Source organism: Apteryx mantelli, chromosome 9 (genome assembly GCF_036417845.1).
Source record: "Apteryx mantelli isolate bAptMan1 chromosome 9, bAptMan1.hap1, whole genome shotgun sequence".
In the NCBI taxonomy this organism is placed as follows: Eukaryota; Metazoa; Chordata; class Aves; order Apterygiformes; family Apterygidae; genus Apteryx; species Apteryx mantelli.
In genome coordinates this window covers 3,601,783-3,745,961 of record NC_089986.1, presented here as the reverse complement: position 1 = coordinate 3,745,961, position 144,179 = coordinate 3,601,783, and positions in this window count along the sequence as shown.

Here is a 144,179-nt window from a genome sequence, read left to right as displayed (position 1 = left end):
CCACGACTGAATGAACCCCTTTAAAAGCAATTGCATCTTTTTACCCTATTTGTATTTTTAAAAAAATTTTGGAATCAAAAACTAAACTAAATTAAATTCTTAAAGATACCCAAGGTTGTACCAAGACAATAACCTCATTGCTGGAAGCAAACTCGCTTCTAACTTCTCTGCCTTGAACGCCTGGCAAAGCTCAAGTGTCCTCCTCTGCTTTTTGTTCACTTTCTCACCTGGAAAGTCCTGATCTAAGTTTATGACGTTAATCACGAACACAGAAAGCAGCAAGGATGTAAGAAATGCCATAACAGCCGGAGCGTTTCTGCTCCAGGGATGCCAATGTTTATCATATGAACAGTCTTGTGTGAGCACCCCTCACCATTTACAGCTTAGAAGAATACAACCACTAACTTAACTCCAAATTATGCCATTTAAACGCAGGCTAAACTTTTGCTGGAACTTGACTCGTTGGTTCTAAATTGGGTAAATTATTAATGGGTATGCCTGCTCCTCTCCTGCATCCCTACTGGAAACAGTAAAATGAAAATGCTAAATGACGGCTTCCCAAAGTACCTTACACATATATTAACTAACAAGAGTAAGATTTTAATCAGCTTCCTTCAGAGAAAGATTAATTGAAACATTCAGAAATTTATGTCAAAAAGCCCTTTTTACTTCCAAAGGAATCGGAGAGGGAAATCTTTGCAATTATATTGTGTGAGCTTGCTAGCAAAAAGTGACTGTTACTTGGATTTTGTTCCAAGACTTCACTAGATTTAATACAACTACAAATCAGTTCCCAGGTTTTGACATCCAATATAAATTTTGTTACACTGAGACTTTAGGGACTTTGCAGCGAGCTATTGTAAGAAGCTTTTAGGATTATTTGGACATTCTGAAATTCGTTCTTACCTTCCAACTGTGTTTGAGTGAAATAGGCCAAGGGAGACAGATTGAAGAAAGCTCCCGGTGTTTGTTCGGCTCCTTTTGAAGTTTTCCTGGCAGAGCCGGCTCGCCCCGGCATTTGTCACTTGCGGTGTGAAGTTGGTGTCGTTCCCAGCTGCAAAACTGCCCAAGTTCAGGGGACGAGAGCTGGTGAGTAATGCCCTAGCCAGCAGTTCTCTTTGGACTGACGTGAACTTTCCTGCACTTGGAGGCCCTTTGCTGCAAGGGGGAGACGTACGTTTTTCCGCAGACGGACGAGAGCGTGGGTGGGATCTCTGGACCTCGCAGCTACTGCTCTGCCCCAAACGCCAACCACTCAATAAATCTTAATCTGTTCCGAGGCTCTCGGTTTCTTCCAGTTCTCTGAGTCACATCAAGGATTTGGTTTATTGAATTTTAACAACAGAAAACTTTAAGGATTTGGGATTGAAAATGTATCTAATTCCTTTTGCTTTTAGTGAAAAACCCAGACATCCTAATGACTCGTTCTGTTATAACCTCTCTTTCTCTGGACCTTCGTTATCCGCTGCAAATGAACAGCAGGCAGCGGCTGGACGGGAGGTGCTCCTGACTTGCAGTTGTATTTATTTTGTCTGGCTCACTGCCAGGCATCATGTCCAAAAGAGCAAGAGTGCAGCATTTGACTGAGTCACCGCCTGGGAAGCACTGCTGAGGCAGGGTTTGGTATAACATTAACTTTTTCTTAACATTGATATTTTTAATATCCAATAAAGCCTACTCGGATTATATCTTAAAACAGATTTTAATTAGACAAATAAAATCTCTTTGGGCCATATTTTACCTCACTTTTAAGCAAAATTCTCCAATAATTTCGGTGGGGAACCTGCTAAAATACTGCAATGACCGTCTGCAAGCAATGTTACCTAAAATAACTTTAGTTCATTATCTGTATTATAACAAAACATAAAATTCAGGGCTGCTTAAAATTCATTTGAACAACGTGGCCCTGTGTTAATAATGAGATGTGAAATCAGTGTTTTTGAACTCTTGACAGAAAAATAACATATTTATAAAGCACTTTTTGTCTCCTATCAGACACCAAATCACTCTAAATCATATGCAATTAAAGTGTGAGAAACGAAAGACAGTATTTAAGAGCCAGAGTCGCTCTCTAGACACGCCACTGGAACACTCCTTCATTCCAAGAACTGTCTCCCTGACAGCTCATAAAAAGGTACTACCCAACTGTTTAAGCATAGTAGTATATAATCCCAAACCATTTTAAAAGGCATAATAAAAAAAACCAAAATACTAAAAAATAAAAAGGAAAACAAACTGGCTTAGACTTGTATTTTTCAGAAATCCTAGCTGAAAGACCTTTTGTTTGACCAAATGTGCTATACATTTCATGAATTCAAGACCATTTTCTACATAAATAATCACAGGTAAGTATCCTGGGAGCCCTGTAACTATCAGGCTACTCTACAATACAGGCTGAAGATCCTTCAGAAATCTGGATGCCTAGACATGCCTGTGATCGTTTCTCACGTCAGGGCTAGGACAGCGCAGTTAGTGATCTTCAAATGAAGGAAAACAGCCCACGCTGAACTTGGAGCAGTTTTCAGCTAGGTTTGAAAACCATGCAGATGACAAAGTTTTCCTTTGCATCATAAGGAACTATATTCAAAGTATTTGATTCAGAGGAAGAACCTATCTGCTTGAAAATACAGCAGCCTCCTAGGCTGGATACAAGAGAGACTGTTTTCTTTGGAGCTTTGAGAGAGAACTTTCTCCCACGAATGCTCACGATGGCCAAGCTCAGTACGTCGACACCTGCGGCATGAGCTGAGGCTGCTAAACCGGGAATCCCCCTCTTTTCCCTCCGAACTTTTCCCATGTTTAAACGAATGGGAAAAATAGTTTCTTCGGCTGTTTCAAAGCTTTTGTAAAGAGCATCATCCTGAGAGGAGAGACAGTTTACATACCAGAGACAACAACTCGGGCTGATGTAGTAACACATTTAACGAGGTCATGCAGTGCCCCTGTATAAAAACGTATTTGTACGTACGTCACGCAGTGCCAGTATTAATTAATTTACAACGTTCCCAGCATTCTCCCAAGACCTTCCCACCTTACTATTTAATAAACATAACAAAATTAGCAGCAACTCAGCAATCTAGGGCAGCTTGGTTAGGGACATTAGGCCTGAAAGGTGGAGACATCACTTGCAGGTGCCACTTGAGGAAGTCTACCCTGAAAGGTGGCAGGACAGGAGATACGACGGTCTCCATTTGCATTTGAAGTTGTTTTGTTGCTTTTGCAGGAAGTTTTTCTTTGTTTTTTGCCACTTTGCAACTTCCAGCTTTACTTCTGTTTTGGCCAAATGTGCTCCATATTTCCCTGCTAAACGATCATTTGCAAAGCTTTCGGACTCCTCCTTCCTTGAGATGTTCATCACAACAGTGCAGCAGTGTGTTTTAGACTGAAGAGCTTTCTTTTATGCTCTTATTAGGGGCTCCACACTGTCCACGTGCTCTCTTTTTCCATCTTGTCTTGGCATTTGAGGTGCATCACTATTATTTTCCCACAGATAGTCTATTAGGACTTTGACTCATCATTTTGGTCCATCACCAAGGAGTCTGAAGGATTTCCCTTACAGCTGAGGCAGTGGCTAGAGCACAGATATTTGCTGAAGCAAGCTGGATTATGTGCAACTACCTGTCTCCTGTGCACATGACAGTGAATCAGCTTGACTAGATTTTCACTTATTGAAAAAACTGTTTAAATACAGAACTGTGCAGAAGACACAAGAAGCCTGAGCCTTTTAAAAAGATAGGCTATTTTCTCCCTTTGGAAATCTAACCAGTTCTGAAAGATGCTCTTTAAGATGGTATTTGCTCTTCAGTTGTACCATGCACCTCCAGGATACCATGTGTCCTACCAGTTCTCCTTCTCGGAGTCAGGCAGTGCTGTTAGGACTGCCGTATTCACCGAGAGAGAAGAACCTGCTCTGTAAGAGAGAGGGAATGATCTTTAATAGCTTTGAACCTCGAGCCTTTCGGACCTCTGGCATCCCAGCATTGCAGAAAATTTGTCTCACAACTTTCAGAAACAGACAGCAGCAACCAAGTCTCTTTGAGTCTTCTCCAGCCACGTTCTGCTTGGTGTGTTGCTCTTTTCATCAGAGGCATTGCCAGCCTCAGCTTTGGAAGCTGGTGTCACAACACAAATATTCTGTTAATGCAGTGTTTTTGAAAGTGAATGTAAATTAGAACCAGGCATCAAGTCTTGGGTAAATCAATACAACCCTGTTAGTCTGTGTCAAAGGCAGCAATGGAAACTTGAAAAGGGTTCAATAATAAAGTTCTGCCTGAAAGACAAAGTTAGTCCTCAAAGGCAAACTCTTCCAGACATTTTCTTAAGATATGATTAAAAATGGCTATGAAGAACTTATGTTACTCATTATTCAACTCATAGCTGTGACTTCCAGTTAAAACAGCTATGCACATTCCCAACCTAGAAAAATAACTGGAAAATTAGTTGCCAGATTCTGCTTTTCTGCTCAGGAGCAAATTATGTTTAATTAACACCTGAAATACTAAAATATATTTTTAAAATAAGAGAGTCAAAAGTCTCAAGCAACCAATGCACATGGCTTTCCCTACATCACATATCAAATTGACCCACAAAAGACCTATGCATTTAGAGTCCAAATAAATTATTTCAAAAGAAATGAGGCTTGGACCAAACAAATCTATCAATATCTCCAGTCACATTACATTCACATTTTAATGAAAAAATATTTGAGATATAATGCTGAAGACCAGAAACAAAGGGCAGCACTGGCAGCATTTAATCAGGTTAGCTGTATTTTTGTTGTGAAACCAGCAATTTCAAAATAGGCATTGTTCAGTTATGATTTTCAAAAATATGGAGGGGGAAAAACCCTTTCCTACTTACTAGTATTCTTCTTTTTTGTATTTCATATGCCTGTGCTTTCTCTTTCATTATTCAGCTTGGGCAAAATGATCTCGTCTTCATCCTAAACTGTGCTGGGCCCCCGTGTCCTGTTGTGCCATGGTGGCATGTTTTGGGGAACTGCTACAAGCTCGAGACAACCTTCCCACCTTCCCTGTGCTCTTCTGCTGGATCTCTTTCCTTCCAGTCAGCCCCATTTTTATGACAAATATTCACTCTACATAATTTTTATTAATTTCCATCCTTCCCACAGTCGCTTATAATTATCCTCCTCATCTTTCATATCTTACTCCCCTTCACTGCTTCCCATAATGTTTCTATCGACTCACCCAAATTATACAGAGTTATTAAATCAGGCAAACAATGCTATATCTTTCAGTTTCAATAAGCACGACTGTTCTTCTATACATAAGACCCAGGTATTGGATTTGACTGCTCCCAAGGCAGGAACTGTCCTAAAGTCAGAGCACAAACCTCGACTCGCTCTTGCAGGGCGTCTGGCAACTGCTATCATAAACCAACCTTTACAAGAGAGATTTTGAGAACTGATATATGCAGCAGTGTAGGGTGCAGACCTGTGAAAGGAGGCCTCTCCCACCCAGGATTTGGTTCCCACATTCACTGCTTTTACACATTTCCCAGCCCCTAGTCCCCTTTGTTAAATAACACAATGCTGCCTTCCAGATGTGCACCCGCCTGCTGGCTGCCCGCTGCACATCTGCACAAGGTTCTCAAAACTAAGCCCCAAACACTCTTCATTCCTCCCTGTTCAGAAGTTGTACGAGCATCTGAAGGAGCAGCTGCCTCATATTGATGAAGAATCTCTGCTTGCACCTAAGAATGTCAATTATTCAATATTTTACTATTCAGTCTTAAGTTCTGCCAAAAGCTTTACTTAGAGAATGGAAGTGACAGACTTTGGCACTCCCCCAGGTCTACAAAGGAGGCAAACACTAAAGACCACTTTTTGCTGACACAGTTTTAAGAGTTTTGAGCATAATTAAAAAGTCTATTCGGCCAAAAAAAATCACAAACTTTAAAGGAACACTGCCAGGTCACACCTAAGCATCAGGGAGGGGATAATAAAAGCAAAACAACATGAAAACAAAGCACTTAGTGAAAAAATGCATCCCTCTTCTATTTTTTTTTAAATTCTAGTTATACTAACAGTACAGCCTTTACCACCCAGATATTGCTATATTGCCTTGGCAAGGAAGAACCTGTACATGGGACGTTTGCAGTTTGAAATTAGGTGGTGGTTGTGGTCCTGCAGCAGGAGTTTAATCTAATCTATTTTTTATACTTAATAGAAACGGACAAGGAGAGTTTATGTGCTCCGTTAACACATCTCAGGAATTTCCAATGAGGAGTCACAATTCCATAAGCCATTCAGTTTCTGCCTTCAAGAGCACACCTGCTCTGCCCTGAATCTATGAAAACCTACACTAAACTGCAAATGAAACTGGACTCCTGAGCACTTCTGAAAGCCCTGCTAGGTGCCTTTTAGGCAGTGTCCCTTAGCCTCTCTTCTCTTTCTGCAAAAAGGGGTAATATTCCTCCTTTCTAGCTCCACAGGCTTCTGTTAACGTGAATGTCACCTTATTAAAGTATTAGAAAATATATTGTAGGTTGATAAGGATATTGAAACGAACATTTGATGATCAAATTTGACAGTGCATCTTTAGTGGGAATAGACGTTGGTGTTGTAATGGGGAAGGGCAATAACACAATTTGCAAGTCGGCTGGGAACATCGGACCCACAACAGTTGTTCTCAAACAGCAACTACCACTGCGTTGCCTCAGGCTAAATCCTGTCCCCTGGCCAGCTTTCAGCAGTTTAACCTGTAGGTTTTAAACATCTCCGCTCATGCCAGGTCAGTACCATACCTCAGCTTCATTTCTAATGAGAGCCGTTAGTTGCCCAAATCACAGGATATTAAAAAAAGGCCGACCATATTACATCCCCCCTTCAGGGCCATAACAACGCATTTCCATTCCGAGCACACTCACAGGTTTGAACAAGGTTATCGAAAGAAATCTGAAAGCTACCTTAACTTAATTTTATTGTCCCACCTCTTTGGAAAAAATCAGGCACTTGTCTTTTTTAATATCTCCCAAGCACTTGGTGTCAGGAGCTTAATTACAGATTTGTAAATCTATATTCATGAAACATTGCATTTTCAGTGTATTATAAATGAAGGATTTGCAGTCTCAGAAATTTGGAGGTTACTGAGGATGACAAAATTGCAGGGAGAATGTGGAATTAATAATAGCCAGCATATGCTATTGAAAAAGAAAACCTGCGAAAATATGGAATTACGTGACCACTTCTCAAGCTAGCAGAAACATTTCCTTTATTCGGACAGGTGCATGAATGTTTATCTACACCCACTTTGAGGAAAGAAGAACAGGGAACAAGGTTACAGGCTGGCTTGTAGGTTGTGCCTAATCAGATGCATCTTTGAGCTTAGGATGAATAGCGGCCCTGAAACACCCATCACACACGTACAAGGTGCTGTGTATATACCGGTTCCTCCTCACTTACCAATGCTGAGGTTTGATTTTTCTCCTTCCTTTACCCTTTCAGATGCTCAGTTCTTTAACTCTTATTGCAGGCTGGTCACAGAAGCACTTGTCCTGGTTTTTTGGTGGGAAGGAAAGTTGAGGGAGAGGAAACTGTTTTGGGAGATATCAGTGTCCAGCTGAGATAATAAAACGGGCAAAACTGCACCCAGCTCCCAGGCCCTTTGAAAGCTGGCCCTACTGCAGCTCTTGAGCACCGACCAGCATAGACTGAGCGCTCTCGCCCGTTTTTAAAAAAAATTTGATCATTTCACTGCCAATTCCATTTCCCCATGAGCTGCATGGAACAAGAAATGGCAGAAATACTGCAAATCCAGGTACTTTTTAGGCAGTGCTGCAAACCACATGTCCGTCGCCTGTTGGGAAAGCCACAGGAGGCCACTCTCCTCCCCACGTGCTCGGTCACCTGAGCAGAGCCAAGAGTTTTGCTGGCACCATGTATCTGCAGAAACAGTTTCTTGCCTGAAACACAGTAAAATGCCTTATTTTCCCCTCTGCTCTGATGACCATCTCACCTCTGTGATGGAGCTCCACCAGGGTCGCTCAGTGAGGAGCTCGCCACAGGGTTTTCCCCATCGGTAGTGGGGCACAGCCACCAAAAAGATTTGCCATTAAGAAGGCATCATTTATCATGACCTCCCAGAGATAACAGTAATTAGTCAGTTTTATATAGGCAATCCGTATCTAATATAACAAACTCAGACTGCCATCCTCCCTTGGTTCTTACACAAGCTCAGAAACGATAATTAATTATCCCTTCAGTTGTGAAGGAAGCTTAGGATTTCTCTCCATTTACCAGGAGATGACAGCAGTATCTCAAACACCTTTTGCATTAAGTGCTGGCAAATCATGATTTTCCCTGGCAAATATTGAATCATCCAAGGCATCTTTTATTTTAGGAACTCAAAGCATTTTTCAGAGATTAATTCAGTAAGCCTGGCACCAGCTCTGTCATGAAGAAAAGCAGTTCTGTCCCCTTTTTCAGGTAAGCCACAGACGCATTAAGTGCTTTGCTTAAGGCCAGATGTAAGTCATTGGAAATGCCATGAACAGTACATCTCTCACGCTGCTGCCATCATCAGCTTACGAAAATAAAAGGGATAATTAATGATAGCCTCTGAATTTACCTCAGAATTTAAGGAGTTCATGGTCATTGTATTAGATAAGATTCACCTAGCTATAATTTACCTGGCTATTGTTAACTACCCATTGTCATGCAACAAGGAACCTTGGAAAGGAAAGTCTCCAAAGAATACTCCTCAAATATATTCTATTTAATGTTAAAATAACTCCACATTAAGCTGATAGACATCTGTGCTGAACTAGTCAAAAACAAACCACACACCATGAAAAATCACATACCAGCCAACCCTTCCACTACCAAGTCTTGGAGGGCGCGTGACTCCAGAGCACGTGTTTCGAGGATGCCACCGCAGCCGCTCAGCACCAGTTAACAGCTGCAATTACACACTACTGTAAGCAAGTGTCATGACTTTTCCAGGGGGCCTTCAGTGGAATGGGATATTTTTATTAGCCTAAACAAAAGTTTTAAATTTACAGCTGTCATTCATATAACAGGTTTACGGATCGTTTATTAGTACTGTATATTTTCCGATCCTTTCAGCTATAAAAAGTCAATTGTTGGTTATGATTCATTGGTCATATCAATGCAAATTCTGCCCTTTAAATATGGTGTGATAAATTTAATAGTTCACTTAGGCTGCATGAAATTATCCAGTGGAAATAAACCAATAGTTCAATTCCAGTGGAATTTCACACTGTTTTTATAACACAGCAATGATTTAAGCAGATCAGAAGTATCTCAGAAACATTTTCAGTAGTAATTGCCATATGTTGCTATTAAAAATTATCCTAATTCTTGGTCAATTACAATAATATGAAATATTTCAGCAGAAACTATAACACTGTAACATTCGCCTGGCAGTTTCCCTGCCTCCTTGTGTTGTGATTTCCAAAGCAACTAGGATTTAACTTATTTTAGAAAGCGTAAAATATGGAAATGAGTCCAATGAAAGTAAAGCAGCTCAATTAATTTTCACACGTGAGTTGCTTAATAGGAAGCTTTTGAACAGAACCCGACTGCAGCAGAAGAAAAGCATTCCCTAAATCCATCAATCCTCACCCAGGACCAAACCACACTGTTGGAGTACTTCATATTCATCATCCATTTGGGGACAAGCAACTCATCATTCGTTTTGTTCAGTGGAAGGTATAAAATAATTCCTAGACTATTGCACATAGCCTCAGCCCCCTTTCTAACGTTCCTAGGGCAGAGACAGCAATTTTTTACATGGAAATGCAATGTTAGCCAAGTCCGGAATGTAAAATTAGCCATGACACTCTGCAATTTGGCTGTCAGGAAGGAGGAGGAGCCACCTCCTTTGAACACAGGGTCCTTCGGGATTTTACTGTGATCCTGTAGAAATGTTCTCATATACCAGTTGTGCAGAGATACTTACGGACACAAACATTCCCAACCTGGCAACTGGCCTGCAACTTCATTTGAGGATTTAAAAAGGCTAGTTTTCAAAAGGTGGCCTCCACTATATCAAACCTTCTTCAAAAAACTGCCTGGAGGTGACAGACTACGGCTTGAAACGCAAGTCTGAGACGATGAACCCTGTGATAAACACAAAAGTGCTCAGCCTCATGCAAATCCAAACCAACACATGGGTGCCCAGTCCCTCGTAATGAGGAGCCCCAGGAGCAACACAATCCCAGGTCGCTGCAGGAAGGCTCATGCGGGCTGCGTGTCAGAGCCCAGAGTCACAGTCATGGACAGATGTCCAAGAAGAGGCAGAATAATGTGCCAGGGAGATTCAGGCTAATTTACCAGTTTGGGCTGTTGCTTTTGACTTAAATCAACTTCCATTTTAACTCTTTGCAGTGTAGGAAAAGGTACAGCAGCAACATAAAATCTGTGGATTTTGACTCCTTGGCATATGATCCGATATCAGGACACAACCCTGATTCCCTTCTCCGCATGCCTCTTTTGCAAGATCTGAAGCAGAAAGGCCAGAGTAGAGGTGGGAACTACTGGGACCTGGGACTCAACTCACTTCTGGAGGTCAATTTTCTCCACCTTGTCAGAGTCTTCCAAATCCAAACTGAACTTCCTCCTCTCCCCTGCGAGCACAACATATGGCTTTGTTCAAGCTAGGCCTGCCATCTGAAAATGAGGTTGCATTAATATTTCAAATCATATTTAAGCAGTATTCCTTCAAGTGGATTTCCTGTGTGCTTGTCTTTGCACACAGCAGCCTTGGGAAACGACGGCTCAGCCGCTTTCCGTCACACGCAGCGAGGTGGCCTGCTGGGCCCTGCGGCTGCAAACACACCTGCATCGATCTCCGGCAAGTATTCAGTCAATCAAGTTTCTGACCATCTTTTGCAACCCCAAGTATCACGGTTACTTTCTGTGCTAATGCATCTCAGTTGAAAGGATGAACAGTGCTAAAAAATCTTAGATGACTACTGTGACTTCAAAGAAAATACAAAGCACCATTCAAATGCAGATTACTGTGTTTGCGGGAAAATCGCATGCAAGTGTTCACCCTTCATCTAGACAGCAAATAGCAGTAAAATTAAGTACATTTGAGTTACTCAAGTCAATCACAATTTGCTCAGTTACCACTCAGTAAAAAATGAGAACAGCTATATTTTCTAAAGTCAGTTATTTGCCCTTTATTAATCGCCTGGCTCCAGTTCCATCCTTCTTGCGACACTTTCTCAGGCATGAAAGGCAGCAGGGAAAGAAGTATATATGGAGCCACTGGATCTAATCTGCAGCAGACTTTCTGTCCATTTCCATAAATTTATAACTTCATAGCATTCTCTGAAGGTCTTCCCAAGAAACAGGCCTTTTTATATGATCAATTCATATGCCATCATATACTGCAAGCTGGAAATATGTATCTGTATTATATGCATCTCCTGGCACAGGCAGTTTTCCAAAAAAACTTTGCCATGAATTTAAATCACTTAATTCATTTCCAAAGTACAATATTGCCTAGAAGAAGCAGCTAATGAAATGAGTGTATGCTTCTTTAGCTAAACTTTATAGTTTAGGAAAGAATTTTAACCCAACATCAGGTCAGTCTAAAATTATTCATGTTTAAGGCAAAAATGAGTCTGAATCAGCCTTAAGTTAATACAGCTGATAAAGGTTTTCCTGGCTCCCTTTAAGCATATGAAGGAAACCCTAGGAAAAATATTTCAGATTTTTAGTTCTTTCTGTAACGGCATTCCCTAGAGGAAAGACAAACCATAAAAACACTGTCCATCTTTCATCTGCTAAGCTTTCATATATAAACACATCACTACACAACCACAAGAATTAGCATCTTTTTAGCAACCAGTGTGATTTATGCTATGTTTATGTTAGATGTATGTATTCTTAGGCACCATATATGTTGCAGTACAGTCCATGAGATAAACAGCATTCATTATTCAGCAATTCTGATCACTTCTGAAGACACTTTGCCCCCACCAGTGCATTTTCAGCTGAACTATTTCCTATCATCCAAATCTTTGTCTGTGTTTCCAGCAGCTGCGTAGGAACAAAGCCCTGCTCAAGAAGCATTTCTTTGCAGGACATGTAATTATTAAATTGTGTTCTAATTATGGATCATAAATTACAGAAACTTCTTTAGAGGGAAGATATTGTATCTCCCACGATGTTGTGTATAAATGTAATGCTTATTTTTGAAGTTATGCTAAAAGCCTTATGGGTTTTAAAAAAAAAAGTTATTTTGTGACCAAATCATGAACCCTATATGAAGTACACACTTTTATTTTTCAGATGCTCTTAAATGTTTCAAAAAGTGTGCACAAATATTATTTCCTATTAAAATGTATAAAAGTCAACAATGTCACCTCTGCAGATGCGGGGGGGTGCAGTCGGTGCTTGCTGTAGGAGGAGAAGCGAGTGAAGCCGGTGGTTATGCTCCTTCTATAGACAGACACCAGCCTGCCGCCAAACCCGTCTAGGAGAGCCTCGGCGCTAACATAAGCACTCAGGTCCCAAAAAGCAACTAGGAGCCGAGAACAGATTAAAGAGATTCAAGCCAGGAGCAAAAAATCCAAGAAAATACCCTGGTGCTCGCTCCGGCTGGACCCACACCACCGACGTGGCACCACGGCAGCAGTCACAGGCCGCGCTGGGGAAACGGGCACCAAGAGGCAAAACCGCAACCTGGCGCGTGCGACCGAAGCAAAGCGCGCCGGCTGGGGACCGGCGCCACCGAGGTGCACGGGGGCCTGCATTTCGGCTGCTGGCGCTCGAGGGGAGCCCAGCCCTGCCGTGGCTCGCTGGGCAATTTTTATTTCTTTTTAATCCGAAGACACTATAACATAAACTTAAGGACGCTGTGAGAAGGGCGCTGCCTTCTTGTTGGATTAGGACCTACTAAGGTTTTGTCCAGGGTGGCCGACTAAGGAGGACGGGCCAAAGCAGGCTCGGCTGAAAGGCCGGCGAGCAAACGCCACGGCTCGTGAGATTCTGCTGCCGTCTCCTGATGAGGAGACGTCGCGTGGCAGAAGGCAGCTGCGGGGCTCCCGGCAGCGCCGCGCGGGGAAGGCCAGCGCTCGCTCCCAGCCCCAGCAGCTGCGGATCGCAGCAACAACCTCACGCCCATCCCAGGTGTCCCGCTCTAGCTTCCTCCTTTCCCGAGTAGGAGACAAGGCTTGTGTGTATTACAGAAAGTCCTTTGGGACACAGCAGTTAAATACCATATACTGCGCATAATAATATGCATTTTGATAATAAAAAGCCCTCAATACTTGAGTTCCCACAGACCACTGGTCACCTTAAAGTGATCGTCTTAATTCTCACATCCACTGGATTTTCTTCAATTTTTTTTAACTGTTATTTTTGTTTTTTAAATGTTTGTTCCCCTCTGAAAATGGGTTAAATATTTCAGTGTCTCATTGAATGCAACATTTTCACATTTCCAATTCGTGAAATATATATAATATGCAGAAAGATCAGCCTGCCATTAAAATATACGTCTTCCCGGGATAATGATGAGCAGCCCGCTTCTGTTCTGCATTACACAGGCACAAGCCCTGATCACTTCGGGAATGTTCCACGGGCAACTTTGTATTAAAGCTTATATAACAGCAGCAAAATCGGAGCAAGAATAGTTCACTTGTAGTGTCTTGATCCACAGAGTTTTTTCAGCATCTCAGAAAGAATTTATGTTTTTCTATGCCACAATATAAATCAGATCTTTCCATTTCTATTTTAGTTCCATTTGTTTTACCCTCATTCCCCATTCTTCATTGCAGAGGGAGCCAAATGAAATATTCTTTTTAAAGCCACTCTGTTCTCCTCAGTCAAATGTCACACCGATAGCATTTCAGCATACGTAATAGGGCCACTGAGGCTTTTTTTCCTTCACTGCACTTAGGATAAACTTTAAATTCCTGTGTGGATACTTAGAAATTATTAATATTGTGTCTGAATGTACAATTTCCAAGAAAAGCACTTCTTATCTATTTTAACTCCTTCCTCACCGCCTCCCACACTACACCTGGACTTTGGCGACCACTGACACATACTGTCACTGCCAGTGCTGCTCTAAAATGCAGGAGACTCAGCAAAGCGCAGCGTGGCACCACCGAGGCCCCCAGCCTTGATCAGCACCGGCGGGCGCTGGGATTTTCCATAGGGGGGTAATAGCCCCGGGGCACAAGATAGAGACATGTCCGATGGTAATCAAGACATTCCCCTGGCCTCTAGGGAAATCTCTGCGCCTCAACCTCACCACAGAGCCGGAGGCTGGTTTCCCACCTCTCTGATGGGTGCCTGGCGGGGGACCATGCCTTCTGCCGTCAGTCCATTGCTCCGGGCAACTGGAGAAAATGATTTTATGTTTCTTCCAGCAAGCTGATCTTTCCCTTTCTATCTCATAGCAGTGTGGAATGAGAACTTTTTTTTTTCTTTCTTTTTAATACCAAGTATTTTGATAGGATAGAAACAGCCTTTTTTGCCAGGTGCTTCTAAAGGTTTCTCTGGAGGGTTCAACAGGAAAGCCCCAGAGAGAAGAAAAATTCCCACTTCTCTGTGTTCCCACTGCCCCGTCCTCTTCCTCAGCTAGACATGGAGCCTGAACCTCCGTGTAATTCACAGCGAATCCTGTAGGCCCTGCTCAACGGACTGACACTACCAAGACAGCTTCTTAGCCTTCTGTTTATTTTTCGGATCTAGTCAAATGAAGAAAATCCTTCATTCACATCCCATCCAGCCCCTCCAAGAGGAGGCAGAGAAACTGAGCTGCTTGGAAACTTTCCTGCAGACCAACCCACAGCAACATCCAAGGGACCTTACTGGGACAAGGGCAGCCTGCTGGCGTTTCAATGCACATGGACACACTTGCTCAAATACCCTTGTACGCATCCACACCTCAGACTGAGACCATTTCTCTCCTTAGTCCCTTTTACTTTGTAGTCTGGTAAATACAGCTGTTGACTGAAGATGGAGACGGTCGGGTGCTAAACTGCTGCCCACATCTACTGATAAGACAGTAAGACATTAACAGTCTTAAACTGCATGAACAGAGTTAGGGGAAACTCTAATTGTGAGAAGAGTTAAGAAGGTGAAGACTTAAATCTCCATTAAAAATTTGGAAAACGTTATAGGACCTCTCAAGGTACCTTCCAGTCTTATTTTCTATGACTGCCTGAAAAAGAGCATTGCAACCTGTGTGCATTTAAGCTAGAATCAATACAAAATATACTCTGAAGCTGGCCTGATGTGCAATGAATACGCTTGGTGTATATCAGCAATATGTCCAATTTCTTATGATTTTTTTCACCAGATACTAGCTACAGTATACAGTTAGGGATTTGTCCTAAGCTCAGATAACCTCTCATAGAATAAATAACCATCTACTTTTCAGTAATAAGCTCCACAAAATTTAACTAAATTTAAATTATAGAAATGATAGGAAATCCATAATATCCTGTGATTATAACTGAGGTTTGTTTACTTCACCGAATCTAATGCCATCTGATTAAATTTTGTAATGTTTACATATTGTACTACGAGCTTGTTCAAACATCAGAAAATGAGATTGACTCTTCAACAGAAAATGATAAACAAATGAATGCAAATCCATCAACTTAAAATGTAGCAGACTGCATTGTTTATTATGGATGCGGATCTCAAACGCTATCTGTGTTCAGAGAACTGCACTGCTGTGCAGCACACACATCGTTAATTGGCCTGCTTCTCATCTAAAGTGCCTTCATTTAATATATTTATTCTCATGCATAATTTATTGATATTTCTTGCATAATTACTACATTTTTTAAGAGTTTAGTGGTTTTAGTTCATCTGTGCAGAATGGTTTGAGAAGCTAGGCATAAAAAGTCACGACCGCGTAAAAGTCATCACCAGGGTTCAAACTCCAGCCCTGCCTTAGGCGAGCAGAAGGCCACAGCTGTCAGTATACCGCAAACCACAACATCACGTGAGCTGCAGAATAAATTATCCTGCCCAAACAAGGGGTGCCCCAAGCAAGACTTACTCTTCATTTGAACTTGATAGGTGAAGCTTTCTATACTTTAAGTACATATTTAAACAACCATAATGACAAAATAACCTATTAACTAACAAGGTAATTTGAACAGGCAAGATCACAGGAGTTCAAGATCTATCCGAAATCCACTTCATTATGATGTGCACCTGTTCATAAACGCATCCATCCACTGTGAATATCACTGGCAATCGCAGCTAGTGCCTTCGAGCACTTAAAGCATGAGTCCCTGCAATGCTAGAGTTTTTCACGTGTAGAGCGAGGCCCCAAACTAACTAAACCTGGCAGAAAATAAATAGTCTATACTATATACCCTGCACTCCACGGTCCTCACTCTTCAGAGACACCGTTTCTGGAAATGTTTTTTCTTCTCCCTAGACAAATGTATGCTCTCACAGTGGACCTCTTCCAAGACGACTGCGATTCCACTTTCTATGAATGGTGTTAATTCTTAACCAAGCTGATGAGAAAGGCTGGCACATCTAGAAAATAGATCAATATTCAGAATTAAAAAAAAAAAAAAAAATCTATGAACCATCTCACTCACCCTCTCTCTTCTCTCTCAAGAATACAAATAATGAAGAATACCAAGGTGTTCCCCTCAGGAAAGATTTGCATCATCCCTGATCAAACGACTATTAAAGTTCTTACTTCCCCATAATAAGATATTTCAATCTCTGCCTGTGCTGTCTCAAAGTAGGGAGAAACTTTTGTCTTGCCTGCAAAGTTTCAAGAAACTGGCAGGCAAATGAAAAATTCATTGAGATTTGAAGATGAATCTCTTGGAGAACCACAACATACAGCACTGCACATACTGTGCCTTGAACCGCTGGGTGGAAATACTGAACCGTATACTTTTTAAAAAAATCTAAATCAAGATTCACTGAAAAACAGAAAGACAGCTGATCAAAACTTTTACAAGAAATGCTTACGAATAAATGATAAGCAGAACTATTTGCTTCATTTTTTACAATAGGGCATGGCACATAAACAAATCTATTGATTGTCACGTCCCATGAAGAAACATACGGCTCCAACCTAAGAATGCAAATGTGTCCACATTTTGAAGCAATTAAAAAGCTGGCATTATTAGGCAGCATGTAATTGATATATAACACATCTCGTATTTTCACCTAGGGCTTTCCTTCCAAATCTGTTGCTTCCTATTCGCCATACTGCTTGTCAGCTGAATGCTAACAAAGAAAAAGTTCTTTTACCATTAGCAAGCTCAGGAGAATTGTGGCACATAGCTGGCATTTAACATATATCTGACGGTTATAATTGCATATAACATGTTTCTTACTTCCTCGTAGCAGTTAAAACACAAGCTGCCTGCACTAGGTGTGAAAGAGTTTACAGTATCTTCAGCAGAGCCAACATCTGTCACTGATGTCCACAAATGGAAGCTCCTCTGGATTTTTTCCCATCCACCATTGGACACAGAAGCTGAAACAAGAAGGAACAGATAGTTTTGTCCCAACAGGCTGGAGATATGGCAGAGAGGAACCTCATGAAGTTCAACAAAGGCAAGTGCAGGTCCTGCACCTAGGGAGGAATAACCCCAGGCACCAGTACAGGCTGGGGGTTGACCTGCTGGAAAGCAGCTCTGCTGGGAAGGACCTGGGGCCCTGGTGGACACCAAGTTGAGCATGAGGCAGCAATGTGCCCTTGTGGCCAAGAAGGCCAATGGTATCCTGGCGTGCATCAGGAAGAGTGTTGCCAGCAGGTCGAGGGAGGTGATCCTCCCCCTCTACTCAGCCCTGGTGAGGCCACATCTGGAGTACTGCGTCCAGTTCTGGGCTCCCCAGTACAAGAAAGACATGGAGCTACTGCAGAGAGTCCAGCAAAAGGCTACTAAGATGATGAAGGGACCGGAGCATCTCTCATATTAGGAAAGGCTGAGAGAGCTGGGCCTGTTTAGCCTGGAGAAGACTGAGGGGAGATCTTATCAATGTGCATAAGTATCTGAAGGGAGAGTGCAGGGAGGATGGGGCCAGACTCTTCTTGGTGCCCAGCAATCGGACAAGAGGCAACGGGCGCAAACTGAAACACAGGAAGTTCCGTATGAACATGAGGAAAAACTCCTTTACTGTGAGGGTGACAGAGCACTGGCACAGGTTGTCCAGAGAGGTTGTGGAGTTTCCTTCCTTGCAGATATTCAAAAGCCGTCTGAACACAATCCTGGGCAACGTGTTCTAGGTGACCCTGCTTGAGCAGGAGGGTTGGACTAGATGATCTTCAGAGGTCTCTTCCAACCTCAACCCTTCTGTGATTCTGTGAAACCCGTGTCCTTTCTTACAGTGGCTCTACAATTCCAGAAACCAATTTTTGTAGAAAATTCATCTCCACCAAAAGGAATCCCCATTTAGAGTTCCAGCAGTCTTAAATAACAGCATGTAATATACTAACTTTGCATTCTTCTAGAGATGCTGATCAGCACCAGCTGTGAGTAACATAAGAATATTGCTCAAATTCATGGTGGCCTAATACGCCTTAATCGTCTTGGTCCTTGAAATACATTCTGAAAGGTTTCATTTTGTGTGTTTCTTTAATTCAGAAATAGAGTTCTTTCTTAAAATTATCCAGACACTACAACAACGCTTATACCAGAAGACATGAGCACAAGCAACAAAATAAACAGCAGTCAGAGGCGAAATCAGAGCTTGTCAGCATCAGTCGATGCCGCAGAGAAAGCTCTGGCTGTGACGTAGCATTTTCCATCCGTATTGCGTCCAGGTATGGAAACTCCAAATTCAAGGCAGAAATTAGAGTGACTGTGGTATAAAGAACAGTGGGTCATTTAAATTCTTCAACTTTTACTGTTACAAAATAGGTTTTAATAAGAATAGCTAGTTTAGAAAATATTTTTTCCCAGTCATGCATATTGTAATGACAAGCTAAATCATGTTTTCCATTATATTAACATAAATCCAGAGTGTATCATTAATGTTTCTATCCACAGAAATGTTCTGTTAGGTTACTTCTTACAGTGCAGCACAAAATACATCCATGTTAGCCTGGCCAAATGAGTATCAGGCATCTTTGTTATCCAAAACAGAAGGGTCACCTGTATTACACCCCATTCACGACTCACTGTTCTTTATACCACAGTTACTCTAATTTCTGCCTTGAATTTGGAGTTTCCATAGCTGGACACAATTACACCCCACTCATCTCAGGCAACACAAACATACATTACATATTTAGTGCATTTGATGTTCATTACACTCAAGAACTGCACAGGAGTACCTTAGACTCATATTTTTAAACATTTTTATAAATATAAAGGAAATGTAATGGTCTTATAACAGCACAGATAATTACTAGTATTTTTAATACTACAGCTGAAATGTCATTAACATTTCTCAGCTATATGCTAAGACAAGTGTTATAAGGCAGTTATTATTAAATGTGTTGTCCAGAATGTTTTGAAGAAGATAATGGATAGATGCTCTAAAGTGTGTAAAAATAGAAAGTCTCTTAGTCCTTACCGGTTAGTCCTTAGCAGTTAAGAGCATATAAACTTTTTATGGATTTTCACAGATAATGAAGTTGCAGGCACAAGACAAATTTGCATGCTATCTGTGTTTGATGTATTACTTCTGGAGATACAGTGTCACAATGTAATTTAACTGTTAAAGTTTTGTTTTCAAGATAAATCACCTTGTCCTGACATTTAAATGAAGATAAAAAGAAGAGGATTAAAATTAAGAATTTTTTATGAATATTCTGTTGTAGTAGATTAATGGACATATTGCAAAACAACTAAGATCAATAATTCCATTAAAATATAAAAGTCAGAGTTTATTTTCTCCTTTAATTTGCGTCTAGTGTTCTGTAGCTTACCACTGAAAATATACATAATTAGTAACAAATTGAAAAGACACTAAAACCTTAAACATTGGCATTGTTGGGGTTTTGGGATCCTTTTTCAGGAGAACTGTAGCATTTTTCTTCAAAACTTCAGCAATCTCAAAAAGTGAGAATGTTATTCTTTCAAATGTTAAACCCATTCACAAAACAGGTCTGAAAATGAAGCAAAGCTCACAATGCAGCTGCTTTTAGCACTGCTGTCTTTTTCTTTTTTAATTTATTTCCTTAACAAGACTGCAAAAAGCATTTTGGCCAGTATCTGAAATCGATACGATCGCAGGTTATGCAGCAAGCACTCGGGGAAAGTGCTTGATACCATGCCACAGCAGATCTCGCCAGACCACAAATTACTTTCAAACAATATTTGCTCACAAAAATGGTTTCTGCTTTCTCCTGCATGGAGGCACAAAAGTGGCACGTCCCCAAAGCACTAGAGAAAGTTCATTGGAGGAAGATAGGCATGGGAGGGAAAACAAAAAAACAAAAAAGCAAACGATTGGTTGCACAGACACTTAAACATGCAGAGGTGGACCTCTGCACCTCGCTCACCGTGGCCGTTACCTTCATGTCACTTCTCCTGGGCCAGGGTCCATGCTGTGGTAGCAGTTAAGCCTTAGCAGAGAGGTTTAACAGCTGTGTGATACAGGCAAAATCCATCCCCGCATGGATCTAACGGGACCAGTTTCATTCATCTCCCGAGCTGTAACGGCATATACTGATGGCTAGAGTTATAATCAGGGCACGGCTCCATCTCCTTGTTCTCCCTGTCCCTCACACCACTTCTTCCCCCACCAAAACCCCTTGCCTGCTTTCTCTAGCCAAATTTCTCCTGCACACCTATTCTTTCTCACACATCGTTTTACTATCACTGCAAACACTGAATTAGCTGCTTGGAAAAGACAGAGCACTTCTTTACTCTTTTCATTTAATTTAAGCACATTACGTCTTTAAAGCTCCGATCTGCAGCCATCCACACTGCTCCACTCAAGCAGACCGAGCCATTAGCTGAACTGCTCTTAGCCTCGTCCTTGGTGCCCACGTGTACACATCAGCGAGCCGGTCGCCTGCCATTCCCAGTGCGACGGCAAGAGGAGAGGCAGCTTCCCAGCACGGGGGGCACTCACAGCAGAAAGGTGTCGGCATAGCTGTTGCCTTCGCCAGAGCAGGGGAAGCCTTCGCGAGCAGCATTAACGCTACCAACAGTGCATGGAGAGCATCTGGTGCCACTGAAGTTTCTTGGGTGCTTGAAAAGGGAAAATTAAAAAAAATATATAAAAATTTAAATTTTAAATCAAATTAAATTTTAATTTTTAATTTTAAAAATTTAAAAAGCACCAGACAAATTGTACAAAACATTCCCACCAGTATAATCTCAGTTGTGCAATAACCGGGCACTTGCTATCTTCTGTGCGGCAGAAGGGATCCAGAGCACAACTTGGTTTTCCAGGCAGGATTTCATACAGCACGCCGCTGTTAGAAAAGCCCTGCACGTCCTTTATCTCTTCCCTAACCATTCTGTTAAAGAAAAGTGTACAAGTGTATTTCACTTTAAGTACAAATGCAGCCCATTGCTTTCAACTCAGTTATACAGGTGTTTAGTCCAACTCATATTTCAGTTCTTCCAATGGATTCAGAATCAATCGACGAAATCTCCAGGACAGGGACAGTTTCTCAGCGAACACATCATTAACAAGATATCAGTCCCGCACATGAGGTGTTGGAGGTGCTCAAACACACACAAATAATCAACGGAGCTAAATCGGTGCTGAATCACAACCACCATCCCTACCAGCACAGACCTGTGACAGAAATGCTAAATGTTACCAATAATTACCTTGGTGTGGCTCTGAGCAACAACTTCTCTTGATTTTATCTGCAATTAAGCACATTGTTTTTTCTCTCCATTTTTGTTTCTGATACCAAAAAGAATGTTAAAGTTGCACCAGATTACAAATTTTTATGGAAGCGATTCCCATAAAACACCAGGCTTTCAGGATGACTTTGGCTTTCAGGTTGGACTTTGTGTAGGAAGTTCCCAGCCCTGTCTAGTTCTGCTGTCACTGAAAAGATGAAAGGGAAAGTTCAGCTGCTGATGATACAAATTAAAATGGATTCCTCCATTTGAAAGGATGTGGAATTTTATACTAGATTGAATATGACACCATATCACTAAAGTGAATATAATTCACTGTGATCTCCTTGCCATTTAGAACCAATGGCCCATTCATGTGTAAATGCAGAGTTAAAGGAAAAAAAAGGTACGACAAAGTAAAGACAGACTATAATGCCACCAGTACCCAAGCAATCAGCTTCATTGTGTCCCTGTGATAAAAGGAAGAGTAAATATTAAACATAAAGAGGATTAAGGTTTTACAGTCATTCAGGAATGTAGGCTTTATTACAAAATACATTCAGTGGCTATATATCTGCGAGCACATGTACATCAGCCAATATTATATAGACTTCGTGCACAGATTACAAGGGCTAACTCACTGCTTAACACCAGATCAGACCTAGAAGAACGTTGAAGTTGCTGATATAAAGAGTATATTTAGAATCAAGTATGGAAAACCTGAAGGCCAGGCATCAAATCAAAGCAGCTTTGTGGGAGCGAGCACAAATGAGTGCCTTGGAGAAAGACCCATTCCAAGAGATTAAAACAAAAGCCCCCAAACTGGGACATTTTTGATTTAGTAGATCCTGACTTGTTTGTACACTGTGGTCCCAAGATTTTCAGATGGTGGATTTGCAACTCTGCGCCAGTGCCTCCAGTTATGAGGAACCCCAAAGTGCTTCCTGAAAAGCAAAATATCCCATAATGTTGCTTTGTTTAAAAAAAAAAGTAAACAAACAAACAAGCAAGCCCGGGAATTGTTGTACAAAACTGAGGTATAATGGGCTGTAAACAAATAATCTTTCCACTTGCTTCAGTGGTCTTCAGATGAGGTCCTAAGAGCTTTAGCCTGCAAATCCTTCCCAAACTAGGTAGTCTAATTAAAGCACTAGGCATAGGCTAGGGTTTTTTTCTTAGCACTTTCTACTGGGTAAAAAACTCTGAGCTAATATAGGGCTGTTTATACTCATTACTTTCTCTGTCACCATAGACATAATTTCAGGGAACAGCGCAGTATTTTCTATAAAATGTGTAAAATAGGCAAAGACACCACTGCAGATACGTATCACTGTAAAGCTCTGCCTTCATATGATTGCAGTCCACTTTTTTACAGCTGTAGATGATTACAAGAATCATTAAACAGCAGAAAATCATGCAGGCTAATTAATGTGGAGCTAGGTCTCCTCTCCTTTTTTATGCCTGTTGAACTCCACTGAAATCAATAAAGTAAAGCTAAGATCACTATAAAGACTAGTAAAAGCGATGTAAGTGTAGGAAGTCAGGCTCAGCAAATGTAATGAATAATAAAACTCTAAGAAACAGAAAATCAAACTTCCAACTACAATCATGTTTTCATTGTAATTGTGCACCATTACTATCATTCAGGCAATTTTCCTCAACATTAGTGTTCAAGTGATGCTTTGTAAAATTCTGGGGCTCCATAGAAAGTAATGAAAGTGTTCAGAGCAATAGGAATAAGCATATAATCCCTCAACAATACAAGCTGAGACTTTGGAAGTTTATGCTCTTCCTTTACTCCCATCACAAAACCACTCCAGCTTTCCAAAGTATTTTTCCAAACTTTCATTTCTTTTGCCCAGCTTTAGTATCTAGGTCTCCTTGCTTCAGAAGATGCCTTCAGCATTCAAATGGACAACAGCTGCGTCCTTACAGACTTCGGGTCTGAATTGGGAAGCTGTAACCCGATTTAAAAGATAAGAAAAGTTATCTTTCTAGTGAACACGAGCCAGTCAACCAAGCAGCAGGTCACATTTACTCAGTTCAATACCAGCTTACATTTTCGATAGAATGCGATACATTTTCGATAGAATGTGATACATTTTCGATAGAATGAGCCTGCTAATAACTCACTTATCCATGAAGCAATGGTGCCAAAATGATAAAAGATAATTTGCAAGGCCATACCCTAATACTAAGACTTTATTCAGACAAAGTTGTTGCGATTCACTTTCTCTTTCTCCTTCCCCCAGCACACTTTCTTACTGCCTCTCTCAAAGTTTCCAAAACTACATTAAAAAAATGTTTTAGCGATCCCAAGAGTGACATTGCACTGGGACATGTCAAACTGAGCTAACTCTGTCATGTCACATTACGCGATATAACATAATAGAGTTTGATAGGCAAACCTGATATGACACCACAACTTGAAAAGATTCACTTTTCTTCAAATGCGAGCTAGCGTCACGCTTTCTGCAAGAGATACATGTAAAAAAATTGTTATCTGGCTTTTTTCAGCTGCAGATTTAGCCCTTGACCTTTCAGAGATGGCTTGAGATGATGAAGGCCAGACATACCTGCAGTGATTGCCTCATATGTTTTGACAATAACTTCACTGAAGACAGAATCGAGCTATTGCCATGCTGAAAACTAACCTGCTTTTTACAGAAATGCAGAGATTGCTTCAGAAGAGCTTGTACTATACAGCCTTAATGATTATTAGAACTGGACAAAAATGGCTTTTGTCTCCACACTTTCATAATCCTGAAGAAAACTCAAAATGAAAAATTTTGATAAAAAATGTTGAAAAAAAGTTCTGACATTTCCATGGGCAAGTGTTGATCCTTCACAGCAAAAAATAGTTGTACAATTTCTGAAAGCAGCATTAAGTCTTTTTCCAAGACAGCTAAGCATTTACTGTGGAGATATTTATGGTGGTTTAATTTCAGATTTCCGTCAATAGTTAGCCCCAGTAATTAGGCTAACAGGAATATTCCTGAAGGATAATTTCCATGATAACCATATCAATACATCAAGGCAAATTCTCCTTAGGGTAGCTACATTTATTTAAATGGAAATACACGCAGAATGAACTGATCCAGTTTATCCAAAATCCCAGGTATGGGATGATATGAAGGAAGGTCTTTTATCCAATATATTTGTTCATAGATAACAGTTCCATAAACTACTCCTTTGCTAAGGAGCAGTCTGAAATTTATACCTAAAGAAGTTATTATAGGCTGCAAATGGATTCTGCTTAATTGGTCTAAGGGGATTTCTTATTTATTCTCTCAATTTCTATGTTTAATATGAATTATCTAACTTTAATCTCTGCAAATCACACATGAGATTTTAAAAATCTTTTTTTCTTCCCTCTTCATCTCCAGTAATCAATGCTATTATTTTAACTTAGCTGGTAATTTTGTCAATGAGCCATGAACCATGATACAGTGAATCAACAAACCATGATAGATCCCTGCTTGGTCCACAATAACATGAATTTATCTCACAGTAACTTATGCAATATTATTGAATATTTAAGACCATCTACTACCCCATAGTGCACCACACATTATTCTCTTAATTCTGCAATAGGCTCTTATGATGAGCCTTACTCCACGGGCAGCATACTGCCTATTTAAGCTTGCACCAAAGGAGAATATAACTTTGGTAACAAGTTGGATTGTGAAACAGAGCAACGCTGGCGACTCTTCCCCCACTTCTAACCAAGGGAGACTCCGCTGATCAGGGTGAGTCAAGAGTATCACCAAACCTAGAGTTGTCTCATGAATCTGTAGACATAGTCTAAAAGGCGTGTTTTAGGGTTTGTTTAGACTATGTTTTTATACTTGCAGGTGGGTTTCTTTGGATTTGAGCTCTGTTTTTTTGAAACACAGGATTGGCTTTATTCTATACCTTTATATATAAAAACAATGGCCAAAATTAATTGTATTATGTTTTGAAAAAAAATCAAATCACAGTCAGTATTCAAAGGAAATGATCTTGGAGGGTTTTTTCTTTTTTTTCAAAATCAGCTGCTGACTTGCATACCACTATCCTTCAGTTGTAACAATTTATGACAATAATAAAAATGTTTAAGTCAGCCTTACTTGTAGGCTGCAGCATAGGCTAGATAGTATGCAATTTAAATTCAGTGTAGTGACACATTAATAGTTATTCTGTAATGATCCTACCTATTAATCATGAACCCAAATAGTGTCCCTGCTGTCTACATTTATTTCTCTCAGGACAGATGAAGAAATCAGTCTCAGCACCAGAGAGCCAGGAACGTGCACGATCTCATTCAGTTTGGGTTCATCTGCATTTCTGCTATGTGCTACAGGGAATAACACCGTCAGCAGATTAACAGTACAAATTGTTCGGAAAGGGCTGCTCAAAGCAGAGTTGTGCTTGGCAGCTTCATATTCGGCTCCTCTCTGCTAACGCTGCCGGCAGCCAGCAGAGGGAAAAGGTGTTTCCCCCTGGACCTCGAGTTTTGCTTGGATGTCTTCAACTAACACCACTCAGTGAGTTTATTAGGGAAAAAAGTGTTTGGAGAACAGGCTGAATCAGACTCTGCGCTCACCAGGTAGAGCACTATGCACCGCGCTTGGCCCACCTGCAAACTAACATTAAACAGCTAGCTCAGGGAAACGCACGCCTTCGCCAGGAAAAACCAGCAGAGGCGCGCCAAGCTGGTAACCGTGCCGGCACGCACATGCCGCAAAACTGCTCTCAGACGAAAATACCAACAACTCTTCAAGCTGTTTTTTCTAAGGACAGTAGGGGTAACTGATCCCCTTTAATAGGGAAGAAACCTGAGGCTGGGCAGGATCAGAGCGCGAGCGCTGGGCGACAGGAGTCGGGACGATGCCAGGGAAACGCCTGCACGCGTAGCACGCCACTGGGCGCATTAGCTGCATTGCTCCATGGGCCAAATATCACGTGGCGACTCATGCTCTGAGCCTTCACCTTATCGGCTAGCGCCCTCTAAGCACCACCTTACCTAACACTGAAATCTTGTCTAACTAAGCAACCCACACATTATAAGTGGTCATATTTTATTCAACTCATCACAGCCCTCCCTGGTCACCTGGTGCTGTACAAAGTTACTAAAATCAGAGCTTTTGCATCCTAGCAGAACAGATATTTCAGGATCATCAGTAATGCCCAAAGAGGTATATTTCTGCATAACCAGGGGTATCTCTTAGATGCTTAATTAACTCATAGAAGTTACTGTTCAGACTGTCTAGTGGGTTTTGGAGGAGCAGAGACAGAAATCCCCGTTTCCTAGAGCGGGGATGCCCGGTTCACGGGGATGCCCAGCAGGCAGCCAGGTCCCTTTCTCCTCTGAGCCAAAGGGAAGGAGAATAAGGAGATTTCTTAACTCCACCCCTTATTTCTGCCGCTAAATGAAGTGGAGGCGCTTGCCTTCTCCAGGGGGTTTTACTCCCTCCTGGAGACCTGCTGGGAGTGGAGCAGCTCAGCAGCACTGCAAGGCAGGTGTGGGGGCTTCTCGTCTCAACTCCAAATACATTGATGCTGGCAATTTTCCGTCTTTAACTGCCTATAACTATTGATACTGGTATAACGATCTTGTTTATATATTTATGAAACATTAATAAATCATTAAATGCTAATTATATTCCCTTTCTTTTTCCTCCATTAGAGCTGTTCTCCTCGTTGGTCTCTATTGACAGGACTATTTTCAACCCACCAGCACATTCAAAATAACTATTCCATAAAGGATGTCGTCTAAATCATTTACAACCAACAAATGCTCTTAGCTATGCTAGCAGACAGCATCCTTCTATTCAAATGACATAAAAAGACTCATTAATCGAGAATATACAGCACAATAATATTAACAGCAGAAAGCAGCATGGCGTGGGTCAGAAAAGATGCTAGTTACAGCACTAACAAGGACCAACCAGGAAGATCATATCTTGTAATATTAAGCATTTATAGATAACTAGAGCTGTTGGATCTTCTAGCCTTTAACTGTTTTCTAGGTATGTATTTAGAACTTCCAAAACGCTTAGCCTGACCTCATGGCTTCAGAAAAAAGTGTCACGGCAGCAACATTTGTTAAAAGAGGACGATGCTTCAGCAGGTTCCCTTGTGCCTCTCCGCAGAGTGGGGCGCCCCCAGGAACACAAGATTGCCAGGAAAAAAAAAAGGCATTTTTCTTGCCTCCAGAGACTCTGCACTGACCAAGGCTATCGCTCATCTAAAGAAGTCCGAAACCCTTGCTGGCAGTAATGAAACAAAATTTTGCCTTAACAGAGCCAAAGAGATGATGTAACTCACTTTAGCTCCTGGTTTCTCTAAAATTATGAAAATACTGACAACATTTCAAGCTAGTTTTTATAAGGACAGTATGTGTAATTGAACTTTAATATGGAAGAAAACTAAAGAGAAAAAATAATGTCATATTCTCTTCCATTTTTACAGAAGGTGCTAATAAAATTATTTGAGATATATTATTATACAATATATTTTCTTTCAAGAAAAACAGGAAGCCAAGACTATCTTTTTCATAAACCCAAATGTGAACTGAGACGCAAACTGTATAATGACTTCATGGTTGAACTAAGTACATGGAGTTCTTCAAAAAACTTCAAAAACTGTACGGCTACAGCTTTAATTTATTAGAGGAGCGCTTGGGAGTGCCAGTGCACTTCATGGTCTGTTGGTGCTTTTCACGGGACCCCCAATTTCCAAAGGGTTATAACTCAGCCATCTGAAACCATATCAAATACGAGACTTCGTGCTTGCACTGTCAGCTAAAAAATAATCCACGTTCCTCCACATTAGTTCACTGCAAATTGGCTACGTATGTTTTCACTGCAAATCTCCACATACACTTAAAAAAGGATTGCTTCTCTAAAAAATAGTTTTCCGCTTTTGTGTGCTCTGTTTCTTTTTGTATAAAAATATGAAATCACAATACTTAAAAAGTACATGTGGCACGTACCGAACACAGGCCCAAGCAAACGTGTAGCTATTGTAACGATCCCTTTTAGGCAGGACCCCAGTCACAGTGGGCAGCGCTTACTGTAAGAAAAGAGGAAGAAAGCAATTTAATACACGTAAAGAGCTTCAGGTGCTCTTCGGTAAAAGCACTGTATTTTGTTCCGAGATTGCCACAGTTCGGTAGCCTGGCCCAAGGCCCAAGTTAAACGGGCAGGTTTGCTGGGTAGGTTAGCATTTTGGAAAATCCTGCTGCAAGACGGTTATTTTTACCCTTTGGTAGGATTCGCTTCACAAGCGGGTTCCTGCAGCGTGAAGGCGAGAAGCGAGCCAGCGAAGACCTTTGCGAGGTGTCACTCGAGGGTGCACAGCTCCCCCCTCACCCCCAGCCCCGTGGCCTCCTTGGGTGAGCTGGTCACAGATCCATGCGGAGGACGCTCCCCAAAAGGCTGCGTTTTGCCCTAACTTTCTTGCCGCTGAAGTCAATAACTGGTTTTGCCCTAGGGTTCAGTGTGGCCAGGATTTAGCTTTTTCCCATTTCATGCCTCCAGGAGTGAGAGCAACCCCAAGTCCTTCGGGAAATCCCACCTTCCTCGTCCCCAAGGGAGCTAAATCTAATATTCTTGGTTTCGTCCTTTGTAATTTATACAGCAATGCCAGCAGTGTTGGGAACGCCATACTCTGCTTGTCTTATGCTGATCACAGACAGAGCAAAAATAACACACCGAATAATGCAGCCATAGGCTGAGCGTTCACATCTTCACAGCACAAACTGTTCGTAACGTTTTAGTCAACCACAACCCTAAGCGGGACAAGTTTCTCTCTTCATTTTACCACAGCTCAGAGCCTTCCCAAATCACCTAATTTTGTCCGAATAGACATATCTCCCTCTAAAATCTTAATTCTGCACAAATTTAAAGTCAGAGCGCTGAAGGAAAGCTATATTTGTTAGCAGTCTGAGAATATTTGCGTTGATTGGGTAGGGTTAAGGCAACATCTAACGGGTCCCTCATCAGGCAGCAGGAACGCCTCCAGGTACCAGTCCCGCACTCAGATCTCCCAGGCACACACTCTCGCTGTAAATAAAGTTAACAGGACTCTAAAAGGACAGCAGAATCCATTAACATACATCCAACAGCACCATTACGGTAATCACTGAAAGGAAGATATAGATAAAGTCTGTCAGGCAAATAAAATCCAGGAGAAATGAACTAAATCCAAAACTCTTGAGCTAAAACTTAGTTTTATTTCATACATGGTAGCTCTTTTTAAATCCTGTGCTAGAGGATACCTCTTTTTATAGTTTGTGCCAACTACATTTTACATTTGCTGAAAGAGGGTGGCAGGCTGAGAGCAAGAGACCTAACGGAGGTGGCCTCCACCAAACACAGAGACACAGAGGGGCAAGGATGAGTCATGCCCTGTGAGGGCTGAAAAGCAACATGCTATTTTTATTATTTCTATTTATTTATTTTTTTAAACACAGAGGGACTGCACAGGGTGTGTTGAAACCCAGAAACCTCTGAAAATTGCTTCTCTGTGAGCATGGAGAGGATATAGCGGCAGGGCTGCTCATTTTAATCTGAGGGCTTCTCTATTTTAAAAGTCCCTTTTTTCATTAGCATTAATTAAGTTTGCTATTATAAATGGCAATTTCTTTCACTGCACCTGGTATGCTCACTTGGAGGGAAACATTCAGGCAGATCCACCCAGAGACAGATTGCTTTTGTGTTGCCCATTAGAAGCTAATGTTGCATTTTCTTCTTCCTAAAATATGCTATCCTGGAGCATAATTGGGAAAAAAAAATCTGCAATTTTACAGTTACTTGAATTAGGACATCTTGTAAACACAGGCTTAAATCTCATTGGTAGTAACGAGGCTTATACGCCCCCTGTATCAGGATGCTTGCAGGAACCGCACTGTTTCTAGTACAGCCCCAAGGAGAACAGGGACGGGCGACGACTGCAAGTGTCACGGTCTAAGGACAGGCCCCGGAAAGCTGGCGGTGACACCAGAGGCATCTCCAGCCGCGGGAATAGTGCCTTGTTTGCTCCACATCTTCTGTCAGGATATTGCTGGAAAAAGCGACAAAATACGATGCTGTCGCAGAGGTTACTGAATGCCATTAGATATTGCAATAATTCTCAGCGAGAGCCAAGGTCTGACCTAGCAGCCCGGAACAGAGAGGCTGGGTGTGCCAGGGCAAGGGCGAGCCGTCCGGTCACGGATACATTTGCAGGAGGCAGAGGTGGTTAGCTGCAAGGCAAAATTTCTAAGCAACAAACCTATTTCTGCCTCCAAGGCTTTTTTAAATGAAAATGTAAATCTCTGATTGACAAGATGCTTTGCACTGGTTAAAAATGAAAGCCTTTTTCCATCCCCAAACACATAATTTTCTGCTCATATAGATCCCATCTTTAATTACCAGCTGCTGCAAATGATCTTCTTATGATCATTAACTGTCAAATCCTGAAACAGCATATCTCTTATTGCCCTCAGTGTTCAAATACTCCACCTGTTTCTAATTAGTCAAAATACCAAAAAGCCTACCTACAGTGAGGCTATTCAGATCATATACTACAGCTGCTAAATGCCTCAGTTCCTACAATGTCAGTAAGCCAATCGTATTTTTTTATTATTATTATTAAATGGTATCAACTATCCTTACTACAACTGTGATTGAAGCAGGAGACATTAAAAGCAAAGCAATTTTAATGAGATAACAGCACAGCCATTGCTAATGATAATTACTTGTATTATCATTGCAATCATTTTTAATGAATGCTCACTAGCAAACTCTCCACTAGCTCAACTTGCCTGGGTTAGTCTCATCAAAATAATAAGCAGGATTTAATAAATTACTATAACCTCACTAAACATAATTTTACTTATTGTTTTATCATTAGGATTATTTATTGCAGCTGCTAGGGTACGATGATTTTGACCTACCACAACAATTTCCAACCCTTGATACCACTTTTCATTTAAAACACTCTCTTATCCATTCTTTTGGGTCTATAGGCAATTTTTTTTCCTTCACCCATAAAACACCTCTGCCATCCCCTGCTATAAATAATGCTTTTGGTTTGCTAATGGCTCATAACATCATTTAAGCAGGAAGCTGAAAGCATCGTACGCCTGCAGGCTTTCGAGGGGATCGGAGCTGATCTGATCTGGGCAGCGCTACGGCTCGGGCCTCTTCCTATTTCCTTGCAAATGAGTAAAATGGAAACGTCCAGTTTCAAAGCTCTGACTCGCAGATGTTAGCAGCTTACCTTGACAAGTATTTTAACAATGAAATAAACCGGAGCTAGACGCTTCAGCAATATGAAAACTCCTTTCGCTATGCCTAAAAAGCTTCTGCAATTTCCAGGTAACAAAAGTAGAAGATATAAACCTTTTTTACCCAAGTAATAGCACATACTTTCCTTCATACATCAAAAACCCATACTGATTTAGGTTTCCTTGTATCATATGTAAAAGAGAAAAAATAGAAAAGTAGACTTTTTTGTAGAAAAGTCCCTGAAGGCAGTCTATAAACAACCAAATTTTTAGTTGAAATATCTTGACAGCAAGTCAAACTTGTTAGAATGAGCCTTGCTACACTGGTACAAATTACAATTATTGCAAGTTCATCAAAAGACAGTGGAATTGTGATATATAAAACCCCAGGAAGCTCAGAATCTGGTGCTTTAATTAGGATAGAGGCATTAATAATATTAGTAATAGCTCCAGAAAAGAATGACTCATATGAAAACATCATACGTAAAAGTCTAGATATACGACTTTGTGCCTCCATACTTTAAGCTTTTTAAGTTTCTCCCGAATGAATAGAATTTCACGACGAACTGTTTAACATGTAGATTACTCAGCACTGAAACATAAAACACTTCACACCTTTCGGAGCCGTTGACTGCAGACACCAAGACAAGAGTTGTGCAAATGAAACAAGCTAACGTCCTGGTGAACTGTGCATCTACAGCATGTTTAATTTAGAACGAAATTTGTATCCAGCAAAGAATAGAAACTGTAACTTTTAGTTCCATACATAATTTATAACAACCTTAAGGCATTTGCAACATCTGAAATTAAATAGGAAACGAAATTATTCCCCGAAGGTGTTGGGGTTGATGTAAGAAATGCGTTTAAAAATAAGCACACAAATAGTTCATACCATTATTGTGCACATTACTCAGCAGATCTCATTACAGGTCCCTTGCCACGTTTCGCAAGATATTGCCGCGAGGCTCCCGAGCACGATGCCTCCAGCACGCTCCCGGCTGCCCCGCGGAGAGGCGCGCTCCAGACGGCGGATTGCTTCTCCTGACGTAAATCCATAAAAAAAAAACCACTAGGGCTTTATGGCTGGGTTAAAGTATTTTTAAAAAGCGCTGAAGCTAAATCTGCTATAATTGTAGAGTAAAAATGGACCAATTCCCTTTGCACTGAGCCCTGCCTCACAATAACCCTCGCAGACTTTTAGGAAATACTTGCTACTACTCTCAAACTCCACCCTGAAATAAGAAAAGCGTTTCCCCTTAAAACAACAGAAAGAAAAAAAATCGAAGTTAACGAGGACTGCTCGACTTGAGGGGGTTTTGTTAATGGCAAGAATGAAGATGAGCTTCCCGCACGGTTTTCCCAGTGCTTCAAGCGAGCTTCGTTTCCGGTTTCCTGCCCCGCGTACGGAGTCGCTCTCCCAGCCGGCGGGGAGGGTTTCGCACTGGCCCGTCTCGGTTCGGCGGGTGCCCTCGCGTCGGCAGAGCTGCCGTCAGGAGCGCGGCGGCCAGCGCCAGCGCCGCAAGCGGGTCCCAGCCCCACGCACGAGGCACCGCTCCGCGCTGGAAAACACTCGTCCCACAAAAGTGACAAAAGGAGGGAAGTTTACAAGTCAAAAAAAATGCATGCTAGTGTTTTATTTTCCCCAGTTAAGAAGTTATTTCATAAATACTACAAGTATCTGAGCATTTCATCTACTTTTCTTAAAAACTCAACTTTTTGGGCATATTTAATTTTTAAATGAAATTTAGGACACCGGCATGAATAAAAATACAAAAGAATAACGCAACTGCTTATAGAAAAATAAATATTTGGTATGGCATTAAACAGATTCTAAGATTTATAAGATTTTATTTTGCACCCACTAAAAACTCACCTGTGAGCCTTGATTAACTAGGCAAGACTCCCCGTTCTGGGGGCTTGGAGAGCCGATCAGGACCCTCCGTTCTGCACCGTACAAATCAGCGTTGCTGGCTGTTGTCGTTTCTCACGCTGTAGCACCATCTTTCCTACATTCTCATTTTTGGAAATGGAAGACTAAAAGATCACACTAACATAATGTTATCAAGGATGTAAAGCAGCTCAAAAGTTTTTTTAAAAAAAGCCACAAACAACACTACCTGTCCAAAGTTTTGGTGTAAGCTGTCCGAGTTCAAGCTATCGGCACTGAAACTCATTTCTTTAGTCACCTCGGAAGGTTTAATACAGGAAGGGATGGACAATGTCAGTAACAGAACGTTCCACCGGCCCCACAATTTATCAGTCTTCACTTCTTAATCTCACCAAACTGGCATTTTACTATCTTGTATAACTAAAAAATTATCACACAAATAAAGCCATCAGGAATGACATGTGTATAGCACACATTTTATAGCAATTTTGCACTTTATAAACTGTTTAACATTTGATTGAAATTCATTTAAAAAAATCATAAAACGAAATGGATCGTGAGGGCTTAATAGCACAGCATTTATTTAAATGCCACACTGACAAGGAAAAATTACCTGTAACTGCGGATAATCTTTATGAAATCAATGCAACAGTTCATGAGTTTACCCCATATATTTACTTATTACATGAAAATACTCCGGAAACAAATTTTGATTCTTTTGAGCACTTACATTGATACAGAAAAATTAAATGCAATTGTTATTGTCATAAAATAGTGTGAAATGAATCACATCATAATTAACTATCAATGACATATAGGGGGATTTATTAAAGTAAAGCCAAATTTCAAGACCATGGAGTGGGTGTTTTTTTGTAATACTACGGACATTAGTCTTCCTGCCTAATCTACATCAACATTACACACTCAGTTATTTAACAGCCGTGCTCACTGGAAGAATTTGATCTCATGAACACTGGAATATAAATCATTAATCGCATTAATTATAAAAACAACTAAAAGAGTCAATACCATCCTACTGACATACCGTAGTGTTGGAAGAAGAGGGAAAGCATTTATGATATTTGCTCCTATGGGTGTCTTAATTAGCAAGTGCTGATTTTTTTACACAATAACCACAGTGCAAGCAATAAATGCAACCACTTATTTAAAAAGCTGCCAGATCGGATTGGGTATCTGTGGATAAAGTCGCGACTCCCGCAATGCCGCGGGGAGGGCCGGGCGCCACGCTCGGCGGGGACAAGGCACGTCGGGCGCCCCGCACTAATCTCAGCCGCTTTGCTCACCGCGATCCCATCGTGCCACCGTCCCGCGGGCATCATTCTCGCATCAGTCCGTGCCCAGGAGGTGAATCCCGGGGATTAAGCCCTGCACAAACACTGTGTAGGACGGGTTTCACCCGTAACGCGCCTGGTGCAGGTGTCAAGGGAGGGTCGTGCAATCCAGAGCCCTTTTAGGGCCTTTTACATGGATTTTTTTGAATCCAGCCCACATCAAAGGCAAGCTCGTGCCGCCTGTGGCAGAAAAATCAGCCTCTGATAGGAGAAAGGTCTCCATGCAATGGAAGCAGCATTTAAAGATTTCCTTTATCTGGGGGTTCGCTCTCTCACAGAGTCACAATTTGTTCTCCCTTGATTGTTTTCTAACTTTTTCAATTATCTTGGGGGGCATCAATTTGTTTTCAAAGTCAGGCATTAATTTAAAACAACACTTTTAGCAATGCTACTTGTTTCTTTCTGAAGGTCTTTTTAACGGCATAAGCATCTGCGTAGCCCATCAATCTTGCCTCCCTGATATCTTGAGAGCCATCTCTGGCATTATATAAGGGCTGTTTAAAGAGCATTTATTAATTCAAAAGATTCAGATATCTCATTATGAGTTACCTGGAGAGCATCTGACTAACCAGGGACATATACTAAAGTCTGCCTACAAATTTCCCCAACTTCAGTGTCTTTTTCCTCAGTCCTACTTTTTCTTTCTCACACGTATGCAAAAATATATACATCAGAACCCCCCAGACATAATGTAAAAAATGGTGATTAGCAGTAATATCATACTGAATATATTAATATCCCTATAAGCGAGTGCTGTAAAGAGGTATGCTCTTGTGACTCCTTTAAGAATAAAAACTTCTTTTTCTGCATTTGTGATCTATGAAATCTTACACTGCTGAACTCTGATATTAATTGACACCACCCAGGCAATCCGCCTTACATCAGCATCACGACTATTTGCCCCTCTGTTTTCTACACCTAGCTAAGAAATAGCTACAACCTGATATCCCACCTGTGTTTGTTAAAAAACAACAACAACAATAACAGTAATAGAAATGTATCGTTTCTGAAGAATAAAATCAGCAGAATTAGCAACCTGACCCACCCAGGAGCTGAGCCGCGGCCGCGCGGGCGCTCCCGGCCCCGACTTCTGCATCCCATCGCAAGTCAGTTTACGGAAAGCACCAGGCCAGCACAGAAACCAGGCTGTTTTCCAAGGATTTGCTTTTTCACTCATCTCGGCAGTGAGGCTCGGCAGTGAGGCTCGGCAGTCCTGCAGCAGGATACAACCTTGGAGAAGGCAATATCACTTTTCCTCTCCCAACACTTTAGAAATAATAACCGGGAGCTTTAACAAACCGCCTCAGCCCTCTTCGCAATGAGGACAGATGCGCTCCGTAACAGCACAGAGTAACAGCAAACACGACACTTGCATTTTCTGTTCTGCCTAAGCATCATCTGAATTTCCAAAATATTTAGATTCCCAATGCAACTGAAGACTGTTGCAAGCGATGCCAAATTTCAGCCTACCTTGTGGGTGGCGGGAATTAGCAGCCGCTGCGAGGAGCTGGGGCTGACTCGGGCGACTGCCGCGGAGGAGCCCGCGCCCAGGGCCGCGCGCAGGGACGGGTCCCGGTGGCCGTGCCGCACAGACCCGGAGGTTGGCCCCTCGCCTTTTTACAGCTTTTTGAAAAAGGCCATTTGTCCCAATAAAAATGACTGGAGAACGATTAAAACTCACACGGACGCTTTTGCAGCCTTGCCGATTAGCGCTCGGGTTTGGTGAGGATTTTATGACTGACAAAAGGCCCCCGCAGACACCAACTTTTTGAGCAGCTCTGTAGGATAACTATGAAGTACTTTGCCCCCAAAATTGATCTTCTCTGATCTATCGCTGCAGTTTCTAAATGTAGTGCTTTGCACGCTTCTTTGCTTCTCTGTCTGAAAAACTTGTCTGTTGAGGGATATGTAGCCTGCCATAGGCATTCGTGGTATAGTTGGTTTTAAGCAATCCACTTTGCCTTTCCACACTGGTATTTGGGGGAAAAAAATCTAGTATTTTACATGGAGGATAGGGGGAAGAAGGGAAGGTAGGCTGCTCTCCACCCACCGTAATTTGCCTTAACAAACAGAAAAAAAAGAATCACAGAAAAGGGATACTAGTGCAATAGTTTTTCTTGATCTTTTACACGTACCTTAGCTGTCGCAGCTGCATAGGGCAGTGTTGCACTGAGCGATTAGGACGTTTCTGACCCGTTACGAATTGCTCCCAGACGTTACACACTACTCTAAAATTACCATGGATACAGTCAGTGTGGTCTGAGAGGGGTCAGCACAGTCCGTCTCCAGAAGCACTTGATAAAGTAATTCGTAAATTATTCAGTTACTAATTATAGTGGCATCTTCATAAGACCTATCACTTATAGCACTTATATAAGGTATAGCATTTGCGGCTTATCGACGGGCGCCGCTGCTTCGGCCGTTCCCCCGGATGCAAACGCGGACGGGTCGGCACAGCGTGCCGCGACCTTTTGCAACACGATAAATGATAAATTTCCTACGTTACGATGCACTCGATTCATTTTCATAATTGCCAGTGAAACCCAAACAACACTACTGCATTTATTTCTAAGTTCAAACCTAATCTCTGAGACTATTTATGACATGCTTCAGAAGCATGAGCCTTGTGAAAATCATCTAAATTTTTTGCCTTTTTTACAATAATGAAAATAATGAACGCTCATTAGGAACCACTACCTCTTCCATGGTAATCGTGCAGAAAGTATTATTGATAACTAGCAAATCGAAGAGACATTTCCTGGTTGATTTCCCACAATGGTTTGTCTGTAAAGGTTGATAATTGAACTCAAAACTCAAAATCAGCATTTAAAATTGGCTTGTAATTGTTCTTTAATTAAAGACAGTAGGTTGCATATAATTAACTATGCTCAATCATATTCTGTGATTCCAAGGAAAGCCTGGCTCATAAAAATAAATAAACTTTTTTTTCCCCAAAAAAAAACTATTCCAGATATCTTTTAAAGTGAAATCCAGCAAAACGGCCCAATTTGAACAATCCTTCTGTGGCCTCACCCTGAAGGTCATTATGCATCTTAGCAGAACGCTTGTATTAATAATGTAACAAATCTGGGATATAAGCAGTAGTGCTGTACATTTCATAGCCTGTTCCAAAGACGATATTGGAGATGATTACAACATTTAAAAACAGTGTAAAAAAATCAGTTAAAATTATTGATTATTAAAACAATCAACTGAATATATAGACATGCTATTTAAATCAGGTATCTGTGCTTCCTTGCCTGCTTCAGTAATGCAATGCGGTGCCTCTTTGGAGGCTTGTAAAATTAGAACATTAACCAAGTTTATCATGCCATGTTTCAGAAGTACTGAAAAACTGTTACAACTTACCTTTCTTTGTACTATAGCAAAAGCTGTTATTTATACAAAGTGAAATGAACCCTGCACTCTTCATATCGCTACCATTCGTCAAGCATAAATGCCATTTTAGTTGAGGAAGGAGCCGCTGAGCCTGGCACGTTCCTGCCTTTTCCATCACACTTCAGCTCTCCTCAAGGATTAATTATTAGGCTTCCCCTTAATTTCTGACTGCAGTAAAAAAATTTAATTAGGCCAAAATTGAAAGCAACTTAAAACGCGACCCTTTCTTATCCTAAATTAATTTGCCATTATGCTTGCATTGATGTTAACCGATTACCAAAGAATTGCATTTTATTGTCTAAATCATCACAGCGAGCTGTAATCAGCAACATTAGTACAAGATTAATTTGCACTAACTCAGAGTCAGATTCTGCTTTCCATTACATGATGATAAACTGAAGTAACACCACGGAGAGCAGTAAAAGTTACCTGAAATGCATCTCGACATAACTTTGATTGGGCTCTTGCTCCTATCGCTGAAGTGAAACACTACCACCTGGGTCCTCTCTCAGCAGCTCTGAAACACGAAGCAAATCAGAAATTCTTGGACTTCTCACATGAAAGCAATTCTGCAGGAAAACGCTCATTTTGGGCTCTTGCAAAACAAGCGTTCTGCAATGGATGCAGCTTGCTCCTCCTGCTGCACTCAACCCCCAGCAGCAGTAAAAAATCACCTCCCCAAACCCTGCCCTTCGCCGCCGCTCCTGATCGCTGCAGGCCACAGCGATCCCCCTTTGCCCGCCGGCACAAATCCCACTGCTGTGTCAGGGACTCGCCTTGCAAGGTTTCTGCATGCAAAGCAAACAAGACTTAGACTTTCCCAGAACTGGGCTAAAATCAGGGCCACACTGTGAGCGGTTCACTGGATACCATTACATTTGCAAAGTGGATGAGTCTTGAAAGGTTATAGTTTCATTTTAATTTAAAGTTACCTATAAATAATCATGCAGATGCTAATGTTTGCGTTATGTGAGCATTTCCAGGCAGCTCCACTTAAAGAAGCATTTGCAGCCAAAGTTGGTTTCCTGCCCAGAATATGGTAGCGCAGAAATCACACAAATCATTGTCAAGTGCACGCTTTTGTTACTGTGAAAGCTCCCCGAATTAGACCCATTGCTGAATAATGAGGAACCTGCTTCATCATTTCCTTGCTCTTGTAAAGCTCAGTGTCCCTCGTCTTCCTATTTCCAGTCTGTTCTCTGCAGGGTTTATATTTTCTAATCAGAGTGGTATCGGGCTGGGCTGCAGATGGGAAAAGCTCAGGACTGACATAATTATCGTAATGTGTTCAGGTACCTAACGAAAACAAATCTATCAGCATTTCCACTCCGTGTCCCTGCCTGGGGGATTTCTCACAGAGCTATGTGAAATGGTTTTCTGTTTCAGGAAAATGGTCTGATTTCTGACCGTGAATTTGGACAAAATAAACAATCATCTCAAGAAAATCATCAATTAAAAAAACAGGGGGAAAAGTATGACTAGGTTAATCAGAATATTTGTTCTGATGATTCTGAAATGCTGCTTTTTGTTTACTTTTTTGCAGCAATTACATTTCCAAAGAAAACTGTTATTCCTCCAAGGAAGGGAAATTGTTTCATTATGAGATTGTCGAAAACAAGAACTTGGGCATTTTGACAATTCCAAATTCTTCGTTGAACAGAGGACGCAGTGCTCCCGCTCCTCCCTCACAAACGCTTCCTATTTCTCATCTTACAGTACCATAAACATTTCCAGATCAAGACATTTTCAATCATCAGATGGAAAAAAATCAAAACAACATTTATCTTTTCCACTTTTGTACACCTTGTACCATCTTTACACCTACACGAGGGCCAAACTCTCTCAAGTCACACAGCAAAATGAATTCAAGCCACTTTTTGCATCCCAGATGCGTGGGTATAAGCTAATGTATATAAACCTGAAAAACCATTATAAAATGGTAAAAGCACCCGTAAAAGCATGATACATCTGGAACTTAAGATGCAGAAATCTTTCACTTTTACTAGTTCTTTATCACTGCTCTGTTGTAGCCATCTTGCTTTGTGATCTTAAATATGGGACCACTGTATTTTAATAAGGGGCCTGTTACTACCACTAAAGAGAGAAGGAAATTGGTCTGTATAGTCACGGGATGGTGCTTGGAGCCATGTGTCCCGGGGAACTCGATCTTTGCCTTTGCAGGTGGACTGAAGAAGCCCCCCCCCAGCTGCTCCAAGGTTGCCAGGTACTAGGATTTCCCGACATTAGACACGGAGGGTTTTGCAGCTTGCCAGTCCCGAGACCGCAGAAAAAGTCGCAGTCAGTAAAACAATATCCCTAACTGCAGAAAGACCATGAATGAAACCATCAAAGGAGGAATCCCGTTCAAGTCACTAGCAGCACCCCCAGGATTTCAGTAGACTAGGATTTCCTCTGTGCAAATGGTTAAAGCTCTTTTTCAAATAGCAGTTATGGTACCTAAAACATGTCCCCTACAGTAATAAAAGAACACAGGAAGAGAGGTCCCTCTCGTTTCCAGAGAGCAATGCAGCCTTTTCAAGGTTTTAGGTAATGTTTTCATTTCTGCCATTATATTTGAGATTTACAGCCATTTGCATTTTAACCTTTCTTTTATACCTGCTTTGTAGGTTCTTCACAGCAGCAGGCACAGAAGCGAATACTGCAGCGCTCCTTTTGTTCAGGATGTGAAAAGATGTACCGAAGCCTGGCGAAGTTCCTGACAATGGAGCTTTTCAGACATATTCTGTTTTGGGTTTTTTTGTTTTGTTTTGTTTTTTGCAATTCAGGATATTTCCAGTAGAAGTAGGAAGCAACAAGCTCTCTTGAAACACTAAACTTGAAGAAAATAATGAGATGGAGAAAATACTAGATTAAAAGAGGGTGATTGATGGGACATTGTTTCAGAACAACTGGAAATCAGAGTTCAAACAGAAAAGAGCAGGCCTTTGGGCAACGCTTGGGAGATGAAGTTCCTGGCCACAAAAGGCGCAATGGGATGACTGGCCCAAGCCAGGACTCCCCGGCCACATACAGTGGCTTGCTCGGACCCTAGACACCTTTGTGCAACAGTGAAAACCACCCGCACACCGAAGGTCCCCAGGCACATCAGACCAAGTAAAGTCATGCTGCACTTGGTACACCACTGCAGCATGGCCCTGAGAGACGGGCAAAGGCAGCCTCTTGTCCTCACTCCTTCAGTCAGAGTTTGTGGTTTGGGACCTCTGCTTTACGCTGAGATTTCATGCTAGTTCAAAAATTCAGAAGGAAACAAAGGTGTCTCCACGGCAGATCTCACCAGGAGAGAGCACCACAGAGTCCCTGCCTCCACATTTCTCCCTCCGTAACGAGCTCTTACTGAAGCTGAGCTTTGAAGTATTTGCCTTAAATTATTAGGCTCCTTTGCTTTTACATTACTCATCTTTCCAAAGGTACTTACCCAGTAGTTGACTTGTATTCTGCAGAAATTATGAGACAGCCATCGAATTTTAAATGGCCTTAGTTTCATATTCACAACAGAAAATACCAGCAGCTCAGACCATTTTCACCTAATCATTGTATGCTGCAGACCTTGCAGAGGCGTAGCACTAAAACAGCCTATTTCCTGTGTATGTGACTTACTGAATCTTGCAACAGGAGCGCAGGCTACATTTTCCCAGTGAATGTCAAATTCCATTGATTATTCACTTTTCATAATCCTAAGGAAATAGGAAATCAATCTTTGATGTTATATCGAAATAATGTAACAGATCAACGTATTTTTTTCTCAAGGCTCAAAGCAATAAACCCAAAAACACGTTCAAGTTGTCTGCTCTGCCCCCTGACAGCTCTCTAAAACATCAGCAAAGACATTTCCAATCCCAGCCAAGGAGCGAGTATCCGAAATTTATTTCTGCCCACCAGCAAACTCTGTCACAGACACTACTAACAAACTTTGCAACATTTCTCAAAATCGGGCCGCTGAGCACCTGCCACCAGGTGGGTGGCCACAACGCAGCTCAACTCGTCCCGGGCCCCGGAAAGAGCAGCGGCTCCGCAACCTGCACTGGTGCTGTATTTTCTTACTCGGGAGCAACAGACTGCCAAAGCGGAGCTCATTTCTCAGCGACTGCAGAGCCGTGAATTGAAAATGGCAGTCTTGTTTTTGATACAAGTCAGCGATCCTTTGCGGTAATTTAACCTGAAGCGGTGAAACGGGGACGCTGAGTTCACGGCTCCACGCGGACGTTTGTGCCGGCTGCAACAAGTCGGCGACAGCCAAACACTAAATACGAAGTGGTGAAATGCCACTGGGAAATTGAGGCACAGCAGCACTGCATATTGTCCCCAAAATAGCTACCGTCACTTAGCACACTATTACATTAGCATATTAGACTTCCAGGACTATGTTTTGCAGTTATCGATATGTGCTACTTGCTACTTATCCATACTTCTAATGGGAGGAATAATACAGCAAGCATAAGGCTGCAGGGAAAGTCCTTCAAAATGTCTTTCTCTGAGAAGGATGAATTCTCTCCACTGTCAGAGTGAAAATATTGATAGCACTGGCAGGCTGACAGCCAGCGTTTGCTACGTGGAAAAAGCTCCTGTGCTGGTTTAGCAGGCAGGAGTATTTGTCTGCTATGGAAATACCACGGATAACATAGAAATTCAACAACCGCACGTTCCCAGAAGGAGACAACCTCATCTGCTAATATGTGCCCTAGGCAGATTTGTAGTCAGGACCAATTTAAGGAGAGATCGTTTTATTCTGAACAAGGCCAAAAGTTATAATTAACCACAGAAGTTACATTTTGGTATATTTTATGCACATTCTACACTGTTAGTTTTTATGATAGCTATATAGTAAAGCTATATACTTATTTGCTTTTTTAATTGTTATTATTACAATGCTTAAATGAATGAAGAAATGAACAGTTGCTTAATTTCCATTGGCTTTTTTCTGTGATCTAATATGATTAGTCTTGAGAAATTTTTATACCTAGAAGTCTGGTTTTGTTTTAAAGTACAATGTATGTGAGATTGCACATAGATTAGCATTACTCTGTAGTAACACAATTGCATATTGTCTGTAATTTTGGTCTTGTTTTCACTTAGATAAAATAACTAACTGATGAGCACTCAATTTCATGAAAAACATCTGATTATTTAGATTTTTTCTTAGCATGACCAAACACTTGAAAAAAAAATCAGTTTCTATTTCAGTATGAACAGCTATTAAAAGGAAGGATTGGAAAGAACTAGACAGAAAAAAATTCACCGTATATCACATATAACTGTCATATTCACATACTTATTAAAATTTATATGTTAAAATGATTTATAGTCAAAAATGTGTTTACGTTTCAGTGCAAAAAAATGAAGCCAAATATCTTAAAATATGAATAATGTTATGGCACAACTTGGCCTTCCTTCTGAAGGACTTACGACCGGAGAATGTCATTCCTTGCCACTGTACATTTATGCCTTTACTCCTTTTGCATATCTAAACATGAATGTCTTCCAGACTGCCCTTATAAAAATACAAAGGTGCCAGTTGGCATTTTCTGTGGAAGCCAGAGCTCTGCTTTGATCCCTTATAGGGTAAAAATGCATACCTATAACTGCAAAGAACATGATTAATCTTCATTATGTTTGTTATCCTTTCAGAAGGCGAGACAGGAAAAAGAGATTATGACACCCAGCTGATTTCAGTTATTATTGTAGTAACTAGAGGCACCTCTAAATTTTATGACCTATCAGCGTATCCTGCTACAAACCCTTTTTTTCAAAGACTGTTACACAAAATCTAGAATAGAAATGGAAATATGGTTGGTTTCTTATGTGTAATATTCTTTGTCTAACTCCATTTACTGTAATTACAGATTAGCATAATCCATACCTCTATTTCAAACATGACAATCAGTGCTGAACTATGTAGTAAATTAAACATCCTATTTCTCAAAGTCATCATTAATTTAATGTTGATTCCTAAAAGTCCTCTAATTGATACATGCCACTGACTTTTTTTCACTAGGACTTCCTATATGTGCAATATTATCTAAAGTTTAGGTTATAAGTGATGTGTAATTCATGAATTATCATTACAAAAACAGTGAGCACTTCTACCCACTGTGGGAAATACAAATGTCTAAGCTGTCTCCTTGTCGGGTTGCCCCAATGGGCTTTATTTACACACAAGTGGCTTTAGGAAGTAAACAAAGGTATCAAATCAGAGGTAACATTGTTAAATAAGCGAACCATAGAAAGTGTAGCACAAATAGTTAACAGTAACATTGTTTTAATATTCTTACTGTTGTCAGAGTCCATTGTATTGTTCTTCTTGGACTGGTTTCTTAAACAAACAAATATAGTTTTAAGTAATAGCTAAAACTGAGTCTACTGAGAAGTTAAAAAACCTTCAGCTGCCCAGTCACTATAATGCAAATATCTGATATCAAAATGGCTGGCTAAACTTTATAGCCCAGATTATGCAAAAGATGGTCATAATCTGGTCTTTAAAACAGATAAACCTCGGCCTGAATCCGTATGACCACAGCTTTTCATAGGAATGGTGAGATTTCTTTATATAGCTTCACTGACTTACACAGGCAGCAGGCCTAGGGTGGGATTCTTGCCCTACAGAAGTCACAAAACACCCATTTTTATCAAAGCATTGAGGAGTTCGCCCAGAAATGTGAAGGACAACTTAGCACAGACCATTAAGGATCAAATTTAAAACACGTGTGCATTGTTTGCATCTAGCTAGTTTGCTTCTACACACCTAAACTACATGGCTGTGCATTTCAATCAGTTCAGTTCAGCTAGGTGCCAAAATCCAGCATCCATGTAGGCACTTAAATAGAAGCTAAGCTCTTCTCAATGCTACTATTTTGACTCAAGAGTGGATTGCTTTCACCACAGCAATTTAAAGGTATACAAGTCTGTATGTGAAGGTTTATACTGTCATAACTAACAGGAGTGCATTGTTTGGAGAACAACCCTGCGCACTTTGAACTTTCCCTGTTTAGATGCACACGCGAGAGATGTGGGCATTTGGCCCCTCTGCTCTGCCTGTGGTCAAAAGGTGAAAACTGCAGGACTTTAAAGGAGTAACTAAATCCTGGCTTCTCATTCATGGCCATAACTTCCAAACCTCACTTCCCAGGGTTGAATCTTTTGCTGAAAGGTTAGTAACTTTGAAAGATTAAACATCTGCATAATGGTCAAGGCTGGTGGAGGTGGAAGAGTCACAGAAGAAGAGAAAAATGAAACAAAAATGATGGCAGTAAAATCTAATAAGAGGTGTCCCAAAAGAGGGGCAAAGAATAGATAGCTGATGAAGTTTAAGATGAAGTAAAGGAATCCATAGAACCTGAAATCATTCTAGCTCATCAAATTTTATAGCTGATTTAAATTGTTACTTATATTTTAATGTTGTTCTGCTAAAACACACCAGTGCATGCAGTATATCCATACACATGCATCAAAAAAAATAAAAGCAACTCTTCCCGATGATACGTTAAGACAAATTCCAGTTCTTGTCAGCAGCTGAAGTCCAACAGAGCTTCTCTGGAGTTATTAATATCTTGTCATCAGACAGACCATTGTTCATTAAATATTTATTAGCCGTATAGAAGATTTCAGCAGGGGAATATTATGAGCATTATGTTAAGCAGACAGTACTTCAGCGTTGTCTCTTTTTTAGAAGGTTATTCTATCTACCCTGATTAAACACAGTAACTAAGAAATTAGTGAAAAAGTAGGTAAAAGGTATTATCCATATTTTAATCTCCCATCAAACAAGCATTTTTAGTTTATAGTAACTTGTTGTGCATAAATATGTGCATAAACATTGTTTCATGTTAATCCAAGACAACAGATTACAGCATTTTACCTTTAGAGATGGGAAGCACTGATTTTACAAGCAAACATGAAGATGGACAATACTATTGCTTTTACATAAGGGCTTTCTACGAATGGTATATGGAATTATAATAACACAGATACCAACATTGTAAATTCTTCCTATTACTGGGATTTTTATACTATTGCTATGCATTGGTATAGAGAGAGGCCAGTTTACCAGTGACCATCAGACCGCTAATCCCTCTTTGAGCATGGTGCTCCCGGGCATTTTCTTAGTTTGAGAAGATAAGTACAGTTCCAGTAGTAAAGATAATGGGAGGTTTGAAAAGAAAAAGAAAAAAATGAGAACACAATGTATTGGTTGAATATGGAGCCGGACAGCTTTCATTCAGTCAGTTATCAGGGGATAAAATTAAATGCCCAATGTAATTCTGTCTACATCAAAATACAAGCAAGGCAAATGAAAACTTATTTTACTTCAGTTATTACTTTCCAAGCAAGTCCAGCTGATAGAAAAAAAAATGCAGAATTGCCAGACTTTCAATAGGAAAAACATAAGGCTGTAATATACTGTAATAGAGTATGAGTTGGTGCCAACATATTGACTGTGTGATTTCAGAGGTATTTTCACCTGGAGGCTTAATTTCAAGGGATAAGAGAACAAGGGATTTTGGCAATTTATTTTAATTATAATCTGTGTGAACTAAGGGCACAAGTTAGGGAATCTGAGCTACCTCTTTCCATACCTGAGATAACATTTTTAAGTTTCTTCAGAATAAAATGGAACAAAAAAATCCCTCAGGTTTCAGTCTTGGAACACAGTCTAACACTGAACCATGTATCAATCTCAAATCAGCATGAAAAATTAAAACATTGATATCTTTCATGGCTTTACCACATGGTTACGGTATGCCATATCCTCCTTTCTCCCCAGGGGACAGTCTACTTGGCTCGGGCACTAAAGCCAGGCATCTCCGCTGCAACAGTCACCCAGGCAAAGACAACCATGAGAGAGAAGTCTGAACCACGGGAGAGCAGAGGGACAACGCGCCAAAGCCCTGGCTCTCCCGAGGATCCACGGCCTTCTGGCAGATGCAGCTCAAGGTCTATAGCAGTGTGCGGATAAAGTGTTTCAGTCTACGCTTTGTTTTGATTTTTGCAATGGAAAAATCTTAGGAAAAACTACATTTCATCAGAAATGTATTCTCTGCTGAAAAGTCAACCAACAAGCTCCAGTATCCATATGCTAAAAACAAAACTTTTAGAAGTACAGAGCATTCGGTAGCTCCTAGACCATTTTTAAAACGCAATCTAGCACAAACATAAGTACTTGGACAATCTCAGCCCCTTATGCCTGACATTTCTCAAGAGTCAGCCTATAGCATGTCACAATAATCCACTCCTCACCTGTTCGCTGTAGCCCCCAGGCAGCATGCAAACCTTGCCGTTTACTGGGAGAGCTACCGCTTCTCAGCCAGGCACCGGCACAAAGAGGCTTCTGCCATACTGCTACGCCACGCAAGGCTCCATGGTATGGTATGCAGGCTTCAGGTACAGAGCACAACATTTTAAGTGAATACTTACATTGCACAGGCTTCTTCTGAGCTTTTACAGCTTCATCCCTGTGATGTTTTCTTTGTTGTCAATTAACACCACGCATTTTCTGGAAGCTGCTAAATAGAGCGATTTTTTTTCCCTCTTTCCTTGACGGACTTTGTTCAACAAAATGCCTCTTCTTGAGTAAAAGAACTGGTAGACTATTCTGCACAGCTTTTTCTTTACACGCAGCCTATTACTGACGGGGAGATATGCCAGTCTGTTGCATAAATCCTGAACAAAATTAGAAATGACACAAGCCAGAATGAAAGTTTCCTGGTGCAATGTATGCTATTTTAGCTTCCTGTCCAATATTTCATTTTTGTTATGCAAATGACACATTTCATGCACTTCAAATTAGAATATTTTTTTGGTCATGAATCAATATGGTTGCTTGCCTGTTCCTACACCCATGATGGATATTTTAGCTTTACATGCATAACATTCTCCCTCTCCCTTTTTCATCAATTCAATTATATTAACATAAACTGTCATGTCAGTAAGAAAAGTTCGGCACTGTTTTCCTAATTATGCAAAATTGCTTTCTCAACACTCTGGTTACCTTTGTTAAATCTAAGTTTCTAGCTGTAATTGTTCCTTTGGGCCATGCAGAGATGGTAACGCTGGGAAGCTGTGGCTCGCTCCTGCCTCCGTGCTGTGCCCACGCTCGGAGGAGCTCCGAGCATAGGTGTCTCCAGAGAAGAACAAATAGTAGAAAGGAAATGACCATTTTTAGTTTTCTAAATCAACCAGACTTGGAAGGAAGAACAAGCAAACGACAAATCTGTAATCTCAAGACCTTTTTTAAAGGGAGGAAGGAAAGTTATTAAAATTTAACAGTACAAAACGTATAAAAAGTAATAAACTACTAAGAACATTCGATGAACCTCTGATGATGAAAAGCCATAGATAAGCTAAACTACAGTTCACTACCTCCTTTCTCTTTGTTCTACACACACAAACATTCCTAATATGTTCAATATGATTGTGACATTTTAATAAGAAACAGAACCAGTTTTGTCCATGTGGTTCTCTAATGAATTTGAAATATTATTGATCATACCTCTTGCACATGACAAATAGAGCGGGCTGGCTGAAGGCTTCTGCATTGATATAAATGTATTTTTACACTGTTGTTGGCTCAGTCTCAGGCTTTGCCATCTGTAGCAGAAAATATTTCATGTGAAGTAGGCTCTTGACTGTGGTTAGATAATAAAGGACTATACTGAAAAGGTTTGTCAGCAAATATCTGCAAGGCTGCTCCAACCAGCCTGTGTGGCAACGACTTCAGCAGATCCTGAGCATGGTGATGGGGATTTCAAGGACCCCTGTTGCACACAATATGGCAGAGAAACCTATAATAAGTGATAGAAGTAAGTATTAATATTTAAAATAGACTTTTTTTTTTTAAACAAGTGTTTGATTGAAGACCCATTTCTATTTCTAATAATGCCAGTTGCATCCAGCCACACACTGGAATGAAAAGATTGCTTCGGTTTACTCATTGCAGGCCCTATTTAGCATTCCTCGGCGAGATAAAATCCCCATTGTCTTCAGCAGGAACTTTGCCTGACGGAGACAAAAGAAACGCTGAATAGGGCCAGAAATAACCCAGCACAACGCCAGGGCCCGCGATTCTGCTGGCGCGCTGCGAGCGCCCCGTTCCCGAGGCAGCCTGCGGAGCTGGAGCGCTCGCCGGGCGCGCGGCCGGCGCCAGCCCTGGGTCACCGGTGGCAGGGCGCCAAGGCCCGGCCACCTCCCTGGGACAGCCAGGAGAGCTGACTCAGGGCCGTGGCTCTGGCACTGACGTTCCCCACCAGCTGCCTCCTAATCACTGTGTCTTTTCCCGGGCGGAAGGGATACGTACCAACGAGCGCGCAGAGCTGCAGGAGGGAGAGCAGGGAAAGACGGAAGGGGAAACCGCCGCAGCCCCTGGGTTTGACTTTCCCTGTGCGAAGAAGAAAAAAAAAATCAGTAGGAATGAAGAGATGATGATCTGAAAACATCTCCTAGCTGAGGATAATCCATAGAAATGTTTCATTTCATCAAGCAAATTTCCCTCTCTTTATGTTAATCACCTCCAAAAAGAGGGATGATGTCATCGCTGCTATTTTAATTCTTTTAAGCAAAAACAAAGTAGTAATTCATCATCCTTATCTGGGTGTCACATAAACAACGGTGCATGCTTATTGCTTACTGTCCCACTTTCCGAACGGTGATGGGATTTCCTTTTGAAGGTGAAGAGCAGAACATTATTCAATTATCTTCCCAGTGAATTCTAAGAATCCGTACTTCCAGCGTAATTTTAGTATATGGTTTTCGTGACTGGGGCAGACACTGCTTCAACAGGAGTCCCGGCTAACGTGATGAAAGTGTCAAGTTCCCCCACGCTGATCTATTGCACGCGAGTGCCGCCCGCGATGGATAAAAGCGGCCTGTCAGAGCGAGACTGATGAGAACGCGTTTCATTTCAAACCTCACCCCCGGCTAATGATAAGAAACACGAAAAAACGTAAAGAACATAACTCACTGATTTGCTCAGGAATTTTTTTTTTTAAGTCACTCTATTTCAAGTAATACCATTTTCATTAAATCCAAATGTCCAGGTTTCAATTCAAGCTACCAGAGAGGATTGTGACTTTTTTTTTAAAGAGTAAGAAAAAATTGCCAGGACAGTCATCAGCTCCTCAGGGTGTTTTTTGTGGGTGGGAGTGATTGTAATCTGCAGGAGTTAGATATGAACCTTTGTCATATACTAGAGGATAAATTAAATGAAAGGGGTATTCATTCAATTAAAACATGAGACTTAGCATGTTAAAAAAAATTAGTCTCTTACTGTTGCTTTCCAACCTCAAGCTTTTAGTAAAAAAATTTGCAGCTGACCAGTTTGTTTCAGTCACAAGGAATTGATCTGCAAGTCCAACGTTTCTTCACTGTGAACCCGTGCAAATGCCCATTTGTCTCGTTGCCCTTCAGTCCAGCAGAAATCAGAGTCGCTCCTCGCCTCTGCGAGGCCCTAAACCCAGGGCCAGAAGCTGCCTGTGAGCTTCCCCCCAGGAAAACCCCCCGGCAGGCGCTCTCCCGCGGACGATCTCCCACGGACGCCCTGCTCCTGCCGCCTCCCGCTCGCTGCTAGCTGGCTCCTCCCGAGGCAGACACCAACTTGCCAGCTAGTAAAACACAGAAAAACTCCCCCGCCTGTGGTGCCTTTCATATATTACTTTAAGCTGTGACATGCGACAGCATTTTTGGATGGAAGCTACTGTTTCATCCATCTGGTTCCATAGAAAGCTTAATTGCATCTCACATTTATCGGTACTAAAAGGCAGCTGTAGCATCCACCAGTCTCAGTGAAGACTAACCCATAAAAATATTCCAAAACTGAAATGTCAGAAGCAATAAGGTTTGTTTACCGTCAAGACAAACCTACAAATGATTAGTGTTCCCACCCTGATAGGAAAACACGGGGAAATGAATACCTTAAGCTACCTTATAGGTGTTAACCAATGTTTATCCTCTAAGAGAGGTGATGTCTGGGATTTCACCAGACCATTTGGTACGTGGGTTTCTGAACTGATTGTTAGTACTTGCTTGGAAAACTCTGCATATATTTTTCAAGCTGATATTCTTGTTGAATAGAGTATTGTCTCAGGTATGAAATTAATAAATCAAGGCTGCTAAGAACAAGCTGTTTTATCATTATATGTCATTCATAGGAGCAGAGAGGTCTCATCTCCTTTCTCTCTACATATAAGGACATCTTTTTAAATTAACAGAAATTATATATAAAATGATACTATGATGTTCAGGCAGAAAAAGAAATACAAACTTTTTTGTGGTAAATAACGGTATTAACTTTTTAGTCTAGGGAATTTGATTTGTTGCACCAAAAAGTCCCCACGCTAGTAGGTGCTGTGACTGAAAAACTCAGCAAATCAAAAGGGCAAAGCCTAAGAGAGGTAAGAAAGTCAGCCAAAATGTTCTTTTAGGATAAGTCTCGCTACAATAATGTAAGGCAGCACATTCTGTAGATTTAAGATGCTGTTTGTAAGCCTTTAAAGCATCCTTATATAAAGCATATTCTTTAATGGAGAAAGCTACTTTCTGACAAATATGCAAAACCATATCATTTATTTCAATTCACTGATTCCATCTCAGCTTAAAAACAGCAGAACACACTAAATTTCATTTGTGGAAATTAGAGTAATACCAGTTGTTTTACACCCAAAAAATGATGTTCTGGAACATAATTGTGTCCATGAGGCTGGATCCTCCTATATCATGTCTCTTGCTGTTGTAAAAGGCAATGGCGGGTCACAGTATGTTTCACATACATTATATGGACAGGTCTAACCGCCTTTTTTTCCTTTCCCCAGTTCTGTATACTTTATCACTGTAGATGAACGTTAAGTTCTTACAATGAATGTCAAGGTAGCATATTAAGCTGAATTAATGAAATTCATGGTCAGCTTTTTGCCTTAAGAAAAAAAAAACAATCCTTTGCCTATTTTACTTATTCATTTTTTATTTTGTTTTCTAGGAATTAAAAAATTGACTACTGAGGAAATTTATAGACAATTTTAGAAGTGAATTGGTAGATCTGTGATAAGAATGTTTGTAAGGTTGTAAGGTTTTCTGATGATTTAATTAGATTTTCTCTAATATAATTTCATGCATTTTCTTCCTGAAGAGAACAGCTTTTGTAGTCAATAGTATTATTTTTGCTTTAGAATATGGCAGTCAGCTATTAAAGCAGATGCTTTAAACACTATATTGAGCTGGTCGCCAGGTGCATCTGCATAATTCTGCTGACTTCAGTAGGGTTATACCAATGGATACAAAAATTTTGAGAAAAGAACAATGATACTATCTGACCAAGCCTCCTCATATGATTTTATGTAATTAAAGGTTATTCTTTGGAGGAGAAATTTGCAGGTCGGGTAAGGGCATTTCTGTCTTTTCCAATTGCACACCTTTCCATTGCATTACGCGGATGAAGGAATTAGTGCCTTACATATGACTGCGTGCCTCGTGACAGCTCCAGTAGCGTTCACTTGGCATACAAGTAACTGTATTATAAAGTTCAAGATAATTTTGCTACAGATAAAATCCTTTTGAGTTTGAAAAGAAAGGACTAGTCACAGGCACAAGCTCCCTTACCTTAAACATCATCTTATATTTTAAAGTTAACAAATTGCAATAGGTTTTTAAACAAGCTTCTCACAAAAATTAATTCAAATGGACTTTGGCTATTTCTTGAGTGTTCATCAAGAAAAGCAGGTTGAGCACTGCTGCTAATCACCTCCTCTGTGTCTGGGTTGCCAGACCTCCAAGAATAGAAAGCCAGCAGTCACCTGCTCGAGGCTGGAGTTTACTGGAGAGATTATTACATCTTTCCTGTCTTTTCCCAAAAGCTTTAAAAACAATGTGAATGTTCCCAGTTTCTCCCTAGCCAATTTTACCACTTTTGATCATTTCACAAGTGTAACAGTTGGGTCACTTTTTCAGAGAGATTTGCTATGGCTTGTTGGTATGACAGTGCACAGAGGTCACATTTAAGCCTAGTTTATGGTTCCACACAGAAGCCATGCAAGAAAAAAGGGAAAAGCCGATCTCAGAGGATATGAAGCCACATGAAGCGAAGGCCTGGGGAACTGAACGCCTCTGCCTTACTTAGCAAAGGGTATAATTCATTGCATAAATGCTGCAGAAGGTGACAGGCAGAACATCATCCTGTCAGCAGACATGCCACCCTACTCGCACACCGAGATTTATCACAGATGCTAACCCTAGATAGGCTAACACAGTTATTTCTCTTTCTTATGCTTCTCTACCTAATATAGTCTTCTCTCTCTTCAACTCACCACCCAGGCATCCTTTCACCATTTTTATGGCCCCATTTCTGTTTCACTTTCTTACCTGAAGTTATTCTTTCATACCTCTCCTCTATCATAAACCTTACTACTATTGCCAGGAACTCCCCAAACACTGCCTTCCTAAACCAAGAAAAGTTGTAGGCTAGTTTTTCTCTTGCTCACTCTCAGAAGTAAAATCTAAGTTTTATTTCTCCTGTGCTGAGCTGGGAAAGACAGTTCCAAGAACCACCCCCCTCAAAAAAGACCCCCAAACCAAAACGCAGTTTCTCTCTGCTTTTGATTCTTCCCCACGGTTTTTCTTTTCAGTCTGATTTCTTACAAAGACCGCATAGGCCAGTAGCTTCCAATATCTTAATCAGTGCCCGCAAACACAGGCGAGCTACTGTCAGAGTTTTTCCTGAACAAGTTCACGGGAACAGAACACAACGGTAGACACAATCGGCTAAACATAAGCTTTAGGCAGTCACGGCACTTAGCAAAAAGGACCACCTCCTCCTTGCTACCACCCGGAAACAAGGACTGCTAATTATGCTGCCTGGATGGGTGAACAATACTGCCAAAACAACATGCATAAGCAAAGAGGTTTAAACAAGCATACTTTGAAGATGGATAACCCAATAAAAAAGTAACTCTGGATCACAATAAGCACAGGCACCAAGGACTGTCAGGGAGGTCCCTTGAGAAGCCTGGCTGGAAGAGGTGCTTGGTCTCTTATTAACGCCTAGTTTCTTCATCCAACTACCACAAGGTGCAGCACCAGTTAAAGTGAGTTGTGACCCAACCATACACACTTATCTTATTTGTTTTCATTGTTTGAAAAATACATAGACTATATACCTCACAAAGTTATAAACTTAGTGGATTTTTAGCAAAAATGTCCCAAAGGCTCTATGATTAAGATGCAGATGAGGCAGAGCCTATCATCTTCCTCTAATCCCTCAACACGCCAGCAGAGCAAGCCTTCTGCGGGCAACTTTGAGGTCTCCCAGGAAGCTTTGGTGTCACCTTCTGTTTCACCTGCAAATCTGCACAGCGCATCCCTTACAAGGATTATTGGTAAACTTAAACACAACCAGCGGGAAGGTCATGCCCTGTGTACTTCAGGTTAAATAAGAAACAAATTTTGACCTGTGTCCCCTCAAAATATACAGCTTGTGCAGGACCCCGTTTCTCCTATTAGATACGACTTGATTACAAAGTGTCTTTGTACATGTCTCTATGGTTATTTGCCTACAGGATTTGTCTATGTCACAAATTTTTGGTAGTATTTTCCAGTGAAATGAACTATGCAATTTCCAATGCAATGCAACAACACCGGAGCAGCACATCATAACCGAGCCATGGACTTTGTCTTTCTCTCACTCCCAGCATTTGGTCCTTACCACTTTGCTGCAGCTCCACAAGCACATCCTGATCAGGACGTCTTTTCCACCTCTTCCTCACCAAGAGGTGTACTGTGTGGGGCACATGCCTCCTGGGCCACTGCACTCCTTGGTTTTACGGGAAGAAAAAATAAAAAAGCCACTTGTTCAACTGCTAACAGAAGCAGACAGGGAAAGACAGCCAACAAAAAATCCCCCGCCTCTGTATACCCGCAGCTTTGTATACATGCAGCAGTACACTGCAAGGACGAGACAAAGCGAGGAAACAAATTCCAACAGGAGGGCAGGGAGCGCGGTGGCGATGAAACAGGAGCTGAGCCACGAGCGGTGTGGGGCGAGCAGCCGCCGGCTACACCCACAACACGGGGCTGCTCTTACTTATGTGTCATGAGTTTCAAAACCCTTGACAGTAAAACCCAAACTGTTCTCATAGCCCCTCACTTCAGTTTAATAGAATAGCTCCTTTTTACTGGTAATCGACTTGTCAGCTTGCAAAAAGACTTTCTGTATTAACATCACCGCGTTTGATTAACGCTACGATGTTGTATGGCGCTTAGCCAGGGACGAGGCGGCATCCCTGATTGATGGCCGTGCTGAAGTGTGCACGTTCGCAGCCTTCCTCGCTCTCTGACAGTGCTGGCGGCTCATGAGAAAAATATGGCTAAAGGGTAGGATGAAATCTTCTTCTTTTCCGGCTGCTCGTTCTGTTTGTTTAAGCTGCAGACTGAGCTTTTAGCAAACAGAGCCGCCCATATATGTGAATTTGCGAGGATGTTGCATCTGTGGTAAGTTCCCTATTACCATATAAATCTGTTGTTCTCTCAGAAAGTCATTTAATTGTAAATCTCATTAGTTATCTTTCAATAAGTAGCATGTTATTCCTAGTACTTTAACCAAGGTGATGTCAAATAGAAACATGACAATAAATTATTTTTCCTTTCTGTTGCTGGTGGTGGTGATTTTAGGGTGATTTTAATTAATAAGAGACATTAATATCTCATTTGTAACTGCTCGCAGTTTATATTTTCTAATGGGGAAGTCACTGCTGCAAACAAGCCTTGAAAGCTTCACCAGGCAAAGTCAAGGATATGTTGATCAACCTTGTAGTACCCTGCCACACTCGTTACCCATGCAGAAACCTTGTTCCTCTTGCCAGCAGCTCCCAGCTTAAAAACTATTAATATTCATTAGAACTGCCACACTTGTCTACTGAAATTAATCAGTACGTCATAATTAGCCAGAGCTTTGCACATTTTAGCACACATTTTAATAATTCACAGAGAGTGACCTGAAGAATTGGAAGCCAAAAAAAGGATGCTACTAAAGGCTAAATTTAAAGCACAACATTTGGGCACACAAAGGCACACAAGTCCCAAATGTGACTTGTTCCTTACCCAGGGAGGAAGCGCCACTTGAAGACCCCCCAGATTTTGCCCGGGGGAGCTCGCAGGTGGCTCCACCTGTGCCGCAAGGCACGCGGGGGGCGAGGCTGAGACAGAGAAACTTCCCTCCCCGATGTGTGCGCGCTCCACACATATCCCTGCTGGAGCTGTTGTATCTCCCGGGATGTCTCCAGCTTGCCCCGCTAGTACGGCTGACGCACCGGCTGCCAGCTCAGCGAGTTAGTGCCGTTTCACCGGTTTCCTGCCCGGACAGCCGCTCCGTGCCTCGCACGTTTCCATAACCTCTGAATGATGGCTCCGTTAACGGTAATGATCCAGTTGTTCAATAGCAATTCAATTCAGCTGGAAGCGTACGGCTCCCTCAGCCTCATCCCTCCTCCCACCTCCACCTCCTTTTCCTCAAGGCCTAATGCAGAGCTGCGTAACGCCACAAGCAATACTAATCCCCAGGCCGTCGCGCACGCCGCAGGACTGCCTGATCTCGTGTGCGCAGCGGGCGCCAACACCCCTCCCCGAACCCCACGGACATCGGCAGCTCAGTAGGGCCATGCTCATCGTGCTTAAGTGCATTTACTTCACTTGATTTTTATTTAAGAATGACACTTAGGCCATGTGAATTGTTTTACGATAGCAGGAACCTTTCCGAATTATTTGCAGTCATACCTTTTTGCAGTTTCTCTGTTATCTCCTCCCAGACTTTTGCCATTCATATGGGGCTTAAAAGCCTGACGGGAATTCTACCTCGGCTGTTGCTCCCAAAGGTGACGCTGTTGACCCTCAGCACCGATGATATTTGATCCCTGTGGCCTTCTGCTCCAGCAGCCGAACTCTGCTGTCCCGCGCTGCCCCAGCCGGAGCGCTGGGCTGCCACTCATCGGCACGAGGCACGGTGCCAGCTTTAATCACTTGCAATGGGCTCATTAGCTGGTGTGATGGACGGTTCCACGGCTCGAAAGGAAAGCCAGCGCACTGTTCCTAAAACTTCCAGCTGGACTGTTCTAGAAAACTGCAATAAAGCAAAGTCACACTACCAAGTTTTTTTCCTTATCTGCCCTTTCTCCCTTCTTCTGCTTGTCAAGCATTCTTTCTGCTTTCAAAGAAGAAAACTTCTTTCTTTGAGTTCACGTTTTAGCTCTGCTTTAATGCAGAGGACACAGAGGTTTTTTTGGTGCTGTGCACATGACAAGTGAAGTAAATTAATGTGCAATTCCCATTAATCGGTCTTTAAACTGATTTTGGAATCAGAAATAGCTATTCTAGAATACAGCAGGTTTGCAATGAAATTTTCTTTGGCAAAGAAAAATTCCCCAGAGGAGACAAAGGATTGAATGAGAATTAGTGACTAGAATAAGACAAGACGTTATGTGTTTAATGAAGAAAACGCAAAGGCGGAGAAGCCAAGGGCGGTGTGTCTAGCACTGGGAGGTTCATACTTCAGAAGACGTCCTCGCTGCCGCTGTGCCCCAGAACCGGGGTCGTGCCGTTTCCCCGGCCTCTGCGTGATTATTTCACTACCTACCTCTATCCTCACTACCTAGGCATGCCAGCTTTACAACGTATTTGGGGAAGTGAAGATTGTGTAATTGCCTGGACACAAGATTTACTGAGAAGCATACACATAAAACAGGTTTTGCCCTACCATTTTCCACAGACCATTAGGGAGAAATAGATTATATTGATATTGCAACCTCCAAAATCCTGATTCTGTCAGAAAGTTCACTGAGCAAAAATTAAGTTATCTCACCAAAGCTGTGATTATTTTCAGTCTGAGGATCTTGTCCTGAGAGATTAAAATTAATATGAGCAGATCCATATAAGAAAGTACAAAATCTACCCTGTGTGGAAGTCTAAGCTGCCAACATTTTCATTTCTTCATTTCTAGAATGTTATTTTTTACTTCTTTTTCAAGCAGTGAGAAAAACAATATTCAGTGGTCATTACTGATAGTAAAATCTCACACCATTAACTTTATATAACCTTACATGATGTCTACTAATCTCTTTGCTTTTAAAAGAAAAGTCTGTTTTTACTTACCTATTGATAGATTAATGTTTTCAAATGTGTCCATCCATTAGGAGTTTGCAAATTTGCATCATCTGGGATTGAATACCTACACCAACACAAAAGTGAGATGAAAAATTAGTCCATAAATTTGGGGAAAGAATTGGACACTTCAGAAAAATTTCTTCTTTCCTTATGAGGCATCTGTTTTTGAACCATTCCCCAAAACACCTGGAGTAACTCTGCTTCCCTCTGATGATGATTAGACCTGCCTTCACGTAGCTCCCATTAACTAGCAGGAGAGGGATCCAGATGCCTTTTTCCAGTAGAGAATTAACACTGTGCCCTCGGCATTAAGGAAAGTTGAAAACATTATGAAGGATAAGTTTGAGGAATCAGAATGAGGATATGGGGAGGCCTTTGGATTCTCTCATTTTAAACGCTGCAATTTGCCATAGGCTATAACTTGTTTAGTTTTTCAAGCATTTTTAACAAAAATAGGAGGAGAAAAATGCTCAGTCCTTGCTAGAGTATGACTGTACAATAATGGCATGTTTTTAGCATTTATGAAAACTAAGTTATTTCATTAAATTAACATTTGAATTCAAGTTACTTAGAACATTAAGCCAAGTGTATTATTTAATTTCCAGTTAGAGTTGACACAGACCTAAGTCGGGTGTTACTGAATCATTCTGCAATTATTTTTCTTGACAGTTTGATGGAGGCTTTGTATATAATAAATATTTAGTGATTTTTTTCACTTTTTATTTGATTACATTATCATTCTACTTAATTGAGAGATTTAATTACTAAAAGCCTGTCCAGCCCTTTCTGGATTCAGAGTAACTGTACGTTTTTGAGCAGAAACCACAACCCTTGACCAGGCCATTAAAAACTCTGTTTTACAAAACTTGCCCACCTTCCTCCAGGGCTTGCTGTCATAAATCTGCAGCCACTCGCTACTGAAAGCCTAGCTGTTCCCAGCTGCTATCCTGAGTGTATATTAAAAAGAAGAAATCTGATAGCGATTAAAATAAATTTCACCAAAACCTAATCTTTCCAAGCTTGGCTTGGACTTTGATTTTATGCTTAGCTTTAGCTTCCAGATTGGACCCGATTTTCTTTTACAGCATAGATGGCTGTGGGTGCACGCACACTCGGTGGTGAGATGGGATCCTGTTCCCTCCAGAGGCCAGCTAAGAATAGTCACGTTTAACGAAGCCCACTTCTGCCAGTTTTAAGACGTCTCTTCATGATATCCCTAAACCTGGAACCAAAAGCAAAACAAAGCCAAAGCTGTTATTTGAATGTTTAAAAATTACCACTCATAAAAACGAAGTCACTTTAGAGCTTACAGTCAAATCCTGCCCTTACTGAAGTCAACAGTGACTCTGTCACCAAATTCAGTAGCTAACCCCAGGCAAAAATGCAAAGACAACAGTCGTATACAACTGCTATACTCTCCCCAAGAGAGAATAAGTTGTTTTCCACTTCCACAAACTGTACTTTTGCTGTAGTTTTGTTCCTCGCCCAGTTCTGCACGGCTGCCCACGAGGGCTGGAGTCTCCCCTGGGCAGCAGCGCCGCGCTCCCAGGAGCTACCCTGGAGGCACGCCGTGCACACCGCGAGCTGCAGCCCCCATTTGTTATCCTCACGGCTGTGGTGTTCAAAACGCAGTGCAGGGCCAGTCGTCACCCGCTGCAAGCTGACAGTGCGGTACTTACAACAGCGGAGATGCACTGCCCGACAACAGCCGAGGGGCTGGCTGGGTCGACGCACTCACAGCCGCTGATCGATGCCAAGCCACCAGCACCGAGCGCGTGCACTTTCCAAAAGAGGGAGTTTATATTCTGCTCCTGCCTCCCACCGTAGAAATAAAGCAATCCAACATGAGCATGGGGTGGGAAGGCTGCAATGCAAACACTTAGATCACGTTTTGCTGTAGATTAAAAGCACATCTCAAATGTTTATTGCTGCATGTCGCAGTCTGTATGCAACTAGAAGAGAGAGAGAAACTGTTGTAACTTATAATTGAGAGCACCTTGTGGCACTGGAAAGATCTGCCAATTCTGCTACCCTTTGCTGGCAAGCATCAAAGGCAGAATTTGCAAACTGCTGCAGAGGTTTCTTTTGCTCTTTGGATTTTTGCTCCTAAAGTGCAAAGGCTCAAGCCTTGATGGATGCGATTCCTCAGGAATACAGAACATGCTTCCCTAAGAAGGCTACAGAATCCACAAGAAGAAAATGCACTAACCAAACCTTTACAAATGCCCTGACCATTCCTACAGCACTGTCTTTATTTTTTAGTGGAAAAAAGAGTCAGGTTCCGGTCCTCCAATCGCCAGTCTTGGAGGATACAAACATTTTGCTTGTTAAAAAAAAAAAAAAAAAAAAAAAAAGTGTTTTCCCCAGTCCAACCAAACTGGGGAGTTAAAATACTGCTCTTCCTCCTGCATGACGTGACTTCCATTGCAACACTTTGGCTGTGCCAGGCCTAGCGCATGGGCGGGTACTAGATTGCATCCAATGCCTTTGGATGCCGCAGGGATTCGTTCTCTTGGCTTAGAGGAACGGCCTTCTGCCACGTTTTCGAAATAACTCTTGTCATGGCCTTCAGTGTTCCCAGGATTTCTTTTCCAGTTTGCAGATCCACAAACCATTTCAGCTGGCGTTCCAGCTGCTGATTTAGGCTTGTGATGGTGGAGCCTTAAAACAGTTTTGTGTCTTTATACAGAAGAGTATGAAAAAATAATTGGCCCTTAGAAGTCGCCAGGACTAGGCTAACGCAGTCACGACACCAGGCTCCTTTTGGGATTCCTCAAGTGTCCTACTTATCCCCCATCAGCTCCACATATCACACCCAGCTTCAACTGGCAACCGTATTTCCATGTTAGCCCAGTTCTGATCTAAAAATAGGAAGGTAAGAAAAAATAAAATAGAACAATGGAGAAAAAAAAAGCCAAATGCAGATGCATTAGCCCCAAAATGGCTTGGTTCAAAATTAAACTATCCTATGGATGCAAAATGGTAGTAAGGGTAAGAAACCCCAAATCCACTCTTGTTCTGCTCTATTTTTAAAAACTTGCTAACCAAAACAGGACAAAATAAAATGTCAGTCCTCAGCTCCTTCAGAGGGGAAATATTACGCCTGTGGTTAGTGGCCTCAAGAGTCATTAACCTCTGGATAAATTAACAGTTTCATCTCCAGACCACAACTCAGCCTCTCTGTAGATGCGAAGGTGCTACTAAAATCCAAAAGGCAAAAAGGTCTTCTCAGAATGAGAATTCACAGCAATCTACATGATTCAAGCAGCACCTATGAAACTACTTATGAAATAAAAGGGTGTAAGACAATTCAGGAAAAAAATGAATACAAACCTGGGAAAGGAAACCAGCAGAGTAAATCAGTTAGCAAAAGCGTTCATTACGGAGTGATTCAGCCAAAGCAGCAAGTCCCCACAATCATTTTAAACTCCAGGTTCATGAGCAGCTCCCTTTCCATATCTGCACGGCCACTCTTCGGAGACGTGAGGAGGACTCACAAGCAGACTGTGAGATTCATCCCCAAGGCTCCTACGGCAAACAGGAAGCCTTAATCTTCCATACATTACTGAAATGCAGCAACTTTTTAACAAGCTCAAAGGATAATACAGAATCTAATTATGCACAGTGCAGTTCTGTAGAAAACTGAAGGGATTTTTCTTGTAAAACTTCCCTGGCTTGTTTAACAACCGTAAGGTGCTCCAGGTTTGGCTCCCCATCTCCCTGGGGACACAGGACACGGCTCGTACAGTGGTTCCTACTATCTGCCAGTGCCAGGTTTGACCAATTCTGCTCGGGCCCGTGACACTCTTGCATTACCTGCTGCAGCACCAAGTGACTCCAGCCCTGATGCAGCTGGACCTGCTGAACAAGGGAGAGCAGCTAGAAATGCCAGCAGAGGATGGACAGCTGCAAAGAGAAGGAAATTGCACATACATTCAATTTTTCACCCTTTTATAAATAAATGAACCCTCAAACCACTGACAAGTGTGAAAACAGAACAGTTACAACTTGGTCAACATCACAAACCTAGTTAATAGGATCTGAACTAAAACGCTGTCAGCCGACATAACGATTTGTTGTGCGATGGCTAAATGCCTAGCAACAACTTCGAGCCTACAAAGCATGAACTGAAGGGGAAGAAAAGCTGGAAGAGTCAGATACACTGCTAGAAAATTCAGGATCAGAGGAGAAGTTAAATGTGCAGCTAGCTTCACAGCATGCGCTGCGTGTAGCTACATCTGAGAAGGGCTCAGTAGTTCGACCTCAGGCAGAGCCTCTGGACAGCAAACAGTGAAGTGAGATAGGAATACAGCAGGGGTAGCTATTTTTTCCTTTACAGGACGCTATGTATTTTTAAATACTTAGAGACAGATGCAGCTATGTCAGCACTTCTGGAATTTGGGGTGAGAGCACATTTCACAGGCACAGGTGCAGGCAAAGCTACAGAGATAAAGGGCAAGTGCTCTTCCTGGATAAAATAAGGTACTTGCAGCACGCCGGAGATCACAAAATAAGAGATGAAAAGGGCTATAACGCCCTGTTGTAAGAGCAGATCTGCCAACAAGGGATGTAAGAGATATGGTGCTGAACGACAGGCTCATAAGAGACAGCGGATGAACTCCTATTCTAAAACTGATGCAAATCTAGAGTAAATCTGGAGTAAAGCCTGAGCCATTCTGGCACACAAAGGAGAAGGCAGATCCTCAGTGCTAGCTCCACCGAGGGCCAGGATTTAATTTGTCCTAGCGGTCACTACTGAGGCCAGGGCAGTTTACTCCAGCTAAGGGTCTTCCTCTCATGCTTTTCTTGTTATGAGATTTGGCAGTAGTATGCTAAGATTATTAGTAATATTTATATCCTGGGCTACGCTTTTATTCCCAAGAGACCAGAAAAGGTTATTCAGTCATTTGCAATCTCTGTCCCCTTCCATCAGGGCACGCTAAATCTTTGCGGAAAAATAATATGCTGTTAAATGTGACATTAATTAAGTGAAGGATAATCATGACTTTCTTTTATGTTGAGAACTTTGAGGCACTCTGCCATATGTTTATTCTTTCCTCTCTACTATAACTCAGCAGTAAAAAACCTTGCATAATTTACAAGTGTTAATAAAAATACATAAATGTTTTCATAATTGTTTGAAAGTTACAGCACAATCAAATTTACAGCACAATCAGATCATAGTCAGGGAGGAACATTTCCTCAGCAATTTCTGATGAGGCATTTCCAGTTTTAAAATTATGTTTATCATAACTTTCTTTTTATTGTAATGTATGAGTATGGCCCATAAAAACTCAATGCTAATATGAAATCTCTAGCATCCTCCTTTTGTAGAGTAAAAGCTTTGTTTGAGATTGAATTTATAATTTTACTATACAAAGCCTGATTTATTTAAAGTGGGTGGAGGTGAATGTTTGGTGGTTTTGTCCTATATTTTGCAGGAAATGGTGGGCTTTTTCATGTTAACATGGTAAATGTCCTTCTCTAGGCACAAGGCATAGCTTTTGCCTTGTTTTTCTGAAGTACAAAGACACTAAATTTACCTTTTAAAATATATTTTAGAGCTGAAAATATATTTTACAGCTGAATTTCCTCTTCCAAGAACTTTTTCTTTCCAGCTCACGAAAATTCTGCAGCTTGATATCAAGTTCTTCAGCTCAAACAAGGCAGAAATGGGAAACCCACTTCTTCACACCAGTCCTTGCATGGATAAGCACATCAAGTTGAGTCACTTTCCCCAGTCTAGGAACAGAATCAGGGTTGCAATGTAAATGACAATATTAATTTAGACAAGCTAATAGATTGAAATTCAAATTAAAAATGCATATTTACAGTAAAACAAAACAAACCAGATCAGTTTGCAGGGATGTCAGAACTATTTATAGCATTGTGGCATTACTTAGGTATTCCTTCCGCAATGCTGGTGCTTTCACGGAGGGGGGTCGTTTTTGTTCAGGCAACAAATCCCAAGTGACGGAGACATCCTTATTTGCCAGCGAAAGGTTTGCATCCTCACCGAGACAGTCAATGCACTCTAGGCAGAAGAAAATGCCGCTCTGACTCTTCTGTTCTTAAGAGGAAAAACACACTTGGGACCAAAGCGACTTCCCCCGGCTGCCTCCTTGCCCTGGGAAACAGATGGCACAGGGCGCCTTCGGGGCCACGGGAGATGAGCAGCCCTGAGGGAAACAGCAGGAACGAAACTCCAGCAGGGAAAGGAAAGGGAAGAGCCCCTATTCCTCACCCCTTGTGGATGCACACCCCTTCGCTCGTCTCACCGCACAGGGGGCCGGACAAGCCAACCACACAACGGCACGCAGGAATGGAGGTCTGCACTGTACGGTGCCTCTCAGTCCAGATGGAGATTTCCTCCACGCACTGGCGAGGGGATGGACAGGAAGATAAGCCCATCCTTTCACAAGGGCCTAAGTTGAAGCCTCCCACTACGACAGGTTTCAGCAGCCTGCCAGGAGTGGCCCTGCTGTGAAAAGCAGGGTTTTCACCCTCCCATGAAGGCTCGAAAGGGACTGCTGAGGCTGGGAACATGCCTGGCCTGCTCTCAGTCCCCTTCCCCACTGCGGGAAACACCTCCTCAACATGCATGTGCACTGACCACTGACACGGGTAGTCCAGAGCCATATCACTCCAGGCCAAGCAAATTTTCATCCCAGAAATCCCAGATACCCAGCATTCAGCAGAGCTGCATGCAAACGTGCAAGCAAACCACTCGGCTGCACAGCAACATTTGCTCACTTGGCAACAAAAACCCCCTACAAACTGCAAAAGCAAAAATGTTCCACCAAAAGCCTGCAAGGGAGAAAGTCCACAGGTCGAGTTTGGCCAGCCCACTGCCTCGGCTGCCCCTACAATGCAGAGCCAGCACAGGATGGAGAAAGGTTGGATTATTCCAAAATATTGTGCTGCACGGAAAGGAAGACAGACTAGACTCCCTCAGGATCAAGATGGAAAGGAAATGCCACGCCACATCAAGAGAAGGTGCACGTGGCAGCCTGACTGATGGCAACAGATAAAATCCCAAATGAAAGAAAACAAGTTAATTAGATCCAGAATGTCTTACCAGGGACAAAAGAGGTGACATTGATTACGGCAGGTATGCTCTGAGCTCCCAGTGATTTGCTTCCTCACCATGGAAAACAGCGCAATGTTAACACTTAGGCTTTCAGACTCATTAGCCAAACAGGCAGCACACCAATCTGGAGCAGAAAGAGCTAACATTAAAAAGTAAATACAATCCATACGTTATGACTAAAGCATTTCTTTTAGCCCCTTATCTTCATGCGGTTTCTCCTGTTTTTCAGTAAAAATATATAAATAAAGCTCTCCTATTGTGCAGGATTGCTCCCCAGCTGGAGTTACTGCTCTATCTACGTAATCAAAGTGCCATCTTGTGTTCGTACAGAGCAGTCCAGGGGAGACTTTCCCCTTCATTTTTCCTCAAAATACCAGCTCCTGTGTACCATGGAAATGTCTGTAGAATGTTTTGATCTTTTAATAGTGAATTAATTGCATATTTAAATGCCAGGAAAGCCATTTAATAATAAATATAGCTGCACTTTTTATAAATTTGAATGACATACCCAATAAATTCTTGGCACGTACCTTGCAAAATCACTGTAAAATACAGGCTACCATGCACTGTAGATGCAGGCTGACTTTAAAGCCCAGACGGCAAACGTCTGCAGCCGCACCACGCCAAGCAGCACCTGCGGGAGCCATTCCCGGGACGCCTGGGCGGACGGGGTGCTCCGCCACAGCAGCGAGCACCCACAAAACGGTTGTCGTGGCACTCACACCGATGCAGCCCACGCGGACTAACCTCTTCAGGAGTTGGCCAGTGGGTCTGCAAGTAGCCCAGCAGCAATGCTAACAGTTTGGAAGGGTTGAGCTGATTAAACATTATATCAAAGTTTAACAAGTAAACATTAACATCACAGGTTTTGCTAAAGTGATATTCAAGGCATTTGCCCTTGACTATATCCCACTCCCATTCCCTCCTATTTAATGCAGGTATGGTTGTGCTAAACTTTACCTCCTTCATTCCTCTACCCAGTGCACAAGAGGCTGCATTTCAGGATAATTAGAGTTGTGTGAAATTTTTACTGTGCAGATGGGTATCTGGGAAGGCAGAGGGAGTTGGAAATTGTATATCTGCAGAAAAAAGTATGGTTTTATATGACACCAAACTGTTCAGGAACCAAAGTCAGATTCCCTGAAAAGGCACAGCTGAGATAAATTAAAAACTCTGAAAAGTTAGTGTTCCATCTTGAGATTTTCATAATGATACATCTAAAAACTTTTATTATTTACTAATTTAGCTACATTTTAATAGGAAAAGAGATAAAAAACAAAATCAGAATTCAGCTTTTCAGTTTGGATTAAAGCAAAAACTTTAGTCAAACCAAAATGATTATATTTCTGTTGTGTACTTTTGCCAAAATACTAACCAAAGGCTATCTTGGAACAACATTTTTTTTTCCTCAGTCTGGACACAAAACTTAAAAATACATTTATTCCCACAGCACTCATTACTATATACATATTCTCATCTCTATTCTTCTCTATACAGAGTAGCAAAATTCCTATCGACTTCAATGGAGATTGTCTGTAGCCTTCATTTGTAACCCACTTCATGCTCCATTTGAACAAATGTGTTTTTACATGTCCACACGCATGAACACGAGGAGGAGTCCATCCTCCCCTCTTACCTCACCTTCAAAAATGCAGTACTGTAAATATTGTTACTATGGTTTTTTTTAAAGAAATCCATCTACAGCACAAAACCTTTCCTCACTGTCTTACCAGAAAAGTGAAGCGTCCTCTCACGTTCACTGTGTTCAGACTATCTGACTTCAGGGAGCAGCTTAATCAGGCTAACTCACAGCCTCGCTGGCCTTACCTGGCCTGTGTCCACCGGCTTCAGTGTCCGGGTCCCTGACCAACCGCTGGCGCCAGGACTTCCCTCGGTCTCACCGTCCAGGGGGCAACTGAAACGACCATCAAAAATCAGAATTCCCTTTTCTCTTTGATTTTATGATAAAATTTACCACTATTTTGTAAATGAAATGAAAATCTAATGCTCTGATCAAGTGCACAAGATGCTATTAGTGAAAAAAGTGCAATGGAAGTATGAAATTGTGCAGGTATGTGCAGCCTCATTTATTTTAGAATCAGGCAAGCTTTGCTTCCAACATTTGCTCTAAGTTATTTGCAATGAATTACTTAACGAATTATTGTAAAGTTTTTCCTTCTCCTAAAATATACAGACCTGTATGAACTCCATCTTTAAGTACAGCCAGAAGAAAAATGCAAGAAGAAAAACAGGAAGGGGACTGAACTGATGTCTGTAAAGAGGTTACTGTATGATGTTCTTAGGCCTATGTCAAGCATGATATCAGATTAGATGAAGTTTATGGTTCCTTTTCACTTTAAAGCCTATTAATAAACCAAAGTTTCAGATTTGTGGAGAATTAAGAAAACCTGAACACAAATGAATGACTAATGGAAAAAATACCTCTTATAAAGTCTTCATATACATGATTCTTACAGAAACTTTGAAAAATTACAGGTAAGAAAGATAAGCACCCGTGTTTTGTTTGACCATCCTTGCATGTCATTATGGTAAAGGGCAAGGAGGCAGATTTGTTCCCTGAGCAGTAACATTTTCAGTGCAGTTTTCAAGGACTGGCTTATAAGACCCCTCTAAGGCATAAATCATATGTAAAGCAGCATCAAAAATTAGATGGCATACAGTACCAGTTACTGACTGGCTACAGAGACAGGGATACCCAGATAGTTGAGGGGCTCTCGGAGGGCTAAAACCAAGGAAGCAGAACCCAGTAATATCCTACCTAACCCCTCAGTAGATAAGCAAGTCTTCTGGACACCACTGGCAGTTACACATTTTGGTGCAGGGTCATTTCCCCAAAGGCACAACATTTGTGATTCAGGCTGAATCACCTGTAGTCCTACCCCTTGGGCAGCCGCTTGTATTTTTGCTTCTACAGCTTTGCCTTTTTATACACAGCAACCAGCAGCTGCAGGCAGCACAGTGCTTTTACCAAGCACAGTGTTATGTTTCAGCATATCACATGGGGTTTGAGCCAAAACCTACTGAAATAAATGGAAAGGCTCCCTCTGACTTTGGTGGATTTTGAATCAGGTGCATGTCTCAGTAGGTTTCCCAAGCTCCGATACATGGCTCGTCTTTTGTGACCGCAACAAGCCTTTATTCCCTCTACAGATCAGGTATTCTCCTCTTGATAATACAAGATCAACAGGCAAAACTCCACAGAAAGAGTCATGTAGTGTTGATGCTTTCTTTCGGGCAAAGGCACCTTTCTTCTAAAGAAACAGCACTTAAGAGTTTTATCCAACTTCATTTCAGGTCAGCAACAATATCCCTGTAAAATTGGCACTCTGCCTTGGGAGATAGTGTAACGCCATGTCGAGAAGAGGAAGATAGGAAATGTGCAATGGCAATCAGAGCAGGTATTACTTACCAGAAGAGAAGAGCTTTTACTGTTATTGTTCCACAGCTCTCAAACTCAACTCATATTTATCAGTCTAGCCAAGCTGCTGAAGCACAGACGCGGTGACCCTCCATGGACTCGCACAGCACACAGAAGGGACATGACCGCCTTATAGACACACACAAGCTCCGAGCAGAGAAAGAACAGATTCAGCATAGTACTGGGCCCAGCTGCGGCATGGGCATTATTTTGAATTGGAAGATTAAAAATAATTTGAGAAAATAAAGGAAATTCAGACTGAATACGAGAGAAACATGCCAGACTGACAACGATGATATGAAATAGTCTGGAAAAACAAAAGTGATCCCGTTGCTTGGATGCAATGAGTGGAACAGTGTACAAAAAGTAGTTCTTGCATTGACACAGGAACGGATGAAATTAAATAACAAAGTTTTCAAGTGTTCGTCACAGATGTTGCACTGAGTAAAGAAATGGTTGTCATTTCTATTCCAAAGCCACTGTATGCATCCTCGGGCTGGATGGCTTTTTATCTTTGCCTGCTCATGTCCTGACAGTATTAAATCTGCTAGGCTAGGGCCTCCTATCCTGTATCTCATCTGCGCTCAGCAGCAAAGGAGCTGAAGTCGTTACTCCCCTCGGGTGCCTTTTGTATTGGCCAACCCACCACCAAGCACGCAAGCGCCGTATCACACTCCCAGAGCTACGAGGCCTGCGCCCCAGAGCCGGGAGAGCCCAGGAGAGGATGAGCTCCAGAAGCGGTTCATACACGGTCTTTCATAGCAAGGGCACAGCAAGATAAGCACTTGGAGGTGCCAAGTGCCACAGCCCTGACATAGGATCCACATGGAGTCTGAAAGCCACCACTGGTCACCTCTAATCCACAACCACAAAACCACACTGAAGCCATTTCATCTTACATAACAAATAAATCCATTTCCAGATCTTCTTCCAGTATAAAAAAAAAAAAGTCACGAAGAGTGAAGCTCAGCTGTATTCAGGGAAATAATCTCTCAATGTACCTTAGACTTACAATAGGGTGGATAAGATTAGTATTATTTCAGACTATAAAATAACATCCAGCTATATACCTCACTGAGTTTCTTTGCTCATAACTGAAAACATAACTATTAACAGGAATGCTATGGTCCTGAAAAATTACATGTTAGAACTAGTTGTGATAGATCTATAACATTTAATTAGGAGAAATAAATGAAAGTAAGTCAAATTTTAGATCCACGTATATGAAAATATATGTCAAGTAGTATGTGCTCTACTCGCATGCAAGTTCATTGCTCTTTCTCCCTAGTCTACATACTGTCTCCTCTCATTATGTATATATGTAATAGAATATATCCCTAATTTTCCATATGCATAACTGATAGGCTTTATAAACTATATTGTCCTCTTTTCCTGTCAGTAAATTCAGAATGCTCTGGAGTGCTCCAATTTTCATAAAAATTCCCTTTGACATATACTTACCCAGACAGGGTCTCCCACCTGCCTTTCCAGGGACAGCTTCCCCTGAATAAGAACTGCAGACCTGGGCAGGAGCTTTTCATTCAGTAGAGCTAAGATAATGCAGACTTACTGCAGATCTGTTCCATTTTCTTTATATACAACCTGAATAAAATTAGAGTGAAACCAAGGAATGATTTAAAATAGAAGTGAAAGACAAAACTGAAAATTGTTTTACCATAGGTTTCATTGAATGGGCAAATCACTATATAATAGCTGTTGAATCAATGTCAGTTGAAAGACCAAACAAAACCAAAGGCTTATAGATCATACATATTTTTCAAGAAATAGTATTTGTAGTGTTTGCTTTTAAAGCCTGTAATCTTTTACTTCTGTAGAAAAGATACTTTCTATATGTGAACCTACATAGTATAATAATAAACTCTTCCATCTTGGGGGAAAAAAAAAGAAAAAAAAACTCACAATGAAAATATCCTTAATCCTCGTAATAGTCCTTCTAAAGTAAATGAAATCTCTCAGGATTAAAGTAGTACTTGTTGCTCACAAATAAGAACAAGGCTAATGGTAATTAATCACTGAAAGCATATGCGTTTCCAGTGCATTTGTGTATCTGCCTGTGTGCGCACTTCCAACGGGTGCATAACAGTACATACAATGTGGATGCTCCCCCCCCCCCAATTAAGAATTAGGAGAATATTTTAAAATGCATAAAAATGTTGAACTCCGTTGATTAGTGTAACTGGCCTGCAACATTACTTTTTATCCACCTTCTTTTAGTAGCACATTGAGTTCATTTTTGGTTATAATAATCCCATCGCTCCTTTGCTGAGAACAGGTGCCCCAGATACGTTTCTTTCTATTTTCTTCCTAATTCTGCCAAATGAAGCTCTACAGTCTCTGCCTGTGACTAGGAGTGACAGACTGACAGGTGTTGTCAGCAAGGTGCCTAATGACTGCGAGATTTGTTTGTCTTTTAATGGAATTCAATAAGGCATAAAAGAAAGACAAAGCAGCAGCATGTGCAGCTCGAGGAAGCCTTTGGCAAGTCATCCTTGCAAAATGTAAAACCCCCGAATATTTTGATTAGGCAATAAAAAGCATTGTCTATACAGTTGCTTTTTAATATGCTGTCACAGACCCGATTACTTATCACCGCTCGGAAAGCGGGTGCTAACGAATGCAACTCCTGTAGTTTATGCGGAGGGTTCTTAAGCAGAAAGCCTCACTGAGGTTAGAGCAGGGTGGAAAAAAAAAAAAAAAAAAGACTTAAAAAGCCACTTTAAGGGCCTGGCATCTCTGATTTCCCCCTGCTACTTGGAAACGCTGCTGCAAGGCTCTGCACAGCAGCTTTTGTTTCAGGCCTGCTGAGAGTTTTTATGTCAGCAGCAAGATGTCCTTCGCCTTCCTCCCACCTTGATCGCACTCCTCTAAGGAAACTCCAGCCGGGCGCCGCAGCCAGTCCCTCAGGCAACGTGCATGCACTTGGCCAGGGCAGGAGAGGACACCGAGGAGCTAGGAGGTTAACTCCAACTCCCACCTACATCCCCCGGCAGAGCGCTCTTGAACTGTATCTATTCTTTAATTGTGGTGCACTCAGCACACTGGGTGAGGCAGGGTGGAGTTGCACTGAGCTGGGGCTCAGTATCTAGCCACAGGTACATGAAAGTGTTTATTTTGCATAAAGCAAATGCTAAATGAAAAGGTAATGTAATTCCTCCTTCTATCCTTCAAGCAGCTTACTGACACTTATAAACTCCATTACATAACGATATGGTTTTCATCGTAAATAAAAGAAAAAAGCAGCAGACAACATTATATATCTGCTTGAAAATAACAGAAAACTAAATTACAACTGTTCCTGCGTAGCCATAATATTCTCTGGGGATAAGGAACGAGAAAATCTGGTTATTCATGCCCTTGCCTCCATCCATTTATTGTAACCTGCAAGAACACCCCAAAAGGCCAAAATGTCCCATGGTGGTTCGCACACCTCACCTGGAGATCAGCTGTGCACGACAGAGGAGAAGCTAAGGCATAACAGCACAAGAAGCAAGCGTAGGATCTGCGCGAGCTTTAAAAGCCATTTCAGTTATTCTTCATGAAGTATGTCAAAATGGCCACTTCTCCACCTTCCCTAAGAGGCATGCCAGCAAAGTGCCCAAATCGCACAAGTAGCATAAAATAAAGCAGACTGTTCTCACCTGTATGCCTCAATATACCTACACCCACCGCGCAGTCCCTGCTCTTTGTCAGCATATACCAACTGTATCAGTTTCTTGCAGGAAATTAAGATTTCTCCTCCACACAGCAAAATGGCATGGGTTTTGCTCTCAAAACTTTTCCATTTATACAGCATATTGTTTCCCTTTCATCCAGCTATTCTCTTCTTAGCGCTTGTAAAATCATACAGCTCTCATCCAGGTTTTGTTCACAGCATGTAACTTCCAAATTCGGGAAGGACTATTAACTGCAGAGAGGAAAGGGACAATTGCAGTAAACTTTCCCCATAAAGATTTGCTCTGTCAGGCCTCAGAGCCCAGCATATTTCCATACTTACCAGCAGTGCTGTTGTAGCCACGATGGTATCATAAAAGAGAGATGATACTGCTATTAGTTGGCTGATACAGCTGGAAAAACAGATGAGGTTTTTGGGTGCAGTCTCTAATGAAATGACCTGGTAAGGCTCTGAGTCTGTAAGATCAAGATCGTCTGTTTTTTTTCAGTACTCATTAGCCAGCCGCTACCTCTTCTGCAAACCCTCCTTCCCTAAACAAAGGCATCTAAAAGCATGTACAAGAATGGTGACTGAAGCAAACAGCCTTCACGAGGTCAGGCACTTTGGCTATTTCTCCCGTGATGGGTTCCTGCACCATCTCAGTCCCACCTGCCAGAAAGGTCAGAAAATGGGGCTGTGTTAAAGCACGCCCTTGACCAGCTCTGCATCTGATGGGCAGGGACAAATCCAGCTGAACACCATTTCACCAGGCCAGCTGTCAGTCCCAGCCAGGTTTGTATAAAATGCCGACACATTAAACAAGAAAATCTTTTCTTACCTTACCTGAACAGTCAACCTTAGTGTTATATTTGTTCATTCTGTTCATTAAGGCTAGATTTTCACATGAATTAATATCCTAATGAAGGTAAATCCCAATGCATTGTTGAAGCTGAGGAACAATGCAAGAAGCGCTCTTCATTGATAGCAAAACATCAAACAAGATTATAAGTATATTTTTTGTATTATCTATTGCTTGGTAATTTCTCTTTTTTTCTTTTTTGAGCAAAACATCCACATTTAAGCTCTTAACTACCAGCTGCTCTTTCCACTGAAGCATTAAGAAGGGTGGACAGGGTTCAGATGCTATATTCAGTCTTGTGAAGGGAATTTGTTTCACAGGAGATCAGTGTATTCTCTGAAGGAGAAAATGGATGAAAAGATGAAACCTGCACAATAGATGCTAAAGAAAATCCTTATTATTCCTAATACATAGCAGACGTTGTTCAACAGTTCACCTGTGTGAAAAGTTAAATGTGACCTTTGTACTTCTGCCAAGGTCAGCGAATGCTGGTCATGCAAGTTTAAATTGCCCGAGGCCTATTTTACCTTACACAGCAAAATTAATTTTTTAAAATAACTTAAAACTTTAGAAAGCAGAAGTGCAACTTGAAATGTTTGGGCCAACTCTGCATCATTTTCATTTTCTCCTGCTCTGAGATCACTTACTTGATAATCCTTTCTCTTCAAGGTTGGGAACAGAAGTTTATACATCTTTTGGGAGGTGCTCCCTAAGGACACAATGCTGGCACGCACTCTGCTCCAAGCCAGTCCGGTCCTTAATCACCTACAAGCTCTTCAGGCCACTATTTATCCCCTTGGAAAAAAAAATGGAACAATTCAAGTGTTTAAGCCTTTGTTCAGCACCCTGCAGAGAGAAAAAGTACCTGAATAACAGACCAGTTAGGAATCTGCCCAGTTTTCTGTGGTTTTTATTATCTGCATAAAAGTGATTTATGAAAGTGTAAATAGAAAAACAGGCAATTTAATCGGGCAACTTTCACCATCATAAAATTTGGATGGGACAACTTGCATGCAACAATAAGAACCTGTAAATGCTATTGCTCATTCCTCAGACCTAACCTGAACCAACCCTTTTTTTAAGGTTCAAAAATGTCCAGTGAAGTGGTTATTTTTATTTCTCATTCACCTTTGCACTTTCAGGTTCTGGCTGAGGTCAGGATGAGTCAAAATACTGTGACAAAGGATGTTACCATGGACTGAAACCAGAAGTGCTGTCACGTTTTTGTGAGAGGGTTAGTTATCTTAAGGTTGCCAGCCAAATTCATAGTCTTCAGAGATTTGGTTAGCAACAAAACTTTCAGTTGCCTACTACTATCTAAAATGAATCTGAATTCAAAATTTGCAAAGGCTCATCCAGTGTTTATCATTACAAAATCTGACATTTTAATTTGAAAGTCCAACTATCAAATTCCATGGACTTGTATCATAATCTGAAATGCAAATGCATATGGGGAGCAAAAGAAAATGCAGGAGGACACTCGTATCGCTATCTGGTATCAGCTCTTTAGATAATGATTCCTTCATAACTGGGCTTATCATCATTTCCAGAACATTTCCAAAGTTCTTCCTTCCCTTGACCTTGGCTTTGATGAATTCTTATCTGTGCCTTACAATCACTTCCTTCCTCGCCTATTGCAATTCCATCTTTTATAGTCTTCCTATTTTTAGGGAGAAGGGGTTTATAACTCAGCCATAAAATTTTTCTCCAGTTGAACCATATAACAAATTCTCAACCTGAAAGCAATTCTAAAGAAATATTAAAGAATTTTGTAGGAGTTTTACGTTAAAGAAGTTTACTAACTTCCAAGTATTTTTTTACTTCTATAACTCAGGAAAGGTATTGATTTTTTTTAATGAAATTGTACAGACTAACTAAGCTCCTTTTAATAATAAATTAAAGTTTAAAACTTTAGATCAAAGATATCAACCTCTGAAACTCTATTTCTAGATTTTCCTTCCTTCACACAGCACTTCACATTTCCATATTACATTTCCTTTTCACTGAGATAATCAATATCAAGTAACAGTTGGGAAGAAGGTTTAGCAACATTTATGACAAAGACCAGATAATATTTTTCCCCTTGAGCATTTCCATATGGCTCAGAAGGACATGATATTTAGACACAGTTGGACAAATCCTGATCTGTTACCCTGTGGAAACATTGGCGGATGTGCTTGAGCTACAGCCCACCTGCTCCTGGATGCCGCCACTTCCATCAAGTCACTCCCTAGTGATGCGCTATTTCGATTGCAAAGAAAGGAACGCACTTTGCTCTTGCAAGACTTATTTCTCATCATCTAATAAGAAGGGGAAGAGTTGGGTTTTGTTTTCAGAAAACTTCATTTTCTTTGAAGCGCCTCCCAAGTTGAGACACAATCTGCAAGCGCTTAAACGTACTGCTGTTACCAGGCTGATCCCTGCAATCACTAACATGTCTGCAGCTATTCCCAGATCCCAGCGGCCGTCATTAGCACCCCCTTCAGACCCAACGCATCAGACACAGCCCGAGTATGCTGGCTCTCCTTTACTCCCATAATTAACAATACTGCCCGTCTTAATGGTGTTACTGCTAGCCTCCCGCAATATGGTGTTTTGCTCAAGCATCTCCTGGAGGATTGTGCGATCATGCAAGAGTCCCAGTTCATATTCAAATACAGACAGCTCTAACCCGCAGGGCGAGGAGAAATAGGCTGCAAATACAAACCCTGCAGGCTAAAAACTTGAAGCTACTGCAATACTTAACACTGAAAACAAATTTTCATGCTTTTTAAATCACCCTCATAATACTGGAGGCCGTTCCCTGTGTTTGAATATTTAGCAAAATAAAAAGATTACTAAAGTAAAGCAGTAGGCTTTTGATTAGTTGTTTGATGGTGGTTATCATGTAAAAGCAACACTATACTATAATGACTTAACAAAAGTACATCTCATACCAAAGTAAATACTGTCCAACACCTGAAAAGACAAAATGGACTTTCCAGAGAACTTATCGGATTTATCATTTTCTGCATAGGCATAAAACGTGGAGAGGGAACTGTGGAATGGGAAACTAGTATAAAACAGGAGGTTGAATTAAGTAAAAAAAATGCTGACTACAGATACAAACCTGTCTAAACATGCCATTTAGCAGTTAACCTATTCCACTGCATGATCTATGCTGTTGGTGCTATATAAATACCTATACACCGGGTTCTTAAGAGAATATGTTTTCAAAGTGGATAGAAGCTTTGTCTGATTTTTTGATTATTTTACTAGTGGCCTGTTCACAGCAATGAAAAAGTAAAGCCTATCAGAGTCAGAACGGGCAAGATGAAATAATTAGTTATTTTCATCCCTGACTTCTATTATGAATATTCAAACCAGGACACAAGGCAAATTTTAAGAGCGGTAAGTGAGAGCACCACACAGGCAGAGAAAATAATCTCCCCAGAGAGACAAGGGGAGAGGATTGCTTTAATGCTCCCCTTTCCCACTCCCTTTGGAGTCAAGGCACGGGCAGAGGCCCCGTACATTTTTGGCGAGCGTCTCTGCAGCGCAAGGGGTGCCAAGGACCAAATGATGTCCACGCTGCACATTTTAGGGGCAGGAGTTTGCTTCCAACAGGCTCTGGCTTGGGGCTAGAGCCAAATGCCCATGGCAGGGTGCAACATGAGCCAGGGCAGGCGGTGGGCATGGCCGTGAGGTCTGCTGCGAAAGAGCACTTCTGGCAAAAATGTGACTGTAGAGGTAGACACACCACAGCCGGATTTGGCTCAGGCTCAGAGGAGGAGTGTTAAATAGTAAGTATATATATATGGAGGAGAAGCTGAGAAAACATGCAGTGCAAGTAGCTCTAAGTATCTGTGTATGCCAGTACCTAGAAGACAAAATATATTAACTTTCACATAGAATAATTTCTCTTTCTTGTTTTTAGTAGAGCTTTGCCATGTATTAAAAGATGCACATTTTTTCCTTTCAGTAGGAATAAGGTATAAGCTACACTCTTAGTATAAAGAGAACCATTTTAAAGTGTACTTTAAAGCACACAAGCCTGCTCATTAAAGTTTACCTACTGAAGGTCACTTCCTATTTCTTGATAGGAAAATATATATAGAAAAGAAAACTTGTTAATGTTTAAGAGTAGAAACCTCTTTCTGAATTCATTTATAATACTTGGACTATGCCACAGTTTGAGTAAAAAATCATAATGATTTCCAGTGGACAATGCTTTCCATTTCCTTAACAGAAGCACTGTACATCAGGCATTTCAGGATCATTAGTGTCTCAAGAAATGATGCAGCAGAAGCTAAGAACTGGACTGCATTCAGTCACAGACCCATGAATAAGCTTTGTTATTTTTTGTCAAAAACTCAGTCATAATTTCCTTTGAACAGACCTAGGCATTCTTTTCTCCATTTCATCCCATTCTCCAGCGTAGCTTCTAATGGATTTATGTCACTCAGTCCATGTTATGGTTTAGAAAGCAAGTTTCTGTAGCTAAAGCAAAAGGACAAAAAACATTCACATGCTGAGCTGAGTATAAGAAAAATACAACCCAAGGAACTTATTAAAGAACTGTGCTTTAAAATCGTTATTTTTATATTTAACTAGGCCTTCATAATACCATTAAAAATTTAGGTCAAGTACATGATGTCCAAAGGTTCTCAAGTAATACAAGGATAAAATTATCTGCTAGCAATTTATGTCCACCAGTGAGTAGCAGCAGGTAGTAGTTAATTGAAAAGCGGTTTATCTCTAATTATTCTTCTATATCCTTCTTAACAGCCATATTAGAATGAATACACAAAAAACATACTTAAATACTGTTGAGCCCATAACACCAATGTAAAAAGAATATTTGGAAGTAACAATATTCTTATTTTATCCATACTTTGCAGAAAATGCTATGCAAAACCCTTCTTTTTTTATGCTAGCTACACATATGATGCTTCCTGAGTTATTTACAGGGACGGAACATTTTGTGAGGTTGCTCCTCCAAAGATGGAATTTACCTCAACTCTCTGATTTTCTTTTTGTTTCTACCATTCTACTTTTCATGTTAGATTCTTTCTGCCTTTTCCTGAAAAAATTGGGAGCTATTGCTTGGGGTATTGCAACTAGTTATGAATAACTCAGAGTTGTTTCAGTCTCTAAAACTACAAAACTATTCCTGGCCTTTCTGTGAATTTCTTGGGAGACTGAGGACATTTTGATCCATCAGAAGGAGATGGCCCTTAGCTACAGAAGTGACATCTACACAGAGTTTCACATTTCATTATTGTGAAGTTCAAGTCTAAGAAATTACTTTTTCCTTGTTGGGAAGAACTGTAGCTTTTCTTGAACCACGCTAGCCTCAAGACCGACAGGACCTCACTTCATTACAGCTGCTTCTTAGTCCACTAGATTCACTTTGCAGAATACACTGTCCACAAGGAAAACAGCACATTAACTTTCTCTTAGCACGTCTGCATAGTGCGAGGGCTGGTAGCAGGCTCGAACAATCAGTCAGCAGCTCTTTAATAGGCTCTCTCATTAGCCAAACTAATGCGACAAGATGATGTGGAACCGTATCAATTAGAAAAGTGCTTCATGAATGGCACACAGAGCTCTCCATTTGGCAAACACTTAGAAACAAAGCAAGAAACAGAAATAAAAACTAAGAAGAAATAAAAAATTTAGTCTGTTGGGGTGAGCTGCACAGCTTTTAATTATCACTTAACAGCCCCCAAAACAAACAAACAAAAAACCCACAAATGATCAGCAAAATCACTGGTAAAGCAAAGGCTAAACTAAGAAAATTGCCACCGAGGCAGGTCTGGTTTTTATTGCATCAGTTATGTGAATGTTGTATCTTATCCTAGCAGCTGAGAGTAGGAAACTGCCTTAATTATCCTGAGCACATCTCTTTTCCTTTTCAACTACTGTTCGCCATATCCTCCAGCCAGGGCTATCCCAGGAAGCCCCCTCTGAAGTCTCCGCAGCTCCGGCGCAGGAGCAGCTCAGCCCTGCCTGCTGCTTTGATGTCAGCAGCAGAGAGCCTCCCCGCGTGACTCGATGCAATATGCATTACCTAATTTTGGAGCAAAAATATTAAAGTGTGAAGGCAGAGAGATTTCCCCTCCAGTGCTGAGGGAGAATTCCCAGGACAGAAGAATCCCAATTAAATGTGGCTTTTTTTTGAGGATCTGTTTGAACATAACCTTTACAGGCTGAGGACTCTTACTGTAGCTGAGCAAAACTGCTTATTTGCAGACTGTAAAACAAGTGCAAAAATTTGCAACTGCAAACTTTGACACTTGCTGAGCAAACACTACAAGAGGGTCTGGAATCCCTTGCAGGTTTCAGACTAATATTTGCATCTGGAATTCCATTTTACGATATCCAAACGGTCTTGCACTTTTACTGTACGTATTGATTACACTGGGTACCACAAATAAACAGATTTTTCCACCCATACCTACCTACGTGGATCAATAGCATTCTCAAGGTATATCATGATCTGGAGTCCAAATTCTGTGACCCAAATGGAAATACAAAAACAGCTCTGGTAGTTTAAAGTGCCATTATCCTGGGCTACCAAGGGATTAAATGAGGGCTAGAATAGCAATCCTCTATTGAGACGCTTCCTTAAGGAATAAGTAAGGGAATAAGTAACTCCTTTACTTATTAAGTACTATTAACTACATGTATATAATTAATACATATCCCAAAAGGAAAAGATTGAGAGCATATGAGATGAAGGACTACACAGACACACAAGACATCAAACATTGCCTCAGTCTGAGCCGGGCTTCAGCAGAAACTGGTTTTACCCCTAGTCCCTATCCCTAACCTGATTGCCAAAGGGACCCCAGTCTCAGTGTTAAAAGAAATTGTATAAATTAAAGAAATACTCAGCTAGCACATGGCAAGAAGTTACAACAGGGTGCGACCCCCCTTCCCCGCTCCCCTTGGCAGCGGCAGGTGGCTTTGAGGGACTGTGACTCTGCCCAGCGCAGAGGCGAAGGCACACGGCTGCGGGCTCCACACACGGGCTTCCTCCTTCAGGTGCCTTTTTCTTCAAGTACCATAAAATCTCTTGGACTATGGAGAAAGAGGTCTTGATTCTTCAACAACCATCCATCACGAAAGGACCGTGAGCAACGCAGAACAGCCATTAGCTTCTCTCTGTCTCATTTTCTCTTTTTTTTCATATTTCATTTTTTGGAGCTCTACATAGAGGCAAACTGTTTATTGTTGCCTGTGTGTTTTTACATCGTATTCGACTTGTCTGGGCACTCGCCAGCGCAGTGTGCGTACGCGGTAAGGACAGCACAAGGCGAACAACAGTATGCAACAGCAGAATACCTCTTTCCTGAGGTATTTATTACTGCCAGATAGTGGGAACTAAATGGGAGAAAATCGCTGGATTCAAGAATTTTTATCATTCCCCCAACATGTTTCCCTGGGTAAGTTACCATGGCAGACTAGCTTGATTTCAAAGCTCAGCTGCTGATACAAGGACATTTAGCCCTGTTTTAACTGGCTCCCTGAGGATTCAGACAGAACAGAAACATTGTTACTTTACTTCACAGCGTTACTGGAAATCTTTTGTTTTGTCAGCAAGAAAACCACAGTCAAAGGCCTAAAAGAAGCGGAGGTAGTGACAATGACAGGTTAACAGGGTGTCTTTCTTCTGACATTCCTGTTTTAATCAAAGATTTGCGTTTAGAATTTCTGAAGAATCGGACAATATTTCCCACTGACTTTCAGTAGCCTCATGATTCTTGACCAAACCTGTGTGTCCTATGCACGGGTGTCCTTCAGCCATGTCAGCATGGGCTAAATTCAGCTCTGACTTTTGTTTAACACCAGGAGAGAAAAGGCAGCGCAAGATACGAACCTCAAAGCTGGGTTTCAGCACCGCTGGCATGAAAGATTGCTGTTCAACAGCAACAGGCTGCCTGGCCCAGGGACACCCCACTGCTTCCTTCTACAGACTTGCTTCAGAAATAATTTTGTTGTGGATCATAAATACTGGGACCGCAAGGGAGAATGAACCTATGAAAAGAACAAAAGTGAAATTAAAAATCACTTTAATATAGAGAGAATTTTTTCAGTTTTGCTCTAATAAAACTTTGGAGCAATGACAAAGAGGCAAAACTCTGAAATTGAAACAAGATCATATAACGCTGCTGAGGTAGCAAGAGTATAAAGTAAAACAAGAAAACGATTTTCCAATTGCATTTAATTTGGAGAGTTTAAGCCTTAAATAAAAAGTAAATTGCGGAAGTTTATTGGAGCCAGAAGCCATGGGTAGACTCTAGCACTCTATTAGTTTAAAGGGATTCTGTCAAGTCCATTTTTAGTGTTTACATTTTTTTCCTTGTAATTAATGTTCTTGTAACATTCTTTACACTCTCTTAGAAGCTGGAGAATAGTATTTACTTTCTTACCTTCACAGACGTTGAACTTTCCTTCACATCCTCTATGGGAATTACGAAGTGGTCTCATCTTAGTTATAGTTTGGTTTATTTGTTTATCGGTAGCAGCGTGACCAACCGTATTCCTTATTTATAATTTCCCACAGATATGCATGATATTTTGTATGCAGATATTTCAGGAGAAAGGAATTGAAATCCAAGATATGGGCTGTCTTGGATTAAAAGAAAAGACGACCACATGAGACCACAACTTGGAAACTGTTTATATTAAATCTCTGTTAATACCATTGAAAAAAACCTGCTAATACTAACAAAAAATATCAATACTAAGTAGTAAAATATCTTGAGTACAGCTGTTTTGGGTTGCTGCCGCCAACGGGCCTCACTGAAGCCCAGAGGCGGAAGCGCTTCCCGTTTGGGGCGCTGCTAATTACCCGCAGGCAGCAGGAGGACGCAGCTTCAGCAATGGCAGGTGCCACCGCAGAAGGGCAGGGAAATCAGCCTGGCCTGGGCCAGCAGCGTACAATTTAGGTGTGATATGATTAAGATTTACCACCCTCAGTCTCTTGGACTGATTATAAAGATCTCTATGCATGAATTTCTGTTAGCACAGAAATATACACACACAGATGCACCTATACCTATGTATAAAGTGGTCTCCCTCTGCATTACTGATCCCTTAAAAAGGAGCGTTATTGTCATAATGCTCCTCTGGCAATGACTGAAATGATACAATAACCAACATCACGTCAGCTTTACCTTATTGACTGATCCTAATTTACCTTTTATTAAGCTAACTTCACCATCTCTTCTGTCCCTGGAGGGATACAGAAAATTAAGGAGCAGCTTTCAAGCAAGGTGCCTCATTTCAACAAGTTTCCATGAGAAGCAGCTTAACCTGCAGAAATGTGTCATGCTGCCAGGAAAGCTGCTAACTTATTAACCCATCTACTCAAATGTGTCCGAGCATCGATTCGTGGGAGGCAGCAGCCAGTTTTCAGGAGTCAGGCAACAAGTCTTGTAGTTAAATGCAAATATTAATATGTTCTGCAGTAACTAAAGCGTTCCAAACGGCATGTGACATTTCTGCCTTTAACATTATATTATCATTCTTCTAGTTTTAACATTGCCTTGGGGGAAAAGAGAGGCCTCGTTATAACAGATTGTGACTTGGGAGACCAAGTTTGATTTCCCATTTTGCCATGGACTTTGAACACCCTTCAATATATAATTTAGCCCCCTTCATGAGATGATTATTTGTACAATGGTGATAAGGCGGTTTTCCTTTCCTTTCCATTTTCCCATTTGGGATATTTAGTTTCTTACTGTACACTTAGCCAGCTGGGGTTCACAGAAATCAATGAGGATTTCAGTTTGACACACACAAATAACCTTCCTTTACATTGTTAGATTTAATTAATTAGACAGCAAAAGAAATCTGAAAAATGCATGGCCACTTTTACAGGCAGAAGAAAAGTCATTGATGCCACATATGCTTGTGCCTGGCACATTTAAGAAATAGGTAGGTGCCTGCTAAAACAGATTACTCAAACATCAAGAATGATCCAGGAAAACTGTAAGTCTATTTATATTTTATGACATTTTTATGGTTACTTCAAGAATCAAAAAATGTTACGCCATAACTTACTACAATCTATCTACAACAGATTTTATATCACTTATTTTATAACACCAATTCATACAGAAATCTCTCTCAAATATACTTACTTAAAATAATTTTAAACATCTTTAGTCTTCCCGTAATCATTTATTATACAAGCCACATTTTTAGAAAGCACTCTCAGTTAGAGCTTACTTTATATAAAATATTTTAAATGTCATGTGCCTAAAAGATCTGAGACACATCTACAAGCAACATATTACTGTAGCAGTCCCAATCACAGCCATTTTACCGCCTGTCTAAACTGCAGCTCTTTCTGTGCAGAAACAGAAACAATTGGGCTTCATATGGGCTCTTTGCATTGACCTAAATCTATTCCCACTGAAGATAATGGTAAAATTCCCAGGGCCCATCCTAAGTACTTTTGAAAGTCAGTTTGTCAGCACTGGCATTTTAAGGAACATTTTCCACAGGGTCACATATGGCCATAAGCTAAAACTTGGCATATAAGATTTCTTCACTGAAAAATATTTTCATATCAAAACTCAAACTTACTCCTTCCTCTGTTCTTCAGAATTGATGTTGTCAGTTTTGTGCTTTGAGTGAAAAACAGAGTTTATTAGTTTAAGCGACTTCATAAGACTAGATGAGCACCTTCAATCACACACAAAAATTTTAAGTCTTCATAGAAATGACAGGCTTAAATTCTCAGCCACACACAGGATAAACTCTCAACTATTTCCATTTCAGATGGTCTTATTCTGACACTCTGCAAGCCTGTGGGGACTCCGAGACCTTTACTGAAATTTGTATTCCACAAAAGATCAACGCTTATTTTCAAAACATGAGACCACAAATATACCTGCCAGAACAAATGAAAAGCCTGTAGACAATTTTAGCCTGTAGATATTGAATATGCAAGTAGAGAAAAGGTATGTCAGTCAGTCTTTTCAAAGAATTACTTTGTCCTACCTTAGAATTCAGACATTTTAAGAACCATAAAGATGGCTGAATCGTATTATAATCATATCTTTTTTTATTTTTTTATTTTTTTGGGGGGGGGGGGGTCCCATGAATAACATGCAAGTCCTTAGCAAGCTCAAGTATCTTCTTACAGATGGTCACATGCAGACTGGGTTTACCTCTCTTTAGCTATTACACCTTTATAATATAAAAACCACAATGTTAGTTAACAGCATTCAGTATTTGCAAGTGGCTTTTTATATGCTATAATTTGAAGAGAGCTTATCAAAAGTCTTCCTGGGGGAAGACCTGCACATGTGAAAATAGAAATTAAATGCCCATCTCCCACTGAAAGGCAACAGCAACTGGATGTTCAGCTCTCATTTGTGCCTTTCTGCTATGCCTGTACTTCTGGGAGCAGGGGGGACCCTTTGCAAGAACAACACTTGTAGGTGTCTTGGTACTCATATTTTGAACACCATTACACCTGCACTGCTTGCACACACTGATATTAGAACTATCTGAGCCCAAAGCCACCCGTTCTTGCTTCCGAAAAACCTGCCAACCCATCAAGATCACTTGACTTGCCAGACTTGCAAGCTTGTTGAAAAGGCTGGCTGATGAGAACGTTTTATTTATTGGTTTTGCAAGCCCAAGGGACATCCAACCCAGTTTGAGAAAGGAAACCACCCTTCCTCCTTTTAATCTAGCCCCAAACTACAAAATAATAACAAGAATAATAAATGACACGTTTACGTCTGCAATTGTAATCCATTACCTCACGCTCTCCAAGCGCACAGCATTGCCTTGACAAGCTTCCACGTACAAGGATTTTGCCCTGACTGAAGGCTGTTGGAAGGCAGGGTAAGAGCTCATGACAGATTTGAGGAAACATGCACAAAGTTAACCTTCTCCCTTTGCAAGAGAACTTTTGTAAAATACTCTGTTGAGTGACAGGATATTTAAGCAATAGGGAAAAAAAGAGGGAGGCTGAGAGAATTCAGTCTACTCGCTGTCTGCAATTACATGTGCAAAGTGAACAAAGGACAGAACAAAACACACTTCATCTACACCCTCCATCCTACTAGCAATCAGGCTTGAAAGTTTGTTTAATTAGTGAAGACTACTGCAGAGTGAAATGACCATGTTACAGTATCTAAGTATAGATAAAGGGAATATGTTTTTGCATAATTCCCAATTTTTGCCATTTTCATAGAAAAACTAAATGATTTCAGTATCTTTGTAGGAGAATAAATGTTTAGGGATTCCAAAGTCAGACAGGTAGCACCCCAGCAGGTGCAAAGAGAGACAAAAGGGAAAAAAATGGGAAAGAGTTTATAATGTTCAGTAAAACTCTGACGCCACTGTAATCCAGCCTTGCTTACTTCTTTCTGGCAGCAGTTCTGCTTTGTACTGAGGGGAATCAGGCAGCCAGGAGGGAGAGAAAATGTTACTGAATTACAGAGTGGGGCTAAAGCATTTTTCAAGTACAATTTCACAGAAAAGCACAGTTTGGGGGCGAATGAAGCTCTTCAAAAATTCAGCTACAATTGAAGAAATGGAATATGTTGAACTGAAGAAATGGAAAATGCTGAAATATTTCATTTTGATTTTTTCTGAATGTTTCAATTTTTCCTTTCTAAATGACATTTTAGATTACTTCACAACAGTCCATGTTCCCAAGCACCAGAGAGAGCAGGTTTTCTGCTTCTAGCAGCAAACAGGGATATCCTAAGAGCTGTTCAACCAGCTCAAGGACTTTTCCTGATGGATGCACAGGCCTTCACTTTGAGGCTGGGCACCCAGAGCCAGTCCCAGGCTTCTCAGTAGCTTCTTGTCTGAACCGGTTCAGAAAGCCTCCTCAAGCAGAAGGACTGACGCCAGCAGCAAGCCGTGTGTCAGCAGTAAGGACTGAATGGAAAAACATTCTTCATGCAGGAAGAAAAGGCAGTAATGCAAAACTGTTAGAGATGAGGATATAGAGACTAGATCAGAAGCAATTCTAGACTGAGTCTCGGGAAACTTATATGCACAGGGGAACAGGGACGCGTTTCTGCACCACTTTCACACAATTGCAATGGAAGCTTCTAAGCACAACACTTGCAAATTCACCTCGACACAGACACCAAGTGCCATATTCGCTAGTCAGCCCCTGCCCATCGCTTGGGAGGCTTGAGGAGGTGAACACTGACAGTAGCTAACAACAAATTCTCCCACAAATTTCTTTGACAGGGAGCAGTCAGGCCATGAAAACTGCGGAAAACAAGCTATCTGAAAACCCTTCACTAGCACAAGGTCTAGGAAAGATCCTAAATATTAGAGCTTGGCTTTATGCAGTGCCCAAAGCACACATATGACTGCCTTTATTGTTTATTTGTATCATCTAATAATGCTAGCAATTTTATTTTATAACAACATATTTTTCTACTTCCCCAAGCTTTAAGCCACTGCATAAAGTTAAGTCAGGGTTGTATTTCTCAATATGTCAAACAATGTGCAGTCTGCTTTCTGGTAGTGCTTAAAGTTCAAAATACTTGCTTTTACTACTCTCTATCCCCGTATGAAAGGTGATGATAGAGATGACCATGATGACCTTTAATTTCTAGCCCCAAAACAATCTTTGCCTGTCAGCTTGCTGGAAGCTGCTTGCAGCAAATGAAGAGATCAACTCCCCCATTAGCAGACACAAAATTAGAGCAGAAACCCACGCAGGGAACATTTTCTGCTGTACTAAGCTATGAGGCAGCAATTTGCTTTCAAAAAAAACTAGAGGACAAGCACTACAGGGCCTGATTCAAAGTACAAAATCAAGAGAAGCACTAAAAGGCCAGAAAATTCAAAGGTTAAATTTCAGCCAATCCCCCAAAAGCCTGTTTCCCTGAATCTACTATTCATAGCATAGTTGGAACTAATAAAAAAATAGATACATACCTCAGCTTCATGAGACGCTCAGCCTTGGCAAGTATAATTCTGCTGTTAACTAAACATGCTTCATAGAAGAACTCCAGAATACTGTGAGGTGCTGTATTTGCCATATTATTTTGGATAAAATATTAATGGCAATGGCAAGTCTACACATGCACTGGGTGTGAAGATCTTACTGAATGAAAAAGAAAAAATATGATTGTTGAACCGGTATCTGAAATCCACTATTTCCTCCATAGTTTGTGAAAAGAGTTTTCATTTTGAGTTATACCACTAGAAGTTATACCACTAGAAGTATTTGGCTTCCAAAAAGAAACATAATTTAAAGCTGATTCTGCAAGCAATCCTATTGCAAGAGCACATCTGGAGCATTTTTAAATGTGCTGAGTGCTGACATAATTAAATGGCCTCTGAAACCATTGATTCAGTCTCTACAGCTGGGATGCTGGAACACTGTCATGTAGCTTATTCTATCACTCATAAAACAGGATTGTTTGATCTCATCTCAGTTAAGCAGACAAGGAAGAGAGGGAAGAAATGAAAGAACTCTGCTTTTCCCTTGATTTTTAAAACTGAAGGGACAACCTACATCTTTGATGCACCATGTACTTTGTTTTGTCAGATGGCTGGTGCTGTAAAATAGGAATTCTTTTTTCTTTTTTTTTAAGAAAAGAGGAAAAAAGAATCAAAAGAAAAAAGAGAAGAGAAAGTGAAATGCAAAGCATGTAAAATAAAATTTGAAACATCATGAAAAATAACCAAGAAGCCTCCTATGACAACAATGTCCTATTGCAGTTAATGGCTAAACCACCATCATCAACATAAAAATGTCTTCTCAACAATGTCCTTTTATAAATAAAATTTGAAATAATACACACCTGAGAACTTCAAAGGATTGGAAAAATTCATGCACATTTTATGCTTCCTCTGCAACAGTTCTATGCAGTTATTATATAGTTATACAGTTATAATTCCAGAACTCCATAATTATTTCTAATGCAGCCATCTCTATATTATTATGTTAATTACAAGAATATCTGGGGGTAAACTAAGAGTGGGCTCCACTGCTTAAATAGAATAGGAACTAATTCCTGCCTTGAAGAGCTTATCATTGAGACAACCAGTTATAAACTATTCTATAAACAGGTCCACTATCATCAGCCTACTTCATTAATGCTGGCATGTTAATTGATTCCCCTGTTCCTCAGAGCATAGTTACACAATCTATTGGCTTTGGTAGCTAGTTTTCCTTCCAACCGCAGCCGCTTGCTCCCAGTTTGGTTTAGTTCAAGGCCTCCAAAGAAGCAGAAGGGCGCAGGACGTCCCCAGCCCCATCCTGCAGTGCCGCCCCTCACATCTGCCTGGGAACAGAAATCCCAACCCTGCTCTCCCTCCAGGCATGCCACAAATTCCTGCTGCGCTTCCAGAGACCAGCACAGAAGGCAACGACCTAGCATACTTTTTATTATTGAAATGTTGCTAGAGAAAAGCAGGGAGAATTTCTCTGAATCTTTTTCTGGTAAGTAAAGGACGAACCCCAAGTTTGGGAAAATGTTGGCTTTGCAAGTCTGCAAAGAGTTTTGCAGCTTTAGTGGGATCCTGGCATATGCTCGTTTCCCCTTTTTCAGAAGCTGCTTGTTATTAAAAGGAAAGCAGGGAGAAGTTGCTTAAGCAGTTGCCCTCGTCATCCATTCAAATCTTCACTCATATGATTGAATGTCATTTTTTTTTCATCAACTTACAAATGTTTTGGCTGATTTTACCCACATGGTTCAGTGACAACAGATAATCTCGAGGAAGCAGCCATACCAGCTCCCTGACATATGCAGCCAGCGAGGGAGGAAAAGGGAATGAGGGCAAGCAGGCAGCACTGAAATGGGGGAAGAGGAAAACAAATGTTAAGGTAGAAATTTGAATCTCCAATTCAGTAATATCTAGAAGTTGGCAGGAGAGAAAGGAAAGCAAAAACTTTCAGAAAAGTCGTTGAAAATGCAAATTTAGCACACTGTACTTGAGAGCAAACACTTTTAAAACTGCACTGATTCAGCTTTAAAGTACTTCAACTTTAAAAGAAAACTGTGTCTACTGGTAAGGAAAAGCATCTAAACCCTTCAACTCTGCCAACATGCATGTGCATCTAAAAGGAATCAGCTCAGCACCAAGACTCCCATACTTATTTTTAAACATACATAATAGTCTTTGTGCAATCAGGGCCTAAACTGAACAATAAATTCTGTACACAAACCTCAAGTCTTCATAGGAAATCCAAACCCATAGGAGAATCATATAAATTAGGATTTTGTCACCTTTTCAAAGTTTAGGTCAACCTCACGCTTTGGCAAAAGCCCATCACTTTGTAATAGTGAAGCATTAGTATGAATAAAAGTGATCAATACATTTGGGATGCTCTAATCAAAACAAAGGGCCTGGTAAAAGGCACTGGAGAAAAGGCTGAAAAAAAATAAACAAAATCCTAAACTTTCCACTAGGGCATTTGGCAAAAGCAGGCAGAACATGACTCAGTATCTCTGAGCATCCTATACAACATAAAACACCCCAGTGAAAATGCGTCGCCACTGTGGTTTCATTGAAAAAAGGGGTTGGGCAGCTTTGCTAAAGCCAGCACTGCTCCCAGGTGATCACCGGGCTATAAAACCTGTAAAGAGCCAATGCTGCAACTGAAACACAAGCTGTTGGAGGGGAGGTGGTCGTAGCATCAGCGTGACCAAAGCAAATAGCAGTGCCCAAGAGAATTTAGGTAGGTTCAAAATCCCAGCTCCAAAGGCAAAGCAGGGGTGAAAAATCCCTGGAGGATGAAAGAAGAAGAAGAAGAAGAAAAAAAAAATCACGGAAGGTGTGTAGAAACTTTGACAAACAGAAGACAGTAAGTCACACAAGTCACACCTACCTCTAAGAACAAGGTACGCTTCCAAGCATGGAAACTACTTTAACAATGATCCTGATGCACATTTACCTGCTGCTGCACTATTGTACGTCAGGCATTGCAGAAACATTTATTTAAAACTAATCTGCAGTTTATTTCTTAGAATTGCAGAAATTTACTAAGCAATTGGTCTGGTACATCTTAAAAATGAAAATAAAAAAGCAGATTGCAATTTACTGGTAAAGTTGCAGTAAAATTCAGACAGCGTATCAGACCATAGGGGCTGTTAAGAGACTTATGTCTCCAGGGTGTATCAAGCCTGACTGTACATTAAGAAAAGTGACTAGAAAGTTAGAAGAAGGTAAACAATTTTACAAAAGCAGCTGTTTTGTCATTTCTACCAGTCTTTGTTAAACACAGAATAGCTGAATCACTAGGTGCTGAACACTAGTGCTGAATGGGCTGCAAGTATAAGGCAGATTGCAAATACCAAACGATTTGCTTTTTCTGCGCCATTGCCGTTTAAGCTGATCATGAAAAAGAATTAATAATTAAGGGTAATTATCTGACTGAACACTTTTTAATACGCTGAAATCAGGCCTGTGTTGTTTATTAATACCTTATAGCTCTTCATCTCGGAAGCATGCTGTTTTCCCAGGAGGGAAATCTCAGGGAGGGGGCAGGGGAGGAAGAAAGGAGGGAGAGAATGGGAGGAAGGAATGGCATATGCTAACCTTATCATTTTGACTTGTTTTGACTGGACACTTAATCTTACCTCTCATGAATGCCACATTCTTCTTCTCCGTATGCCACGTTCACTTGGCTGTTCACCAACTCTGAATGCCAGAGGTTACAAGAACGGAAAAACACTTACTTCCTAATTAAAGAGTCATTTGGCAATATGTGCTGTAATTTCACTGCCTTGCCTCTTTCCTTCTTATATACTGCTAGACTAGCAATGACTTTTGCTAAATAAAACCTCAAGAAAGGAATGACAAACCTGTTAAAATAAAACATTGATTTGTGACCTTTATATGAAAAAGATCCCCTCACTTTCCGGCTTTGTTATTAAAAATATACGCTGTGAAAGGTTAAGGGTTTGGAAGTAGACATCTTGAATAGAACTTCTTAGAGAAATACCTTAAGATATGCCACCAAAGATCAAGCAGTATTGACTGGAGGCTAGGTGAAGAGCTTCTCACAACGCCTCAGCATCCTGGTGAATAGGTTTGTCTAAAATATTCTGCTGACTTTTCCAGTCTGGGGCTCCAACCATCGATTCTGCAGTGTGAAGAAACTGAACACGCAGAAAAATAAATTTCTGAGCCAGATTATTTCAGTCGTGTGGGTTCAAGTACCACTGACATACATGTGCGGGGAATGAACACTGCTGACCTGGTAACTGACCCGTAACAATTTCTCCACCAGAAAGGGAGCATTAACAGCACCAGCTACCCCCAACTTCCAGAGTGCACAGACACAGCTGGGTGGTTAAAATAAGTGTCTGCTTTCAGTACTGACAATTTTATCAGAATTCTTCAATGGCACCTTTATTTCCAGTTTCTGGATATCAGTGACAAAGCACACTGCCCCAAACCATAGCAAGATCCAGTGTGAAACATCCTCCCTATGCACAGCAAACAAGCAGAGCCAGCACCTGCTGGAGCAGGGAGGTGGGGGCTTGCAGGCTGGAAGATGAGAAGCTAGAGGAAATGCCATCCTGAATCCTAGGAAAGATCCTCTGTAACCACTGAAGCATGACATTGCTATCTATATACATGAATATACAGAATCAAATGCATCAGGCTGAACAGTGCTATCCGAAGCTACTCATGGCAAACTCAGAGCTGATGCTCTCCCAGAAATAGATTTTCCACATGGAAGCTCTGCATTGCAATCTGAAGACAGCAGGAAAGATTCTCCTTCTGAGACCATCTCTACACTGCCAGAGCAGCAGATCCGGATGCAGATGTGCACAGAAAAAGAGGCCCACACTACATGGCTGCACACGTACCAAAGCTGCTTGTAGAGCAATGACATTTTGAAAAAGCACTTTTGAAAGAGTCTGACCAGCTGAGTATCTGACTGATTAACTAAGGCTGCTGGCTTTGTATAATGTTGACCAAACATTACTATATTGACAAATACAATAACCATCTACAAATAGTGATCCTATGCATAAAATGATACGGAAACCAGGTAGAGATTTATTGGTTTTAGGAGACCTGACAATTACACAAACTGAACACTGCATGGCTTCAGTATATACAGGGTAACACATCCACGCGGTCTAGGAAAGCAATGCAGAACCCTAGTTTCTGACATTATTTCTCAGATTAAGGGTTTATGCAGTCCCCCAAGAATTTCAGAACTCCTCTCTAGCACTTATGAACTGCTATGATATTGCATATATGACAGTCAAAATTTCAAGCTTCCATTTTGAACCAGTTTTTACACAGTGACTTTTCCACTGTCCTTTCAGATGGCCTCACTTTTCTCATTATAAACTGCAAAAAACGTGTTAAATACAACAGTACCCAGTTTCTGCAGGCCATCTCTTTCCTAATGCAAATTATTTATCACTGCAATAACTAGCTGCAACTCCACATTTGTAGGCAAATCTTTCTGTGCATTAAGTAAAATAACAGCCTGGAATGTTATCTGCATGTTTTAGACCAGAGTTCCTGCAAAACATTTACCAGACCATGTATAGTCTAGATCTCTTCTGCTATCTTCCATTGTCTTTTTACTACCTTTTCTTTCCGTGTCTGTCCTGCAGGTATACGTAATCAATTTAAATACAGCCCTTACATCGCTTGTCAAGTAGTCTGGATTTCTCCATCTGTTAAGGGATTTGTACAGTTCATAGTGAAGTCTATTATTATTTCAAAGTACCTTTAAACATCTGACAGATAATAAGAACTATTATATTGCTATCCCTAGTCACAGAACACTTTGACCAAAGGAAGTGAACTTCCATTTTCTTTACTTTCACATATACCATATTTCCCGCCTTAAATGAAAAATACTTTTAGATAATGGGGAACAAAACAAGAACTCAGTGAAAATAAAGCAACTTCTACATATTTCTTTGTACGTTGCTTCCCTATACACAGAATTTCCAACATCAGAGCAATAATTTCAAACCAAATTGGACTAGTGGGGTCACCAATCCTCTTTAAAAGACACAGTTTCCCAGGGGGTGGGCAGCAGGTTTTATTATACTCTACCTCTGGTTAGGTGCTGTGTAAATTATGTGATAAAAGCAGATGGTACTACTCTTTCTAGATATGGTTGAGAAAAATTGGACTTGCTTAGAATAGTCCCTGGGGCCTTTTCTTGGAGCATTCCTCTACACGGAAAAACAATTATTTTGCTTTTGGTTGCTATTGTCTCCTGCTGAGGGAATACATGTACAGTAATGATGAACTCTGCGAAGGGTGAAATGAATGTTGCTACTGTTTCAGTATATTCAGTGCTCCAGAATTTTGGCTTTCCCAGACTTGGCAGCACTTTGCTCGCTGTAATCACACAGTGACTTGAGTTTGCTTAAAAGCGATGCTTTATGCTGTTGATCAGATGGAATGAACTGGGGCAAAAAGCCACTCGGCAGCAAACCTGCACACTGCAGGACATGCCAAACACCTTGTTTTAAACTGTCTTGGATGACATTGACAATTTATTTTCCAACTTTTATTAGTAAATTGCTCTGTTTGATGAATATCAGTATACTGGGTTTGAGAAAGATCACAGAGAGCTTAAGACATCTTAGCCATCCTGTGCTAGACAACGAAAAGAAATCGAGTCTGCAGTTTGGCTCTCTAAAGTTTCGTCCACTTGTTTGAAGGAAGATGAAAACAAGCTCCAAAGCAACAAGAAGTTGTCTGAAAATAGTCAGCACAGTACTGAGCTTAGTTAGATACTATCTCTTACCCCACAGGCTTCATTAGCTCAGTTCGGCACCACTGTGACTTTGTTCATACGGTTTATGAACTTAATGTAAAGCAATCTTGTGTCTCTCCACAAAATGCAAGGGATACTTTAATAACCTAAAAGCATCCTCTGCACAGTTCGATCCAGTCCCACTGAAATCAGAAGGATTCTTACTGCTGTCTCTGGTGGGAGGTAGGTCTGCCGCGAAGTCTGTTTCTCCAAAGACAGAGGTACACAGCTGTGTTTCTTGGTTTTGTGTGAAATGACAGACAAAAGCCCCGGAGTGTAACCAAATGAAACTGGACCAGAGCAAATAATATTAATGTTGGAAGCCCACCAGCCATAAAGGAGAAGCAAGGAGCTGAAAGCAGCTGTAATAGCGACAGTAACCATGGCTCTGAGTCCAGCAGAAGGACGGCTGACATTAAACTTCTACTTACCGAAACTTCAATTTAATCAAGTAAGATCAAGAGACTGGCTGTGGCCACCTATCTGTCAGCAGATAAAAGCCAGGAGTATTTCATTTCTTGTCATGTTACCAGAGGTAAGTTATATTTCAGCACAACTGACAGGCCCTTGTAAAAAGCGTGAGGAAGAGCGAGGCTGCAAACAGAACCAGTCCAAAACAAGGAAACAATGTTCTGCAGTCTCTGAAAGCTGCAGTGGGGGAATGGAGGTCGCACATCACCACGTGCTCCCAAAAGAGCACTGGGAACATATTTGGCACTGTTGCTTCTGACATGTGTCTCTTCACCCCTTTCCCAGAAGACAGCAACTCAGAGGCCATTGCATGAAGACTGAAGTTCTGTATGAGTCAAGGTCAAAGGACAATGTGCCATCAGAAGACACTGATTCTGCATATCCTTGTTCAAAAGAAGCCACAGCACAACCTAATATCCCTTTCTTTGCATAAATCCCAAAGGAACAGCGTAAGTTTTCCTACAAGTGATTCCGACTAGGGAATGGATAAATTACACTTCACTGTAATAGCAAAACATCTGACCTTGAGATCCAACATAAAAGATTTTTTCCTCACAAATTCAGATATGTGCCAGTTTAACAATTACATACATTTTAAATTACACCTGATAAAATAGCCCTTGCTGGATGTTTTACCATTCAAATGTTTTGTGGGTTTTTTTTTCCAAGAATTATTCAGCCTGATAAAGAAAAACAAAGTCACTGATTTGAGGGAATGAGCATATTTAAGCAATTTTTGTTTTTATTTGTGGATTGATGTGGCTGAAAACAGAACACAAAGAAAGCTGGCTGGAAATGCAAGACAGTATCTCCCCTACAGTCATTTTCCTCATTTGTCAGCAATTACCCTCTGAGACTGTAAATGAATGCTCTGCTTTGGAAGCAAGTGAGGATCCAGGTCCACTCCTTAGGGGAAACTAAAGCAATGGTGGTGGGTGACTCATGGAAATGGGAAGGCCATCTGTCAGCCAGACAGAGCACCCCCTGAGATGTGAGGATCCCAAAGTGAAGATTGCGCTGGAGGGCTTCCAAAGCCTGCCCACCTAACCAACTGCTCTGCTATTCGAGCACCAGGGACAGAACCAATTCTGCCAGAGATGATCAGACGTGCCAGTTTGACTTGAGGAGGATCAGTGAAGAAGCTGGGGCGCAGGGGGTGTTACATCAATTATGCCATACATAGTCAAGGCCTCATATGGAAACATGCGTCTTCGAGATAAAGGTGTAAATTAACCCTAGCCTCAGTGCAAGAGCTCCTATTGCTTTCCCAGGTACAGATGATTAAGACATACTCAGAAAAATGTGCATAAGGAAGCTCCCACAGGGCATGATCATCTCATCTGTGCTGCCATCTCCTCTTTTTCCATAAGCTCCATCACTCCAGATAATATGCCAGGAGTGAAATACTACCGACTGTTATCTAACAAATATACATCTGGTGTGCCTACAATTTCATATCAAAAGCTGTAATTTGGTCTTGTAAAATGGCTCTCTGGGTATACTTTGAACAAAAATAAACCTTCTCCCCCCAAAAACCTATTTTCATTTCATGCCTTTGTAAAGAATATGGCATTCCTTTGGGGCTGGGTAACTTTCCTCTTTCCCACATTTACAGTAATTTTTTTTCCTGTCCATGATAGTCCTCAAAGAGTAGATGTCTAAATGAAGAACTTTTCCCAAGCAACTTATCATAGTGCATACTACCAAAAATGCACACCTCAAACATTAACTCACTGTGTTCATTGGGTACAGAGTTTACAAAACAATGAAAAATTCAGCTATATACCATCTAGAATTTTTAGAAAGCTGCCATCTGTTCAGAAGCCCTCTTTAAACTTAATTTATACCTATACACAATGACCTGCTTATCTCAATCAAGCCAGTTCTTAAACTTATAAACTTATACTCAAATGGCTCATAACCTACAATTTTCATTTGCACATATTTATATCAACTCTCTTCTTTAGTTGTGCAAACACTGACACTCTACCAGTTCTCATCTTTTGTCTGACTACTCTTGGTTTATAATTGAACCCTTTGCGTATCGATGCTGCTCACATTATTTTCTTTTACAGGGACGCTGAATCCCATTAAAATTCTCCACGTAGTAGTTCATCCCTCTATCTGTTTTTCATGAAGCTGGGCTAGCATTCTTTTTGTGGAGAATAAAGAGAGCACTGTATAGCATTTACCTGGTACTTTTAATAAGCTTCCAAAATAAATGTAAAATATATATCACTGGCACCAACATTTTTTCACTCAGCTTAGATGTTATCATATTATTTGGTAATCTACACTGATAATCTTGACACTTTTTTCTTAAATTTATGCATCTTATCAAAAAAATTTCCCTCAATAAGTTTGACTAATGAAAGAATATACGTACCTTGCTGGTCACTTACATAGTATACGTACACAGGTTCTTCACTCAGAACCACAGACTAATTTCAGCTGAAAGGGACCTCTGGAGATCATCCAGCCCCTGGACATCCCATCCACCCCCTTCCTCCAAGTAACTCTACTTAAGTAAAACTAGGTTTCTCAAATCAGGTAGCCACCTTAGCATGGTCACAATTCTGTCTAAGCAGAGATTAAAGAGAGTGCAGAGAGCTTCTGCAGTTGCCCTGTACCTTATTCCATACATATATTACTACTTTCATTCCCTTACAAAATGGACATGTAGTTATCCTCGAAAGGATATAATCAATACTGTATCTCCATCTACTTTAGCAGCAACAAGGACCAAGATATGATCCCGGGGTGCTTGTAGGAATTTTTGTTCTGTGTTATGGATTGGTGTGTTATGGATTAGTATGTTATCAGCTTGCCATAAGTCTTACTGCATTATAAATATATACGTATTAATTAGCTTCAGAAAATTAACATAAAAAAAGCAGTGAAGCTTAGCTGAAAACCTGTTTCTCGGGGGTTTGTCTTGTATTGCTTATCACGCTTCCTTCACAAATACAGAAGCTTCTCTAGGGCACATGCACTTTCATTCAAGTGCAATTAATTCTGATCAGGTACACACTGATTTATGTGCTCCTAGGTGTTGATTAGATAGAAGAGTAATCTGTTTTGAATTAAATGATCAGATTACATTACACTATTTCATGCCATTCGTCACATTAGAAAATGAAAAGGGTTACTTTAGAAGAAACAGAATCACACGCATACTGAATGAAACATGCTCTACTATGAAATGTCGCAGGTCCATCTGAGCTACTGCCAGGACAATCTACCAACCAAGTGTTTATTCAGTTTTCTTCTTGCCTATAGTTCTTTTACCAAGATAGCAGTCATGGAAATTAATGAAGATAAAATTAAACTAACTTACAAAAGAGAGACAGAATTCCCCCAAACCATTAAAATTAGAAGTACAATGCTGTCATGCTTGAAAACATCTTTGTTTTCTCTATTGTTATCCTTGAAAACTGCTGTTCACCTCAGGATTAGTCGTGCTACACATATTAAGCATAAGGAACACTGCTGCAGCTCTTTAGCCGGGTGTCTACAAGCTACACTATCTCATGGGTGTCAGGCACAGTATGGCAACATGCCTCTGCTAAAGACTTAGTCGATTCCCATTGCCCAAAATAAAACAGGAAACTGCCATTATATTGCAATACCTTGCACTGCAGGAATTTGCTTACCAAAGAGTAACTTCTCTTGGCTTTCCTGGGAGGTGGGAGGAAGCGCTCAGGTCTCTATTAACCCACACAAATGTTTGTCATACTTGCCAAGATCCAGACTCAAAGGAAAACCAGTTCCATCCAAACTCACAGCCTTCAGTGACAATCTCAATGATTTAATTAAAAGGGAAAAGTTTCCTTCTACAGCCAGCAGGCAGCTGAAAGTAATGGACAGTTAGTGAGAAGAGGAAAATGGCTCAAGGATATTGTTAAAATCATCTGGGTAAGAGAGAATGTAAATAGTTTAACAAGTTGTACCAAAATGGGACCAGACCAAATACTGAAATTTAACTAGGCTCAAACCTGAAGTTTTTTTCCTTGAGTCTAATCTGTGTTGCCTGGGGTCTTTCTGCCATGTTGCTTGAGCTCTGGCTGGAAACATCAAGTCCAAAAAATTAACAACATTTTCAACATCCTTGTATTAGAAAGGTGTATTATTCTTCAGAAAAAGAGCACATTCTTCTGGGATGCAGACTCAGTTTTTTGGGCTCACACATCTAAAACTTTATGTACTTATCAGTAGCAAACAGAACCACCTGAAGCTTGTCTGCCTCCTCCACAGAGGTGAACATAATTAAACCATGATATTCTAAATGCTACCTTCTTCTTTTGTCCTACCCACTACATGAGGGGAAAAAACCTGAGTTCACAGCTCTCATGAAGAATACAGAGGTGACCTGAGCCAAATTCAACCACTGAAACACCTCTCAGTCACTCGCACATTTCTTTGTCAAGTAGAGACCTTTCCTCCTCATGCAAATAGAGGAGAAAATAGAGGACACAACTTAAGCTTTGATTAGCTGAGGGAACAAATATACTATTTTCTCTGGAGCTGAATGAAGTTGTTTGCCCTTGTGTTAGGCTGAACTCATAACACCAGTTATGACTGGAGTATATTCACTACTCTTCCCAAATGCTTGAAAGTATAGGAGAAAAACTGTTTTTAACCCTTTATGACACAATTGGTGCCAGCCGCCTAGTGCAACTAGATTTCACCAAGCTAATTTCCAAAAGGGCTGAGATGCTTTGGAAAACAGGAGAGAGACAGCCCACTGGACAGATGCTCTCTCCAGATGCCCACTTTTTTTTAATTTTGTTTTTTAAATTCTAGAATAAACAAACATCTAAAACCCCTGTGAAGAGGAAGGGTGCAAAAACTCCTGTCTTTTTTCCCTGATAATTTGTACATATCAAAAATTCACAGGTAAAGAACACATAAGCACAAATATGACAAAATTTTAAAAAGTACAACAAAAGCAAAAACTAAAGAAATAGCATAAAATAATCTGAAGCTTTCTGACCAATGACCATACAAGCCAGTGCATCTGTTTCTCAGTCAAGAAGCACACAAAATGCTGGGATTCATTCTCTGGGGGAGCCAAACACCGGCAACTGGAGGAATTGTGTACAACTGCCATTAGTCAGGACAAAGTAGAGAATGGGATTATCTCCAAAAACACTGGAAATAGCTCAGTCCTAGCTGAAGCCTGTTTTTTTCTTAAATATGACTAATGCTGTCTGCCCCATATTCTGTACAGCCATCATGCACAATACCATACCTTCAGCAGGCCAAGTTAGCCCTAGCCATTTTTCTGATCAATGCAGTCCTTATATGGGTTGTACACCAAAATGCTCTTTTCTGCTGTAGATCACGACTTCCCAAGGATCAGTCTCCATGGAGATACCTGAAAGAGATTATTTTCTGCTAGCAGGGAACTCAAAAAGCAAGCGAATTAGTCCATGAGAGCATTACAGAATGGATAGAGGACTTGGCCAAAACCAAACTGAAGTTTAACAACTCCCTTCTCCAGATGACTACCAAGCAGCTCGCACTCTTGTATAGCTAACGTTCACTCAGAGACCCTAAGGGGGGTGGGAATACCTGGAGGAGAAATTTAACATGGTTCAGAGCAACAGAGCAGGATTACCCATTTACTGCTGCTCTTGGCCCGCTACTCCAGGGAAATGCTGCTTTGGGTCTCCTGGGCAGCTCCAACTCCTCCTACCTGGGAAAGGGAAAAAGTCCAGGACAGAAAGAAGAGACATAAGTTAGCTGTAAGATGTTAAGGACAGGTGAGAGCCTGCAGTGAAAAGGTTAAACTCTTCTTGTTAGTGGATGCTGAAGAAGGTGACTGAGAGGTAATGGATGAGAATTAAGAGTTCAGAAATGCAAAAGCACCTCAAAGAAACACTAACAAAATATATAGGAAGGACTAGAGGGAAGGAAAAGCATGGAAGGAAGTGGGACACTCCAGTGCACAGGAGAAGGGACTAGCAGCCAGGAGCCAGCTCCTTTGTCCTGCTGCTGGAGGAGTGGGTGGCTGCTCTTCACCTGGTATCTACGCCTCTTCTGGCCACTCTGTCTGCTCACAGGGCAAGATCCACATATCTATACACTTACCTGATAGGTACCATAATGGGGCCCAGACTCAAACAGATCTACTACTTTCAACTGTAATATTACAAACAATAAAAAAGATAGATGTGGGGGGAGGCAATGAAACATAAAAGCATCTTCCAGTCATTTACCTTTTACAGTAACTCAGAAAAAATATGACAAAACAGATGTGTTAACTCATCTAGCATATCGGGGGGGCAACAATTTCTAGAGAAAAGTAAATACCTTCAGTCGTCAGCAAACCACGTTGCACTAAAATGACTAAACTTAAGTAGGCAGAGCATCTCAGCTACAGGTGAAGTGAGTTCATCTTTAACCACCCTTCCCATGCCTGGCTGACTCCACGTGAGGGCCCTTCCTCAGAGTGCACATTAGCTCATGTGGAAGGAGGGTTTCTCAGCTGACCTGCTGCTACTCATTAACCAGAATGAAAGGCCTTACATTTCAAATGATTTCCAAATTATTAGTCACTTCTCTTTCTTGTTCAGGATCAGCTGAGTTCAGTTGTGATGAATCACTCAATCTCTCTCTTCAGTCCATACAAAGGACCAGGTTTTAAGGTTATGCAATTATTTCAGTAGATACCTTGTAGGCTCTTTAAATTTACAGATCAAAATTAAATATGAAATGCCACTAAAAGCAAAAAGCATAGCACTTGCAAACAGGAAAATTCTGGTACTGTAAGAGCCTAAATGTTTTCAGAAAGCTGGCCCAAGAGATCCAGAGTATATGTCCTACCTTAAAGCCATACTGCAGTTCGGGCATTGCAGGTAAAGCTAGACTTCCCTTCATAACTGTCACTCAGAATATTTTCTAGGCCCACATGGAACCCCACTCCTTGAATATTCTGGATAGAATTTGCCCAAATGCTTGGGACTGAATAATTCTAAATATGTAAATCATCTTCATTTTGACTTGTGGAAAGTATGATCCAAAAAGCAGTGGAAGCCCTCCAGCTGCAGAGCAGGTACAAGATGAAGAACGAAAGCAGACGTTTCCTCACACAAGAGCTTTTAGAGGTATGGCTTTTGGGGTAAAATACAGCACTCTCCCAAACACCATCATTATCACAGACTGTACAGCATGTCTTGCTCGCACTCGTTTTACACTGATACAAAATACAATGCTTTTAGTGTACTCATTCCTGATTTGCACCTCAATGAATGCACCAAGAAGCCTCTTGCCTGACAGTGTGAATCTCGCCTTTTATGTCCAGAGAAAAATACCCAAAGTTAGATTTTTTTTAAATGTAGTCTTTATTCAGCACTTCACAACAGCAAAAAAAACAGAACACTGAAGAATTATACTTTTATAGAGGAGTTTCCATCAAGCAGCTATTCTTGTCCCAGTGTAATATCTCATTTCTTACCAGTTGATTAGTATCCATTCTGTTCCACTGGGATACACCCAGTGACACTCCCCTGATAGCGAGATATACAGAGGAGATAAAAGAAAATAATATATCACTGGCAATGCTTAGAACGTTGTTAAAAGCGTGTATTCAGTACCTACTTATCTTTTATGTATACAGATATCTGTGGTGACAAATAGCCTATTATGGTATGTGATTGGCTTAAAATATAAAACAAAAATGCAGACAGAATACTGAATAACCCCAGAACCATTTTCTATTCATATTTTCTACTATTCCTCTAATCTTATGCATTTCCAGATTATCCATAGGAGAAAGCAAGCAAGGGAAGAAAACAACCCAGTCTTAACATGGCTCCAGCAAAGAACTGGATCTAGCATAATTATGGATTTCTCAGGTAATTCAGCCAATAAACGATGGGATTTGGATTTGCCACTGTCTAAGGTGGATGTGATTAGGATTTCTAAGTACTTCTCCAGCAGCACAAAGTGGCCTTGAAACTACTGGCCTTGTCAGGAGAGAGGGCGAGGATGAGATAACAGGGATGAGAGCACACTCTAGGACAAGACACCTAAAGGCAGGGGAAGAGAAAACACTGGGGCACCACACAGCCTAAAGGCTTCATTCAAAAGTTGGGGGCTTATTTTCTGCTCTTCTGTGCTCAGGGACACTTATACACATGCACAACACCTTCAATAAAATGCTCATAGCTGTTAGGGAAAAATCCTTGAGCTCCTCCTTGCATTTCTATTTACTTTTCATTTGAGCAAACGCCATCCTCAGTGTCACAATTCAATGAAAGTTTGTTAACTAAGAATCTGCAAGTTTGGCATCTGAAATTCATTTAGAGGGCAATCTCAAACAATGTTGGGCTACGGTTATGGTTTGACTTGGAATCACACTGTGTGTCTACTGAATTGTTTTACAGCAAATTTTCAGCAGTTACTATCCAAAATATGTTATAGCTGTATACATAGAGTTGTAAAGGAGAAAATCGAAACACCCTTGTTAGACAGACCTGTGCTCTCCACTTACTGGTGAATTAACTAAAGATTCAGTAGTAACACAGACAGTAAGCTCTTTCATGGTTTCAATTGACAGGATAATACAAAAAGTACACAGGCTTTAAGGACAGTATTTTCAAAGTGCCCTTGTTCATTAGCTATTTAAGCTCTCAGTAAAAGTTAACTGGAGTTACTCTTGACCCAAGTACTTTCAATCATCCCATCCTAATTCTTCACAGATTTCAGACAACCATAAACTCTTCTGCTTAGACAGACGATTCTATAATTACCCAACTGAGATTTCTTTGCATCTTTTTGGGGGAGCATCAGCTACCCACACTGCCAGAGATGAGATACTGGTCACATATTGCTGATCTAATCCAAAATCACAGCACTCCTATGATCCAGCAGGTAATAATTCTTTTAATCTGTTTTATTCATTTCACCTAATCAATCAATTCAAGAAAGCTCCTTGAATTTTTTGTATCTATCATTTAGATAGGCAGGCAATACATATTTAGCTCCCTTAATATTTCTTCACATGTCAAGTCATCAATCTCTCTAGTCCTTTAATCATTTTTGTTGCTCTTCTGCGAATACCTGCTGGCTTCCCTAAATCCTTCCAGCACTGAAGTGCTCAGACAAGAATGCAGCATTTCAGCTGCACTCTTACAGGAGAGAAAAACAAACTCCGTTCTGTTCTTCCAGGCATTCCAAATTGTAATGATTTTGCCAGTTAAGACATATCAGCCCAGTTCTGACGCGAGGAAACAGGATAGGCTAAATTAGGACTACTAAAGAGAGGGCTATCCATGTAATTACCATGCAATACCACCAGGCTACCTTCTGCATTAAAACTATGCCCCAGTGTCGGTGAGGAGATAGCGATTCTCTCTTGCTACAGAACATTTTCAGTGTATAGCCACTACCAATTCCCCTCAAATTTCACCCCTGTGCTTTCCAAATCTGCTGTGGCAGCACACAGAGAAGTATGAAACTCACAGAATTTTCTTTGCAAGGTTTTTAGTGACTATTATCTATCATTTTGATTGTAAGACCTCTTACTTCTAAATTTTTACTGGGGGGGGGGGGGGGGGCAGGGTCAGGTCTGAAAAGAATTGAAAAAAAATAAAGGTAAACATCTTTGATTTTGCTGCGTTTCACCTCAAAACAATGGTAAAAGTCCTATGATTTCCACACAAACCACATAAATCATCCTGTGCTTTCCAATTCTTGTAGCATACAATTTTGCTCAAGTCATTTGGCATTGCCTTCTTGAATTTAGGCTGAGTTCCTATCTCTCTCTGATGCAGAAAGCTCACAGTCTATTAAAAAATATCAACGGCTTTACACATATCATTTGTACATGCTGTTCACTGTAACAATGTGCAAAATTTCCTCTTCTACTCTCTTGGGCAACTATATTAAACCCTTGCTGGACCTGCCCTGGATATGAAGTAAATTACTAACATCAATTAGGTAATAGCCTACTGTGACAGCAACAAAAAATCCACAGCTACACGACTGCATGATATCCCTCTATATTGCAAAGGGCTCATCAGCACAGAGGAGACAGTCAGCTCCTCCAAAGTCAGCTCTGAGAGACTAGCTAAGCTTTTGGCTGAACTCAGAAAGAAGTATTGATGTGCTCTAAGTAGTAAGATGTACTAAAACATCTTACAGTAAGAATTTTATTTTCCTGGCACTGAGCTCCAAAGTCCTTGCCAATGTCAGTGCCTCCTTCCCACTCAACAGCAAACACACCTTTACTTTCTTCCAGAGAAGAGGCAGAAGTGGAGTCTCAGATGGAGCTGGCCCCTTGCGTCTCTCAGAAATGAGTGATGCAAGGATCCTCTGCATTAACACTGCAGAATTCAGGTCCTCGCTAGATTCACAACCTGAACAAAGCAGTCTTCTCATGAGACACTGGACACAAACCTATTTAGGTTTAGCTGATGCTCTGAGTAACAAGTTTAGAGGGAAACCTCTACAGCTCACCTCTCTCTACTTGATGCCTTTCTTCTTTTCAGACATGGGGCTTCACATGGAGACTCAAGAGTTTTCAGAAAAAAAGTTATTCAGCAAGTCACCTAAATAGGTGGCAAGGGAGGCCAGGTGCATGCATGGGGGTTAGCTGCTTTTCAAGCTAAGCAAACATCAGCAACATACATAAACCCAACTTCTTCTGGCATAAAGTGAGGTTCATGAACCAATACTTTGAACCCTATGCTCAAAGCTTTTAAAAGTTATTTCATCCCTTCCACTTAAGTAGTTTTCCGACGTATTACAAAAAAGTGAAAGGCCCTCCCTGTCATTACCAATTACCTGAACCACAGTCCTTTTTGATGTATCCTCGCATGAGTAAGTTTGTTTCCAGACTTCCAGGTCTCTACTTTTTTAACTTAAAATATTTGTCAAACAGGAGCAATTTTCTACTTATGCAGAAGCCAGATAATTAGAATGGTAGCCCATCATTCTGTCACACTGGCTTGACAAACAATATAGCAGATTAAAAAGTTGCTAATTGGCTGATACTGTTAGCAGCAATTTCATAGTGCTAATGTACCAAGAAAAGATTAAAAGTTGCTTTGATCAGACTGTGGAAAAAATAAAGAAAATGAGCTTGTCAGTTTTGCAGGATGAAGAGTATTGTGCCAAAGAAGAAATCACATTTGCAGGTAATACATTCAACAGAGGGTTAATGAGTACTACTTTTGTACATATTGTAGAGGTATTCTGGCAACCTCCTCATGATTCCTTCTTGAATTTGGACACCATTAGTGAAAAATAACAGAAAATTTGAAAATTAAAACACAAATGGTGAACTTATGTAAGGGTATAAATACAAGAGATCCTTGTAGGAATAGCTACATCCAGTAGGAACAGCAAGATACTCTAAGAACTATTTCACTGTAAAAGCCTGTGACCACATGAAATTGCCAATGAATGTCCAAAATCAACTTGAAATATGGACCAATGTCTCCTCAGTCACCAAAGATCACTTACAAAAGAATGCAAATAGGATATAGCATGCCTTTCGGTTACAATCAATTAAGCAAGAAAAGACAAGATAATAAGGGTAATTATTAACATTTGGACTAAGCTAGGATTATAACAATTAACAGCATTAATTTTGTTACTTTCAGTTAATGTACCTTTGGACAGATTTTAAATGGACGGATAGTGGTAAGGTCAGCAATCAGTGTGACATTTCCACACTTGTCAAACCAAAAAGAAAGAAATAAAATGTAAGTTGCAGGAAACACATTAGTGAATTGTTCTGAAAAATACTGCAGCATTCACTTTTTCTCAGGAGAAGAATGAAATAGGGAGAGATAAACATTTAGCAATGTACAAACAGTACTCGCAGGATTGTAAGCATTGGGATACAAAAGTGTAGATGAGCTAAAATTCTCTTTTTCATTACCAAGGCCTTGCTACATCTTCATATTTCTTAAAAAGCCTGTAACAAGAGATGGTAAATAGTCATACTGGGAAAGATGTTGTCTCCTGCCACATCTTGATCAGTTCAGTGAATGAGTCTGAGCTGCTCTTTCACTTCAGTTTTTTTTTCCTTCGATATTCCTGATCCTGCAGGGAAAACAAGAAAAACAAAACCATCTCCACGCAAACCCATTGAAAAACCATAGCACAGACATCATGAGCTAGTGCAGACTGCCTCCCGGAAACTAAAAATTGAGGTCTAATTTTTTAGACCTCCTAAACTGCTCAGGCATGGATCTTCCATACGGTGCAAGAGTACTTTTAATTACGAAAACATGTCAGGGCAAAAAGAGTAAGTGAGCATGAAATTTGGCAAGTCAGTGGGGTTGCCCAATCTAAAGGGAAATCCATCCAGTACCAGTTACTGCGGGGAGACAACATGCTGGAGCTAATTTTTTTGTCAACAGGAACATGAAAAGAGTGAACATCAAACAAAAGACAAAGAAGAAAGGAGGGAAATTTCCTTTCTGACTTTTGCAGTGAGTTCTCTCCTTTGGAAACCACCCACACAGCCCATTGCAAAGGGAAGCTGGCAGGTGGCTGGAATAGCGGCTGACACAGAGCCCCACATGCTTGGCACAGCAGTACTAATTTTGCATTTTTGGATAGTCAGCAGCAGATAAGACTCTTCTTGGCAAAACAAAAGAAGAAATTGTGAAGATGTCTGCTACCAATATGTTGCTCCTTATCAGCTTCCACTTGAGTCAAGTCACTCTTCCCCCCCCCCATCAAAAACCCTGAATCCTCTTATGAGGGGCTGCAGGAGGAAAATAATATTTATATGTTTGGAGGGATCCAAGTGTTACCATCTGTTGTTCTACAAGTTTTCTGTATTTTACTGAATGAGTTTAAACACATTAATCATTGATATATTATTGTTACTCACTAGAGTAACTGATTTGTCTAAACTGATGAGTAAAAAAGGAATCACACTGAATAAATTTCATCTAGAAGGAAAGCCACCGACTTCTCCACAGTTACTTCCCAATTTAAACTACTAATTGAAATCATTCTACTCCTTGCATCAACAAAATGAAGGATAATTATGTTGTTCTTTCAACCTTTGTGTTCAGAGATTGCATTGACCTTCATTATATCAGTAAGTCAAACTATTCCTTCATTTCTTCTAGCTTTATAAGAAAAAAAAAATACGGACTAACACAGGAAAAAAGAAACAGGGTGCTGTGCATTAAATATATCAACTTGTTTTCTCTTGCTTGTTTACCATTAATGGTTATACTTCATCTGCTGCTTAACCACATTAGTGCTTAAACGATCTGTTGTTGGCTCACAAAATTGTTATAGACTTAGATGTAGCTCTTTAAGACAAAAATATGGGAATGGCCAAGTTCCCAGAGGATAAACAATTATCTCCTGTAGGCTGTCAGATGCAGATTCATCTCATCTAAATTTGGGCACCTATGTTTCTGCATAGTCAACAGAGAGGAGAGAGAATTTAGACATCCCCTCGCCCCCAAGGCTATTCAGTCCACCAGCCTGGCTCCCTGGATCACATAGCAAGCCTAACAGGCCCTCTTCCAGACTTGGACATTTCATTAATGAAGCCTGAATATTCAATGAATTTGCAGCAAAAGGGTTAATTAAAAAGGCAGCAATTGACACAAAAAGGCTAGAAACCAGGAAAGGAAAACACAACAACAACAGAGAAAAGCAATAAACATTCATAGTTCTCTTGTTCAGTAAAGCATCTGAGAATTACTCAAATACAAACACCACTATTTCTTTGATAGATAGTTCTGTGTACTCAAGCTCACTACATAAACAACCTACTTTAAAATAATAGAATTATTTCAGGAAGCATTTGCTGCATGTATTTAACTCAGTATTCTCTTGATCGTTAATCAGGTCATGGCATTCATTACTTTTTTACCCTCCTCCTTCTCCCTCAAATTGAATTTGAGTGTCACAGTGACCCTCAGGGCAAGTTTGGCAGCTGCAGACCCAGATGGAGGATTCCAGCAATCGCACATCAGGGTTTGCATGGACTCCTGACCAGCCCAGGTTGGCTCAGCTGACAGCTATAGACTTGTCTCTTGGGCAACCAGGAGATCAGTCTACTGTTGAGCTTCTTTGTAGCCTCACATATCAGTCCCAGAAAGTAAAGAATGTGGTCTTCTTAATATGCCTGTGTGCAAATCTTTATAAACTGTGAATTAAATTAATGAGATTATTTCCCTAGGACATTACACTTTCTGGGCAGAAGTCCATGATGAAATTACAGCCATATAACATGTTGTTTAGCTTCTCTCATATGTTGTAACTTTTGACTTGAATCAGAAATAAAATCTGTAATTTCAGTTTGCACATTTTTAAAAAAATGTAATAATTAAAAGAGGAATAGTCAAACTGAAAGCATTCTCAGACACTGTAACCCAATGATCATTGATGACATAGAAGTCATGATAAAATAGCTATCAAGGATTTAACATTTCCATTAATGACATGTATGATATTCACTAATGCTGAGAGGGACTGCACACATTTTGGAGAATAAGCTCAGACTTCAAAGTGATCTTGGCAAATTGAGGAAACCATTGCAAAAGATGTGGATACATGTCAACTTCTACATTCAAGAAGGAAAAAATCATCTGCTCAAATATAAAATAGGAGTGACGTATTAGGCAGGAACCTTAGAGAAAAGGATCTGAGGAACGAACAGATCACAAGCTGAACACGAACCACAGATGTCTAGCTGCTGCAGGAAAGGTAAGCATAATTATGGCAGGCAGGGCCAATGGATACATCTGTCCTCCTCACTGACGGTGAGATGTCATCTAGAGTACTGCAACTAATAAACCTGGGTGCTGCAGGTCAAGATGCACGTGGATCAGCTGCAGAGACACCAGAGGAGAGCAGTAAGGCTGATTAGCTATCTCAAAAATACAACCTATGAAAAAGGGTAGAAGAAACTGGAGTCATAGGAACAGTCTGAACGAGAGGGAAATAAAACCCCTCTTTATCTAAGCAGGTGTCTCAGGAACTTCCAGGGTAAAATGGGTACTTTCCAGGTACTCAGAAGGCACTTTCTGAATTAGTTGCCAGGAAAGAAGGTTCTGTTGGGAAACAGTCTTGGACTTGACATCCATGTTACTTAAGTTAAGCCTTGGATCTGTGCAGAAAATCTTGAGGAAGAAATGTTCAAGCTTTGATATATTCCCATGTAACTATTTTGGATACTACATCTGAGAAAAATGCATGAGCATACGGGTTATTTGCTTTTCCCAGTAACAGAGTTTTGATGCAAAACAAGGATATGTATTAAAATGTGTGTCGAAAAATGTTACCTGCAAACCTACAATTTTTTAGAAGCATAAGCTCTAACAAAAGAGCAATTAGTCCAACAGCATGTGACTCCTATATGAAAAAAGATTCTGGCTTTACGCATAATTTCATTTCTAATATGTTCAATTCCAGTCTTTATGATGTCTAAATAACTAGAAAAGGAGTAAAAAAAATTATACAGAACAAAACAGTTAAGTATGCTATCCTCACATAATAAAATTTAATATGCAGACTGCAGTAAATTTAACCTCTTATTAGTCTGAAAGAGAAAAATGAATCTAAGAGTACTGTAAATCAGCATTCATTTACCATAGATTGCAATTACCATCTATGTAGCAGTTCAGGAGATCTGTTCTACTGAGCTATGAACTGAGTTTATATCACAATTTCCAGAATACAGAACAAGAATGAAAATTATACTCCTCCTTGTTGAATGACTAACAATACAATTTCAAGACATATTAAGCTTTAAATAACTAATCCTGCAAGAAGCTAAATTCTTAAAGTCCCATTTGAACTCTTAAGGGTTTAGCAAATTGCACTTTGAATGTTTCTGACAAGAACATCAGGCAAAGGTCTGACCAACTGATGAGATCAAGCCCAACTTTTCATCCGTTAGTTCTTTATCAATGTCATTTTTTCCCCGGTCAATTAATGTATAATAATGAAGGGATTTTTTTTCAGTCAGCTACACTGAACGTTCTCAAAAACTTTATTAGGATTTAATCCATCTTTTACAAATCAACTTTTTTTTCCAGAAGCAGCAAACAATAAATCCTCATTTTACAAGATGTCGTATTAGACATCACACACTGAATGATGGAAGTAGCCAAACCCATGGCATACTAATCTATTTCTGTATTTATTAGCTGAAATACTTTCAAACTTATAGTTAATCAAAGCAACAAAAACTTTTTTTTTTGGTTTCACACATAATTTGTAGAAATTGACTGTGGGTCAAGCCATCAGCTCAGCAGTCACGGAGCACAGGGATAATTGTCTTTATGTTTAATACCTCATTCTCAGAAAAGGCTGTCTTTTGATCCTTACCTGAAAGTGTGGAGAAAGAGAGAAATTCTGCATCCAGAAAGTTTACTCTCACTAATTCAAAGGAAAATGGAAGGTGCTGTGTTCAGCTTGGTTTCCACTAACATGTTTGACCTTCCAAGCTCCAATTAAAAAATCCTTGTAACTATAACTGTACTGGTAAATAAACTGATTCAGGCTGACACAACGGTGATGGAAGAAGTGATATACATAGAACATCAAACTGTCATTTCTATAAAATGATTTTTTTTAAAAAAACTAGTGGCACTTTAGAAAGTGCCTTAAAACAGCAATCTTTCAGCCAATTTTCTTATGTTACAACATCAAAAACAAAAAGTAATGAAGGCTGTATTCAAGTGCTAGAGGACAAAAAAGGGCATCTTGAAAATCTTCTGCACTATAGTTAAAAATGGCACAGCAGTTATTCATATAAGATTAGAAACAAAAAAAATATTTTGTGCACCCTGAAATTTATTATAAGCTTCATGAATACTTACTAAATTGAAACATCCCTATTTAACTTTCAGCACTTGCAGCTTAAGTTACATCCAAGCTGTATTCTTTTTAAACTAAAAGCCATTCTTTGTTAAACCAAAATTTGATACAAAAGCATTGTTAAGTGCTGGTTAAAACTTGAGCCTAGCAACCAAGTAGGTGTTCTTATTTAAGTGCTACCATTTATTGCTTCCATGACTAGAGGCATCAGCAAAGAGCAGGAACCTAATATACTTGACTATGTATAAGTATTCTGAAAAGTGCACTTTTCTCAGTGCAAGTAATGTTATAGTTGCTACCTACCCATCATTAATCTCAATGCAGCACAAACACTTCTGAATACCTCTGTCAGGCATTAGGTGTATGATTAGATGCCTATTTAGCTTTAAAAACCTGGCATGCACTCTCCTAATCCACATCTGTCATACGGGATTATAGTACCTAGCCCACAGGTAAATCTCAATGCTTATTTGCAAATATTTCATTAGACTCCTATGAAAAGTTAGAAAGAAGAGCAAAGGGCTGCTATTATTTCAGCTCTAGGTCATAATAAATTTCTTTACTAGTGACTGAAAGTATCAATTATACTAGCATTTATAGTTAATTATTGTTAACTCATCTAGGATTTATTATCTGTGGGTAGGACTTCAACACTAATTTTAAAATTTAGGCTTATGGCTGTCTGCTGTGCTTTGAAAATCATCATTTTATAATTAACATGTGGGGCATTAAACAAATTAAACTTTTAAAGCTAGTATTTTATAAAAGAGCAAGAATTACAGAATCACAGATTGGTTGAGGTTGGAAGGGACCTCTGGAGATCATCTAGTCCAAACCCCCTGCTCAAGCAGGGTCACCCAGAGCATGTTGCCCAGGATTGCATCCAGACGGCTTTTGAATATCTCCAAGGAAGGAGACTCCGCAACCTCCCTGGGCAACCTGTGCCAGTGCTCTGTCACCCTCACGGTAAAGAGGTTTTTCCTCATGTTCAGACAGAACTGCATGAGGTTATTCCTCCTTAGGTGCAGGACCCTGCACTTCCTTTTGTTGAACTTCATGAGGTTCCTCTCAGCCCATCTCTCCAGCCTGTCAAGGTCCCTCTGAATGGCAGCTCAGCCCTCTGGTGTATCGGCCACTCCTCCCAGTTTTGTATCGTCAGCAAACTTGCTGAGGGTGCACTCTGTCCCTTATTCCAGGTCACTGAGGAATAAGTGGAACAATACTGGACCTAGTATTGACCCCGGGGGACACCACTAGCTACAGGCCTCCAACTAGACTAGTCTTCCTTTCTACAGACTTTCTCCCTGGTCTCCAGGGTCCAGGATTCCTGAGGGCTGGTCTTAGCAGTAAAGACTGAAGCAAAGAAGGCATTCAGTATCTCTTCTCTGTATCTATCGCCACCAGGGCCCCTGCCCCATTCAGTAGCAGGCCCACATTTTCCCTAGTCTTCCTTTTGTTTCTGATATATTTGAAGAAACCCTTCTGGCTGTCCTTGACATTGCTTGCCAGAGTTAACTCCAAATGGGCCTTGGCCTTCCTTATCACATCCCTGCATACTCTGACAACATTCCTATATTCCTCCCAAGTGGCCTATCCCTGCTTCCACCTTCTGTACACTTCCTGCTTATGTTTGAGTTTTGCCAGGAGCTTCTCATTCATCCACGCAGGTCTCCTGCCCCCTTTGCTCAACCTTCTTGCTCATTGGGATGCACCATTCTTGAGCTTGGAGAAAGTGATCCTTGAATATTAACCAGCTCTCTTGGACCCCTCTTCCTTCTAGGGCCCTAACCCATGGAATTCTTCCAAGAAGTTTCCTGAAGAGGCCAAAGTTAGCTCTCCTCAAGTCGAGGGTTGTGATCCTACTTATTGCCCTGCTTCCTCTTCTCAGGATTCTGAACTCCACCATCTCATGGTCGCTGCAGCCAAAGCTGCCCCCACCCTTCACATCTCCAATCAGCTCCTCCATGTTTGTTAGTGCAAGGTCCAGCAGCACAACTCTCCTCAATGGCTCCTCCATCACCTGTGTCAGAAAGTTATCATCAATGCTCTCCAGAAACCTCCTGTATTGCTTGTGCCTTGCTGTGTTGTTCCTCCAGCAGATATCAGGGAGGTTAAAGTCTCCCATGAGAAACAGGGCCTGTGAACATGAGGCTACTTCCAGCTGTCCGTGGAAGGCCCCATCTACTTCCTCTTTCCAATCAGGTGGCCTGTAGCAAACACCCACAACAGTATCACCTATGTTAGCCTGCCCTTTAATCCTTACCCATAAGCTCTCGACCCACTCATCATCCACCAGACTTTCTCATAAAAGAGCAGTGCACTATTTAAACCCAAAACTCTAGTAATCACACTGCACTTTTTAAATAAAATAAATCAGTAACAATCAGGAGCTCTAGACAGCAAGGAGCACAGGCGAAGGACAGTATTAGGGGCCATATGGACAGTTCAAATGAAGCTGTGGTATAGAAGAGAGCAGCCCCATAGCACATATGTAATTCCATGGGCTTGAACTGCAATACAAATTCAGCCATAGCAACTGAGACAAAGACGTAGCGGCAATAACTTTTCTTGAACTTTTTACATGTTGCTGGAAGGAGCAATTATGTTTCATTCTAAAGTTAAAAATTAGGTTCCCATGAGGTTAACAGAAATTAGCTACTGATGGGTATTCCCTATATGAAAACAAAAACTTAATGGTAGCAAAAGGAACCCTCACTGTTAGAAAAGAAAACAGAACAGTTAAAGTGTTGTTAAATATAACTTTCAGACTGTGTGTAACTTTTAATTGACTGAATGAAATTTATGAGGCATCACAGGGAAAAATGGAGGAAACAGAGGTACTTAGTTTTTCCCTTCTCTCTCCCCTTACTGATACCAGTCCAAAGGCTAGGAAAGTCTCGGAGCAATGCGAAAGCAGCAGAGTAGCTCGTGTACAAGACAATCAGGGAATGGATTTGGAGCTGATTATCAGCAGGAGCAATTTTCTCCTGGAGGCTGTAACAACTCAGATCTAGACTTCTGGCTTTCAGCAAAGTACTGGCTTGTAGAATATAAAACAGCAGTTATATAAACCATAACAACAATGAAAGCAGATAGAGCATTATTAAGCAAGAACATAGCAACGGCATGTATTTTGTGGCAGCGTGGGCTACCTTGCCTCTTCACGTTAGTAGCCATTTAGATATTCCTTTCAGAGCCAAAATGCATGCTGCTATAAAGCTCTTGCTGCACTGCACTTCTTTTACAGAGTAATATCCACTACCATAGTTTTATGTTTGTATATAAGGTGTAAGAGCTTAACGAGAGGAAAATAAGATGGAGCTGTTCTGAATATTACCTTTTGAAAGGCAGTATAATACTGTAGACAAGTCACTGGCTGCTTGTCCAACTACAGAGACCAATTTAACTAGATAAACTAAAGCTTTTAACATTCCTATTTTACATCATGCAGATATTACAATAAAAATTTAGTGTAGATACTATATGAGCCGTAAGTTCATCAGGAACAACTAACTCAAGCAGACAGAGGTTCTTCCAGCTTTGGTATATAAATGGGTCTTCACAGACCACTAACGTTGTAGAAGATAGCCTATATAACCTTTTCCCCTGGTTTAAGACATTAGTGGTCAAGGTATCAGGTTTCAAAGAAAGAGCCATGTATTGGAATGAGTCTCCTATTAATTTACCTTTTCTCACTAGTAATCAGAACAACCCAGCAGTGACAAGTTCATAGTCATCCTGACTTCTGGAAAAATTTATAGTCATTTATCCTTAAATCACTTTCATTTGAAAAACTTTGCATGAGACTGTCTATGAAAAATAGCTATGCTGAACAACAATCTGGAAAGCAAAGAAAGAAGGTACTAGAATACATTAACTTTATACTGCAGTTGTTGTAGAGTAACCAAATTCTGTGCTAAATTTACTTTATTTAACCCTATGGAGCAAGTGCTGCTTTAAGCACTACAAATTAAAAATAAATTTCTTTAAGAACAATACAAGTTCCTTTCACTGGATTCTTAAAACAACTGTTGAGGGAGACAATGACACAGGGAGATACATTCAATTCAGAAGAATGAGATCCACCATACTTCACGAAACTTATTACAATTCCCAAAGAAGTTAGGAACAACATTCTCCACTAAATCTTGGAGAATGGCAAGGAGAATAAATGGGAAGAGCATTATGAAGCAGAATGACAAAATCTGAGCAACAGATGCTCAAACTCCTCAGCTGACAGAGTTATCCAGAGTTTGTCAGAAATGTATTAAAACTTCTTGAAGAAAAACACCCCATACTTAAAACAGTCCTGACTTCAGGGTTAACAAATACTCCATTCAGCAGGCTAATATGGCTTGAGGAACCTGAAAAATGAATTTTTGCTTTCAGATATCATCATCATTTAACCCAGTGGCTCAACAAAAAGAGGAAGTTTTCATTTACAAAAATTGATCACCCCGATGATCTGGAAAACAGGCAAAGGAAGAAAAGCATGCTCTGTGGCCCTCCTCCATGAAAAAAGAATACAACAAATGGGATGCTGATTTTATTCTTTGAATTGATTTCTGCTTAACCAAATGTTGCCTACCAAAGTAGATTTATCTGATCTGCGCAAACAGCCTAAACCACTGAGGAGAAAGACGACTGTCCTATCAGCTTAACATCACAAGACTGCAGAAACACTGCACTGGCAGACAATGTTAGGGAAACTGTGTCTGCTCGGAGAACAAAATCCTGGACTTTAAAATTGTTGGCTGCATGTTAGTAAAATCACTTCAAAGTCTTCATAAAGCTACTTTTTTTTTTCCCCCATGAAAGAAGCAATATGGTTTCTCTCTTGCTGTCCTCTGAAGAGACAGTAGATACTAACATGTCTTTGAAATACTTTCAGGGCTGGAGCCAGCTGCAGTGGCCCAAATTTAGTAGAGGTTTTGCTCTGAACACATTGCACCAATACCAGATTTCAGTTAACATTCAGGTACATGCATACTGAAGCGTTAGTTTGAAGTCTCAGGCCTGTGGGTCTTGGAAAGTTCACACCACCAGACCCCAAGATTTGGAAAACTATGAAAGGTGCCCTGGGAGAAAACCATCAGCTCTGAAATTCACCTCTGCCTGCGACAGAGCTACTATATGGATGGGAGAACGAGGACCCGTGCGATATTCTGACAGGCACCAGGGTGACACAGTTCTTCCCGCACGGGAAGATTCAGAAGATAATTCCCATGGGAGACATGTCAGTATGTGGCTGTTCATCAGGCTTCTATGTCAAAGCACACATGGATATAACAGCAACACCAAAATGAGAAAGGAGTCACCTCTGAAATATTTTCCGCAACGGATAGGCCCATGTCTATGATTAAACGGGCTAGACAGCAAGCACAGTGCCTGGAATAACAGTAGGTGCCCTGTCGATGGAAAACCACGAGACCGTCTAGCACCCTGCCGGTCTGCCAGGGATCAGGGTAGCTGAGTGCGAGCAGTCTCCTGCCTGAGGAAACAGGTTTCTTTAGACTGGTAGTGAGTTTTTGTTCATGTTTATAATTCTTGACTGAGTGTGTTATGATGTGCTAATTCTTCTTTAAATATGTGAAATATACGTGAACGGGTTAGTAGAGCTCTCAGTTCAGTACCAGCTTGAACATACAGGATCTCTTCTCAGATCTACCAAGGTCAAAGGATTCCTATTAACAGCACTGAATAATAAACTAGGGACCATAAAAAATAAGCTATTTTATATTCTTTACTAGGAACCAGTAGAATAGTTTAGTGAGTATCCATACATTTTATGTATGTGAATAGGGTCCTACTATTAGATTTAAAAATTACAGAAATCCTCTAATCCATTGAGTGAGGGAGTTCAAGACCTCCAGCCCCTGGTATAAAGCAGGATTAAGTGTATCCTAGTGCATTCCCAGCAGCCGCTTATCTAATCTGTTCTTGAGAATTGCCAGCGTGAAGGACATTATAGGAGAACACTGGAAGATTGTTTTTTTAGAAACTTACTGCCGTATAAAAATCTAAGAATTATCGCATATTTACAAAGTGCAGTTTTAAAGCCAGGTCAGAAATGCTTTCGACCAGGACAAGGCGGAGTGATGGACTTCAAATGCAGATTCTAAGAAAACTTCCTATTTTGATTTTTGTTTCTATTTATTTGTATTAAGTGACAATTTCTGCTGATTGTATACTTAAAACTGGCTGAACAATTTTGCTTAAATATTAACAGAAAGAAATCAGCCAGAGAATATTCTGAAAAAGTAATATTTTAAGAGAAGCAGAAAGCAATTAAAAACAATCCTCTAGCATAAATATGCTTATGCCAATTTACTTGTAACTGCAGTTACAAGTTACTCCAGTTACAGCATCTAGCAATGTAGGAAGCACTGAGGTGAGCAAAGGGACAGGGTACATATTCTCACATTTTCTTTAAGTTTTATTAATCCATTTTGCCTCCTTACAAGTATTCCTATCTCTCCCACCCATGACTTTTTATTTCTTAATTTAAGATATTCAAAAATACTGTTAATACATAATGAAAAACAAGCTAATGGCAAACACCAAATACATTTCAAAACACATAAAACGGTATTCCTTGTAAAAAGATGTAAAAATGTCCAGAGGGGCTCTCTGGTCAGTGTTTCTGTTCCCCTTTATCACAAGCTAGCAAGGAACAAAACCCTGTCACTGCAATTTTTCACACATATTGTGTTCTTTGCAGCTGAAGTCTCATCAACTGGCCCAAAGCAATCCTGGATGTTACTGATACGGAACAAGAAGTAATACACAGGATAGAAGAAAAAACTCATGGAAAACAGCAAACTACTCCCACAAACAGGCATCCTACGCATTTTGCTTGCTCTACAAAACTCCCTAAAGGTGTGCTGGAGCGGAGCATTTCCTCCCACCATGGCTGCAAATGCTGTTCTGCTGCATCCCGCAAGGCCTGAACAAAACAGAGCTGCAAACATGCAGTTACTCACTGCCAACGCTCACCTGGAACATCACAAGTCTCCCTTACACCTTTCTTTCCTAAACAAAGGCCAAGGCTATGGTGGAAATATCACAGATGCAAGCATTTTTATGCAAAGCATTGACAAATCCATTCCAAATAAACTCAGGGCAAGTCCCCCACATTGTTACGCTGTGTGTATCATGCTATGTGCTAGAACAGGAGCCACTGCGCATTTGAGGTTTACATTCTGCTGCTAAAGAAAAGAGAAAAAGCATGTGAAAGACAGACTTCACTATTTCCGAGCAGCAGCCTGCCACTGAAAGTCAGGATTTGCTCTGCCTTTCTCCTCTTCTGATGAGCCTGTGGCACCAGGGAGGTGCACACGCAGCTATAACCGGATCACAGGCTCCACGCCGCTGCGCCGGGTGCCTGCTGCAGGCACCAGAGCAGGCGCAGAGCTCTGGCAACAGGGCAGGACGCCGAGGCAGAAGGGAAGCACCTCCACGCACAAACCCAGCAGACACTCCCTGGGAAAAGAGGGTGTGTGCTAATCTGTTTTCTCTCTCTACAGTTTTCAGTAGCACTGGCTTAGGGTCCTGGAGATTAGGGCTTGCACAAAAATAGTTTGAGCTTATAAGTATGCAGTTGAAAAACAGAGCCACTGAGTATAGAAACTGAAATTATCAGGGCTTTTTGTTAATTTTGGAGGCGGGGAGACATGGAGAAGAGGGGAAAAAGCTGAACACAAGCATTTGGTTCTTACTTTTTAGCATAGGATTGGAAACAGGTGTTTTTCCCCACAAACTGCCTTTCACCAGGAGAGGATAGTAAGGCCTTTGAAATGTTTAGAAATATTAATCTGAAGAGTAAATTAAAAGAATATCAGATAAGGAATGACAAGGTAGAGCCATAAACTCAGCATAGGAATGAAGGGCTTCTAATGAAATTGGAAAGTGTGTATATTGAACTAGAGCTCATGCTGTGTGATTGTCTAAATCAATTATTTTTAAACAACAAATAATCAAGTGTTCTCAAGTGAAAAGCAGTTATATGATTAAAAAGCAGATTCCCAAACTACACTATATTGATTCGGCTCCTCTGAGCAGGACCCAGCTTTCAGGGAAACCACATCTGAACTAGCGCTCAGTGTCTCTGAAAAGCTCTACCTAATAAGTCACATTTTAATATTTTCAGGCTGCAGCACATTAAAAAAAGGCAGAAACCATCTTTAAAATGGCTTGCCTGGAATTTCAAATGACACTTTAGAACAATTTCTTAAATTAGAGTTTCAAAATTTCCCTAGGATTATACTGAATTAATTCAGTAGAAAAAGTTGTGTTTCTTGTCTCTCTCCCTGACAGTATATTGCACCAATACCCCTGCTTAGAAACCATTTTCCTCTCTTCCAGAGCACTGTATCAAGTTTGAGGTAAGTCATTTACATAAATCCATAATGCATCCACCAAGCTCTTAGTTCTCAAGGGTATTATAATGCTAATAGAGAAATGACAAAGCAGTAGTTTTATCTTCCTAGACCCAACACCTCTATACTTGACATCTATAGCCCCTGAATGATAAATACAGCTGCAGGCTTTCCATTGTAGTATTTTCATAATCCTTGCTTCTGGGCATTTATGGTCTAAAGTTGTCTGCTAAGGACTGTAAAAATGTTTTATAACGCAAGTTGGTCTAAAAATGTTGAAGACAGCCCTATTTTATGAATGGATATTTAAACTTTTACTTTGTGAGCCACAGACAGTACCAACACAACACCTAGTTGCTGCATTCATAAGCAATATAGGAGCTAAACCATTGGCCAGAACACCCAAGATTTCACATTATAATCCAGAAATTGCATCAATAATATACAACGCATGTCTATTCCCCCTGCTCCAATAAATTCAGTGACAGATTCACTAACTGCTACGGCTCAAGATCAGGACCTATACATGCAGAATCTCTTTCTTGATGAAGGATACTATGAGCTCTATTTTCTTCTTTCCTGATGTAGAGCTGAATTCACAAGGGCAACATGCTTACCTGACCCGCTGGCAGGTGATTGCACAGACAGATATCAGCGTATGCTTTCTTTTTTCCAGCCCCTCTTTGGTCAACAAAATAGTAGCACTCCAATCGCCCTTCTCTGTACCATTTTTCTGGAATAAAAGGTGGTTGAGGTTAGTTTCTTGTCCTTCATAAACTGTGTCTCTTTAAAATACAAAAAAATCAAAATAAAACCCTTACAAATCCAGAGGGATTTCTCAAAGGAAGGAATGTGATAGGGGTCTGGATTATCATTTTGAAACCTCCCAGACAAGGTTTCTTCCAGCACAGTATTAAGCAGATAGATAAATTCATTACTTCTACAAATCCAGTAGCATAGCAGAGATGTAGCAATAGCACTTAGAACAACAAATATAATGCCTCAAAGCCTCTGCTAGCAGAGTAAAAGCATTTTTTAAAGATATTTTGAGTCTCATCCCCATGCTGTGACACTTCAGATATAGCCAAAATATTGGATTTTGAAAATACAGGGATCTACACCCAATTATCTTACCTTCAAAAACCCTATATGAAGAAGTTATGAATTTCCAGAATTTAAGTCCAAGAGAATGCATCCACAGTTCTGGTACACAGTAACCAAAAGCAGTTTTGAAGATGGAACTAAAGAACGAACTGACACCTGCAATGTACTCTGTGTGCATCTAAGAGTACACTGAATATTATTTTTCCTTATTTCGTTTCAGTTCCAGAGTAGGAAAATATGAGGAATATTCAGGCAATCTAATTTCAGGTAGTGAGCATCTAAAACTGATACTACAAATTGCCTCCCGGATATGTCTACCTGTCTCCATTAACTGTAAGAGAAGCTTAGATTCCTCACTCTGCTCCTTTAAATTGTTCCTCAAAGTTTGCTCCGTTTTTTGACATTTATAGGCAGCTTCAAAAAAAGCTCAGCCTTTTATTGTAAATGACCTTACATGGCACTGTCTGTCCTTTGAAAACTTTTAGCAATAATTGATCAATTTTCCAAAGTCAGGGGCGGGAGTGGGGTTAATGTTTTTCTGTGTTAGTGAAGTGCATTGTACACAATACATCTGAAAGCAGTTAATCCAATTGTCTTTCACCCAAAGGTCAGATATTCCCAAAACAATGTTTTAGAAAATGTAGTCTAAATGAACAGTGACCTGCATACACAAGAGCCATTCTCATCCATGCATCTGTACAGATCTGCATTTCCCTTCACGGGAGACCACATAGGATACAAAGGAGTTTCTGCTGTAGGAATAGGAAAAAGAAGGGAAGCTCAGGCTTTTTAGAATAACTGCCCCCAATTCTTATTAAACAAGCTGGTCTCCCAAAATTAAGGTATCTTAAACACCAAAGTCAGAGTCTACTGCAATGGCTTCCTCAATTGCTTGTACCATACACTAAGGCTGTTTCCAACATTTGGAAACTGCTCTACAAGGTTTGGTATTACATCTTATGTTGTACAATGAATAGTCTAAAAACTTGCTCAGAATGATATGGACATTATGCACAACGAGGATGGGATCCAGCCATAACATAAATTCTGTCCCACCACATAACCAGTAACACATCTGGCCACAAGGATCTACGTTTCCTTGCACTTCCCTTGGTCATTCTTTAGCTCCATCTTCGAAACTGTTTTTGGTTACCGCACATCAGAACTGTGGGTGCTTTTCTTGGAATTAAGTCTGGAAATTCATAGCTTCTTCATATAGAAGGCTATGGGATATCTCTCACATTACTTAACCCTGGCATATCCATGAGGACAAGCATGCCTGTCTGAACAATCGCTGTATGCATAGCGTTATCATCACAATAAAAGCTTTTGCATCAAGTAAATGACTAATGTTTCCATCACTACAAATGAAGAGAGAGCTCTCAAAAGCCTAGAACGAAGTCCAGTGGAACTCACCTCCTCCACCATGCAGAGAACCTTCCTCTAAGAGGATATTTTGGTCCTTATTATTGGTTTGGATAGCCCTAAACTACCTTTGGGTGGGTTGTAGTCCTCAGGAAATGCAGTAGCAGGACAGCATGTTCTACACCCAGGAATACACCATCTTTTATGGCTGAAACATCAAATCCAATTTGCCAAAAGCAATTCATGTAAACCAAATAGTCTTGTATCAATGAAATAACGTTGATACAAAGCAAAATTGCAGTTTGGCCCAATTTCAGATTTCATTGATGAATTTTAGAGGATAAACACAAAAAAACGAGTTCGCTTTTACAAAGTAACTTCCCTTAAGCTAGAAATTAATGCATAATGCTAACATGAAGCATTTAAATTAAATTGGAATTAAATATAAGAGTTGAATCTATGTAAAAACCTCAGTTCTTGTTAGTTTAATGTTGGAACATTATCTCTCTAGATGATCTTAAAAGAATAAAGCCAGTAATGCTGTCTATGAATCATCTACCAAAACACCTTAGCTGCAGACTAAGTACATAGGAAATGTACAAGCAGTCAAATTCTGAAATTCTATTCATATACTGCCTTTATATTTATTAAAGTCAGTTGTGGGAAACAGAGGTAACATTTTAAGACCTTTTGCTACATCTGTTAGATTTTTTCACTACATTCTCTATAATGTGCCCACAAGAAGGAAGATTCCTGTGATCCAAGTACCAGAAAAGCCAATAAAGCAAAGGACGAGTGAAGGAGGGAGAGAAGAAAGAAGGGACAAAGGAAGGAAAGTGATGTTTTAGAAAGTTTCATTTAGGTAAATGTTGCTTTGTTTATAAAAGGCCCAACTAAAGCAGTACCCAATTATTTAGGCACTGGAAATGCAAAGGCAACAAAGGAAGGTCATTTTTATCAATGATTATTGAGGGACAGATAAAGATGAAAAGCCACTTCCTTCCCCCAAGAGCCCTGGTCCTTTCGATATCTAAACAATATCAGAAAAATCTTTCTGATCCAGTGGGCTCTTCCCTATTTCCGTATTTTAAAAGTTTCAAAACCATGAGGTGCCCTTCAGAGATTTACAAACTCATCTCATTTACAAAAAAATATTTATAGAAAACAAGAAGTTTCCAACCAGAGCTGACCTGTGTAAAAAACCTAAGTTGCTGAATACCAGGGATCTCCGGAGAGTCCCCAAAGTGCCCTTCTGGCTCAGAAAACTGCATTAACTTGCAACAGTGACTGGCCGTGTGCTAGCAACTAAAGATGCACCTCCCAGCTCAAACCATATTATCCATGCCTGAAAATTAACAAACCTAGTGCTATTATTTTTTCATTAACTGTATCATGCTGAAAAGCATCCAGGACATGACAAAAAAAGCATATGCATATTTCCTTCAAACTGTACTTGGTGAGCCTATTGTATGTTTTATAAAATATGCATATATATGCACACACACACATTTTGTGCATGGATATCTTCATTGCAATTACCAGCAGGTGTTCTGCTTTCCCCCACCTGTACTCAGAACAGTTCTACTTGCCTTTAGATACAGATTTACAGGTAAACGGGAATACAAGGCAAGGAGCTGCCAATGGAAAACTAGAATATGATAGCTACTTAAAGAGATTAACTTTCTCATTATTATGTCACTGCACACTGTAATTCAAACAGCTGGTAGCCTCATTTCTGTAACTACGGAAAATTAAACGGAGAGAGAAAGCTCTTTTCTGTACTGTTGTCTTCATGGTTACAAGACTCTGTTATGTGCCTTTTGTGCCTGTGGTCTTGTACAGGATGCTCAGCATTTAAAGGGCAAGAATAGTTGTTTCTCCTATAAAATTTGCTCTTCTTTAATTTGCTAGAAAAGTATTCCTGTAAATGTCTTCAGATAATCTAAACTAACTTGCAACAGCACTGTTAACATCTCATTTTCCCCTTATGCAATGGGGGCAAAAAAATATATGTAGCAAAGATTTAATTTTCTTTGTTGGAATGGGGTTTTCACTGTAGGTTGCTAATTTTTGCAACAGCAGATTTATCTTTTGTGGAAACACACATAAAACACTGCAATATATGTTATGAAGAGCAACAGTAACTCATTTTACTGTGCAGTAGAGACCAAATGGGCTGATATCAATCTGTGCCAGTCCTCACACTTCTGTGCAATTTTGTGCAGCATGAATTTTAGCTATAGTAATATTAATATTGGGCTAAAGGTGTTTTCATATGAACACTTCGAGCAAAACTGTCTTGGAGCATAAAAAAATCAAAACTCTTTTTCTCTATTATAAAATCCTTTCAAGCTCCTTTGAACAACTCCACTGCTAAAACACCTTTTGTGGCTTAAATTGGCCCTGTACTGAGGAACAGACAGCAACCTTTTTCAGAAACTATTTCCATGTGGGTACCTCAGGGGCGTTTGAAAATCAGTTTGAAGTATCTTTTACTCATGTTCAAGTTAACTATATGGATTGGAAAAGCTCAGCATGTATCATTAACTTTAAAATTAGTTACTTCCCTTTCAAAGCGTGAGTAATTCATGCGCCTTCCCATTCCATATGGGATCTACAAGCCTTTTATTGAAGTAACAGCTAGAGAAAGGTAATTACTGGAGAAAAGCATAGGAGAACTTAAACAAAGAATAGGTTACGTAAAAATCTTAGGCTTATCATTTTTATGGAAGATTTTCCCCACCAACCTCAGCAAAATAGTGATAGTTTGCCTTAACTGGTTGGCTAGATTGGAACTCTGACTCTCAAGACAGTGGTCGAGATGTGGATCAAACAAAGAGGAGCCACAAGAGAAAAACAAAGCAATTACGAGATCCAGAAAACGAGACCAACAAAGAGAGATTGGAAGAACTGGGGCGGTCTGGTTTGCAGATGCCTAAGGGGAGACTTTATAGCATTCTACTACTAAGTTAAAAGTAACTGGAATGGCTGCAAATAAACTCTTCTTCATGGTCACTGAACAACTGGACAACAACTTGGGCTGAGCAGACAACACCTTACACTACAGAAAAGAGAATAACTCACTTGTACTCATTTGACTTAGAACTGTAGCTCTGGATTTTTACTGACATGAAAAACTAATATGGATTTAAAATCTACCAAATAATTATCTGATATCGAGAACAACTCACTGAAAATACTTAGGACTGGTCAATTCATTTCAAATGAATGACTTAAGACTATTTACTACGGATAAAGGAGAAATCTGCAGCAACAGCTTTTATTTTTGATTCAGTCCCTGATTACTTGTGGAAGTTGAACAAGTTTCTTGACCCTCTGTGCATGTGTCAACTCTCATTTCTCTCATATTATCAATATTAGAAGTTCTCTGGAGCAGGGACAGTCTTTTCCTCTGATCTATCCAGTGCCCAGTCCAATGGATATTTCAGATACGTAGTTCAAATAATAGTATTCAACTGACAAAAACACTGCTTGACATACCTACCCTCGCAGTCACATTTTGTTAGGTCCTAAAAATTGATATTCTTCTCAGTCTTGCTGAAATACATTCAGAAGAAAAAAAGCTTACCAAAGAAAAGGTGAGTAAAATGTTGTTCAATGCAGTAAGGTAAATGGAGTAGTTGATTGCTTTACTGTTCTTTGATAATACATAGGTGTTTGGAGCTAGTTATGTGAAAAGCTGAATAAGCAAAAAACAAAAAAAGTGAAATGCAGAAGAAAATGTGGTCAGTAAAACAGTATTATTCACCTGTCCTTTGACTATTTAGTTCAGTTAAATTCATGATGCATAAAATAGAGAGCAATAAAATCCATTTTTGTTGCTGTGTTGAATTAAAGTATTACTAATCAGGCTTGAGAAAACATTGCTTTTATTTAGACACTGTTGATTTTTTTTTAATCAGGAAGCTGAGCAATTGTAGGTATTATTTCCCCTTGACAGGTTTCAACTCAGGTCTTTTTTAATGCCCTAGTGTTCTGAAGTCTCCTATGAGCACAAAATACCAAGCTCTAGCAAGAAGACACAGGTCTTAAATTGTTGCACATTCAAAAAATATGCAAAGATTTAGTCTAAGCCCCACTCTCAAAGGTGTGAAAAGTAGTAACAGAAATATAGAAGAAGGTTCAAAGATGTGTAAGCCAGAGAACGCTGGGATATGGGAAAAGGATTAAGTTCCGAATACAAAAAACTGTATATTATTGATCTTATAAACCTGCTCTCCTGGGAGTAATCCTTCCTCATGAACACAGGACACTAATGCCAGTTTCATAGTAACTAGACACCAACAAAAGCCAGGACTCCCCATCTCCTACAGCTCGCTCCTGCACTACTCTTCTCCCTGCGACTCCCGATCACTAATAGAAAGCGGAGCACACTGGTGTTTACAGCATAGTGCCTCCAGGCACGGCCACGGTGTTTGCCTTTACCAAAAGAAGTATTTTTCTTTCCAGTCTCATAATTCATGTGGGTTTTATAGCACCTTTCTGAAGGAATATACCAACACCATTGCTCACAAGGAGTTAAACCATGAGACCTATGCTGTTTTACAAATGGACAGAGTGCTCCTTTCTTTTCTACCTGCTGTCCATCTCACAGCATGGAGGGAATGCAGGCTTTGCAAAACATCCATCTTCTCCCCTGCCTCCAGGGGCAGGAGTTGGATGGAGGAGGCCAAGGCCTCAGGTTTCATCCCAAAAGGAGGGCCATAGTTGATGAAAACAGTCCCTTGTACGGACTCTGCACATTGCCCCATAGCCGGGTGGCTAGAAACAGGTTGTTTCTCTGGAAACCCCAGGCTCTTTTCCAGGCTGCTCGTCAAAGGCATTAGCATGCGTCGCAAGCTCAGAAGAAATGCCAGTGTGAAGATCTAGGCCCCAATATCTCACTCCAGTCTCCTGCTCTTGTTTTCACTGTTCTTCAGCTGTACAACCTCACTCCTAGATCCTCTTTGCAGTGAGGTTTTGTGTTCTCGTTTGAAATCATATTCTCTACTCCTAATATCTCTATTGCTATAGTTGTTCATTCTCCCTTCTGTAGAGAAAAGTTAGAAGTTTCCAATGGTAAACTTCATGTCATTACATTGTGGGCCAACCTGCAAACTAGAACTGCAGGAGAGGGAAGCCAAGAGAAACTATATGCCTGCATCGCCTTACAAACACTGATGCTCTTCTTGCACCTCTAAGTGAAACTACCTTTAGAAAACAGTTCTGTCATGACTAAAAGAAAAAAAAAAATCTACTTTCAAGATGCATTAACAGCCAAAAAATCCAATTCTCACTTATAAAGCACAGACTGCTCTGTGATCTGGGTGCTGTATGATACTTCATTCAAATACAAGTCCACCCTTCCAGGATTCATTTTATTCTTTAATAAAGGTGCAATTGTTCCCAATAAGTATCCTTCATACCTATAATTTTAGGCTTCTGGCCTTAAATATAAAAAGCTAGATGTCCTGTTGTTACATTAATATATTGCCCTCATTTCTGCATTAACTCAAGTGATTCTCTTAGCAGACTTCACCCCTTTTGGTGCTAACACCCCTGCAGTGCCTAAATGGAAGGTAACTACTTAGCCATGAGTTAAGGGGGACTGATGAATTGCAAATGAGCATGACTTATGCAGTAACAGTGCAGAGAGACAGTACTTGCAAGTGGTTTTAAACTACAGGTGTCTGACAAGTGTTCTTTTGCATTTCCCCCTATAGCTTCAAAGTCAAAACTCATCAATTTTGTCCTCTAGTAAAATTTAAATGATTGCCCCATACCTAGCAGTTTGATAGGCAAGGCTGCTCTCATTTGCAGGCTAGAAAGAATTCCCAAAGTAAACATCTGGAAAAAATAAAAATCAGTCCTCACCCAGCCCTTGAAGCAGAAGAGAACTTTGCTACAATCGCAATTTTGTAATGCACAAGAGCCGTTTGCTGATGATGAGGTTTGCTCCCACTGCCATCCTCCACTGGAGCTGTTTGCTCTTGATGTGTTTGTTATGGATGCAGTTCGCCATCAGTCTCCATTTCTATTTCCGGATTTGCACCAGCCTTGGACACAACACTCCTTGCTCCTAGCATGGTTGACTATCAGATAAATGCACTTTTCCTGTTAATAGTATATCCAACTGGCATTAATTTGTTGAAGCCTGAAGAAACCTGCAGAGTCAGAGGGAAATTTGTTTCCCATCCTCTGTCAGCTGGTGGCTGCAGAATTGCAGCTTCGAGGATCAAGGAGGTGTGACACCCTGCAAGGCGGCTTTTATGCAAGTTAGACAACTCTGGATCAACAAAAGACCTCGCGTTGCCTTCTAGACAGTTGTGGCACTGCCAAATTCCCATGCGTTCACCTGGGGAGGGCTCCTGAAGCATGTACAACCTAATGGCTTCCCTCCGTCTCAGGTCAGGGCACGCAAGGGAGTTCAAACCCCTGCTGCACATTTCAGAGGCAAACAATGTGATCTAAATTATGAGGACATTTGTTCAAAAAGACAACTGTTTTAGAGCACTACCACTTTCAAAATATATTAGCAGTATTGTCCCTTAAATTTCACCTGCATTTAGAAACTTGAATTCATTAATACAAGAAACTTTGTATAGACCAAATTATAAACCTCAGTGGAACAGATGATTCCATAAATATTATACTACATAGTCAAATGCTAGAAACAGTCAATTAGCTTTAATACCTACATAGAACCTTCACTGAAAACTACAGTCAAAGTTGTAGTATAGGCAGAAATATAATTTCAATGAATAGCCTCCAAAAGAATAAGAAATTGCTCAGTAATTCCAGAATCCCAGGGAGGGGAAAATGAGCTATAAGTCTCATCAGCTGACTGCTACAAGCAATTGAATCAATGTCAAAGAAGCAAAGTGACTTATAATTTAGTTCTAGCATTCTTAGCATATCATAACAGCAAATAAAGCACAAACATAAGTCTATCATGTCTCAAGAGCAAAAGAAATAAAGTTAATGAATCAAAACACACACTTGGGACCATTTTTTGAAAAGATCACTAATAATTAAATCCTCTGTGCCTAAATGCAAATGCAGCAAACATAGCCTTAAAAATGATAAACTCCAAACAATTTAATTCAGATAACCGTTTCAAAATGAATCTAAAACTTACCCCAACATTTTGGATGAGTAAAATAAAAATTCAGTCTGGAAATTTTCTGTGAATCAAACTGATTCTGATATTTTCAGTACTTAGGTTCCTTCTGGTTTAAAGAAAGGCTATTTTACTCATTTCCACTTAGCTTATAGTTCCCCTGACCAAAATCCCAAACTAATCAATATTTATCATAATTTTCAGAATCTGCCCACTCTTATCAAAATATTTTAGTACAGCTCAAAAAGTAGATGTGCCTTTTAGCATGCAAGCCATCACTTTGTAGACACTATGTTAAGATTATATTTTAAACAGTATTTTGACCAAAGTGATTCAGCCAAACACTTGCTTAGGAGCATCTCTCCAGAACCACGCGCAGATTCACATGTAAATGAAACTGGGGCGTATGGATCTGGATTCATATCACAGTCCATTTTACTAATCACCTCCATAGGAACCTGCTTCAGGCAGTTCTCCCAGCCAATGTACTCTCACAGAGGACTTCCTGAGGGGTAACAGGAGTGCTACGTTTAAGTGTACACTTAAACGTTTTGCAAAATGACATTTTATTAGAGAAAAGCTGCAAGAGTTGCAGAATGATTTCCTTTTTCTCTTCTTGAATACTGAGAGAAACATAAAATAATCAAGGAACCCTGTGGTCAGTGGAGCAGCAGTCTTTCTGTTACCTAGTCTTATCCTAGCAGATGAACCCAAGTGGGAAGGTATTTTAATGAAGAAGGTATTTTTATTGTAATTCATGTATTTCAGAGCCAGTATCTCTGATGAAGTGTATTCCAACATGTTTTGAAAATTAGAGTCAGAAGAGCTTTTTTTTCCCTACACAAACACTTCAAGAAGATGCATTTTATGTTTCACAGATTAGCTGTTGTCATTTCTCATTCAGTTTAGTTCCAGCATATGTTAAGGTATTCCCTATTGTGTTTTTACAGCCACAAACAGTAAACTACCCAAAGCTCTAAGGAATGGAGCTAACAACATGTGTTATGTTTCATCACAACAATCACAGAGAATATAAATTAGCGAAGTCATCTATGTCATTTATCTGCGTAATTGGGCTTCCCCAAAGGAAGCATTTTCCCTTTATCCCTTTTAAGTTCACAGTACACCTCCTGATTTGGGAATACAAACACAATGCTGCCTAAGAAGAGCTCTGAGAGCTTTTCTGCCCTGTGACTTCATGACAGGGAGGTGTTTTCTGTAAGTCTAGGAGACCTACTTTGATCAAGTCAGTCTCCTACTCTGAACGGACCTTTCTTTTCCTCTATTCCACCATTCTGTTCTTCTACTTCAGTATTTTGTTAAAGTAAAAAGAAGAATAGGGAAAGGCAGTGCATAAGAAGATAATACCACAAAAATAGTAGAAATTATGTATCAACAGGCCAGGACATAACTGAAAATAAACAATACAGTGCAATATAAGCTCAGAAACCTAACATCTGTGAAAATCTTATAGCTAATGGCCAATGTTTTCAAACTTAGATGCCTACATTTATAGTTCTGTTCCCAACTTAATATTTTTATATACAAAATACATATTTGGGAGTCTCTTTAGATCTGTATTTAGGTTCACTCCATCTCCTTTAAATTCATTTTTTTGTTTAAGGCATTGGTGGTATTACATAGGCTGGTACAGGTTCACAAAAAGTCAAGACTACTCTTGAAACACTTCCCTGATCATCTGCCCCAAGAAAGTAAAAGCATTTCACATTACCAATCAACACTGCAAACTGACTAGTTTAACTTTTCTTAGATCTGCTCAAGCTTCCTCAGCAGCTAAGTGCCACCAGTATATGCTTACACTAGTCCTACAATATCAGAGACCCTGCAGATAAATTGAAAGTCTAAATATTATTTTCACTGATGTCCCCGATAGACTTCTATTGACTTCAATAGGATTTTGATTGGGCCCATTTCATGTATCATGGCTCAATTTCCTTTTCTCTTGACAACTAAACCAACATAACAGTATTTCTACTGCTCTGCCTATTCTGACTTGCACTATGGGCCAACGCTCTTGGGAAATAATGTTCCTGTCTGACAGTTCCATATATTCATCTTTCACAGTCTTGGGGAATAACACTAGGAAGTCTATCCATATGGACAGAGGCAGAGATTAATCTTTTCTGTTTTATATATACATATACTGTGTGTGTGTATGTGTGTATATATATATTTTTTTCTTTTTTTAACGCACACACACACATTTTGTACAGCTAAGTCTAAGGAATTCATTCTGTTTTGTCTCCCAGCAGTTGATGTATGAAGGATGTTACCTCAGATTGCAGCCACTATGAGAACCCAAAAGAGTTTGCCTTGGTGAATCACTGACCTTACATTGCTGCCCTCTAAGATATCCAAAGAGCCAAATACTAACTTGTTTCTTGCTATCCTGAATGGACATACTTGAAAGCCGGAGAGAGATGGAATTCAAGGACCTTTTCAGCGTGGTGGAAACTGTGGTCTTGATTCTTGTCATGCAAATTATTAATCTGTGAAACTACAAAAGTGATTTACTTAGATTTGCCTATTGACTGATTCATTCTGGTTTCCTATTCTTCTCTGATTTTCTAAGATAGCAACTACAATGGAAATAAATAGAAGGTCAGATAGTTCTGCAGTTATTGCCTGACCCCATTCAGCCACACATCAGTCACGGTACTGTATGTGGCTGAATAGAGACAGAGGAGAGAAGAGCAATGGCTGTTAGAAAAGTGTGGAAAAGAAAGTGCTCCTTCATGAAGGAATTATTATTCTTGGAAATTCCAATTATAAAATTGAAAACCAAAAATTTAATTATTCTCAGAGACCTATAATAGAAACCTGGCTCAGAGATGGTCCACAGCACAGTCTTCCTCCAAGCAGTGGACCACAGAAACTCTAGTCACCAACCACCATCCATCTGTCTGGATCTTCAGAGACACAAACCTTGGCATCCTGAGACATTTTGCACTGTGAGCTATTCCTGAGCCATACAACCTCAGAGTCCCAGCTCCCAAGCCAGGCATCCTTCAAAAACATCTGCTGGAGAAAGAAAGAATAGAATGAATCTTATGCAAAAAAAAATCCATTTTGATACATTTTTGTATTTATGAATCACATCTCTTTGATCAAATCTAGTGATTAAATTATATTCTTTCCTACAGAGCCCAGATAAAAGAATTCCTCCTAGATTTTAATGCTATGCTAGGAAACAAAAGCAGCAGAAGTAGCTGAAGTAGGCTCAGTTTAAATCTAGATAAACTTCCATTTCAGAAGTACTTTGGGGAATTAATTTCCTTGTTGCTCGAATAATCTAGAGTAGCCAATACTTATTGAAAAAGGCATTCTGCTGTGGGAAGAAGGAGATGTAAGAGTCCTAAGGGGCAGCTGTCCATCCCTGACAGAATTTCCCAGAGGAAGAGAGTGCAGCCCTAAAGAAGTCATGGAATTTCCTAGCTCTTACCAGAGAAAGTCTACGTAAATCATAGTACCATGGCTTTTGCTACAATCAGGGTTGTTGTTTGAACAAATTATTACAGAATGAGATGCCGTGCAAGGATATGATTTCGTACCTTTCTGATTAAAACAATTGTCAGCAGCACCTCAAGCAAAGATTATGGCAAATTTGAGCAAGTTTCTGGAGGAAAGAGCTAAATACATGTTCAGATTTATTTTTATTGAATTATTTTTCTTTAAGTTAACATTTCTGTAAGCTACAAGCCTCAATCTTTAATGCTCTGCTTCTAGCACCCAAGGTCTCTAAATGAATTTTTAGAACCATATCATCAGTTCTTTGCATAAATCATGCCACGTAAAGATGTATCTATGAAAGCTGAAAAGGAGAAGTGTTATAATCAACTGTAAAAATAACCCATACAAAGTTTTCAGGTTTCACACTATACAAAATGCTTAAGCTCAGCCTCTAAATTACTAAAGAATAATTCCACAGCAGTTATCAGTCTAAGGAAAGTCAGCAATAACTTATAACAATTTGCCGGATGAAAGGACTCAGCCACATTTAAAGTGGTGGCTCTTTTGGTTTTGACCAAGAAGAAATCCAGTGGATAATGTCTTACCCACACACAGCACTGAAGTCTCTTTTACAGGAGAAGAAGAGGGGATGCATAAGATTTCAAAAGTAAAGAAAATCTTGGGTGGACATCCCATTTCAGAAAACAACAATTATAACTCTGAGAATTTGTGCACAAAAAAAAATAGTTTTAAATCTGTGGACTAAAGGTGTGGTAATAACAACAGAATACTAAATGACAATGCAGAAATCACAGCATCACTTGGGAACAACACAAGACAGCCTTGAAAATTGGAGGGGGAAGGGGGAGATCAACCAGGAAAATCAGCAGGAGTCATAAGTCAGAGACTGATATTTGCCATTTAGGCTGGCAGATAAATAAGGATATATCAGGAACCAGGATTTCAAACAAGGAATCAAACAGAGATGCCAAATGAGAACACAGAAAACAGCACAGCAGATGGAGATAAATAAAATGACTATTCGCTGGAGAGAAAGTGCCTGAGAATTACTACTTATTCACTGAAATATGGCAGCAGCTTCAGAAGCCTGGCTGTATATGTAGTCAACAAAGTCTGTCCCTTCCCAAGGCAGCACCAGCCAGCTCCGGGAAAGGGGAACAGGGACACAGGTGGCACACTGACATTCCTGCCCAGAGGCGAGTACTTTCCCAGTCGACTGTGGTTCAGGGAGATTTGGTGCTGATTTATTCCTTTAGTTCTAGGGAGAGATTGAGGTTGGCATTTTGACTTTGCCCAATGCACGAACAAAATCTGGAAAGTCAAGGAAAATTCAGCTGGGGTACCAGTGAGCCAAGAGCCATGTGAAGAATAAAGAACCATTTTGGAGGGGGTCATGCTGCGTAAGGAGCAGACAACCATGTAGCTGCATGAGAAATGCAAAGAGCAGAGGTGACACCAGGGAAGAGGTGCTCAGATGCAGTGGAAGTTAGTCAGCAGAGTCCTTGTACTTTCCAAGCTTTTCCACCTGAGGTAAAACATTTTTTGTTATTTTGCTATTAAAAAAAAAAACTTCCATCTTTATCCATCTTATATGATAAAAAATGACTCCAACAGGATGCTCCTTACACCTTTGCTGGCCATGTTGGTGTACAGCAATAACAAATGACGACTCCCTGTTCCTCCATGCTTGCCGGGCTGTCCCCACAGGCCGGCGGGTTTGGGAGCAGAGCCAAGGTAAGGAAAAGGAGTGAGGGGATTGGAGGCTGCCCCAGGCAGAAACCAGGCCCAGGGCACCCAAGGAATACCTGAACATGCTTGGAGCCTGAATCCTTTCGTTGCAAAACATGAACAGCTCTTCCACACTTCCCACTGTCTGCCCTTATACCATGGTAAAGGGGCTTAGCTACCATGATATGGGACTGCACCAACCTCACCAGGAGGAGTAACAGTTTGCATGACATGCATGTCCTCAGTGTCTGCAAGATAAGACCTGCAAGAGGGGCTGTGCCTCTTATCACAGCCATGATGTGGGCGAATAACTCAGTCTTGACAGGAACACAGAGGCATTTTGGCCCTGAGGAGAGCAGTGTCAAAAGGCTACCAGTGGTCTTCACTTGTGGGGTCCTGGCACAAGAGATGAGCCTTCTCTGCAGACTGTCCGAGAAGGCAGCACAGAAGTTTTCAGCTGTCTCTCTGCTCTCCCATCAGGCAGAGTTTATAAGAGCAGCAGGTTGAGAGGCAAAACCTACCCTTGAAGAACTATGACTAACTACCAGGAGATTTACTTAGCAGATCAGCAGATTGCTGTACCACAGATAATGTTTAGGTGATTAATTTGACCAATGCAGTTTGAAAGCCAGGAAGAAAATGGCTGATATTGATCTCTGGAATAAGCTCTCAAAGCAGGCCCAGCAGCAGCCATAGCTCACCATACACTCTTCTATTCACCAGTGCATTGGTGAAACAGTGTCAGATTATTGTATCGTCTTCTATCAGCTTGACTCCTGTAATGCTTCGCAGGTCTCTCCATGAGCTCTGAGACACCTTGGCTAAAGACAGATGAGAAAGCTGAAAGTTTTTCATAGACACAAGTCACACTGTATAAACTCAACACACATGAGAAGAAAATGAAATAGACTTTCTGTATGGCAGTATCTACCAATAACTGACATTATTTTTACTAACTAGCCAACAGATGACAGTAGTGTTATATTTCTCCTGTTTCATTTCCTGTAGACCATCTTTACCTCATTGACTCTTTGGATATTTTATAACTCAGCTGAAAACATCTCTCCTCCCCCTTAATGGTATAATTGTAAATGCCCCCTCCATCTTCAATCAGTTGCTAATTTTATCTTTACAACTATATTACTTAACTCTGTCAAACATTTTAGGATACAGACTAATGCACAGTATAACATCCTACCACATTGAACTATTTCCTGTGTTTACAGGATCGCTGAGGTTGGCAGGCACCTCTGGAGATTGTCTCACCCAACCCTCCTGCTCAAGCAGGGTCACCTAGAGCAGGGTGCCCAGGACCACGTCCAGTCAGGTGTTGTATATCTCAAAGGATGGAGACTCCACAACTTCTCTGGGCCACCTGTTCCTGGGTTCAACCACCCTCACAGCAAGAAAAGCTTTTTCTTATGTTTAAGTGGAATTTCCTGTGTTTCAATTTGTGCTCATTGCCTCTTGTCCTTTCATAGGACACCACTGAAAAAAGTCTGGCTCTGTCTCCTGTACTGCCTTCCACCAGGTATTTATACACACTGGTAAGATGCCCCCAAGCCTTCTCTTCTCCAGGCTAAACAGTCCCAGAAACAAAACACAGAAGTAAGAACAAGGCATTTTCAGCTTGCAGAGAAGCACTGCTTGATTTTATGCCATATTTTAGTTTTATCGGAGGTAGTTCTGCTTTCTTTGAATAAAATTTGATTTTAACAAGATCACTGTGCCATATGCACAACTAATCACGCAAGGGCCTGTACACTTATTTAAGCACCACTGCTTTCACAATGTGCCCTCAATAAAGCTTAATAGGCCACATACCCTAAGTCTGACAAGCCAGACTTTGATGATTATTTAGAGTTGAGTGGTTTCTTTTGTTCTCTCTTAGTAAGAGATGTCACAGTCATCACAGCCTGATTGGTACTTTTCATTGAACAGGAGGGAAATTTGCACTTGTTATGTAGCCATTTATAAAGATTTTTGAAGGATGGAGAATTGGAAATGAAATATAAAGAACAGTAAATTAAAAATGTGAGATAACCCAGTAATGAAAACAGACACTGAAGAGGATTTCTTTACAGAAGTTCTTGAAGACAAATTTCTGCACTAAATATGAAGTCATTTAAAGATGGCCAGAAAGAAGGATCTGAAAATAGGATTGCACAAATTCATTTTTGTCAATAATTAAGTAACCATTAGTCTGTCCAGATTATATAGGACCCTATTCTCCCCTAATTCAAACCAAAACATACCATGAATAATTCCAAAGAACTCAGCAATTACTCTGCTGTCCCACTAGTATGAAGAAGCAAGAGAAACATTGAGGTGAACAACCCCAGCCTCGGCCGTGCAGCTAAGTCTGCAGGACTTGCTGCACAACCTTCATCATCGCGTGGCTGCGTTACTACCCTAGAACTACTGCAAAAAGCCGTTGCAAATGCCTTTTAACTACTTGGAGTTCAGAGGGTCTTTTCCCTTTCACAAGCTTCTACATCAAAGGTCTCTGCTCTTTCACTGCTTTTGCTTGTGCAATTGGTTTGTTGTTCAAAGGAAAACAAATATTAAAAATTAAAATATACAGTCAAAAAAAGAGGAAACAGGATTGAAGTCTGCACAATAACAACAGTACTTAATACCTAAAAGAACAGAACAATAACAGCAAATATTGAAGTTGTCCTGTATTTTCAAATTTCTTTTAAATGACACTAGAAACCACGGAAGTTCTAGTAACAATTTCATAAACCACAAAAATGCCAGCTACTTGTTGGATTTGAAAACATTCCTACAAATGTGTTCACAAGAAAACTCAAAGACCCCTGTGGATGGACAAGGACGCTACCATACTGGGACAAATAAAAGCAAGGAGTTTATGGCAGATCCTCCTAACGACCTGTGGAGGAAACCCGCTCCCTCATTCAACTATAGAGCTGTGGGCTCAGGAAATCAACCTTATCCAGCTTAAAATTCACCTTTGTGAAATGTTTCTGAGTATCTTCATCCATAGATAATAGTACGTGTAACTGAGAAAAATCTGTTGTTACTCTTAGTACTGTTTTTACACAGAATATACATTTCCTGTAGGTATTATCATCTTCTAGTGCAAATATTCAAATATAAACTCATGTTTATATTTATGTTTGTGACTTGCATGACTTAGCTAGGATCACCCAAGTGAAGAAATGCACACCAACAGGTTTGTGATATGCAAGTGAGATATGATTCCTTCTCTTACAGCTCAGCACCCCGGGATGGATCAACTTCCATGAGCCACTCAGTTCCAACACTTCAACAATCTTGATTTAGTTGAAGTATGATCCAATTAGGTTTTCCCAAAAATGTTGCTTTGATTTTCAGCCAGTCTACTATTCAGATAGGTAATTCAAAACAACAAATAGGGGGACAGAAGTGGAACAGAGAGACTCCTTCATATCACTGTTTCAAGTACTAAAACATCCTGGTTTTGACATGGAATTACATGAAAAGAAGAAAATACATGCATTAATGTATCACCATGAGGAGATTTAAATCACCACAATCTTCACAAAGCAGGACTGTTAGCACCGCATGTTGTGAAAAGCAGCCCACCTGATGCTTGCAAACCTAGGTGCAAGCTCCAGGCTACCACAGATCCGACCTGGGTCCCTTTCCAGGGACCATGGGATGCACCATAACAGAGGATGCAACTTCAGCTCCTCCATGAGATTGCACAGGGACACTGCATTGCAGATCACATGGGCAACGGACCTAAAATGCATTCTGACAAAAATTTCACGTATTTTTGAGAGGGATTCCCTTAAAAATCTCTTTAAGCCAGCAACAATGGCCCTGGGGCTGCTTGCCACCCATGTGACTAAGGACAAGTTCCTTCTGAACTGAGCAGGTAAATAGGGTGAAATAAAGTCCACCCAGACCCTGTTCAGAGGAAGTAGATTCACCCAGGGAAATTACAGTGAGAGTAAGCCAGAAAAGGAGAAAAAGCACTGAATATTGTACTAAACAAAAAGCTGGTAGTATATGCCTCGTTCCTTCAAAAAATCTGAAACTCCAGGCATTTACAACCAGTGCAAAGTGAACTGTGAAGGCTTTATTAAATGAAAACTTGTAGTATTTAAATCATTAAAACTAGGTTTTAGAATTGTGATACAGGCTGCCAGCTGAGAATAAATCCATGACCCTTGAAATAAAATAACACAAAAAAATAGTGTCAGAAATGCAAGAGACACAATCATGTCCCTGAAAACTGTCATTTTTCCCCTGAATATTCAGGTAGTCATCTCACAGATGTAGTGCATGAGAGCTGTATCAGATCTAGCCAAAGAGGATGTAATCATAACTATTTTTACACAGCATAAGTCTTCTCTTTGATATTTTTTAAGAATGCTGATAAAGTACTTCAAAGAGATACAAGCAGTCATGCTTATCCTCCCTTCTCAACACAGTGTGTATTCTGAGAGCTGCAGAAGGACAGAAAATCAGAGTATTTTTAGCTGTCATTTATATTTCTATCTCTGCATAGGATTAAGGAAGTTTCTCCTTCTTCTAAGAAATACGAAAGTACCAAGAATAAAAATGCAAAATCAACAACTAACATCTGTTCAACTAATATTACTGAAAGAGTCCATTTCCCAGAGGGATTAAGAACAACTGCATAGCATAGATCAATATTGATATACTCATATTATCCAGATGCATGCCGAGAATCATTTGCTGCTCCTGAAGATAAATTTTAAGACTTAATAAACGTAATTCCTCATTATGGAATGAAGATATATGGTATGGATGTGTCTTCCTAGCCTCAATAAAGGAAGGAATGTGAATGCTAATATTCCATTTGAACTTTAAAATGTTACTTATTTTCAAAGAAATTACAAAAGATTCATCAAATTATCTTGAATTTTTCTTTAATGTTTCCGAATGTATCAAAAATCTTCACAGACTAGGAAACCAAATACTGGAGCTACTAAAAATCTAGCATCACAGATTAAAACCTGGATTGCCTGTATCCTAAAAGCAGTCCATCCAAAACATGTACACTGTAACATGTCAATTTTTTTTCACAATTAGGCCCACTCAACTAGAGTAAAGTCAATGATCCAGGAATCAAAGAGGCAATTAGGTAGCACTCTTGTAAAAAGACTCCAGTTTAAGGATCATCCTATCAATTTCTCACTTGCAAACTACTCAAGTAACGATGTAGAAGTGGGCTGCACTGTTGTCTAGCCAGGAATGGTGATACTTTATAACTTGAAAAGCAAATTAATTACGGAAGAGCAAAAACAAGTTGGTATCCAAATTAACTAAATTTTGTTATCTAGAATTTTTTGCTCCAATTTAATTATAGCTAAATTGTATCGTTACTAAATTAAAGCTAAGCCCAATTAGTTCTCCAATTCTTGCTTCAAGAATAAATACTATTTGCCTTCCAGGAGCACTAAAGTATAGAAACTGCTTGAAATTACATCTTTTTGAAAGTGTTTGCTGCCTACTTCTAATTAAAACTGTTCATCACTGAAATATCATTTGGGTTTTTGTTGGGGTTTTTTTGTTCTGATAAGCATTCCAGATTAAGCCTAATGTATTTAATTTTTAGCAAGTAAGTGTCTTGGTTTCCTCAGATGAACTGTGAATTTCTCCCAGAAGAGGCAGACTCAGCACCTTAAAGCGTGGGGTCTGGAGGAGATCCCTCACTGCAGAGCCCTGAAAGCTCCCCAGGCAATGAGCTGAAGCACTTTCATTACTCAGCAAACCTCATACCCACCGTATTAAAACTAGTTTTAGCATCCAGGTTCACATGTGAAAAAAACAGTATTTCCCCTAAAATCAAATTAGATTGGCTAAATTATCACCTGACTCCAGAAGCCAAACCATCAGGTTCTTGAGGCTCCTCGCAGTACAAAGCTCAAAGACAAGGAAGAGAAACGGTGCCTGTGCAGCCCAAAGCCTGTCAAGATTTACAGCTGTATTCTCTTGCTGTTCAGCCACAACTGCACGTGTACTACCTAATAAGGACCCAGCCAACAGTTCTCTGCCATTTCTACCTAAGATTATAAGCACTGCAGAGAAAAGGACAAGGGTATATATGTGCTCTATCCTCACTTGCCCTATATTTTTCCCAGGCAGATTTATGCCCAGATTTTCAGAGATACTGAGGCACTGCTGGATACAAATTGCAATGCCTGACATTAGAGCCAGCATCTCATTGTCCAAAGTCAGTTGTGTTCTTATTAGCAGTGAAATGTTTTTAATTTAAATGGCTTTAAAATTAAATTCAATTTTTAATTTAATTTAGCATTTTAAATAGAATTTAAATGGCTAAGTCTGGATCCACAAAAGTGCTTTAACGGCCGTTTTCCAAGATGGAAAACCAAGGTTTAAAACTGAGATTAAGGCTACTGAATCAGTTTAGCACTGTGGTACTTGGTGCAAAAAACCCTAAATATACCTTGAATAATATAGGTCATCTTCCTTCATCAAGGAAACAGAGGCATGTCGTAGAAAACAGTTACCTCAGAACAGATTCTAAGTGGGTTTGGAACAGAATTTGAGAAAAATGCCTAGACTTTATAATGAGTGGAGACAATCCTTGATGTGGTTACACCACAGAGCACTTTTAAAAAGAAATTCAGTTTCTGTATGTTGGGTCTGACCTTGAAATCCTTCAAATTCCCTTTACGTCAGCAAGAGGGAGGAATGTTTCAAAACCCTGCAGAACCAGCCTCAGAGAAGCATCCCTATTAGCATTCATAGTAACTTTCTCCAAAAGGCTCTTTCCATCTAAAACCATAGAACTTACTGCCTTAAAAAACATGCATACCTCTGCTAATTAAGTTATGAAAAGGAATTTAAAAGCAGAACTGTCAAAGAAAGAGGAAGGTTTCTAAAAACCTTTAAGCTTTCACCTTCCTCAGAGACGAGAGGTACTCAAATTACTAAGTTATATCCTGGAAGGGTTAGAAGACACAAGCCATTTCTACTCACACATCTTCTAGTGCTTAGTTACCTGTCACTATTTTTTTAATCAGAAGGTTTGCCTACTTCATTTTGGCGACTACGTTCCTGGGTGAACAGATGAGTAGAGAGGTGCCCTCGAAGCCTGAGGAGGCACGAGGATATCATCTCAGGCGCTCGGGATGGGTGAGGAACGTGGCTGAGCTCCAGCCTCACTCCTGCACCTGCATTTCCTCCTGGGAGGCAGCTCCCGTATCGCTGCTGTCAGCAGCCAGCAGGATGGAGATACCCTCAGTCAGCACGCGCCTGGCTGAGCGCTGGCAAACAGCACTTCCAATCCCAGAGTTGTGTTAAAAGAAAGCTTCTTTAGTTGAATCTACACTGGGAAGACCTCCATCCTTGTTAGCTGTCAAAACAACAACTATATGGATTGCATGTACTGTGGGTGATGTGTACTCCCAAACCTCTGTTTGCCTAATGAGTGCAAATATTGGGATTTTAGGACAACTTGAGACTTACATCTTTAAGCCTCTTGCTGGAAGCCAACAAACTGAAACAAGCATTTGCATTTGGCTCTGTTTTCTAAAATCTCCAGAGTTTTGATCATATCATTTTCAAGGAGACTGTTTTTATTTAGATACATGGGAAGCAAAAAATATAGCTGCAGCTTTAATCCATTGATTAGCTCCTACAATTGCTCTTCCATGCTTAGCATCTGACAAGAAACTGCAGACTGCCTGTGAAGGAAGCTGCTCCTTGCTGAGCAGCTGACTGCCCCATCTGTGTGTCTGGTATCTCCATCAACACCTTCCACTGCCTCCCTCAGCTGCTCAGCTCAGTATTTATCAGAAAAGTTTTCACAGAAGTGCAAAAGCCGGAGGCACTTTTCAGATAGTCCATTGTCAAGGAGGCAAACTGGAAAAAGGAGGGTGCCATTTATGCAGTGAAATGAAGTGGCAAAAAAAATCCACTATGCAAGGTTATGTAAAGAGAAATATTTGGGACTGCTTCTTTTAGTAAGCAATTACCCCTTTACAATAACCTATACAGATCTACTCCATCATGACTTATAATGATATATGTTTCATACTAGGCCAGCCAGATAGAAAAAAAGAACTGCCAAGGTGAGAAAAAAGCTCAACCAGGATGGACTTCCCCATCTCCAGTTCTCTTACAGTCCAAAGTCCCAAAGTCTGCAACATTTCCATGAGAAAGTGGGGATGACCTGGCTGAAAATATGGCTGTAGCTGTGGAATGTAACATTGTTCGTCTTCTGCTTTGAGACACTTGATCAGGAAAGATGGCGCAGAATATATCGCTATTATTCTACTGCTCCTAGGGAAATGACACTTTCCCACAGAAGAGAAGTCCCACCAGTTAACACACCTATAAACCATGTAGCCTCATTTTTTGACTGGGGTCAGAAACCTTTCCTGAAGTTTCTTTACATTCTGAACAATCCTGAACACTACAACTACTGTGTGTAGTATGTTAAAGTAGTCTTGATGGTCAAACCCAGTCGGATAAATCCCAGTAAGACAACATAAATGTTGGCATGCACCTTCCAAGTAATGCTCTGTGCATGCACTATGCATGTTCTGGTACTGCAATGTAATGTCTGCAGCGACATAGCTATCTCCTCCTTTATGAGCAAGAGAGCCCTCCACAGTAACTTGGAATTAAAAACAAACAATACTATTCAAGAAATTATAGTCAGTTTTGGAAACAGCAACCATTAATTACTTTTGTGATTTTATTTTTTTAAACACCGCACTAGAGTGCCTACAGATCCTCCTGATTAAATAATTCAAAATGTTTGCACTATATAACATGTTCGAAGGGGAGAAAAAACTATGTTAAACGCTGAATTCACAAGCAAGCACCTCATTAACATGCCATGATATCAAATATTTATTACCTTCTCCACTGTAATGAGCTCATTTAAGACAAGTGTGAGAAAACCCCATCTTGCATTAAAGATGGCAATGTTTTATTTATGTGCGCTTTAATATTCACTTTAGGTCACACCATAATATAAACATACAATTAATATTTCATTAATGAGAAAGTATGATCTATTTCTCTATCTTGTGCAGGCCTGTTTCTTTCGAAAAAGATAAAATCAAGGTCATGTGCTGTAATGCACATACTGTTCTGAGAGGGGA